Source organism: Rana temporaria, chromosome 6, assembly GCF_905171775.1.
Source record: "Rana temporaria chromosome 6, aRanTem1.1, whole genome shotgun sequence".
Taxonomy (NCBI): domain Eukaryota; kingdom Metazoa; phylum Chordata; class Amphibia; order Anura; family Ranidae; genus Rana; species Rana temporaria.
The window spans coordinates 67,071,890-67,216,068 of record NC_053494.1 but is presented as its reverse complement, the minus strand read 5'-3'; the positions used below and the strand labels follow the sequence as shown (position 1 = coordinate 67,216,068).

The 144,179-nt window shown below is 47.4% G+C and overlaps 1 protein-coding gene across 1 annotated transcript; it reads left to right on the top strand.

The window, feature by feature from the left end:
* The first annotated feature begins 53,204 nt into the window (after positions 1–53,204).
* Positions 53,205–143,225, top strand: NDE1 (nudE neurodevelopment protein 1). The gene is made up of 9 exons (XM_040356920.1): positions 53,205–53,331; positions 72,842–72,964; positions 73,966–74,119; positions 121,066–121,214; positions 121,882–122,018; positions 134,775–134,945; positions 136,640–136,731; positions 136,933–137,075; positions 142,704–143,225. The coding sequence occupies exons 2-9, from the start codon at positions 72,879–72,881 to the stop codon at positions 142,798–142,800; spliced, it is 1,029 nt and encodes a 342-aa protein (XP_040212854.1). The 5' UTR covers positions 53,205–53,331; positions 72,842–72,878; the 3' UTR covers positions 142,801–143,225.
* Positions 143,226–144,179: the final 954 nt, after the last annotated feature.

Sequence of the window (144,179 nt, the reverse complement as noted above, 5' to 3'; positions counted from 1 at the left end):
AAGTGCAGATCTAAGGTGGCTATCATTAGGTATAGAGACAACTGGGTCATCAAGGTGCATACGCACTGAAAGCAACGTTAGGAGCAAGTGCATTGTGAATACTGTACTTGCGTCTCTGAGTTACGTCGGCGTAGTGCAAATGAGATGCGCTACGCCGGTGTAAAGATGCGCCAATCTACCTGAATCTAGCCTATTATTGTTTACTTTTTGCTATAATAAATAAATATCCATTTTTTTTTAAAACACATTTTTTCCTCAGTTTAGGCCGATATGTATTCCTCTACATATAAGCGTATATTGATTGGTTTGCGCAAAAGTTATAGCAGCTACAAAATAGGGGATAGATTTACAACATTTTTATTATTATTTTTTTACTAGTAATGGCGACGATCAGCAATTTTTATCGTGACTGCAATATTGCGGCGGACACATCGGACACTTTTGACACATTTTTGGGACCATTCACATTTATACAGCGATCCCTGCTATAAAAATGCATTGATTACTGTATAAATGTGATTGGAAGGGAAGGGGTTAACACTAGGGGGCGATCAAGGGGTTGATATGTTCCCTAGGGAGTGATTCTGGGGACTGACTGGGGGAGGTGACCGATGGTTGTCCCTATGTACAAGAGACACACCATCGGTCTCCTCTCCGTGACAGGACATGGATCTGTGTGTTTACATACACAGATACACGGTCCTGCTCAGTTACTGGGCCCCCTAGTGGCTTAAAGGGGTTGTAAAGGAAAAAAAATGTTTTCATAATAAGCATCCTTTACCTGCAGACATTCCTTTTTTCACTTCCTCATTGTTCGTTTTTGCTCAGAAGTTGCTCTATTTCTTCTCTGTTCTGTTCACTTCCTGTTTGTCTGATTGTTACTCACCACCGTAAAGGAAGGCTTTACTGCGGTGGTCAATGACGTGCTCGCCCCCTCCTGGGAACTACATCTGTGTGTCAGGACGCTCTCTACGTGTTAGAGACTTAAAGGGGTTGTAAAGGAAAAAAAATGTTTTCATAATAAGCATCCTTTACCTGCAGACATTCCTCTTTTCACTTCCTCATTGTTCGTTTTTGCTCAGAAGTTGCTCTATTTCTTCTCTGTTCTGTTCACTTCCTGCTTGTCTGATTGTTACTCACCACCGTAAAGGAAGGCTTTACTGCGGTGGTCAATGACGTGCTCGCCCCCTCCTGGGAACTACATCTGTGTGTCAGGACGCTCTCTACGTGTTAGAGACTTCAAGGAGGTGTGAATTACTGGGCGTGCTGAAATGCATACTGGGAAATAGTAGTTCTTATGTGAACGAGCGCCGCAAAACAGGAAGTGAATGAGAGACCAGAAACTAGAACGCCGGAGGTGATATAGATGAAGGAATTTAATAGGTATTTACTTGTTTTTTAACAGAACCATTACACTATTCTGTCTGTCTACCTTGCAGACATTAATTTTAGGCAATTTTTTTTTCCTTTACAACTCCTTTAAAGGGATTGTAAAGGTAAAAAAAAATTCCCCTAAATAGCTTCCTTTACCTTAGTGCAGTCCTCCTTCACTTACCTCATCCTTCGATTTTGCTTTTAAATGTCCTTATTTCTTCTGAGAAATCCTCACTTCCTGTTCTTCTGTCTGGAATTCCACACAGTAATGTGACACTTTCTCCCTGGTGTCGAGAAAGCCTCTTGAGGGGGAGGGGGGAGGGGGCGAGCAGGCAAGTCAGGACACTCTCTACTTTGCAGATAGAGAATGGAGCTGTGTGTTAGTGGGCGTCCTGACCCTCCTGCTCGCCCCTCCCCCCTCCAGAGGCTTTCTCCACACCAGGGAAAAAGCCTTGCATTACTGTGTGTAGTTACAGATAGAAGAACAGGAAGTGAGGATTTCTCAGAAGAAATAAGGACATTTAAAAGCAAAATCGAAGGATGAGGTAAGTGAAGGAGGACTGCACTAAGGTAAAGGAAGCTATTTAGGGATTTTTTTTTAACCTTTACAACCCCTATAAGAAGGCACAATGTCATATGACGTCCGCCCAGAACAAGAGGGTCTGCCTCCCGCCGTCATTTGACGGCGCGCAGTGGACAAGCAGTTAAGGGAGGTGGTGCCTGTAGTGAACTGAGGAGTTTCCTACAGGTGGAGGACAGGAGCTGAAGCTGTCTTTCCTGATGCCAACATGGCAACATACATATGTAGCGCTCCCTTACTTTCAGTATGGGCACTACGCTAAAGTTAGTGGGGGATGGGAGAGTTATTTTGCTCCCATTCATAATTTGTTAAATTTTTGGGCTGCTGTCATACCTGAACTGTCCTGTAGGTCAGTCTGCGCTCCAGGGGTGCCGATTCCACCCCTGGGCGACAGGTGGAACTAGAGGGGTTCTGGCAGAGCAATTTTCCCCAGCAGCCAATTAGAGGAGTTTTCCTTCGCGGGGCATGCTGGGGGAGAGTATATCTGTGGCAGACGCCATTTTTGTTGGTTCTTCGCGGGTTCCAGGTGCGGCACCCACCTTTAGGGTGTGCGCATCCAACGGACCCCGGCGATATGGCCTACCAGGCCGGGGTCGCATGCTACGCGGAGCTCCATGTTGCTGAAAGGGGCCCCAGTGACTTGCTGGGTCCCCAGCTCTATTGAGGAGATCCCAGGCTGTATGCCGTTCGATGGGGGATCGGCTTGAGGAGAACCCGGAGGCAGGTTGTCCAATAGGGCTTTAACGAACCATCAGGGATCTGGTGACCGGGACATTGACAGGTACACGTCAACTGTCACCCAGTGACCCTGACTTAATTTACTGGGGGGATTCGCTCAATCCATTCAGCTCATTCAATTACTAGGCCTGTGGCAGAGGCAACTAGAGCCAGGTCTGTGGCAGAGGCCTGTTCCTCCCAGCAACCTAAAGTGACACTTCGGCTGCCAGGCTTGTGGCAGGAGTCTGTCCGGGGGCACTTCACCCACTCTGGCTAGAGTGGCGACAAACTGTTTCTACTACTACTTCTCATATCCAGGCCTGATACTGCAAAGTTCTCTATCGCTTCATCAACCTTTTCTCTCTACCTCATGTTGATGTTGGTCATGTTGGGCCGAGAATAAAGCATTCAAGAAACCTTCATCTATTGACTGGACATTCACTCACTAATCTACTCATCAACTTCACCCCTAGGCAACAGTAAGAGGTAACTTAATAACTTAATATGCCCATCCCAACAACAATGAGCGGCTCCTGAGGGGGTAACGCTACACGTGGGGGCTCGTCCGGGATTTCGGCTGTTACCTCTGGCAATGGAAATTGTGAGTAGCAATTTATTAAAGAGCAAAGAGTGTCGTGTCTTTAGAACTGTCCGGCTATGAGGGAGTTAACCTCACACAGCTAAGCTTGGGGGTACGTGCAGCACAGCACGCGCCTACAATGTGTCCAGACAAGTTCTTGAAGTGGGAGGAGCCACCCTCCCCTGCGTGAGGCGTATAATAGAGTCTTGCGCCAAACCAGCAGAGAACCGCCCATCTGCAAGAAAGAAGGAGAACCGCATGTGATGTCTGCCTTCCTGCAACCGGGTGTTGCTGTTCCGTGGTTGAGGTCTCCAACTACCTCACCGGGTGTCCTCAGCATGTTTTCACCACCTGGGGTGCCCGTGACTGATACGGGTGTCCGTTTGTCCACCCAAGGACAGTTCGTGCTTCTATCCAGTGGAGGAACGGAAATGCTGGGCCTGTCCTGTCCCCATTGCAGGGAGTTATCGGTGAAGATTCAGCCTTTTGCCCGATGCCAGGCCTATTTGTTTGTGGTCACATCACCCACGCAAGCTCCAAAGGAGTACCGGGTGAATTTTGTCACCGCCACCATTACCGCGGAGGAGGAGACCGTATGGCCGGAGCCATCCCCGTCGGTAGCCATCGTGGAACCAGAAGTCCGGGATCCTGAGATAATCTCAGTGTCGTCCACCTTGTCTCTGCCCTCGGCTGCCTTGCCACCTCGCTCATTGGAGGTAAGCTCTGTGGACGGCCCAGACCAAGAAGGTGACTCTTCCAGCGTGACCAGCTCAACTGAAGTGACTTGTGCCCAGGCCGAAACCACGTCGGAGACAACCACTTCTACAGTGGTCTCCATGTGGTGTGCCTCTTTAGGAGCAGGACCTGCTCCAGCCTCCCGCAGCCACGGTCGAGGCCTACCTATTCAACGCTCTTTGTCGGACTGGCCGAGAGACCCTACAGCAGCCAAACCCTGCGGTTAACCGCCAGCAGAGGAGTTGCATTTATCAGACTTTGACCCTTTATCGGATGATTCCTTAACTGATGACGGCGACCTTCCTGATTACCTTTTCGAGCCTGGGTTCCCTGAGTAGCAGGGCCTCGGAGGACCCCATGCCTTCTATGGTGCTCGTAGGAGGAAGAAGTGCTCCGGCCGGAGCGCATCATCGCGTGGGTCCCAGCAGCCGTCCATGGACATTCCATGTCTAACCTGGGGAGTCGGTGAGTTAAATGTTGTTCCTGTTACGCTCACCACCCCTGTACCCCTTGTTGTGCCCACACTAAAGAGGGCACCGGACGCAATAGTGCTGTCGGGACGCGGGGACCCGCATACTTTGCCAAGTTTGTCCAAGTTACAGCGCCTGGTGATCCAGAGGGTTGCTGCTCGCCACAGGTATGAGTACCCATATGTGCCGCCCGAACTCCTGTACCAGATTGACCGAGAGAGAGAGGGATGGTGCCGTGATGCTGTATGGGGCCGCTTGAACGTCCCTAAGAAAGAGCGAGAGACACCCTATGCCATTGTTTGTGTGGGGAAGCGCTTCGAAGATTGCCTCAGAGCCTGGAGTTGGGGCCGTCTTATTTACAGCGATCGGGTCGTGCTGAAGTCGCCTGGTAGAGAGGACCAGGTGTTTTCAAACACCACGACCACTGTTGATGGCACCATCTTTATCCTGCCAGACCCACGCTTTTATAAGTGAGCTGTATGTCTGCATTGTTTGGCATGAACATTTTGAAGAAGCTCTGGACAAGGTTTTTTTTTTTTGCCCCCACTCATGTTGTTTCTCCCAGTTTCCCCTTTTTCCCCCTGGCCCCTCCGGATCCATATCACGGTTTATATGAAGAACTTCGGTAGGGGTTGGGTTCAGTCAGTTAGAGTGGGACCTTGCCAACTTCTCCACAGCAGTACAGGAAGATTCAGCAAGAAAATAATTGTTTTACCTTTTCACTTCCCTTTTGCTGCTATTTCTTTGCACTTGAACTGGACTGCTGCAGTACCAGCGCACTGACCGCTAGGGGCAGTGTTCTGCAACATCTTCATTGCAGGACAGAACTGTACATATATAGCTAGATTCACGTAGGGCAGGGATCCTCAAACTACGGCCCTCCAGCTGTTTTGGAACTACACATCCCATAAGGCATTGTAACACACTGACATTCACAGACATGACTAGGCATGATGGGAATAGTTCCTGAACAACTGGAGGGCCATAGTTTGAAGACCCCTGACGTAGGGTCACGCCGGCGTATCAGTAGATACGCCGTCGTAACTCTGAATCTACGCCGTCGTAAATTTAAGCGTATTCTGGAAACCAGATGCGCTTAAATTAGGCTAAGATATGAGTGGCGTAAGTCTCCTACGCCGTCGTATCTTAGGGTGCATATTTACGCTGGCCGCTAGGTGGCGCTTCCGTTGAGTTCGGCGTAGAATATGCAAATGACTAGATACGCCGATTCACGAACGTACGTGCGCCCGTCGCAGTAAAGATACGCCGTTTCCGTAAGAGGTACACTGGCGTAAAGATAAAGCTGCCCCCTAGGTGGCCTAGCCAATGTTAAGTATGGCCGTCGTTCCCGCGTCGAAATTTGAAAACTTTACGTTGTTTGCGTAAGTCGTCCGTGAATTGGGCTGGACGTAATTTACGTTCACGTCGAAACCAATATGTCCTTGCGGCGTACTTTGGAGCAATGCACACTGGGATATGTGCACGGACGGCGCATGCGCCGTTCGTAAAAAACGTCAATCACGTCGGGTCACCAATCATTTACATAAAACACGCCCCCCTTATCCTCATTTGAATTAGGCGCGCTTACGCCGGCCCCATTAACGCTACGCCGCCGTAACTTAGGAGGCAAGTGCTTTGTGAATACAGCACTTGCCTCTCTGACTTAAGGCGGCGTAGCGTAAATACGATACGCTACGCCGCCTGAAAGATGCGCCCATCTACCTGAATCCAGCTAATAGTTCCTTTTGCTCTTTTATTTTTTTTAAAATATATTTCTTGCAAATGGTAAAGTTTTTGCTCAGCACTTGCATTTAGGACTCCCTGGGAGAAAGGGAGGTTTTGCGCTTTTCCGGGAGCGTGCAGTCCCAATTCTGACCTTGGAGATTTGTATATATATATATATATATATATATATATATAGGGATTTTATAATATGTTAGGATGTATATTGTGTGTATGTTCTCTTTTGTATTTCCTATGCAGGTTGTTCTGGACCCACCTACTATCAACACTGCGGAGAATGGGCAGCATAGATAGATAGGGCTGTGTATGTGTGTATTCTCATATGTTATTTAAATTGCTAATATTGTAATTTAATGTTTTAAATTATGTTCTTTTTATTTTTTCCTACGTTTCTATACTGTTTAGCAGGTATCAGGCTGGCATTCAGGCTTGAATGCCTTAGGACACTGGGGACAGTGTAATTTCAAGTGGGGGGAGTATGTAGCGCCCCCTTACTTTCAGTATGGGCACTACGCTAAAGTTAGTGGGGAATGGGAGAGTTATTTTTCTCCCATTCATGATTTGTTAAATTTTTGGTCTGCTGTCATACCTGAACTGTCCTGTAGATCAGTCTGCACTCCAGGGGTGCCAATCCCACCCCTGGGCGACAGGTGGCGCTAGAGGGGTTCTGGCAGAGCAATTTTCCCCAGCAGCCAATTAGAGGAGTTTTCCCTCGCGGGGCATGCTGGGGGAGAGTATATATGTGGCAGACGCCATTTTTGTTGGTTCTTCGCGGGTTCCAGGTGCAGCACCCACCTTTAGGGTGTGCTCATCCAACGGACCCCGGCGATATGGCCTACCATGCCGGGGTCGCATGCTACGCGGAGCTCCATGTTGCTGAAAGCCCCCAGTGACTTGCTGGGTCCCCAGCTCTATTGAGGAGATCCCAGGCTGTATGCCGTTCGATGGGGGGTCGGCTTGAGGAGAACCCAGAGGCAGGTTGTCCAATAGGGCTTTAACGAACCATCAGGGATCTGGTGACCGGGACATTGACAGGTACACGTCAACTGTCACCCGGTGACCCTGACTTAATTTACTGGGAGGATTCGCTCAATCCATTCAGCTCATTCAATTACTAGGCCTGTGGCAGAGGCAACTAGGGCCAGGTCTGTGGCAGAGGCCTGTTCCTCCCAGCAACCTAAAGTGACACTTCGGCTGCCAGGCTTGTGGCAGGAGTCTGTCCGGGGGCACTTCACCCACTCTGGCTAGAATGGCGACAAACTGTTTCTACTACTACTGAGAGCAGGATTGCTCTTTTCTCATATCCAGGCCTGATACTGCAACGTTCTCTATCGCTTCATCAACCTTTTCTCTCTACCTCATGTTGATGTTGGTCATGTTGGGCCGAGAATAAAGCATTCAAAAAACTTTCATCTATTGACTGGACATTCGCTCACTAATCTACTCATCAACTTCACCCCTAGACAACAGTAAGAGGTAACTTAATATGCCGATCCCAACAACAATAAGCGGCTCCTGAGGGGGTAGCGCTACACATACTGTATGATATAGCTCCATTCCTATAACCACTCACAGGACTTGTCCAAATCTATAAAAGTCTGATCGAGAGCAACCTCCCCCATTCTCTCTTTTCTCCTCAAGCTATACAGTGCCTTGAAAAAGTATTCATACCCCTTGAAATTTTACACATTTTGTCATGTTTTTTTTTAAATTAATTCTTCCTTTATTAAAGGATCACTAAAGATAATTTTTTTGAAATAACAAACATGTTATACTTACCTCCACTGTACAGCTCGTTTTGCACAGAGTGGCCCTGAACCTGGTCTTCTGGGGTCCCTCGGCGGCTATCTCTGTTCCCCCCCCCCTCAAGGACTTGACACCTTAATGCGAGCGTGCTCGCATGGTGTTGAGTTCTTGCGGGTGCGCTCCTGTGGTACAGCCGGTGGCCATAGCCGCTCACTGTATCATTCTGCCCCGCCCCCGGCGCACAGCATCATTGGATGTGATTGACAGTATGGTTGGGCTGCTATCAATCCTTCAACGGTGGGTCAGCCATGGAAACCCCAAAACAGCAAACCTCCTTGTCGAGATGGTGGAACAATATACAGTGGTGGAGGACCTGCTCGGACCTACCAAGCGCATAGGGCCTAGTCTGCCACGGCCTGTTGGACCAACTGCTGCCCTTCGAAAGGATGTTCCAAGGAGCCCTGGAACAAACACCCCGGAAGGCCAAGAGTCACTCCCGATACCTCCTTAGCGTTCTGTTTCTGTTCGGAGAGGAGGGGATATACAATGTTGGTGATGTCATTCCTGGGGTCATACCCGGGCACACTGCCCACTGCAAGAGGAGCCCATGGAATGTGGGGTTCTTCGGAGGGGGTCTTTTTGTGCCCGTAAAGTGTGCACCACACACCTCGACCTGGTTGAGGAAAAGTTTGAGTGTGAAGTCCAAGTGAACCACCTCCCTGCCCGGGCTTTGTTGGACTCTGGAAGCATGGTAACCCTTGTTCATCCTAGAGTGATTGGGAAGATCGGTCCGGTAAGAAAAACTTTACGGGTGGTGTGCATTCACGGGGACACTAGAGAGTACCCTTTTATCACGGTGTCTATCTCCTCAGCATGTGGCACTGGTACTTAAGAGGTGGGGGTGGTAAAGAACTTGGTGCATGATGTTATAATAGGACGAGACTGTCCATTGTTTACAAAACTGTGGGAACAAGGAGAACAGTTCAGAGACTGGGGAGAAACTAGCCCCCCTGTTCCTGCTGCTGAGAGGGATAACCCTGAACTGCCAAATGTTCTTAATGTGGATCCAGATGAGGAAAATGCTAATGATTGGGTTAATGGTGATGAAAGTAGTGTTGATACTATTGAGGATGTCAAGATATGTGATCCACAGACCTATCAAAACACTAAGAGGGAGGAGCCTTCCCCACTTCAGGTAATGCTGAGGGAAGAGGATGAGGAAGTGGCCTCTACCCCTGCCCTGCCGGATTTGGGTGTTCCCAAGGGGGCATTTGGTACTGCTCAGATGCAGGACCCCACTTTGGCCCCTGCACGGGAACAAGTTGTAGTAGTAAATGGGGTTCCCCAAGAGCCAGGTGCGAATGAGAGGTGGCCACACTTTGCAATATATAATGAATTGCTGTATCGGGTTACCAAGGAGAGAGAAAATGTGGTAGAGCAATTGTTGGTGCCCCAACAATATAGACGAAAGGTGCTGGACCTGGCCCATGACGATGTGTTAGGGGGACACCTGGGAGTTGAAAAAACGGAGGCACGGATCACCGACCGGTTTTACTGGCCAGGTCTGAAAGCAGAGGTAAAGAGATACTGTACCTCTTGTCCCACCTGTCAGTTGACCGCTCCGGTGACTCATTTTCGGAGCCCTTTGGTCCCTCTGCCCATAATTGAGGTCCCGTTCGAGAGGATAGTCATGGATATAGTGGGTCCCTTGGTAAAGTCAGCTCGAGGTCACTCCTACATATTGGTGATTCTTGACTATGCCACCCGATATCCTGAGGCGCTACCCTGCGGAATACCTCCTCAAAGGCCATTGCCCGGGAATTATTCCAGATGTTTACACGGACTAGTTTCCCCAAGGAAATACTCACAGACCAGGGTACCCCGTTTATGTCAAGGGTTATGGCCGATGTGTGCAAGCTGTTCCGGATTAAACAGCTGCGCACATCGGTCTACCATCCCCAAACGGACGGGTTGGTGGAACGCTTTAATAAGACAATTAAGTCTATGCTCAAGAAAGTGGTACAAAGGGATGGGAAAGATTGGGACTGCCTGTTACCAGCTCTCCTGTTCGCTATCCGGGAAGTGCCCCAGGCCTCCACAGGGTTTTCGCCCTTTGAGTTGGTATATGGGCGGAGACCTCGCAGACTTCTTGACTTGGTTAAAGAGGAATGGGAAAGTGAACCTGTTCAGCATAAGAGTGTCCTGGGATATGTCTCCCAAATGCAGGAAAGGATCCAAACCGTGATGCCACTAGTCAAAGAGCATTTGCAATAGGCCCAGGAGGCTCAACGACGGGTCTATAACAGGGCTGCTAAAATAAGGCACTTCCAAGTGGGGGATCGAGTAGCGGTGCTAATTCCCACTGTGGAAAGTAAGTTCTTAGCCAGGTGGCAAGGACCCTTTGAAGTTGTGGAAAAAGTGGGAGAGGTCAATTATAGAGTCCACCAGCCAGGCAAGAGGAAACCGTATCAGATATATCATGTCAACTTGTTAAAGCCCTGGACAGACAGGGAACCGGTGACCTTCCTGGCTAGTGCAAGACTTCAGCCTCAGGTTGGGGTGGAGAGTGTCCAAGTAGCAAATACCCTATCTAAAATCCAAAGTCAGCAGGCAAAGGAGTTCTTGCAGAGAAATAAAGAGAAGTTTTCAGACTTGCCGGGGCTAACTAGTATCATAGAACATGATATTATCACGGAACCTGGAGTCAAAGTTTTCGTCCGGCCCTACCGCATCCCAGAGGATCAAAGGAAGGCCGTTTCAGAGGAAGTGAAGAAGATGCTAGACCTGGAGATCATTGAGAAATCGCAGAGTGAGTGGTCGAGCCCGATTGTGTTGGTACCAAAGCCCAACGGGACTCTTTGATTCTGCAATGATTTCCGGAAACGTAATGAGGTTTCACGGTTTGATGCCTACCCCATGCCCCGGGTAGATAAACTTATTGAGAGACTAGGTCCAGCCAGGTATATCACAAAATTAGACCTTACCAAAGGGTATTGGCAAATCCCATTAACTAAGGCTGCTAGAGAGAAAACTGCTTTTTCTACCCCAGAAGGGAGTTTTCAGTACAAACGAATGCCTTTTGGACTGCAAACTGCTCCAGCCACGTTCCAGCGAGCAATGGATAGGATTTTACGACCTCATCGGGAGTATGCCTCAGTGTACTTGGACGACATAGTCGTTTTTAGCAGAGACTGGGAGTCATACTTGCCCGAAGTCCAGGCAGTACTGGACTCTCTCTGGAAGGAGGGGTTTACAATAAACCCTGAAAAATGTGCTTTGGGAATGGAGGAGGTGAAATACCTGGGCTATATCGTGGGTAGAGGGGTGGTGAAACCTCAGGTCAGCAAGGTAGAGGCTATAAAGAGTTGGCCCCGCCCCCTCACAAAAAAGCAGGTACGTGCATTCCTGGGCATGGTGGGATACTACAGGAGATTCATATCCAACTTTGCCACATTGGCGGCTCCATTGACCGATCTGACCAAGGGTCGGAAATCGGTCATGGTGGAGTGGAATGCAGACGCTGAAAAGGCTTTTTTGGAGCTCAAGTCAGCACTGTGCCAACACCCTGTCTTGATAGCACCCAATTTTTCAGAAGAGTTTGTTGTCCAAACTGACGCTTCCGATGTAGGATTGGGAGCTGTATTGTCACAGGTTGTTCATGGTGAGGAACACCCAGTAGTCTTCCTCAGTAGAAAGTTGACACCAGCAGAGAAAAACGACGCTATAATTGAAAGAGAGTGCCTGGCCATTAGGTGGGCTCTGGAGTCCCTCAGGTATTACCTCTTGGGGAGGGAGTTTAGGCTCATTTCTGATCATGCCCCTTTAATATGGATGAGGCAGGGTAAAGGGACTAATGCCAGGATTACACGTTGGTTCCTGGCGCTCCAAGAATTTAAGTTTGTAGTGGAGCATAGGCCCGGGAGACTGCATCGAAATGCAGATGCCCTCTCCCGAGTCCATTGTTTGAGCTCCACTGTTGCCTCCACCTCCTTGGCGTTGGGGTACAGGGGGGGATATGTACAGGACGCCGTGGCTGGGTCCTGGAAGGACGTTATATTTCCCCTCTGTTTGGACTGTGGTGCTTTTAAGGGAACGGAAAGGGTTAACGCACCTGTCTAAAGTGGTTTAAAGCAGACAGGAAGTTGCAGGTGAGAGTGGAGGAGCATAGTGGAGACTGTGCATGGTGAATGGTGGACATGGAAAAGCTGTCCTGCCTGGAAGCCTGCTACTGGGAAACTTACCTGCAAGGACTGTTTAACTGCGATAGCAGTTCTGAGCTGTACAAGTCGGTGAGACTGTTATTTCTTTTGTTTTTGCTGCTGTGAAGCCATTTAAGTTTAATAAACCTCAGTTTTTGATTTAAAAGCCTGTGTCCTGCGATCAAGCTGGTTCCCCTGAAAATTACAATTTATTTTATTGGGATTTTATGTGATAGACCAACACAAAGTGACACATAATTGTGAAGTGGAAGGAAAATTATAAATGGTTTTAATTTTTTTTTTACAAATAAATATGTGAAAAGTGTGGTGTGCATTTGTATTCAGCCCCCTTTACTCTGATACCCCCCTAACTAAAATCTAGTGGAACCAATTGCCTTCAGACGTCACCTAATTAGTTAATAGAGTCCACCTGTGTGTAATTTAATCTTGGTATAAATACAGCTGTTCTGTGAAGCCCTCAGAGGTTTGTTAGAAACCCGTAGTGAACAAACAGCATCATGAAGGCCAAGAAACACACCAGATAGGTTAGGGATTAAGTTGTGGAGAAGTTTAAAATAGGGTTAGGTTCTAAAAAAATATCCCAAGCTTTGAACATCTAACTGAGCACTGTTCAATCCATCATCCGAAAATGGAAAGAGTATAGCACAACTGCAAACCTACCAAGACACAGCTGTCCACCTAAACTGACAGCCCAAGCAAGGAGAGCAAGAAGAAAGCCATTGTTGAAAGAAAGTCATAAGAAGTCCTGTTTGCAGTTTGTGATAAGCCATGCTGGGGGGGACACAGCAAACATGTGGGAAAAGGTGCTCTGGTCAGAGGAGACCAAAATTTTACTTTTTGGCCTAAAAGCAAAACGCTATTAGCTGGATTCAGAAAGCCCGCCCTAACTTTGCGGCGGCATAGTGTATCGTGTTTACACTACGCCGCCGTAAGTTAGCGAGGCAAGTACATGATTCACGGGGCGTGGTCTGGAGCCGCATGGAGTAAGACGTGCTGAGTGAGAGCTCCGCTCGTGGCTGATCCTATTCATAGAATCCTGGGGGAATTTTCCCTACCAACCGACCGCAGGCACATCCACTCCTGCCCCTGATACCCGGGACCAGCATGTCGCCCCCTAAGAAGACCGGAACCCTCGCTAAACTGGATAAAAGCCGACATGGTGAGCGGGACACGGGGGAGGAAGATGGCGCAGCCGTGCTTCCGGGGGGAGAGGACTGGCCTTCTGGTGATACCGCCCGGGTCCTGGAGGCTATCGCTGCCTGCCAAACTTCCCTCACCTCTCGGATCGAAGAGGTGAAGGTAGACATTTCCCATATGCGGCATGATATGCATAAGCTACGCGAACGGGTGTCGAAGACGGAGCGCAGGCTCGAACATGTGGAAGATGGCCTACACCCGCTCCAGGTCTCGGTGGAAAGTTTGCAACACCAACTGCAAGCGTTGCTCTCCAAGCAGGATGATATGGAGAACCGCCTTCGAAGGTGCAATTTACGCTTTGTGGGGCTCCCTGAGCGCTCTGAAGGAGTGGACCCCCCCTCCTACCTTGAAAATCTGCTCATCAAAACTTTTGGCAGAGAGGCCTTCTCCTCCACTTTCGTTGTGGAGCGCGCCCATCGTCTAGCCGCCAAGCCCCCTCCCGAAGGTGCACCCCCGAGGACCTTCATCGCTAAACTGCTCAACTACTGCGACCGAGATGCTGTCCTTAGGCTTACCCGTGAGAAGGGGAACATCCCTCTTGGTAACACCACCATTGCAGTCTATTCGGACTTCTCCTCGTAGGTACAGAAGAAAAGGGTGCGCTTCACCGAGGCAAAGCGGCAGCTCCGAGTGCACCACCTGCCGTACGCAATGCTTTTTCCTGCACGGCTCCGGGTCGTATGTGACGGCAAGGCTCAGTTCTTTGAGGATCCGCAAGCTGTTCTATCCTGGCTGGAGCGACGCGAGGGAGCTGGACCGTCCCACACCTGAGTCCCCGTCCCCTGCATGAAGTGCTGGCTGTTCGTCCCCCAATACCTACCTTGATACTTCTCCTTGGCATTGCTGCCCCTGCAACGCAGACTTCCTAACCGTGAGTTGGCCGTGTTGCCTCCGGGCCTGCCCCTGCCCCCTCATCCTTGTTTACCCTGATGGCCAGCTCACCCCTCTCCTTATTCCCCCAGACACTGTTTCCCCTATCTTGAGCCACGGGCGGCTCACCCACACAGGTGTCCCACATAACCGGATACCCCCCTTGCACCGCTGCGTGCTCTTCAGTTTGGTCGCCCCCCTGACCGCGCTGGTTGCCCTGAACTTAGGGTAATGTCATCACCCCTGGCAACCGCCGCAAAGCCGAAGTTTCTCTGGCCGGCCCTTACCCCCAGACTTTTGGTGGGTGGTGGGGTGTTAAACCTGCTATGCCGGTCCAGTGTTCCTGCAGGACTTGGTTCTCATGCTGACCAAGAAGTTGTTATTTATGTTTTGTTTTTTTTCTTTTTTCCCTTACAAATGTCAATGTATTGCACAACTTTTATTGAATGTTTTTCTGTGCTCTTGCTCATGTTAGATGGTCCCTCCATTGCACGGTGGACCTCGCACCTCCTCCGGTCGGTCTCTGTTGGGACCCCCGGGGGACGTGTGACTCCCACCGGATATACTGTGATTTCCCCATGTGCTCCCTGTAACTGTGTGGAGGCGTTGGTATGCCCCGAACTGATGGCCACCTCCCGGCTTTTGGGGGGGCGGTCTTGTTGTCCCTGTTCTCATCATACCTACCCATGGCATCCCTTAAGATAGTAACTTGGAACGTGCGCGGTCTGGGTGACCGCGTTAAACGTTCGGCAGTCCTTTCCCATTTGAAATCCCAACGTGCAGATGTTTCCATTTTGTTAGAGACGCATCTAGCGGGGCAAAAACAGCTGTGCCTTAAAAAAGCCTGGATGGTGTGAAGGACTTTTTGCCTATATGCTTCAGTCTAATGCTCTCCCTGCTAACTTAATGCTGTGGGTTAGAGGTAACAGGTGTTCATGTGTGACTCATCTCTCTCTGTAAAGACTGTTCATATGTTAAATAAGGCTAGCTTTTGAAAGGCCTTTAATTGTGTGATAACCCTGTCTAAAAACCTAGTGATTCTCAGAGGTGTTAATAGGTGTCAAACTGGAAGCAGACGAAACGTCTGCTTAGGAAACTCAAGTGTGTGAAGGTGGTTTGTGGTTTAAGGAATGTGCAGTGATTAGACATGATAATTGTCGGTCGGTGCCGACCTGTCTAGAATGTTTTAGTAATTAGCCTTAGTGTGTGATTAGGGGGGGTGGAGATTTCATTGTTGCTTGAATGTCTTGGACTGTATAAAAAGCTGAGAAGAAAACCATTAAAGTCTGTGTTGTTCCAGCAGTAAGCTTGGCATGTGTGGCTTTCTGGGCGACTCCAGGGATATTCCTCCTCGTGGAATATTGGGGTGATTTTCGTTATGGGAAGAAGGGAACGTTGACGGGGATATCATTGTAATACCGTCACAACTGGTTGGCAGCAGCGGGATTTTCCCTTCTACTCTCCTTTACACCCAGATTCCAAGCAGACACTGGAAGAACTACTGGAAGTTCGTGGAAGGATTGCTAGCAACAAAACCAAGTGGGTCATCATAGCAGAATTAATGGAGATGGACCAGGAGGACGGGATTGCAGCAACGCCAGCAGTACAAGAGATGGAGACACCAGTGATTCAGGAGGAAGAATCGCCAGCCAACAAGCTAATGAGAGAGAAGCTAGCATGGTTCGGTCCGAACCCAACGGCAGATGTGGTGCTGAGAGTGATGGAGCTACAGGAGGCTAAAGAAATAAGGGACGCAGAACTACAGTTAAAACTGGCAGCAGTCCGACAAGCAGCCGCACATTCTCCAAACAGTGAGTGCAGCACAGCAGACACAAGGAAGATTCCGTTTAGCGCTTTTAAAGCTTTTGATGAAAAGGACTGTGAGATTGATAACTACCTGGCAGATTTTGAGAGACAATGTAACCTGCACCGAATAGCTAGAAGAGAGTGGGTTGCAATATTGTCAGGCAAACTGTCAGGCAAAGCTTCTGATGCTTTCCGGACCGTGCCAGATCAGGATATCCATAGCTACGCCCGGGTTAAAGAAGTGCTCCTGGCTCGTTATGCAGTAACCCCAGAGTCCCACCGACAGAAGTTCAGGGACTCACGCAAAACCACGGAAGACTCTTACGCGGAATGGGCATGCCAGTTATCCCTGTCGGCCTCTAACTGGGTTAACAGCAGCCCATTGTGTAGACTCGGCTTGGGATCTCCAGGAGCTGGGTCCGGAAGAACCATTGGACACCATTTACGAAGTCCTCACGGTACAATCTGGTATTACGGACAACAGGGAACACCATTGTCAGCTGGTCATGGGCGACAGCCATGAGCCGGAGGGGCCCTGGAGGGAGCTGGGCAGAAAGAGGCACCGCCGGCCACCCTCCAAGAAGAAGAGGTCCTGGAAGCCGTATAACAAGCTGACCTGGGAGGAGAAGAAGCGACTGGAGGAGAGGGAGTCGCAGCGGGCGTCCCAGATGCGGCCCGAGATGTTCGCCAAGGGCCCACCGGTGGCCCCTTACACCACCACCCAGTTCCTGATGATGAAGGACCACGTGGAGAGCCTGCAGGACATGAGCAAGCAGGAGCTGATCCGTGAGTACATAGAGCTGGAGGAGTGCATAAGCCGCATGGAGGAGGAGAACAACCACCTGAGGTCACAGCAGGCTGACCCCCCCAGGCTCCATGAACTGGAGATGGAGCTGGAGAAGCTCAAAGAGGAGAACTGGCGGCTGCGGAGGGAGCAGAGGGTGGCTGACCCTATGGGGCCCTGATTCCCCCCCCCCCCAAACTCTGAGCACCGGTGCTACAGCATTTCAACAAATATAACTTTTTCTTTTTATGAATCTCCTGTGATTGTCACTTCAGAGCCATAACCTGCCCCTCCCATAGCGGGACACCTAGACGGCGGCGCACAGACCCATTCGCCGTCTTCACACTGACTTCTGGTGACTCTGCAGATCGCACAAAGACTTGGACTGACCGGCGTGTGATCTGACGACCCGGTGACATACCTAAGTCGGAAGCAGTTGCCAAGGGAGGTCAGCTACGCCAAACGGAGTTAACCTCGGACTGAAAGCTCTGAACCCGTCAACCCTACTGGACCAGGGAAGGTCCAACCGGGTTTGCCGGAGCAGGGAGAAAAGGGGGGCCATTGTGAAGGACTTTTTGCCTATATGCTTCAGTCTAATGCTCTCCCTGCTAACTTAATGCTGTGGGTTAGAGGTAACAGGTGTTCATGTGTGACTCATCTCTCTCTGTAAAGACTGTTCATATGTTAAATAAGGCTAGCTTTTGAAAGGCCTTTAATTGTGTGATAACCCTGTCTAAAAACCTAGTGATTCTCAGAGGTGTTAATAGGTGTCAAACTGGAAGCAGACGAAACGTCTGCTTAGGAAACTCAAGTGTGTGAAGGTGGTTTGTGGTTTAAGGAATGTGCAGTGATTAGACATGATAATTGTCGGTCGGTGCCGACCTGTCTAGAATGTTTTAGTAATTAGCCTTAGTGTGTGATTAGGGGGGGGTGGAGATTTCATTGTTGCTTGAATGTCTTGGACTGTATAAAAAGCTGAGAAGAAAACCATTAAAGTCTGTGTTGTTCCAGCAGTAAGTTTGGCATGTGTGGCTTTCTGGGCGACTCCAGGGATATTCCTCCTCGTGGAATATTGGGGTGATTTTCGTTATGGGAAGAAGGGAACGTTGACGGGGATATCATTGTAATACCGTCACAGATGGGTTTATCAGGCCCCCCACACCTCTAACTCCCGCGGGGTGGCGGTGCTGGTGGCAAGATCAAAGCAGTTCCAGCTCCACGAGTTACAGTCAGATCCCCAGGGCCGCTACTTATTTTTGCATGCCACCATTGGAGGCCTTGAGATACTTCTCCTTGCCTTTTATATCCCTCCCCCTTTTCAATTTGAGGCCCTTCAGCGGGGGGTAGCCTATATGGCTCTGCATCCCTCAGTGCCTGCCATTTGGGCAGGTGACTTTAATATGGTAATTTCCCCGTCCCTGGACAGATTGGGTCCAAGCGCCCCGGTGGGTCCCTCGCCGGGGATCACTAGATTTGGTAGGTTTCTGACTGAGTTTGCCCTAACCGACACCTGGCAACATAGGCACCCGACTCAACTAGGATTTTCCTGTTTCACCCCCTCCCGCGCAGTAATGTCCCGCATAGACCTTATCCTTGTAACCCCCTCCCTTCTCCCGCATCTCTCCGACGTAGGATTTGACACTAGGTCACTCTCCGATCACTCCCCATATTGGGTCAAACTCAAGCTCCCGTCGCCCCCTGTGGCCCAGACCTGGCGCCTTAACCCATTCTGGTTGAGTGTCCTCCCTGACCTACAAATGACGGTTTTGCCGCGGCGGGTTCTGTTTGGGAGGCGTTTAAGCTCCAAGTGCGCATGATCCTATCCTCTCGCATTAATAGACACAAGGCCTCGTCCAGGTCGCTGCTCCGCCAGGCGGAGGAGCGGCTTGGGTCCCTCGAGCAGGCCTTCCGTACCGACCCGTTGGATAATACCGCTTCCCAACTTCGACTACAGATTAGGCTAACGAACCAACTGCATCTTGAAAAAGCGCGTCAGGGTATTTTTTTCAGTAAACAGCGTATGTACGAACATGGTGAGCGAGCCGGTTGGCTCCTTGCTTATATGGCACACCTGGAACACAAGCCCCCTGTGGTTGTGTCCCTCCGTGCGGCGTGCGGGGCTCTACTATCGGACCCTGACCAGGTGGCAGACGAATTTAGGTCGTTCTACTCAAAGCTATACACCTCCACTTCACAACACACCGCGGAGGAGCTTACTGCTTTTCTGCGGGATGTCACCTTCCCCACGTTATCTGCGGATCAGGTATCTATGCTGGAAGCTCCCATCACCGCTGTATGTGTGGAGACGGCCATGGCAAGCCTCCCCACCTCTAAAACCCCGGGCTCCGACGGGCTTCCCCTCGAATTCTACAAACACTTTCAGGACACTCTTGTTCCTAGGCTGTGCGCGCTTTACAATCATGTCTTTGACACGGGCACGCTCCCCCCCACCATGTGCGAAGCTTTCATTGTTTTGATCCCTAAGCCTGGCAAGGACCCCTTGCTCCCTGAATCCTACCGTCCCATCTCACTCCTCCAACTGGATGTGAAAATTCTAGCCAAAATCCTCGCCCTGCGTCTCAATAAAATCATAACAAGCTTGATACACCCTGACCAGACCGGGTTCATGCCCAATAAAAACACTGCCTTTAACCTTCGCAGGCTGCACATGAATCTACAGGCTCAGCATGAGGTGGTGGGCACCAGAGTGGTAGTTAGCCTAGACGCTGCCAAGGCCTTCGATTCGGTCGAGTGGAAGTACCTATGGGAGTGCCTCGGCAGATTCGGGTTCGGTCCCCGCTTTGTGAAGTGGCTTCAACTTCTTTATCATGCCCCCACAGCGCGTATTAGAGTCAACGGTAGAACCTCCTCTCCTTTTCCCTTGTCTCGCGGCACTCGTCAGGGTTGTCCTGTTTCGCCTATGCTCTATGTCCTCGCTGTGGAGCCCCTTAGTATAGCCCTGCGCTGTCACCCCGGGATTAATGGGTTGGGTTGCGGCTGGGTTAATGAGCTTCTCAGCCTTTACGCCGACGATATGCTCCTCTACTTATCGGATGCGGGTCCTTCGCTTCAAACAGCTCTCCAAGTTATATCACAGTTCGGGGAATACTCGGGTTTGCAGATTAATTGGTCAAAGTCCCATATCCTTCCCCTGGACCTCGGCCCTCCCACTGCGGCGCAGGCGGCCCTCCCGTTGGTGCGAACGGACGTCATTAAGTATCTGGGTGTCCTTGTCACTAGGTGCCCCCAAGACTATATACGCCTCAATATTGAGCCATTGTTTCATACCCTGAAAACCAAAACACAAGCATGGTCCCGCCTCCCCCTCGGAGTTATGGGCCGCATAAGCCTAGTTAAAATGATTCTCCTCCCTAAGCTGCTCTACGCCTTTTGGCATGCCCCGCTGTATATCCCCCCCATATTTTTAAAGCCATGGAATCCATTGTCAATTCGTTTATATGGGGCTCCTCCAGGCACAAGTTGCCGTGGCGGGTTCTGAAGTGCCCCTCCACTCAAGGCGGCGCTTCGGTCCCCGATCTGTTCCTCTACTACGTTGCATCCCAGCTTTCCCACTTTTACTATATTCACCACTCGGACAGGGGGCGCTATCTGGCCATGGTTTGCTCTAAGGCCCCTGGCCCGGTCTTGCACCCCTTTCAGATCCTCTTCTGTGTACCCCGCGGCTTCGGGCGGACGGGTGACAGGAGTCAAATACTCTTCCATCACCGTAAAATATGGCACATTGCCCTGTCGGTTGGCGAAGCTCCGTCCCCGCACTCTCACACACCCCTCTGGGATAATCCTCTCTTGCCCGAGCTGGCCATGGTCCCAGACCATGGTCTTTGGGTTAGGAGCGGAATTATCTACCTCACACAGGTTGTAGCCAACGGCTCGGTCAAGACTTTTCAGTCTCTTAAGGAAAAAAGCTAACCATATGCTTTTTAGGTATCTTCAACTATGTCACGCACTTACCACTCAGTTCGGTACTGATATCCCAGTGCTTGAGATCCCGCTGCCTGTTGACATTGTGTTGGGTTCAGACCCCAAGAAACTGATTTCACAACTTTATTTATATCTCCTCGTACCCTCGGCGACTGCCACTCTCCAGCGGACAAAGTCCCGTTGGGAATCCGATCTGGGGGCGGTGTCGGCGGAGGACTGGGACGAAGTCCTTGTTAACTGTAGATTAGTCTCCCCCAAAATCTCTGACCGCCTCACCCAACTTTACATCCTACACCAGTCGTACCTCACCCCATACCGAATCTCGAAGTTTAGGCCGGGTAGTAATCCCAACTGCCCAGGCTGTGATTTCCCCAACGCCTCCTTTTACCATCTCATCTAGGACTGTCCCTGTGTGCAGGGGTTTTGAATCCAGGTGGTCCAATTTCTCCACGATCGCATGGGCTCCCCGCTCTCTCTAAGCCCCCGTCAATGTTTACTTGGGCTCTTTTCGCTGTCTGAGGCCGAGAAGTATCTTAATGTCTTTCTGCAAGAGACGTTATTCCTGGCCAGGCTTCAGATAGCGAAAACGTGGATGCGGGCCCCCCCTACCCTTCAGCAATGGATCAGAGCTGTTAATGCTCCTTTGCCCTACAAAAAGCTTCTCTATGTTCACAGGGGTTGTCCCGACAAATACCATAAGGTCTGGGATAGATGGCTGGGAGAAGCCTCCACTTGTGTTGCTCCAGATGAATAAAGTCACGTACTACTTCCTTTTCAATACCCCTGGAACCCGACCTGTATGCTTGCTATATCCCCGATTGTTGTTTTGCAATTGCACAGATGATTAGCCCTTTATTTTACTGTGTCTGTTGTATCTATACGGATGATAATGACATTGTATTTTATCCTTGCTTGTGGTGCATGTTGCACCGTTCTACACCCCTTTTTTTGTAACTCTTTTATATTATGCTCAATAAACGTCGTTCTGATTTAAAAAAAAGTACATGATTCACAAAGTACCTGCCTGCTAAGTTACGGCGGCGTAGCGTAAATGCGGCGGGCGTAAGCGCTCCTAATTCAAAATAGGCTGAGGGGGCGTGTTTTATGTTAATTTGGGTTGATTGACGTTTTTTTGGAACGGCGCATGCGCCGTCCATGTACATATCCCAGTGTGCATTGCGGCTAAGTACGGTGCACGGTCCTATTGGTTTTGACGTGGACGTAAATGACGTAAATCCCTATTCACGGACGACTTACGCAAACGACTTAAAATTTTCAAATTTCGACGCGGGAACGATGGCCATACTTAACATTACTATTTCAGCTATTTGATGGAATAACTTTAGGCCTGATAATGCGTTACGTAAACGGCGTATCTGTACTGCGTCGGCCGGGCGTACGTTCGTGAATAGGCGTATCTAGTGATTTACATATTCTACGCCGACCGCAATTGAAAGGGCCACCTAGCGGTCAGCCTAAAAATTACACTTTAGGATACGACGGTGCAAGACACTTACGCCGCTCGTATCTGAGCCTAATTTAAGCATATCTGGTTTCCAGAATACGCTTAAATTAGCGCCGGCGCACATTCAGACTTAGGCTGGCGTAGCTACTGATACGCCAGCCTAATGCCGCGTACACACCATCACTTTATGTGATGAAAAAAAAAGACGTTTTTAAAAACATCAATTTAAATGACCGTGTGTGGGGGAAAACGTTGTTTTATGTCTTGTGAAAAACGACAAAAAAAAATTGAAGCATGCTTCAATTTTATGTGTTGTTTTTCCCAAACGTCGTTTTTTGTGTCATAAACATTGACCGTGTGTAGGCTAAAACGACGTTTTAAGCCCGCGCATGCTCAGAAGCAAGTTAGGAGACGGCAGCGCTCGTTCTGGTAAAACTACTGTTCAGAATGGAGTAAGCACATTCGTTAGGTAGTTTTCAACTTATATAGAAGAAAAGAATGTGCTGCATTACACCCTGTTTTTAAATGCTACACTAAAATGGTTGTTTGTTGCGGCTGATCTTGTTACATAGTTATGACAAGCTTTTCACTTTATTATTTCTTGTCATATAATGTTTTGTTTTGTGTTGTGTTTTTTAGGTGTATCTTCCATCTCCAAAATTCTAAATATAGATATTGTAAAAATGTTTTATTTTTTTGTTTTTTTTTGGCCAAAAGTGTTTCTGAAATCTATATTTTGGGTTGATTTTGGAGTGTGTGAAGTGGCCGTAACAACATAATTATTTATTTGAATTTACCCACAAGGAGATTTTTTTACCTTGTTAATGTTAACAAAAATGTTTTGGAAATGGGTCTGCCCACTCACTAATGATCTCTCTATTTGTGAAAAAATACACATGGTCAAATTTGTATGAGAAAACAAAAATGCATTTATTTTGCAAAAATTGGAAATTATAAAATGGTGGCAAACAAAAAACCCAACTTAATAAAAACAAAGATGCCAAGAAAGGCAGCACTTGAGAGCGTGCTTCAAATTATAAACACAAGGGTCCACCAAGCCACCAATCCAGGCTGTGAGGCAAAAAGAAATCCCATCAGGGGCACGTCTCATTTTTTGGACTTCTTCTTCCCAGCAGCCGTCCCTGCAGTCTTCCCTGTAGCCTTCCCTGTAGCCCGAGTCCTCGGAGGCTGGGTTCCTGGAGCCGATGTAGTGCCAGGAGCCAGAGCAGCCTCAGGAAGAGGAGGAGAAGGAGCAGGAGGAGGAGCAGGAGTGGCAAGGACAGGAGGAGCAATCCGCACAATGTCGGTGTCGTCATCGAGCTGCCCCAGGGATGCCATGCTTATGGCTTTGAAGATGAGGAGTTCGCAGCGCACACGCTGGCCCTGCTCCAGATTTTGGAGCTTGGCTGCAATGAGCGCCGCGAACCCCTCTACTTCACTGGGTGGCTCTCGGATGGCCGCAGTTGCTTCGCGAAGCAGGGCCTGGGTCTCCTCCTCCATTTGGCGAAGCCTCCTGACCCTTTTCGCGGGAGTGCGGAGTGGAGTGATCCGGGAGATGGTATCACGCCGGTGTGCCTCCTGGATCCCACTGGGGCCTGCCACCTCCTGGCTCCCAGTGGGTTCTGCCACCTCCTGCCTTGCAGTTGGCCCTGCCTCCCCCTGGCTCCCTGTGGGGCCTGCCTCCCCCTGGCTCCTTGTGGGGCCTGGCTCCTTGTGGGGCCTGCCTCCCCCTGGCTCCTTGTGGGGCCTGCCTCCCCCTGGCTCCTTGTGGGGCCTACCTCCCTCTGGCTCCCTGTGGGGCCTGCCTCCTCCTGGCTTTGCTCTGCCTGTGTATAAAAAAAAGGGACATAGTTTATTTGTTGTTTTCATTAATCACACACATTCTTAAAACCATGACAGATGCAAATTGAATGCTAATATATATTACACACAGGGTTGCCATCCATAATTATGTGGCCCCTTACACAGCTTCAGACATGATCCCCCTGGAGTTGTGGGGGTTGTTGCAGGCTGAAATAGGGAAGTAGGGGGCCTTTACCCATAAAAGAAAAGTAGTCTATTTTGTGACAAATTGATTTGGGGCAAAAAGGGTGTTTGACATCCGGGACCCCTTCTAGGTGTATTGCGTTACCCCCCCTAATGGCGTACCAGAAAATGACACACAATCATTCAGACCCCTTCATTTTTCTATCTTGTCCCCATCCTGTTTTTCCACTACTGTCTATTGATATGATCAACATTTTTTGTACATTCCCTTTGAATTTATAACACTAGTAACATCAATTTTACATCATTATTATACTTTGATTATCCAAAATTGCTAGCAAAATGCAATACCTGGCTCCATGGGTCACAATCGGGGTCCTCCAGGAACTCTGGGAGCTAGCTGGGAGCTACCTCTTGGGGGAAGGGTAGACAGGGATGCCCTGGCCTCAATGTGGTCATTCAGAAACTGCAGCTGACTGTAGTACCACAGGGTAGGCTTGTAGATGGACTCAGCTGCAGCCCCAGACCTCATTGAGGCCAGGACTTGGACCCGTTGGGCCCTGTAGGTGCCCCTGATGGAATTGATTTTTGCCTTCACAGTGTCTGTTGTGGCGTGGGGGACCCTTGTCTTAACAAATTCAAGCACGCTCTTCCTTGCTTTATTCCTGGCATCTTTGTTTTTATTAATTGGATTTTTTGTTTGCCACAGAACAGGATGTTCCTTCCATTTTTGTATGAACTCGGTCATAAAGTCAGTATCCTTGAAGGGATACATTATTTCTGCAAATCAAAGATATAATCAAAAACCTAATGTCAGTCAAGCAACTACTACTAATAAGCTTTATCACCATATCTAGCCCACAAACTCATCCCCTGTTCACTATAATAAAGACAAAAATACAGTTACGTACCGTCGTTTGAAACGATCGTGACTTCCGCCTTCTTCCACAGACTCTGAACGCCGCTTTCAAACACGTTGGATCCCTTTTTACACTACGCACGCGTGACGCTCCGCACGATACCCCGCCCCTGACGTTCGGACTCGTCCTTTCCCCGCCCCATCTCTCTCGTTTTGTGAAGAAGAATTATGGATGACATGCAGGACATGCAGAGCAATACGGCTACTAGCTCAAGCCAGGAGGCAGGCCAGGCCCAAGCAGCCAGAAGAACCAGGCGAAGGTACAAAGTCTCCAACATGGCCTTCCAGGAAATGGTGGAGATGGTCAGCATCTTAAGGAGGGAGGACTATGATGCCAAACATGGCCCGCACAGGCATCCCAATAAAGTTAAGGCCGCAATAATGGAGAAGGTGATCAGGAGGCTCCATGACAAATTTGGGGAACATATTTGGGGAACGCAGGAGCAACTGCGAAAAAGGTGGTCAGACCTCAAGTTAAGAGAGCCCGAGCAACTTGAGAAAATAAAAAGAGTGATTAGAAGAAGAAGTAAGTAATTTTCATGTGTATTCATTATTTGGGCCATGTGGTTTTTCATTCAGGTAGAAGTGAAATGTGTTGATTGGCGGGCACAATATTTGGTCGTCGGAGTCGTCGTTCATTCGATGACTTTAACTAATAAAATTTGATCTTTGTGAGAAATGGCATCGTGCCTATTTCGCATGGGCTAATGTGATTTAAAACAATGTATCAGACACAAAGTTCGTCTTTTTATTATTTTTGATGGAATGAACGACGACTCATACGACCAATTATTGGACCCACAAACATGAAAGTAGCAACATATTTCTGGGTTGAGGTGACATCAATTGTGGAATTGATGTAGATGTGTTCATAACTCGATTTTAAGATTAAATACTACCTTAATATACAGAAAAAGGAGTGTCTGCACAGCGGTTGGTTACACATGTGGACTCAGTAGCACAATTCTTTGTCACAAGAACAACCTATGTAGGGTGTCATACAGAGGTGAGCTGATCCAGTTAGCTTCCATGTAGAAAAATACACCAAATCTCCAAAGAATTTTAAGTGCATTGGGAATGGCTAAAAAAAATTGGAGGGATTTAGAAGGGTTTTTATAACCAACTATCGTCCCATCATTTTATTAAAAAATATATTTTAATTTTCTTGTAGGCCTCTATAATGTTTTAAGCTCATGTTTACCTTTTCTTCAATCTCGTAGGGCACAATTAAGCAGCAAGGCAGGAGGCCCAACAAACCCAAGGTACACCCCCGAGGGATGTTGACGAAGGGGAACCCGCCACAACATCCGGTAAAGTATCATATACCACAGCTTCAGGTAATGTAGATGTAGGCCTACATAATTTTAATACATGTTTTGTTTCCCCACATTTCAGGAACAAGTCGTGCTGGTGAGGGACTTGACACATATAGTGCCCAGCTCTTGATTGCAGAGGTGCTGTCGTGCAGGGCACAGGTAGAAGACTTCCGTCTTGAAATTCGGGACAAAGCCAAAAGGCTGAAACGACAGCTAAAAAATGTAATAGATGTTTTGGGGAGGGTTTGATTTGTTTTTATTAAAAGGTTTTATTTTTGTTTGATTATGTTTAGGAAAAAACGTGATTTTATATGTGTCAAAATGAGAAAAAAAAAAAAAATGATTTTATATTTGTAGAAATAAGAAAAAAAAATATGATTTTATATTTGTAGAAATGAGAAAAAAAAAACTTGATTTTATACTTCTATTTGTAAAAAAACAAAAAAATAACCTTGATTTTATCTCTGTTAAACAATAAACATATTTGTAATAAGATCAAAAATGTGTAGCTAGTTTATTGTATCAATGCTGAATAATAAAAGAACTCCCGTATATTTGGGGTGGTAAGATTGACAATGATGGGTATTTAGTACATCCCAAACACATGGTTCTATGAGAACTTAGGAAAAAGCTACAATACACAAAACTCCAAAAAAAGTACAATAACAAACAAATTAGACTGCTTCTTTCAGAAAAACAAAGATTTTATTTAGCCAAGATCTGGCATTACAATGGCCCCCCTCCCCATAAAATAATCCACATAGGATTGCCGCACTGCACGTGCGCTTTGGGGGGGCCAAGCCTGTATGGCTAGCCTCACGGGCCGCCTCCGGAGCAACATCAACTGCCTCATCAGGCAATACCGTTAAATAGTTTGTGAAATGTCTTTTTAAAAAATTATGGAGAATGCAGCAGCATAAGTTAATGTGGTTCCATTTGTATTCTGCAAGGTTTATTGCAGTCAAAAACAATCGGAATCGGCTGGCCAGGATTCCAAATGCATTCTCTACCACCCGCCTTGCCCTGGCCAGCCGATAATTAAAAACCCTCCTCTCAGGGGTGAGGGTGCGTTGGGGAAATGGCCTCATGAGGTGGGGACCCAATCCAAAAGCCTCATCTGCTAAAAATACGAAGGGCAGACCCTCTTCGTTCTCCTCCGCAGGTGGCAATCCAAGGTCCTCCGACTGAAGCCGTTGGGCGAACTCGGTCTACGCAAAGACCCCGCCGTCTGACATCCGGCCATTTTTCCCAACATCCAGGTACAAAAACTCATAGTTGGCAGACACCACCGCCATCAGCACAACGCTGTGGAACCCCTTGTAATTAAAATAAAGGGATCCGGAATGGGGTGGGGGCACGATGCGGACCTGCTTGCCATCAATGGATCCTCCGCAGTTCTGAAAGTTCCAACGCTGGGAGAAGTCCGCTGCCACAGTCTGCCATTCCTGTGGCGTGGTGGGGAACTGTATAGAAAAAGAACAAAAAAAATTAATTCAAACAAACATTGCGAACAGAATATCACAAAACATTCGGGGATCCCAAAAAAAAAGTTAATAAACCATTTCAAATGTTATTTTAAGATACATAAATAATAAGGGATCACTAAGCAGATTAATCACCAACTCTGATGTGAAAAATAAAAGCTTAGGGGGAGGGGGCCCGAGATGAGTTTCTGACCTAAAAAACAACCCCAAAAAATCTGAAAAATAAAAGAATTCTACAAGTATTAAAAAAAAAACATTGGGCCTGGATTACAATGGAGGCCACAAATAAAGGGGGATATAGGGACACACAAAGTGCAGCACTACAATGGAGGCCACAAATAAAGGGGGATATAGGGACACACAAAATGCAGCACTACAATGGAGGCCACAAATAAAGGGGGATATAGGGACACACAAAATGCAGCACTACAATGGAGGCCACAAATAAAGGGGCATATAGGGACTAGGCTAGGTGTGTTTGGCCACAAAATAGAATGCTGGACAGGTTGGCTAAATAAAAGATGCATGTAGGGCCAAAATTAACTAAAAAAACAGCATACATGGAGACAAAGGGAACATTCACAGCATATTACAAACAGGTTAATTAGGGAGTGTTTGGAAAAAACAATTAAAAGCAGACAATAAATACATAGTTTGTGCATTGAAAGGACACCACTTACCTTAACATAGTCCTCCTGCAGAACCTGAATGATGGCAGAACAGGTCTCCGGGATTATGAGGCCCAGAGCCTGGGGGGAGATGCCCGTCGAGAACTTCAAGTCCTGCAGACTTCTCCCTGTTGCAAGGTAGCGTAACGTAGCAACTAGCCGCTGCTCAGCAGTGATGGCTTCCCGCATAACGGTGTCCTGCCTGGTGATATAAGGCGACACCAAAGCCAAAAGCTGCTGAAATACGGGGTCAGACATCCTGAGAAAATTCCTGAAATCATCAGGGTTGTTTTCTCGGATCTACCGCAGCAGAGGCATATGAGAGAACTGGTCCCTGCGAAGCAACCAGTTCTTGGTCCACAACCTCCTCCTCACCCTGTTCATGGACCGTTGCCGGGATGCAGCATACATCCGAACAACAAGCACAGCACGATCTCGGCGATGAGAACGTACCCGCAACATGGCTAGAAAACGGTCGTCAAATCAGATCAAACTAAAAATTACGCCCTGAAGTACAGAAATGCCTCTGAAGAACGACCTGCAAAACAGGACCGTGCACACAAGAACGCACTGCTAAAACAAATATGTCCTGAATACAAGCACTGTAAGACAGATCAGACCCCAAATACACAAACTGTACGACAGAAAACTAAATTTAAAGCACGAAGACTGAAAAGCGTGAATCGTCTCTCACAAAAGTTTTACTAACACGCAGCAACACGATATCAGCAAAAGAGGCTGTCTTCCGCATGGAAATGACCGTTTATAGTGCTGTCGTACGTGCTGGACGTAACCGCGCTTTGCTAGAGCAAAAACAATGGTGTGTATGCTACGTCGTTTTTGAAAATGACGTTTCAAAAACGTCGTTTTTTTTCATCACAGAAAACTTCGTTTTTTTCATCACATAAAGTGATGGTGTGTACGCGGCATTAGTCTTTCTGAATCCACCTATATGTGTGGCAGAAAACTAACACCACATTTTACCCTGAACACACCATCCCCGCCGTGAATCATGGTGGTGCCAGCATCACGTTGTGGGGATTCTTTTCTTCAGCATGGACAGGGAGGCTGGTCAGAGTTGGTGGGGAGATGGATGAAGCCAAATACAGGGCAATCTTAGAAGAAAAACTGTTAGAGTCTGCAAAAGACTCGAGACTGGGGCGGAGTTTCACCTTCCAGCAGGACAAAGACCCTAAATATACAGCCAGAGCTACAACGGAATCGTTTAGATCATAGCATATTAATTTGTTAGAATTGCCCAATCAAAGTCCAGACCTAAATCCAATTGAGAATTTGTGGTAAGACATTAAAATTGCTGTTTACAGATGCTCTCTATCCAATCTGACAGAGCTTGAGCTATTTTTCAAAGAAGAATGGGCAAAAAATGTCACTCTCTAGTGGTGCATAGCTGGTAGAGACATCCCCAAAAAGACGTGCAGCTGTAATTGCAATGAAAGGTGGTTCTACAAAGTATTGACTCAGGGGAGCTGAATACAAATGCATGCCACACTTTTCACATATTTATTTGAAAATAAAATTGAAAAACATTTATCATTTGCCTTCCACTTCACAATTATGTGCCACTTTATGATGGTCTATCAAAAAAAAATCTGAATAAAATACATTCATGTTTTTGGTTGTAACATGACAAAATGTGTAAAATTTCAAGGCACTGTACACCTGCAAGTCTGTGATGTTGCGATAAATAGGGATGAGCCGAACACACCCCCGGTTCGGTTCGCAACAGAACATGCGAACAGGAAAAAAATTAATTCGAACATGCAAACACCGTTAAAGTCTATGGGAACGAACATGAAAAATCAAAAGTGCTAATTTTAAAGGTTAATATGCAAATTATTGTCATAAAAAGTGTTTGAGGACCATGTATCAATGCCTGTAAGGTTTCCCATGCTTAGAAAAGCCCCTGCACAAAATACAATTTCTAAAGGAAAAAAGTAATTCAAAACTACTTGCGGCTATAATGAATTGTCGGGTCCTGGCAATACAGATAAAAGTAATTGAAAGAAACGGCATGTGTTCCCCCTTCAGTCCAATTCCAGGCACTGGGTCTGGTATGAATATTAAGGGGAACCCCGAACCAAACAAAAAATGCATGGGGTCCCCCCAAATTCCATTACCAGGCCCTTCAGGTCTGGTATGATTTTTTAAGGGGAACCCAGCACCAAATAAAAATAAATAGTGTAGGGGTCCCTGTCAAGGAAGCATGAATCAGACGTACAAAACAGATAAATGAATAAGAGGATCTTTATTGAAAACCAAACAGCAAGGTCAAAGTCCACGCTGACGATCGTAACCGCCAGAAGAGTCGTCCAACAGTGCCAGGTTCGATAGCCAGGGAAGAACGTCAGCCAAGCCGGAGTCTGTAGCCAGAGACGGGGTGAAACGAAGCCGGGGATCAGGAACCAGAAGGAACGTCCGTAGCCGGTCGGTAACCAGGAACAAGCAGCACAATCACAGAAGGGGTAACAGACGAGCGGCCCAAGCAAGGAAATGCCGCAGCTGCCGTCATATATATGCAGAGCAGCCAGCTCCTCCCAGTGGGAAGGAGGAGCCGCAGAGTGAGGCAGGTTACAAGAACCCCATGAAGCAAGATGGCCGCCAGCACATGTCAGTGATGAGAAGCCTGCAAAGAGGTAAGACCATGACAGTACCTCCCCCTCAAGGGCCCCTCCTCTGCGGCGCAAAATACGGTTTCTGGGGAAAGCGCTCGTGGAAGGCTCGGAGGAGGGCAGGAGCATGGACACCTGCGGAAGGAACCCAGGAACGCTCCTCTGGACCATACCCACGCCAGTGGACCAAGAACTGCAACCGGCCACGGACCAAGCTTGAGTCCAGGATATTGCTCACCTCGTACTCTTCATGATCGCCCACCTGGACCGGGGACACCGGAAGGTCCACAATGAAGTCCATCCCCGGGTGTGACCATGGGCGCTCCCCATTGGGAATGGGCTGTAGAAGTCCCAACGGAAGGTGCCGGGGGGAATTATTCTGGGCACAAACAGAGCATGCCGCTACATATGCGGCAATGTCAGACCGTAGAGAAGGCCACCAGAACAAATGTGAGACAGCCCAGGACAGCTGATTCTTTCCAGGATGCCCCGCGGTCTTGGAGTTATGGTAGGTTCGCAACAACCGGGTACGCAACTCCTCAGGCACGAAACATCTACCATTGGGTCTCCCAGAGGGAGCACCGGATTGGGCCGCCAGAATCTGCTCTTCAAGGGGAGAGGTCAAGCTGGTGCGGATGGCGGCCAGGATCTGATTTGGAGGTATGACTGAAGTCGGTATCGAATCCTCCCTGGACAGCTCGGAGAATTGACGTAATAAGGCATCCGCCCTGACCAGGGGCAGACTGACCATTCGGTCAGTCGGGCATGGACCGAGGGCCCCTGGCCACTAGGGGGCCCAATCAGGGTTGGCAGCCTTGGTAAAAGCAGGGACAGTTTGTTGGAATCAGTGTTTTCTGACATCCATCACTGAATTGGCCACTACCGACATAATTTTGATGTACAAATCTCGATATTGTAGCTGCCCCGCCTCTCCACTGCCTTTTCAGCCAATGGGAGCACAGTGTACACGCCCCCTTCTCCAGCTTTTTTGACATACTAGCAGGAGATGCCGACTGCTGGAGAGATGAGAGGGAGGAGGGGACAGCCTGCAGTGTGGGGTGGATTGCTGCCTTATAAAAGGTAAGCTGGAAGAATTGTATCACTCAGTGCTTACCTATCCTGGTGAGGAGGGGGAGGGGGAGGCTGTGTAGCAGCAGGGCTCCTCTTGCTGTTAGATCGTTTTTCTGTGTGTGAGAAGTGCCATGCTTCTGGGCTGAACTTCTCCAATCTCTGCTACATCTCCCTACTCATCACCTGCCCACCAATACACAGGCACAGCCTCCTCTCCTGTATTACCACATGCTATGTCTGTGAGCTGCTGGGGCACTACAAGTACCAGCATGGCAGAAGGGGCAGGAGCAGTGTGTTCTATCAGGATGATTTTTGGAAAAAAAGTGCTGGTGTGTGTATATATAGATAAATATATATTTATCTATATATACACACACCAGCACTTTTTTTCCCCAAAAATCATCCTGATAGAACACACTGCTCTTGCCCCTTCTGCCATGCTGGTACTTGTAGTGCCCCAGCAGCTCACATGTGGTAATACAGGAGAGGAGGAGGCTGTGCCTGTGTATTGGTGGGCAGGTGATGAGTAGGGAGATGTAGCAGAGATTGGAGAAGTTCAGCACAGAAGCATGGCACTTCTCACTATGGGCCAGATCCACAAAAACCTGACGTAACTTAAAAAATCCAATTTAAGTTACACTGCCTTAAAGTTTCTACCTAAGTGCCTGATCCACAAAGCACTTATCTAGAAATTTCAGGCTGTGTAACTAAAATTCCGCCGGCGCAAGGCGTTTCTATTCAAATGGGGCGAGTCCCATTTAAATGAGGCGCGCTCCCGCGCCGGCCGTACTGCGCATGCGTGCCGGCCGTACTGCGCATGCGCGAAGTTACGTTACGCCGAGTTTTGAGGATCGCGACGGCTTAAAGTTGCGTCGGGGATAAAAAAAATGACAGCGGCATGCATTCCTGAGGGAGAACTCCATGCCCATTTTCAAAGAAAAAAACGGCATGGGTTCCCCCCCCAGGAGCATACCAGGCCCTTAGGTCTGGCATGGGTTGTAAGGAGACCCCCCCACGCCGAAAAATTGACGTAGGGGGTCCCCCTACAATCCATACCAGACCCGTATCCAAAGCACGCTACCCGGCCAGCCAGGAAGGGAGTGGGGACGAGCGAGCGCCCCCCCCCTCCTGAGCCGTGCCAGGCCGCATGCCCTCAACATGGGGGGGTTGGGTGCTCTGGGGCAGGGGGGCGCACTGCGGGCCCCCCCACCCCAGAGCACCCTGTCCCCATGTTGATGAGGACAGGACCTCTTCCCGACAACCCTTGCCATTGGTTGTCGGGGTCTGCGGGCGGAGGCTTATCGGAATCTGGGAGTCCCCTTTAATAAGGGGGCCCCCAGATACCGGCCCCCCACCCTAAGTGAATGGATATGGGGTACATCGTACCCCTATCCATTCACCTGGAGGCAAAAAGTAAAAGTTAATAAACACACAACACAAGGCTTTTTAAAATATTTTATTATTCTGCTCCGGACGCCCCCCCTGTCTTCGTTATTAGCTCAATTACCAGGGGGGGCTTCTTCTTCCGCTCTCCGGGGGTCTTCCACTCTCCGGGGGTCTTCCGCTCTCCGGGGGGGCTTCTCCGGACTCCGGGGGGGCTTCTCCGGACTCCGGGGGGCTTCTTCCATCTTCTCCCCTCTTCCGCTCTTGACTCGGCGAACCCCGGTTCTTCTGCAGCTCTCCGGTGCCTTCTTCTTCAGCGCTGGCTGCCTGCTATGTTTGTGTGTTAGCTCGATTTCAAACAGGCAGCCGGCGCGGTCTTCTGTGGCGTCAGGGTCTTCTGGTCTTCTGGTCTTCCGATGTTGCCTCGTCGCCTGTTGCATCACATTTATATAGGCATCACCGTCCCATCATGCTCCGGTAGGTACCCACGTGGTGGGTGCCTACCCACGTGCACCCACCACGTGGGTACCTACCGGAGCATGATGGGACGGTGATGCCTATATAAATGTGATGCAAGGCGCGCTTCCATCATTACAGCGACAACAGGCGACGAGGCAACATCGGAAGACCAGAAGACCAGAAGACCCTGACGCCACAGAAGACCGCGCCGGCTGCCTGTTTGAAATCGAGCTAACACACAAACATAGCAGGCAGCCAGCGCTGAAGAAGAAGGCACCGGAGAGCTGCAGAAGAACCGGGGTTCGCCGAGTCAAGAGCGGAAGAGGGGAGAAGATGGAAGAAGCCCCCCGGAGTCCGGAGAAGCCCCCCCGGAGTCCGGAGAAGCCCCCCCGGAGAGCGGAAGACCCCCGGAGAGCGGAAGACCCCCGGAGAGTGGAAGAAGAAGCCCCCCCTGGTAATTGAGCTAATAACGAAGACAGGGGGGGCGTCCGGAGCAGAATAATAAAATATTTTAAAAAGCCTTGTGTTGTGTGTTTATTAACTTTTACTTTTTGCCTCCAGGTGAATGGATAGGGGTACGATGTACCCCATATCCATTCACTTAGGGTGGGGGGCCGGTATCTGGGGGCCCCCTTATTAAAGGGGACTCCCAGATTCCGATAAGCCCCCGCCCGCATACCCCGACAACCAATGGCAAGGGTTGTCGGGAAGAGGTCCTGTCCTCATCAACATGGGGACAGGGTGCTCTGGGGTGGGGGGGCCCGCAGTGCGCCCCCCTGCCCCAGAGCACCCAACCCCCCCATGTTGAGGGCATGCGGCCTAGCACGGCTCAGGAGGGGGGGGGCGCTCGCTCGTCCCCACTCCCTTCCTGGCCGGCCGGGTAGCGTGCTTTGGATACGGGTCTGGTATGGATTGTAGGGGACCCCCTACGTCAATTTTTCGGCGTAGGGGGGGTCCCCTTACAACCCATACCAGACCTAAGGGCCTGGTATGCTCCTGGGGGGGAACCCATGCCGGTTTTGTTTTTTACAAATTGACGTGGAGTTCTCCCTCGGGAAAGCATACCAAATGCCGTCGCTGGAATGGGCCTTTACAAGGTGTGACTAACTTTACACTTTGTAAAACGAGCCCTAATTTTACACTTGCAAAATAACACTTACGGCGCAAAAAGGAAGCTAGAAAGCTTTGTGGATCGCCTTAAGTGCTAATTTGCATACTAGCAACGGCATTTCGACTCGAAATGCCCCCAGCGGCGGATGCGGTACTGCATCCTAAAATTAGGCAGTGTAATTCAATTACACATGCCGGATCTTCTGTGTAACTTTGGAAAAAGCCTTTTGAGGATCGTTTCCAAAGTTACACACAGACTGAACAGCAGTTAAGTCGGAGTATCTCTTTTGAGGATAACCCCCTATATGTATATATATATATATATATATATATATATATATATATATACACACACATATATATATATATATATATATATATATATATATATATATACATATATATATATATATACACTGTGTATGTATACAGTGCATGTACTTATGTATATCAGGGGGCGGTCCATCCATTTAGGGCACCACCCCCTCTATGTAGAATGTATAGATTCATGCATTGCATGAATCTATCCATGGCCACCCCCAATTCAGGTGTCCATCCCCTTTTAGGACACTGGGTGCCTACTTTGCGGGGGGGGGGTTGAAGCACCTGATTAGAGCCATAGGCTCTAATAGGTTTCACATTAGGGTGGGCTTGGAGCGCAGAGCACTCAGAGCCCATCCAAGTGGGTTTAGAAAAGCAAATTAATGTTTGCTTTTCTAACAATGAACCGGAACTCCGCCAATCAGGAAGTGCGGGTCTGATACCCATCATGTGATTGGCTGAAAGGACAGGCACTCCTATTGGACGCCTAGCAGGAGAAAAGAAGAGATGCAGGGAGTAAGCAGCTCGCCGCTGCCCGTCCCACATCTCACTGCCGTCACTCACTGCCTGACCTGCCACCAAGATGGGGCAAGTGTCGGTCAGACAACAGGGGGGGGGGTGCTGAGGGTCACAGTGGCTGCATTTAATGGCACGGTGGCTGCATCTGTGCCCCATCAAATGCAGCCAACTGTGCCCCATCAAATGCAGCCAACTGTGCCCCATGTGGGGGGGGGGGGGGGTGCTGAGGGTCACAGTGGCTGCATTTGATGGGACACAGTTGGCTGCATTTGATGGCATAGTTGGCTGCATTTGATGGGGCACAGTTGGCTGCATTTAATGGGGCACAGTTGGCTGCATTTGATGGGGCACAGTGGCTGCATTTGATGGGGCACAGTGGCTGCATTTGATGGGGCACAGTAGCTGCATTTGATGGCACAGTTGGCTGCATTTGATGGCACAGTTGGCTGCATTTGATGGCACAGTTGGCTGCATTTGATGGGGCACAGTTGGCTGCATTTGATGGGGCACAGTTGGCTGCATTAGATGGGGCACAGTTGGCTGCATTTGATGGGGCACAGTTGGCTGCATTTGATGGGGCACAGTTGGTTGCATTTGATGGGGCACAGTGGCTGCATTTGATGGGGCACAGTTGGCTGCATTTGATGGGGCACAGTTGGCTGCATTAGATGGGGCACAGTTGGCTGCATTAGATGGGGCACAGTGGGCTGCATTTAATGGCACAGTTGGCTGCATTTGATGGGGCACAGTTGGCTGCATTTGATGGGGCACAGTTGGCTGCATTTGATGGGGCACAGTTGGCTTCATTTGATGGGGCACAGTGGGCTGCATTTGATGGGGCACAGTGGGCTGCATTTGATGGGGCACAGTGGGCTGCATTTGATGGGGCACAGTGGGCTGCATTTGATGGGGCACAGTGGGCTGCATTTGATGGGGCACAGTTGGCTGCATTTGATGGGGCACAGTTGGCTGCATTTGATGGGGCACCGTTGGCTGCATTTGATGGGGCACAGTGGGCTGCATTTGATGGGGCACAGTGGGCTGCATTTGATGGGGCACAGTTGGCTGCATTTGATGGGGCACAGTTGGCTGCATTTAATGGGGCACAGTTGGCTGCATTTGATGGAACACAGTTGGCTGCATTTTATGGGGCACAGTTGGCTGCATTTGATGGGGCACAGTTGGCTGCATTTGATGGGGCACAGTTGGCTGCATTTGATGGGGCACAGTGAGGCTGCAATTGTTTGCCCGTGAGAGGCTTCTGGTGAATTTAGTGGGTCACCAACTCTAAGCCACTCGGCATGTCACGGAGCTTGGTGCCTCTCCGCATGGGTTTGCCCACATTCATGTTGCATCAAAAAAAGATGGCGGCCAACTCTAAGCCTGGGGGCCCCATAATCTCCTATTGCCCGGGGGCCCCATGAGTTGTCAGTCCGCCCCTGGCCGTGACGTTCTTCGAACTGGGTAAGTAGGAATAGGAAACCACGTAATTAAAGCGTGACAGGAACAGAGCCCATCTGGCCTGACGGGGTGTCAATCTCTTGGCCTCCGAAAGGTACGTCAGATTCTTGTGGTCCATCAGGATGAGAACCGGAACCACAGAACCCTCGAGCAAGTGCCTCCATTCTTTGAGGGCCTGCACTATAGCTAACAGCTCTCTGCCACCAATCTGGTAGTTGCACTCTGCGGGCGACAGTTTCCTGGAGTAGAACCCACAGGGAAGCAGAGGACCATCTGGTGTCCGACGCTGAGACAGAAGGGCGCCTACTCCCGTCTCAGACGCATCCACCTCAAGGACGAAGGGCAACCCAGGATTGAACCAGCGGAGAAGCTCGAACCTGCAGAGGAATGGAGTTTGCGGCAGCAAATCTACTGTCGATGAAAAGGCCACCAGCACCAGAATCCACCAACGCCTGGGCCGTCACCGAGCCCCTGGCCCAGGAGAGGACACCGGTGAGCAGTGGTTTATCAGCACGGGAAACCGGGGACGAAGAGACTCCACCCAAGATCTGTCCCCGACAGGATCTCAGGTGCGAGCGTTTACCGGACGGTTCGGACATGACAACCGAAAATGCCCACTGAGTACATGCAATGACCCTCACGTCTCCGAAGTGCCCTCTCCCCCTCAGACAGGTGAGCAAACCCCAGTTGCATGGGCTCACCCCCAGACACGTCAACCCCAGGAGGCGTTGGAGGAGAGGGAGGAACGGGTGGGAAAGAAAACGTAGGCGCCAATCTGTTGAGAGGCCTCCGCAGGCTCTCCTTAAAGGAAGGTCTCTCTCTGAGTCTGGTGTCAATCAATATCAGGAAAGAAATGAGAGCCTCGAGCTCCACGGGTAGGTCTTTAGCCGCAATCTCATCTTTCAAGGTGTCAGAGAGACCATGGGAGAAGGCAGCCACCAGAGCCTCATTATTCCAGCCCACCTCTGCTGCCAGGGTACGAAACTCAATGGCGTATTCGGCTACCGATCGTGAACCCTGTCTGATGGAAATGAGGAGCTTCGCAGCAGAGGCAGAGCGAGCCGGCACAATGAAAGCCCTCCGAAGAGAAGCAACAAAACCGTAAAACTCGGCAACCACCGGATTATTGTTCTCCCATAAAGGACTTGCCCAGGCCAAGGCCTTGTCCGAGAGCAGCGAGATCAGGAAGCCCACCTTCGATCTCTCAGTAGGGAAGGCATGCGGCAGCAACTCGAAATAAATGCCCACTTGGTTAAGGATGCCTCGGCACTGAGTTGGCTCACCCCCAAAGCGCTGTGGGAGGGGGGCAGAACCGGTCATACCCCGAGACACCGCAGGCGCAACAACGGGTGCCGGGGTAGTCTCTGGCGCAACAACCGGAGCGGCAGTAGGAGCGGAAACAGGAACGACAACCGGCCTAACAGCAGCAGGAGCGAGATGAGCAGTGCGTGCAAGCAGGGTTTGCAACGCCTGAGCGAACTGACTCAGCAGGTGATCCTGCTGATCAAGTCTGGTAACCAGCATGGGTAGAGAGGATGGCCCTGCACCGTCAGGATTCATTGCTTGGGCCTAATGTCAAGGAAGCATGAATCAGACGTACAAAACAGATAAATGAATAAGAGGATCTTTATTGAAAACCAAACAGCAAGGTTAAAGTCCACGCTGACGATCGTAACCGCCAGAAGAGTCGTCCAACAGTGCCAGGGTCGATAGCCAGGGAAGAACGTCAGCCAAGCCAGAGTCTGTAGCCAGAGACGGGGTGAAACGAAGCCGGGGATCAGGAACCAGAAGGAACGTCCGTAGCCGGGTCGTTAACCAGGAACAAGCAGCACAATCACAGAAGGGGTAACAGACGAGAGGCCCAAGCAAGGAAATGCCGCAGCTGCCGTCATATATATATGCAGAGCAGACAGCTCCTCCCAGTGGGAAGGAGGAGCCGCAGAGTGAGGCAGGTTACAAGAACCCCATGAAGCAAGATGGCCGCCAGCACATGTCAGTGATGAGAAGCCTGCAAAAAGGTAAGACCATGACAGTCCCCCTCAAAATCTTTAAGGTCTGGTATGGATTTTAACCCCACGCCAAAATGAAAAAAAAAATGGCAAGGGGTTCCCCCCAACTTGGCAGGCAGCAGGAAAAGAGGGGGGACGAGAGAGTGCCCCCCCTCCTGAACCATACCAGGCCACATGCCCTCAACATGGGGAGGATGTCCCCATGTTGATGGGGACAAGGGCCTCATCCCCACAACCCTTGCCCGGTGGGTGTAGGGGTCTGCGGGCAGGGGGCTTATCAGAATCTGCAAGCCTCCTTTAACAAAGGGGACCCCCAAATGCCAACCCCCATATGTGAATTGGTAACGGGGTACATTGTACCGCTGCCTTTTCACCCAAAAAAAATAATCCAGTGCTGTAATCCTTCTACGACCCAGACACGCCGCCATGAACGATACAGCCTTCATAGGAGGTGCCCGGCTGAATGACGCACGACCCGTCTGACAGCTGTTAAATAACCGAGGGCGGGGCCTCCCGTGACGTGGACAGGTGACCCCGCCCCCCTTTAACGCAACGGGGGTTTCCCGTGACGCGTCATAGGGGGACGGGGTCACCTGTGACACCACAGGGAAACCGCCGTAAACAAGGTGGGGAGCCCCTTCTGGTGGTCTTTTGGGGCTGAGGAATTCTCTAACTAGAGACATCAGAACCTCATGTACTGCACCTGAGCTAGTGTTTGTTTGCTGGAGTCCATGATGCATGTGTTTCTCTGCACACCAGTGCTCAATCCTACTGGAGTTAAGCCATCAGACAATTCCAAATCAGTGGTATATTCAACAAAGAAAAATTAGATGGTGCCATATATAACATAATGTAATATGTAAATTAATGATTACACAGAGTTGTCACACATACACTACCCTCTATGATATCTCGCAGTACAGTATACAGAGCCCAAATACCAACCCATTGGTACATAGTGACATTTTTGTAATACTTCAAAATGGGTCAGAAGAGCACCTGGGTGGGGGCAAAATGCAGGGGGAACGGAGAGTACTGGCGGGGTTGGAGAGCGCCTTGGTGGGGGCAAAATGCAGGGGGGAGCGGAGAGTACAGGGGTGGGGAGCGGAGAGTGCTGAGGGGAGCTTGAGAACACTGGAGGGGGAGCCAAAAAGAACAGGGGTGGAGAGCACAGGGGGGCGGAGAGCACTGGGGGGCTGGAGAGCGATGGGTGGAGCTTGAAAGCACTTCAGGTCCCACCGTGATCATGGCCTCTCCTGAACCCAGGGTACCTACTCCAGAGCGATTTGCTGGCGACCGCAAAAAATACAGGGCCTTCAAAAACGCCTGCTCCCTCTATCTTGCTCTCTAGCCCAGGACTTTTTCCTCTGAAGTAGTCAAAGTGTAGGTCATCTCCCTCCTGGCCGATGAACCCCAAGCTTTGGCCCACAATTTGGCGGAACAGAGGAGTCCCATACTGAACACATTAAATTTGTGAAAATAGTGCAGCGCTGCGTATCTATAAATCTTATATAAACAAATAATTATACATTCCATAAAATAATTTATAAAAAAAGAAAATAAATAAATTATAAAAAACAGTTCATATGTAGTTTTCCAAAGCTGTCACCGCTGTGAAAAAAATCCTATTTAAATGGATCCAATATTCAGTGCACACCACCACCTGCTAAAATGCCTGCTCACCTCAAGGATGAGTATAAAACTCATAGACAGATCACTCCATGTGTCCACCACCATCAATCCACTTTACCATTGGTAGTAACTCCTACAGTCTCCAGACTGCACCTCTGTGTGGGTAATCAACGTTTAAATTGTCTCCAAACACCACCTTCCTCCATTCGCTTTTTAGTAATCAATTCCACTTTTATATCCAGGGGTTAAGGACATGGACATAGTGGAAAGCACTATGGGGTGCGGAGAGCACTGGCGGGGTTGGAGAGCACATGGGTGGGGGCAAAATGCAGGGGGAATGGAGAGCACTGATGGGGATGGAGAGCACATGGGTGGAGGGAAAAATGCAGGGCGGAGTGGTGAGTACAGGGGTGGGGATCAGAGAGTGCTGGGGGGAGATTGAGAGCACTGGAGGGGGAGCCAAAGAGAACAGGGGTGGAGAGCACAGGGGGCGGAGAGCACTGGGGGGCTGGAGAGCGGTGGGTGGATCTTGAGAGCACCGGGGGGGCAGAAAGAACAGGGGTCAAGAGCACGGGGGCTGGAGAGCACTGGGGGGTACAAAGAGAAGGGGGGAGTGGAGAGCAATGGGGGGAGCTTGAGAGCACCAGTGGGGGCCAGAAAGAACGGGTGGAAAGTACAGGGAGCTGGAGAGCACTAGTGGGGTTGGAGAGCACATGGGTGGGGGCAAAATGCAGGGGGAGCGGAGAGCACATGGGTGGTAGCAAAATGCAGGGGAGAGTGGAGAGTACAGGGGTGGGGAGCAGAGAGTCCTGGGGGGAGCTTGAGAGCACTGGAGCGGGTGCCAAAAAGAACAGGGGTGGAGAGCACGGGGGGCGGAGAGCACTGGGGGGTTGGAGAGCGATGGGTGGAGCTTGAGAGCACGGGGGGGCAGAAAGAACAGGGGTGGGGAGCACAGGGGCTGGAGAGTGATGGGGAGAGCTGGAGAGCACTGATGGGGAGAAATAACAGGGGTGGGGAGCACAGGGGGCTGGAGAGCACTGGGGTGGGGGCTGGAGAGTGATGGGGAGAGCTGGAGAGCACTGGAAGGGGAGAAAGAACAGGGGTGGGGAGCACGTGGGGCTGGAAAGCACTATGGGGTGCGGAGAGCACTGGCGGGGTTGGAGAGCACATGGGTGGGGGCAAAATGCAGGGGCAACGGAGAGCACTGGCGGGGTTGGAGAGCACCTGGGTGGGGGCAAAATGCAGGGGTAACGGAGAGCACTGGGGCGGGGAGCGGAGAGTGCTGGGGGGAGCTTGAGAGCACTGGAGGGGGGAGCCAAAAAGAACAGGGGTGGAGAGCACAGGGGGGCGGAGAGCACTGGGGGGCTGGAGAGCAATGGGTGGAGCTTGAGAGCACTGGGGGGCAGAAAGAACAGGGGTGGGGAGCACGGGGGGTTGGAGAGCACTGGGGTGGGGGCTGGAGAGTGAAAGAACAGGGGTGGAGAGCACTAGGATGGTGGTTGGAGAAGGATGGGGAGAGCTGGAGAGCAGGGGGGGCAGAAAGAACAGGTGTGGAGAGAGCTGTGGGGGGGGGGGGTGCTGGAGAGTGTGGTGGGGGAGGAGAGCACTGGGGGGAGAGCCACAAGGAGAACTGGGAGGGGCCAGCAAAAGAAGTTGGATAGGAGGAGAAACAGCGGCGGCTGTATATAGAGGAATTGAGCTTTCTATATTTCTCCATACAGCTGCGGAATGCTTGATTCTCCTTCTCTTCCTCCTGCAAGCATTCAGCGGCTGCATTAAGGAATATAGAAAGCTAATTTCCTCTATATGCGGCCCCCCTGCTGATCCTCCCATCCAGGCACACATGGCGGCCTGTAGAGCGGGCTGTACCGTACGGCGAGCTTCCTGTGTGCTCACGAGACTAGAGACTGCTCAGTCAGCCGCTAGGTGGAGTAGGACGCTTCCCGACGAGTCTGCTCCACTCAGGGACAAGCTAGACAGGCAGTCAGTCTGCAGACAGGTGCACTCCTCCCAGCCCCCAGCGGCGAAGCACACACCACCGCTTCCAGGACCAACCATTGCCTCTTTTCCCCTTGGCCTCCAGTAGTCCATCTCATGCCCCCCTCACAGGCTCCTTCCTTAAAGGTAAGCCCTGGTGTTTACCAGTTTGCCGCCCGTCTTCCTGCCCTCTGTCCGGGGGTAGATTGCGGCCGTCCTTTTAAGGATAAAGCCGCAACTTTCCGCCCGGATAGACACCGCATCCTGTACCCCCACACTACCACCGTTACTCAGGGCACCCCTCCGCCATCTCTCCGCTTCAATTTCCGCCTTTTCGGGCATTTTTTCGATACATCCGCGCCGGCCTGGAAAGAATCGCGGCAGCCGCGATCTAGGAAAGGCCGCGGCTTCATCCGCGGCCTAGCGGCGCGCCGCTCTCCCGCCCGGCAACCATCACCTAACTGCCTAAACGGCCCAATAAAGCCCCCCCCTACCCCTGAGGAGTACCTTCTCCTCCCGGCAATCGATCAAACCCTCCACAGCAGCACGGATCCTCTCAATCTGATAGCCCCTAGCTGGATCCTGCTGACTGATCGGCGGCCATCTTGCTACACCCAACTCCACTCTCTCCTTTCTCAAAACTATTGAACTTGATCCAGGGTTCGACCGATCGCCTCACTAGGGGTCAGGAAGGAATTTTTTCCCTGTCGTAGCATATTGGCCCAGCACGGCCAGGGTTTTTTTGCCTTCCTCTGGACCAAGCCAGGATCGAGGATTAGTTAATCCTCCCCTCCCCCCCCCTGGTGTAATATGACCATGGCTAATCTGCAATATTCTGCAGAAACCATTGGGGATCTGAGGCGATTTGCCGCAATACTACCAGCCATCACCAAAAAAGCCCTTAGAACTGAGCGACTTTTGAGAAGCGATCGACGATCGACTATCAAAAATCTCAGCCGTTTACCCCAGCTCAAGCACACCTCATGTGCTCTGATCAACACAAGATCGGCAGTAAAGCACCGACTAGAAATCCATTATTTCATTCTACAACACGATTTAGACTGCCTCTTTATTACAGAGAGCTGGCTCACAGCCGACTGTAACACCATTCTCGGAGAATTGGTGCCAGAAAACTATCGTATTATAATGGAAAACAGAACAGGGCAAAGAGGAGGACTGGCGGTGATCCATAAGACTCATCTTGCAATCACCAAGCCAGCCCTTCAAAACCCTCTTCCATTCATGGAAACCCTCACTCTGCAACTGCAAACAAACTCCCAGAAGACCGTCCACATTCTTCTCTGCTACAGACCACCTGGTCCAAAATCGCAGCTTTTACTATCATTGACGGACTTTATTTCCACTTACACCCTTAACGGCAAACATCTTTTGCTGCTCGGGGACTTTAATCTCTGGGCCAACTCCCCACAAGACCCCGTTGCCGACGCCTGTATTGACCATCTGGAAGGATTAGGGCTAGAACAACTAGTATGTGAGCCCACACATGCTTCAGGTCACACACTCGATCTTATTTTCAGACAAGATCTGGAAATAAAAATTTTGGAAAATGAACCGATGCCATGGACTGATCACCATGCAATTAAATTCATTATTTCCGAATTCCCCCCTTAACAAAAACATCAAAACCAGTGACAACACACTGGACTAGATGTCAGAAGAAGATCCACTCGGAACTCTTCAAAACCACGTTAAGGAAAAAAATAAAAACAATTAAGCCGCATCAAACGGCTGAAGAAACACTGGATGCCATAAACACAGCCCTATTACAGTCAGCCGACTTAATAGCGCCGAAACGTAAAACCTGCATCCGGAAAAATACCTCCAGCTGGTTCAACAACCAACTGGCGTTACTGAAGCAAGAGCGCAGAAGGGCGGTGTCATGAATATGCAACAAGTCTGTCTGCTTACCTGATCTCCATGTGTTCATTAGAGGCTGACCCTGCTCTGGTTCCCCTGTTTATCACTTCCTCTTCCTGTATGGCTCCACCCTAGTCCATCCCAGGAAGCCTATATTAACCGTTGCTCTACAGGTCTGCAGTGCTGTTCAACAGTGTTCCTATGCTTAGTTCCTGTCTGCAGTGTAGTTGCTAGTTCCTGTTTGCAGAGTGCTTCATTCATCTTCCGTGTACCGTTTTGGCTTGTTCCCGACTTCCTTGTCTGCCTGTGCCCCTGACTATTTGCATGTCCCACGGTTATCCTTGTCTGCCTGTTGCCCTGACCTCGGCCTGTCCATCACCACTGTTTGTCCTGCTGACTGCTTTCCCTTTCTCCCTGCGGAGTGTGACTTGAGGAATTTCGGGGATGCGACCTGGACCCAGTTGCGGCCAAGACCATCCTTACCATCAAAGGCTCTGGTGAATACAAAACTGGGTCTTAGACTCCGCGCCCTGGGTGATCTTAAGTTCACGCTTCGTCTCTGCTAGCAGTAGTCGGCCATAGGGTTCACCACCCTGTGGTGCATCCCTGACCCCAACGGGGTGCACTCGTCACCTGGCTACGGGTGACCTGACAGTTTGAACAGCCATGAACCCGGCCGACGTGCCACTCCTCGCAGACGATCCATTACAGTACATTGTTCGCAGACTCGAGACGCATGAAGCTAATCAGGATCAGGTGATGCATTTCCTTCAGGATCTGGCTTCCCGCTTTGATCAGCTTCAGGCCTCGCTGGGAACCCCGAATCCGCAACCCCAAGTACAACCAGCAGCTGCACCTGTTGCACCAGTCGCAGAGTCGCATTCACTGAAGCTATCACCTCCAATCCGTTTTTCTGGAGACTCCAAAGCCTGCAGGGGATTCCTTAGCCAATGCACTATTCATTTTGAGCTCCTGCCCCAGTACTTTTTGTCTGATCGGGCCAAGATAGCCTATATCATTTCTCTCCTCTCCGGGGAAGCCTTAGCCTGGGCTGCCCCTCTGTGGGAATTGAATGATCCAGTGGTTTCTAGCCTGCCTGTTTTCTTAAAACTTTTTCGGAATATCTTTGAAGAACCGGCTCGTGTCTCTTCAGCAGCCAGCGCCCTTTTACGTCTCCGCCAAGAATCCCGTTCAGTGGGACAATATGCTCTTCAGTTCCGTATCCACTCCGCTGAACTGAGCTGGAACAATGAGGCCTTAGTCGCAACCTTTTTGCATGGCCTATCTGATAGAGTGAAGGATGAACTAGCAGGAAGAACCATCCCCACTGATCTGAATGGAGTGATCTCCTTGTGTAATCAGATCGATATTCGCTTTCAGGAAAGGACCCTAGAAAAGCGACGCCAACATCCCTTGGCCCTTAGTCAGCCTGAGCTCCCCTCTCTTCGACCCGTGGAGCATCCCTTGCCAACTGAGGAACCCATGCAGCTGGGTCGGACCAGGCTATCCCCTGAGGAACGTGCCAGGCGCAGAATTCTAGGCCTGTGTCTATACTGTGGGGGCAAAAGTCATTTTCGTGACACTTGCCCTCTTCGCCCCGAGAAACGCTTGGGTTCAATACATCTGGAAGGTGGAGTATTGGATCCAGAAATATCTCCTTCACCTTCTCGTCTTTTTCTTCCTGTGTCCCTTCATTTTGGTGCTTCTTCTCATTCGGTCTCTGCATATCTGGATTCCGGAGCCGCTGGCAATTTCATGGACTGGAAAATCGCATCATCCATGAGACTTACCCTTTTGCCCCTCACCACACCATTGGTGGTCTCGGCGATTGATGGCACTGTTCTCCCGGGGGGTCCTATTCGCTTCCAGACAGTCCCTGTTAAGATGTCGATAGGCACACTTCACCAGGAGTGGATATCCTTCCTTGTTCTACCTAAGGCCTCAGCTCCTATCGTTTTGGGTCTTCCTCACATTGACTGGACTGCCGGACAGATCCTGGCTTGGGGTCCCTCCTGTTCCACGTCTTGCCTACCCAAGGTTGCCCCAAAAGAGAAACTTCCTGTTGCCACCATTCCAGTATCTTTTGCTCGTCCTAACACATGTAGTGGTGTCCGGAATGTGTCCTGCAATAGTCAGGCTGATGCACTTTCTAGCCAATGTAGCACTCTGGATGAGGAGCCTGTCTGTGAACCTGAGCCGATCATTCACTCCAGTTTACCGTTGTCTGTCCTTAAAACGCACAGCCAGGCTAACTTGTCTGCGAGTTCTGCAGTCACTACGCCTTGTGATGCGATTCGGGTAATCACTATACCTGACTATGCTATTCAATCAGCCTCTGCATCAGCTATGCCAGGTCAGCCCATGCCCAGTGAGCCTCCTACCTTTTCTTGTTCAGGCCCTCCTGCAACCTGTCTAAGGGGCTCAATCCATCCTTTGGATAGATTGCCTCATTCAGCCAAATGGGGTTTTCTACCTTGTTTTCAGGGCTCTCTGCATTCTGCTGGTTTCCCTGCTATCCAGCTTGACTCCTGTGCCCTGTCACCTTCTAACCAACCTGACTTCAGGGTTTCTCTGACCTCTGCCCAGTCTGATGGTCCTGTGCTTAATTCCCAGTTCATCTTTAAGGGTCTGCTTGATCCTCCTCAGATTCCTGTTGACCCTCTCATGCCCTTACTTATTCCTAAAAGGCCTTTGGTCCTCAATAAATCCTCTCCTCCTGTCCCTACTTCGGTTCTGGTCAATGAGGATACTCAAGTTCTGGATTCTCGTCTCTGCAGAGGCATTCTTCAGTACCTTGTGCTTTGGGGAGGATTTGGTCCTGAGGAGGCGTCTTGGATCTCTGCATCTGAGATCTTTGCGCCCCATTTGTTGAGGAGGTTTCTTCTGGGATTCCCCTTTAGCCCTGGCTCCAGGCTGGGGAGGGGGAGGGGCCTTAAGAGGGAGGGTACTGTCATGAATATGCAACAAGTCTGTCTGCTTACCTGATCTCCATGTGTTCATTAGAGGCTGACCCTGCTCTGGTTCCCCTTTTTATCACTTCCTCTTCCTGTATGGCTCCACCCTAGTCCATCCCAGGAAGCCTATATTAACCGTTGCTCTACAGGTCAGGTCTGCAGTGCTGTTCAACAGTGTTCCTATGCTTAGTTCCTGTCTGCAGTGTAGTTGCTAGTTCCTGTTTGCAGAGTGCTTCATTCATCTTCCGTGTACCGTTTTGGCTTGTTCCCGACTTCCTTGTCTGCCTGTGCCCCTGACAATTTGCATGTCCCACGGTTATCCTTGTCTGCCTGTTGCCCTGACCTCGGCCTGTCCATCACCACTGTTTGTCCTGCTGACTGCTTTCCCTTTCTCCCTGCGGAGTGTGACTTGAGGAATCTCGGGGATGCGACCTGGACCCAGTTGCGGCCAAGACCATCCTTACCATCAAAGGCTCTGGTGAATACAAAACTGGGTCTTAGACTCCGCGCCCTGGGTGATCTTAAGTTCACGCTTCGTCTCTGCTAGCAGTAGTCGGCCATAGGGTTCACCACCCTGTGGTGCATCCCAGACCCCAACGGGGTGCACTCGTCACCTGGCTACGGGTGACCTGACAGGCGGAAGCTGCTTGGAAAAGAAGCACTTCAGATGAGAACCTCATCATCTACAAAGCAACAACACGAAAATACCACAAAGAAATTTTCAAAGCCAAGAAAAACTATTTTTCTGAGGCTATCAACAGCGCCCTTAATCGCCCACGCGAACTCTTCAAGCTGGTCACTCAGACCATGAATCCAGGATGTCTTGAAGCCCCCAATTCGGATACCCAAGAATTTTGCAATGAATTATCAGATTACTTCATTAATAAAATTGAGGGAATCCGGGAAAGCATTCAGCAAAACAACACCCCCCCTACCCCCCCTCCCCATAATTATCCATACAACACCTGCAGTAATTTACCACAATTAGGTAAGTTTACGCTGGAACCCATCTCTATCCATGCCACCAAGAATATCATTGGCGCCTTGCGTAACGGCACAGCGCCAAATGATATCATCCCCACTAAACTGCTGAAGGAATGCGCTGACATCTTGGCACCTCCTATCACGCAGCTTATCAACCAATCATTCAAGGAAGGCATAGTGCCTTCCCAGTTGAAAGAGGGCATAATCCGACCTATCTTAAAGAAACCCACCCTAGACCCCAATTCACCGCCGTCCCATAACAGGCCTAAACGTTCTCTCAAAGGTAATGGAAAAAGTAGTGGTACAACAGCTGCAACAGCATCTAGATACCCACAACCTACTTGATCCATTTCAATCGGGCTTCCGTCCTGGACACGGGACGGAAACAGCATTGCTTAAAATATGGGACGACGCTCTTGAGGCAGCAGACGAAGGAGAATCTTGTCTTCTGGTTCTGTTGGACCTAAGTGCAGCCTTCGACACCGTAGACCACAAGCTACTCTTGACTCGGCTAGCTGAAGTAGCCAGAGTCGCAGAAGGCGATTTATCTTGGTTCTCCTCTTTCTTGGACAACCGATCGCAAACAGTGAAATTAGGACCTTTCACCTCTGAGAAACGCACATTATCGTGCGGAGTCCCTCAAGGATCGCCTCTGTCGCCGGTGCTATTCAACATCTATCTCCGTCCTCTTTTTAAAATCATCAGCAGCCAAAAACTGCTTTATCATTCATATGCAGACGACACGCAACTATATTTCCGCATTTGCAATAAAAAGGATCACCACCTCAATCTAGAGACATGCCTCTCTCTGATAGAGAACTGGATGACAAAGAGTTATCTTAAACTCAACGGAGCGAAAACAGAACTTCTCCTGTTTCACGCCAAGCGTATGAAACAACCTGCAACAACTTGGACCCCCCCCCCGCCCATTCTGGGCAAAATCATCACCCCTAGCGCCAAAGTCAAAAGTCTCGGGGTCATCTTCGACTCCTACATGACAATGGATGCACAAATAGGGTCAGTAGTCAGCGGATCTCACCATCTGCTGCGCCTACTACGCAGACTTACTCCTTTCATTCCCAAAGAAGACATAGCAGTCGTGGTGGGAGCAATTATAAACTCCAGACTGGATTATGCAAATGCCCTTTACCTCGGACTCCCAAAGTACCAAATCGCTCGTCTGCAAGTCGTTCAAAATACGGCCGCCAGACTTGTGACTGGGATAAAACCTTGGGAATCAATCTCACCTTCACTGAGAACCCTTCATTGGTTGCCAGTAAAAGACAGAATTGCTTTTAAAGCACTCTGTCTAACGCATAGATGTATCCATGGGAATGCTCCCCATTATCTATGCGAAAAAATAAAAGCTCATAATCCCAATCGTGTTTTGCGATCCACCAATCAAAATCTTCTTCAGATACCGAAAGCCAACTACAAATCCAAAGGAGAAAGGAGATTCGCGGTCCAGGGTCCCAGACTATGGAACGCTTTACCAACCAGCATTCGGTTGGAGGAGAACCACTTAGCATTCAGGAGAAAGATCAAAACGCATCTCTTTTGATACCAAAGGAGACAGGAACAACACGCGCCCAGAGGCGATTAAGTTTGCATGTGCCACGCTATATAAGTTTTCATTCATTCATTCATTCATGGAGCTGGTCTAGTCTGTGTTCGGCGGCGCTGTAACAAGGCCCCGCCCCCTCCCCAACAGCGGCTCATGTGATAGGCTGAACACTGATTCTATTTACTATCACATGAGCCGGTCTAGGGGGGCGGGACCTTGTTACAGCATCACCGCCGAAGCCGAACCCAGACCCAGCCTGCTCCGTGATACACAGGAGCAGGAGAGAGGGGAGCCGCAAATCAAAGCGGCCCCAAGGCAGGCTGCCTACCAAGAAATCTCCCGATATCCCGGTAGGCCAGTCCGGCCCTGCCTATACTAACCACTACACTGCCAACTACACTACACTACACTGACCTACCTGATTCCTATACCGACCACTACACTACATTGACCACTATACTACACTGACCACTACACTACACTGACCTACCCGATTCCTACACTGACCACTACACTAACCACTATACTACACTGACCACTAAATTAAACTGACCACTATACTAAACTGACCACTATACTACACTGACCTACCTGATTCCTATACTGACCACTTTACTACACTGACCACTATACTAACCACTACACTAACCACTATACTGACCACTACACTACACTGACCTACCTGATTCCTATACTGACCACTACACTACACTGACCGCTATGCTAACCACTTAACTACACTAACCACTATACTGACCACTATACTACACTACACTGACCACTATACTACACTTCACTGACCACTATACTGACCACTACACTATACTGACCACTACACTACACTGACTACTGTACTGACCACTACACTGACCACTACACTACACTGACCACTATACTATACTGACCACTACACTGACCACTACACTACACTGACCACTACACTGACCACTATACTGACCACTATACTACACTTCACTGACCACTATACTGACCACTACACTATACTGACCACTACACTACACTGACTACTGTACTGACCACTACACTACACTGACCACTACACTACACTGACCACTATACTATACTGACCAATACACTGACCACTACACTATACTGACCACTACACTGACCAGGGCCGGTGCAAGGATTTTTGCCACCCTAGGCGAAACCTAATTTTGACGCCCCCACTGGAGATTTTTGTGGCGCCTTCCAATGACCCCGCCCCCCCCCCCCTGCCTTGTAGTGGAGGTGTTCTTTGCGGTGTAGTAAAGGTGTGATGTGTGGTGCAGTAAAAATGCAGTGCAGCTTCCCCTTATTATTCTACTATATGAATAGTGGTGGAAATCTCCGATTCATTCCAAAATGTTTTGTGCTAATATCCAACTTGTAAAGTCCCTTTGACTTAGATAAGTTGCATACTAGCACATAACATTTTGGAATGGATCAGAGATTTCCACCACTATTCATATAGTATTATGTGTATCAATATTGCACAGAATATATAGTATATCTGAATAATATTGGAGTGCATCAATACTTGGATTACACTTGGGGGTTTCCACCATCATCACACTTTTTTTTTTCACATATGAAATAATAAAATTATATAATAAGAGGTTGCCCTGCATTTTTAAACATTGGGGGGGGGGGGGTCTCTAAGGGGAGCACTGATACAAGGGGACTCTGATGTAATGGGGGATCTCTAAGGGGGGCACTAATATAGGGGACTCTGATATAATGGGGGTCCCTAAGGGAGGGCTACTGACATAATGGGACTCTGATATAATGGGGTGTCTCTAAGGGAGGAATACTGACATAAGGGGACTCTGATGTGATGGGGGTCTCTAAGGGGGGGCACTGATATAAGGGGACTCTGATATAATGGGTTGTCTTTAAGGAGGGAGGGCTACTGACATAAGGGGACTCTGATGTAATGGGGGGCACTGATATAAGGGGTCCCATCTCTGATATAATGGGGTGTCTTTAAGGGAGGGCTACTGACATAATGGGACTCTGATATAATGGGGTGTCTCTAAGGGAGGAATACTGACATAAGGGGACTCTGATGTGATGGGGGTCTCTAAGGGGGGGGGCACTGATATAAGGGGACTCTGATATAATGGGTTGTCTTTAAGGAGGGAGGGCTACTGACATAAGGGGACTCTGATGTAATGGGGGGCACTGATATAAGGGGTCCCGTCTCTGATATAATGGGGTGTCTTTAAGGGAGGGCTACTAACATAAGGGTACTCTGATGTAATGGGGGTCTCTAAGGGGGGGGGGGTACTCATAAGGAGACTCTGATCTAACGAGGGTCTCAATGGGGGGGTCCTATGGTATGAAGGGGGTGACACTGGCCCCTGTAGTATAAAGTGTGTGTGTGTGGGGGGGGGGGGGTTGGTGTCACTGAAAAAATTATTTGCCATGTGCCGTTAAAGTGTTCAGGTTTGGCTGGCTTGAAGATTGAAGAAAGGGTGGCAAGGCAACCCTAACTCAGAATGACTATGTATATATATTCCGAACATAAACGCAGATCGCATTGTTGATAAAGTTGTTACAAAGTAAAAAAAAAAAAAAACGCTTAGCCGCTGCCTCTTTCCTTAGCGGGTTGGCTGGAAATGGCGACGCCTATGTACAAGTATAAGCCAATAGGATTACGGGGAAGTTTGAGTTTGACTCGAGGCTTGTATTAGTGAGTGTTATTATTCGGCCGCGGAGGACGGTTGTCCGGGAGATCGGTTGAGAGGAAGGCGAGGTCAGTGCTCGGCCACTCTGAGGTATGAAGAGCTTCCGTTACCTGATCGTTCTTACTGCTGGCTGTGGTTTGTGTTCACCATGACAGCCGGGGACTTCTTTGTATACGACTGCTGCAAAACCGAGAATTGATGGAAAATTTTGAAGGGGAAGTACCTGGAGCTGAACGTTGTGATTGCTGAAGTTCTAACGCTCTCATCATCTCTTTTATTAAATACTTAATGAGCTGTCCTCAATATGTATGGCTTAGTAATGTATCTGTGATTTACCTTTTAGGAGTACCTCTGTCACTGTGTGGAGTCTGCAGTCAGTGGGACCTCTGTAGTTGCAATGTTCATATCATGCATGTGAGGGCCCATTCACACTACGAACTGCATGTCAATCACACTGGAATGCTGTGCGATTCACCTGCAGTTCTGTGCGGTGCTCTTCAGCCCATTAATTTTGGATGGGCTGAAATCGTACCACACCAAAAGTAGTGCATTTGTGATCTCGTGAGGGACAATGCTCTGTCTTTGAGACCCGTGTTTGGGGTGTTTACTTAAATTGGAGGTCTGTGCAAGGGGGAAAAAAAGCAGCAGTTGCACATACAGCTGCTGGCTTTTAATAGGACACTTACCTGTCCAGTGATGTCAGAACTGCAGCTGTTTCCATTAGTTGTTGGGTGCAGTTGCCTCCATTGCAGGTAAGGGTCCTCGGCTGTGTAGCTTTTTGGCTTCATGCCAGGAACCCCACTGCACATGCGCGAGTGTCTCTCTCTCCCTCTCTCCGACAGGAGAGAGGCACTTGGTGGCACTCGGCTTTAAAGCGGGGGTTCACCCTTAGAGGGCACTTTTCCCCCTTAGATTCCTGCTCGTTTTTACTAGGGGAATCGGCTATTTTAAAATATGTGCAGTACTTACCCGTTTACGAGATGCATCCTCTCCGTCGCTTCCGGGTATGGGCTTCGGGAATGGGCGTTCCTTCTTGAAGGACAGTCTTCCGAGAGGCTTCCGACGGTCGCATCCATCGCGTCACGATTTTCCGAAAGAAGCCGAACGTCGGTGCGCAGGCGCAGTATAGAGCCGCACCGACGTTCGGCTTCTTTCGGCTACGAGTGACGCGACGGATGCGACCGTCGGAAGCCTCTCGGAAGGCTGTCACTCAAGAAGGAACGCCCGCTCCCGAAGACCCATACCCGGAAGCGACGGAAGAAGATGCAGCTCGAAAACGGGTAAGTACTGCTCATATTTTAATACAAATAGCCGATTCCCCTAGACCGAACGAGCAGGAAGCTAAGGGGATAACAATTTTTTTTTTACAAATGGGTGAACTCCCGCTTTAACTGCTTGCCGACCACTTAATGTACATGTACTGCGGCAGGTCGGCTCTATTGCACGAAATTGTATACCTGTATGCTAGTTCATGCAATAGCCACTGGGTGGTGCATGATGCCGGGGGTGCATTTGCACCCTGATTGGATAGAGGGGAAGCTAATCGGCAGGTCTGGCGGACCCGATGTCCGCTGGCTACCTGCAATCGTTCCAGAGACAGATCACAATTCTGACACAGGGGAAGATGGAGATCTTGTGTTCCTGCCAAGTCTATTTTGGAAAGTAAACACCCCAATGTATAATCTGAGGCATTGTGTGTGTGTGTGTGTGTGTGTGTGTGTGTCCCCACAGGTTTTTGGAAAATGTGTATGGGAAAATTAACGCATTTACATTTTTTTACGCAAACTTGCCAATTTTATAAGATATTTCTAACGCATAGAAAAAATTTGCCCCAAAATATATTCTGCTACTCCTGAGTATGGGGATACCACATGTGTGAGACTTTTACACAGCGTGGCCACATACAGAGACCCAACATGCAGGGAGCATGATCAGGTGTTCTAGGGACATGCATTTCAAATCTAATCTGACTACCTATTATGCGTTTTTTTTTTTTTTTATGTGGCATGGATGATGATGGAGCATAACTGAGCATGAATATGGCTGGATGAGCCAGGGATGGGCACAGATCAGCGCTGTGGGCGCTTCAGATCCAGCTGTTGCTGTACCGATCGGCAAGAGGGGAGGAGCTGAACCAGACATGTCATTGTCAGTGATCATATGGTAAAGGGCCACTGTCATCGGTCCTTTATCCTTATCTGTGACACGCTGTGTCTGGGAGACTTGATCGTCAGACATTCCAGGGAGAATGTTGGTGCGCCCTAACAGTTATCCAACTGCGCTGTAGCCGTTTTTATATATATATATATATATATATATATTACACAATCAGGTATTGCTGTTTAGCCAATAAAAAGCAGCAAGGGGAGAGGAAATTGGGGATGGAAAGCTGCCGTTTGAGCACAAAACGCTTAAAAAGGAGTTCCGGACACAATTTCACTTTTTAAATATAAATACCCCTGTAATACACAAGCTTAATGTATTCTAGTAAAGTTGGCCTGTAAACTAAGGTCCATTTTGTTAGGTTGTTACAGCATTTAGACACTTTATAAAATAGAAATTGACTGGGGCCATCTTAAGTGTGGGCATCATGAAGCCAGACTGTATGACTTCCTGGATTTCAGCCTTGCAGATCTCGCACATGCTCAGTGCTGGACAGGCAGTGTCAGATCAGGTTTCAGCACCTGTGCTGTCCAACTCGCATGATTCTTTGAGACTGGGGAGTGCACAGACTCCTGGAAAGTTACACCCACTACATTCCCAGGAGTCTGTGCAGTGTAGGTTAGAAAGCATTAAGCACCTAGGTGCGGGAAGATGAACTATTCTGCCTAGCAACAACACTTTGAAGGCATCTAAAAAAAAAAAAAACTACTGATGTAATGTTATATTTATGGGTGGAACTCCACTTTAAGTCGGGTGTTTCTGTCGCAGTCTGTGGGGCCAGCAATACTTGTAATCTGCCAAAAAAAAGCTTATGTACTTTTTGAGCGACAGGCGTTTTTCTTCAGGCGACAGAACGCTCATATGTGAACAGGGGCCATTGAAATTATTAGAATTTGACTTGTTGAGCATTTTTAGAGCTACAGGCTTCAAGCACAAAATTGCTCAGGTGTGAGCAGGATTTAACTTGTTCAGATTTGTTACATAAAATCCATTTTAAGGCCCCATTCGTATCTGCACATCACAATAACATGTAGCTGTGTGTTTATTTAATTTTTTTTCTCGCGCGACAACATAGGGCAACCAATTTACTTTAATGGTGGTTAAATTAACACTTCATGGCACTGCAAGCATGACCCACATTCCCAGAATGCCCAGGTGTGAATGGCACCCAAATGCAGTAACTTTTGAATGGCTATCTTGAATATAGATTTTTTTTTTTTTTAATCAGTTTTGCGTTCATTATGTCAAAACTGCTGAACCACATGATCTTGACTAGAGGTTGACCTGTATATTGGCATTTAATCGGCATCGGCCGATTGTGCTGCAAATTGGGCCGATTTAAAACTTCAGCGTGACTTGCAAATGACTGCTGTAATGGAAGTCGCCTGAAATCTCCCCATGGAGTGACGTGTCTCTCCTACCTGGGCAGCATGTCAAGTCTGAGAACATCGCTTATAAGTAGAAACATTGTATCTCTCTGCTTTTATCAAAGAAGTGATTTAAAGCGGAGGTTCACCCTTAGAGAGCACATTTTCCCCTTAGATTAATGCTCGTTTTGTCTAGGGGAATCGGCTAGTTGTTTTAAAATATGATCCGTACTTACCGTTTACGAGATGCATCCTCTCCGTCGCTTCCGGTTATGGGAATGGGCGTTCCTTCTTGATTGACTTCCGAGAGGCTTCCGACGGTCGCATCCATCGCGTAACGATTTTCCGAAAGAAGCCGAACGTCGGTGCGCAGTATAGAGCCGCACCGACGTTCGGCTTCTTTCGGCTACGAGTGACGCGATGGATGCGACCGTCGGAAGCCTCTCAGAAGACTGTCAATCAAGAAGGAACGCCCGCTCCCGAAGACCCATACCCGGAAGCGACGGAGAAGATGCATCTCAAACGGGTAAGTACTGCTCATATTTTAAAACAAATAGCCGATGGACAAATAGACAAAACGAGCGGGAATCTAAGGGGAAAAGGGCAAAAATTAAATAAATGGGTGAACTCCCGCTTTAAAGACTAAATATTTTTTGACATGTGTTGCTTAATATATATTGTAAAAAAAAAAATATAATTTAATTTCTACATACAAGTGCACTGATGGGAAGCTTGTTGTGTTTTTAATTGTCAGATTTAAGAAATGTTCTGTATCCCTTATTTAAGTCTGCTTTCACACTGGGCTTTACTGTCAGTTTAGTGGCGCCATTCGGCCGCTAGCGGGCTTTTCTTAATCCCGCTAGTGGCCAATGAAAGTGTTAAATGCGCCCTTGGAAGTTGAAGGTCTTGCTTGGATTTTTCCCACCACCCTCCCCAGGTCTCTCAACTCAGTTTTGTGGCCCTAAAGTGTTCCTTTGAATGTACACAGAATGCGCATGCACAATTTAGATTACATTCTGGTTACAATGCCTTGATGCCAGGAAAAATGTATTTCGGCACAGGAGGTGCATTCTCCAGTCTTGCTTGACCAAAACAGAAGATCCAGCACAGGGCAAAACTATTGGAGAAGATGATGCTGGCAAGGAACATGGCGAACATCAGATCATTGGAGGCAAGTATTGTAGTGTTCTATTTCAGCTCTAAAGGCAAACTCCTGCTAACACTCTTTAAATGGGCTGTAAAGGTAAAAAAAAAATCCCTAAATAGCTTCCTTTACCTTAGTGCAGTCCTCCTTCACTTACCTCATCCTTCGATTTTGCTTTTAAATGTTCTTATTTCTTATGAGAAATACTCACTTCCTGTTCTGTCTGCAACTCCACACAGTAATGCGGGGCTTTCTCCCTGGTGTTGAGAGCCTCTTGAGGGGGCGAGCAGGAGTGTCAGGACGTCCACTAACCCACAGCTCCTTTCTCTATCTGCAAAGTAGAGAGCGTCCGGACCCTCCTGCTCGCCCCCACCCCCCTCAAGAGGCTTTCTCCACACCAGGGAGAGCCTTGCATTACTGCGTGTAGTTACACAGAAGAACAGGAAGTGAGGATTTCTCAGAAGAAATAAGGACATTTAAAAGCAAAATTGAAGGGTGAGGTAAGTGAAGGTGGACTGCACTAAGGTAAAGAAAGCTACTTAGGGATTTTCCCACTTTCTCCTTCTGTTGCTTGGCTGCCTAGGGGACTCCTCCCCCTCTTTGCAATCTTCTAGGACACATCACAGGTCCCAGAAGATTGCCTGGCCACTAGGAGTACAGCGCGAGTCGCGCAGTGCCTGCCCAGCTGTTAAAGCGGAGCTCCACCCTAAAGTGGAACTTCCGCTCATCAGATTCCTCCCCCCTCCGGTGCCACAATTGGCACCTTTTCAGGGGGGGCAGGAAACCTGTCTTTGACGGGTATACTTTCCCACTTCCGGGAGTCCAGATGCGGCAGTGATGTCACTGCAGGGCTTGCTCCTCCTACTCCCCTGGCCGCCGGGCTAATAGGAGAGAGGAGCGGGGCCTTGCGCATGTGGAGTAGGGTTCCCGGCGTGAAGCCGAAAGGCTACACTGCCAGGTTCCCTTACTCGCAATGGCTTCAAGTCGGGAACCTTACTGCCGACATCGCTGGACTCATGGACAGGTAAGTGTCCATTTATTAAAAGCCAGCAACTGCAGTATGTGTAGCTGCTGGCTTTTACTTTTTTTTATTAATTTTTTTCCCCCGGACCTCTTTAAGCCGCAAGCTATCTCACAGCTGGGTGCTTATGGTGGTGAGAAGGGGTGGGTGCTTTAGACAGCGGCATCGCTGGATCCTGAGCCAGGTGAGTGTCTGTTAAAAATCAGCAGCTACACTTTTTTTGTAGCTGCTGACTTTCATTAAACATACAAAGCGGTTGCACTCTGCTTTAAAGTGATTGTAAAATTATATAGAACTGCCCGGCTTTACAATTACATAAGCTAACTATTGAACATTACCCATCTCGGCCTTTTCACTGCCACTTTTGCTGGACCTCTTAGTCTGGTAAAACGCTTACTGGCTGAATAAAGGAGGGGGGCTAAAACAAATGCACGCTTCAAAGAATGGTAATCTGCAATCAATTACTTTATTGCTTATGCATTAAGATGTGCTTTAACTTGGAAATTCAAGCTGTCTTTCAGATGGTAGCATCCATATTTCTATAGGTTTTCTTTAATGGTGCAAATGTGGCGGGGTGTGGCCTGACACCGCATGGAGTAGGACGCTTTTCAGAGCAGCTCCATCCAATACTCCTGAAATATCCTATCCTGTGCTTCATCCTAGATCCACTGATACCTGAACAGACCCTTCTGACACCGGGGACGACCTGAGCCATGTCATCGACGAAAGGGACGAAATCTGCAGCCCTGGCGAAGCTAGATCAGTATCGGCGCTTGGACAACGTGGAGGCCGAGGAAGATGGCGCCGCATTGGTGGCGGGGGGAGCAAGCCGGCGGGGGACACGGACCGGCTTCTTGAGGCCATTAACCTCTGCCGGACCTCGCTCACCACACAAATCGAGGAGGTTAGGGTGGATATCTCCCTCATTCGGCAAGATCTACATAAGCTTCGTGACCGGGTAAAAACGGTCGAGCTCATTGGTTTGCCTGAGGGGGCCGAGGGTAGAGACCCCACTACCTTTCTAGAAAATTTGCTCACTACTGCCTACGGTAGGGAGGTCTTCTCCCCCTATGTTTACCGTTGAAAGGGCCCACCGCATGCCTGCGCAGCCTCCCCCACAGGGGCCCCCCCCCTTGCACTTTCATCGCCAAGCTCCTTAACTATAAAGACCGGGATGCTGCATTGCGGATGGCCAGAGAGAAGGGCAATATTCCCTTGGGAAATGTCAGTTGCTGTCTTCCCGGACTTCTCAGCCGAAATTTGGCGTCAAGGTTTTATGGAAGCCAAGCGCAAACTGCGTACACACCACATCAAGTATGCCATGCTTTTCCCAGCCCGCCTCAGGATTGAACAGGATGGCCGGGCACTTTTCTTTGAAGATCCGGAGGAGGTGATCACCTGGCTGTAACGCAGAGCAGTGCCCGCGAATGCGAACTGACACCCACTGTGAGTACCCCTGCGAAACACCCTGCATTTTCCTCTCCTAGTGGCCTGGTCCACCTCTTTCTCGCCTCTTATGACTGTTGTAGACCCGGTGTGTGTTGTGTGTGGCACGGCATTGCCCTGTTACCTGTCGTTGCAGTTCCTTCCCATATCAGCGCCCCCTAATCGGGCCCACCGCCTGGAACATTTACTTGATACTACTCTATGGGCCTAATCACTACTTATGCAATGAACGTCTCCCATGTTATATATTTTTTTTATAGCATTTTTCCTTTATTTTTTTTTATCCCTTGATACGTGACTCTTTATCCTGTTGCGGCTCACTACTGTGTGAGTTAAGTTCAGACGTTTTTCTCCCCCTTGTTTTCTCCCCGTGGTATCTGAGGCCCAATATGACACTCCAAGGACTGGAGCCTCAGATGGATGGTGGTCCTACCCACCAAGCGTAAGGTGCAGCGAGACTTTTTTTTTCCCCCCCTGGTTGTAGGAAAACAGACTGTCATATCTGGAGCTGCAGCTCCCTTGTGCTTTATGTTGCCCTTGTTTTCTGGGGCCTGAACCATTGTCCCTCTAACATTCTGCAGCTTCACCAATATATCCTTTCATGCTTCTACCCAGCAAAGTTCATATTGCTACTTTTTTCTTTATCGTACATCACGGGACACAGAGCAGCATAGCCATTACATATGGGTTATATAGTGTACCTTCAGGTGATGGACACTGGCACTCTCCGACAGGAAGTTCCCTCCCTATATAACCCCCACCCATAGTGGGAGTACCTCAGTTTTTTCGCCAGTGTCTTAGGTGTTGGTGCACGTTGAGGCTGTGCCTGTAGTAGTCCTTGGGACCAGGGCCAGCTGACTGGATCCGTCCAAGGTGCTTCATAGCCAAAGTGGACGGTACCCGGGCCCCAATTCGTGGATGGGGTTTTGCCTATAATGCCTCTCCTTGGAGGGCTGGACCCTGGGTTCCAGGTCTGGTTTCTATACCTAGAGAATACCTGTTGCCAGTGGTGCTGTATAGGTCCAGGTGTGTGGTGTTCTTTTAAGACCCCGGTCCCTGAAGGTCTATGACCATACCCGCGACGCCGCGGGGAGGGGGCGGGTGACGCCGGACGGCTCCTCCTCCCTGCACGCAGGGAGGATAAATCCTGGAGGGCTATTCAGTCTGTGAAGGCTGTGGAGGGACACGGAGCAGCGATGCTGGCTACAGCATAGGAAGGTTTGACAGAGCTTTCTGGCACAGTGACACCCGGTGGCAGTTGTTGGAAGTACACCTTACTAAGAGAGCCTCTGGCTTAAGTTTGCATTCAAAAGCCTGTGTACTAAGCAGCGCCTTGAACACTTAGGGGTGCTCACCTAGCCCAGCATTAGGGGGTCAATAACAGACTGGTAGTGAAGCCCTTGGGGCTCAGTATTGATTTTCCCTTTTTATAGGTTATGGGAGGTTTGGAGTCCCTCTAACATTACCCTACCCTATTGTTTCACATTTACTTGATTATATGTGTATTTTCTCCAGCTATTACAGTCAGTTGTATACTAGCGGAGTGCCTCAGAATTTGTATATTATGGCTCCTAAGGGTGCAGGTAGCGCTAAGACCGTTAAAAAACCAAAGGGTTCTCCATCAGGCTCTGAGGATATCCAAAATCCAGCGGCCCCTACCGCTCCGGAATGCCCGGAGGTTTTTGTCCTAGGTGAGCCATCAGGGTTGCTAGGTGTTACGGCTGGCCCTACTCAACCAGCTCCTTCCTATGTGACGGAAGAGATGTTGGCCTCCACCTTGGGTGGATTGGAAAGGAGGATGGCCGCTCTAATTACGGCATCTTTGTCAGGGAAGAAGCGGGTTAGATCCCCGTCTCCCAGGTCTGAGTCTCTGGAGGAGGATATCCTCTCCGCTGACGAATTGGAAGATCCAGGAGACCAGACTCAGGATCACCTTGACCATTTAGGTTCTGAGGATTCTACAATAGAGGAACCTTTTTCAGCTTCTCATGCAGAAAGACTGTGGGTTCAGTCCCTAACGGATATGGTGCGGTTAGCTTTTAAGATACCTGTGCCTCAGCCTCTAGCCTCCGCGGTATCCTCATTGGGCTCCCTGAAAGCGCCCCAAGCCAATTTGGTATTCACGGTACATCCTTTGTTAAGGACCTGATATTTCAGGACTGGGCTAAGCCGGACAGGATTTTTCTGCCTCCCAAAAGGTTCGCAGTCATGTACCCCTTAGAGCATGGGTGCTCAACCTGTGGCTCTCCAGCTGTTTCAGAACTACAATTCCCATGAGGCATTGCAAGCTACTGACTGTTACAAGCATGACTCCCAAAGGCAGAGGCATGATGGGACTTGAAGTTCTGCAACAGCTGGAGAGCCACAGGTTGAGCACCCATGCCTTAGAGGAAGAGTTTTCGAAGAAATGGGCTGTCCCTACTGTGGACGCGGCCATCTCATGTGTCAATAAATCTTTAACGTGTCCAGTAGACAATATCCACATGTTTAAAGACCCTGTGGATAAAAGGCTTGAGACTTTATTGAAGGCATCCTTTGCCACAGCGGGGGCAGTGGTCCAGCCGGCTGTAGCCGCTATTGGCGTCTCCCAGGCTTTAAAGGACCAAGCAAAGCAGGCCCTAAAGGACCTCCCAGCCCAACAAGCTCAGGAGCTGGCTGACCTACCTAGAGCCTTATGTTTCGCGGTAGACGCGATCAAGGATTCGATCCAACAGGCTTCTTGCTTATCCCTATTTCTGGTTCATATGAGGAGGTTGCTTTGGTTGAAAAACTGGTCTGCAGAAACCCCCTGCAAGAAACTCCTTACTGGATTCTCCTTTCAGGGAGGAAGATTGTTTGGAGAAGATCTTGACAAATATATACAAAAGATCTCTAGTGGTAAGAGCACCCTCTTGCCGCTTAAGAAAAGGTTCCGGGGTCCCTCTTTTAAGCATCCAACCTCTCCCGTCCCAGGGCCCTCCTTATCTAGGCAGTATCGACGGCCTCTTGGACGCGCAGCTGCAAACAGGCCACAGGGGCAAGCTGCAGGGAACAAGAGACCATGGAACCGTAAGCCGGTTAAAGCTGCCCCTAAGGGCAGCCTTGTGAAGGGGCGTCCCCACTCTCTCGGGTGGGGGGAAGACTCCGGTTCTTCTCGGAGTTGTGGGGGGCCAAGGTTACCGACCAATGGGTTCTGTCCTCAGTGACTCAGGGATACAAGCTGGAGTTTCGGGAGTTCCCCCCTCCTCACTTTCAAGCGTCAAGACTTCCAGGCGACCCTCAAAAGCAGGCATCGCTTCTGTCCGACCTAGAGCGACTCCCATTTCAAGGAGTGATTATGGAAGTACCAGCAGGGGAGCAAGGACAAGGGTTTTACTCAAACCTCTTCATTGTCCCGAAGCCAAACGGCGACGTCAGGCCTATACTGGACCTAAAGTCATTAAACCGCTTTTTAAGAGTCCGGTCCTTTCGAATGGAGTCCATTCGCTCGGTGGGGGCCGCCCTTCAAGGAAGGGAGTTCTTGGCCTCCATCGATATAAAGGACGCGTACCTGCACGTTCCGATTTTCCCTGGCCATTACAGGTTCCTGCGTTTTGCCCTAAACTATCGGCATTATCAGTTCGTGGCCCTTCCGTTCGGACTAGCCACGGCCCCTCTGGTTTTTACGAAAAATCCTGGCCCCTGTGTTAGCCATCCTAAGGGAACAGGGCATTCTGGTCATGGCCTACTTAGACGATCTTCTGGTAGTCGACCACTCAGCGACCGGCTTAAATCGGGCAGTGTTACTAGTAATAAACTGCCTAGAGTCCCTGGGTTGGGTTCTAAACCGGGACAAATCGGCCTTACAGCCCACAAGAAGGTTGGAGTATCTAGGTCTGATTTTTAGATACAAGACAACGGATCTTCCTGCCCCAGAGTAGACTCGATAAGGGAGTTGATCCAGATAATCCTAAGCAGCACAAGGCCATCTATACGCCTCTGCATGCGCCTGTTGGGAAAGCTAGTGGCCACCTTCGAGGCAGTGCCCTATGCCCAGATCCATTCTCGGAGGCTACAGAGAGCAATTCTCACGGCCTGGGACAAAAGACTCCAGGCCTTGGATCTTCCCATTTCTCTTCCCTATGCGGTAAGACAGAGTCTGTGTTGGTGGCTAGTCCCAAAAAATCTTCTGAAAGGAAGATCGTTCAGTCCCCCCTCATGGAGGATAGTAACCACGGATGCCAGCCTATCGGGCTGGGGTGCAGTCCCAGACGATTTAACCCTACAGGGGAAATGGTCAAGGGCAGAATCAGCCCTATCCATAAATGTCTTAGAGATCCGAGCAGCTCGGTTAGCTCTTTTGGGCTGGACGGAGATTCTGCAGGGCTCCCCAGTAAGGGTACAATCCGACAATGCCACTGCCGTGGCTTATATAAACCACCAGGGCGGCACCAGGAGTCAGGCAGCCCAGAGGGAGGTAGATCGGATCTTTTCATGGGCAGAAGCCCATGTCCCCTGCATCTCAGCTATCTTTATTCCCGGGGTGGACAATTGGCAGGTGGACTTCCTCAGCCGCCAACAGATGTCCCCAGGGGAGTGGTCCCTCCATCCCGAAGTGTTCCAGGACATCTGCCGGAAGTGGGGTATTTCGGAGGTGGACGTTATGGCGTCCAGATTCAATGCCAAAGTAGTAAAGTTTGTCTCTCGGACGAGGGATCCATTGGCCTGCGGGACGGATGCCTTGGTGTGCCCTTGGCATCAGTTTGCGCTAATCTATGCCTTCCCTCCAATACGGATGCTACCCCGTCTTCTTCACAGAATTCAAAGGGAACGCAAGCCAGCGATTCTAGTGGCCCCGAAGACCTTGGTACTCCTTGATAAAAAGGATGACGGTAGAGGAGCCTTGGGTCCTCCCTCTACGTCCGGACCTCCTCTCACAAGGGCCATTCTACCACCCTGCCTTACAGGCCCTAAATTTAACGGCCTGGCGGCTGAGTCCCTGATTCTCAGAAACGGAGGCCTTTCAGGGCAGGTCATTTCCACCCTTATAAACGCAAGAAAACCAGTTTCCAGGTTAATATACTATAGGGTGTGGAAGGCCTATATTACCTGGTGTGAGACCAGGAAATGGGATCCCCGCAAATATACCATTGGGAGAATCCTGGAGTTTTTACAGTTGGGAGTGGAAAAAGGTTTGGCGGTCAGCACAATCAAGGGGCAGGTGTCGGTCTTCTTCCAGAGACCTTTGGCTGCCCATTCTTTAATGAAATCATTTTTACAAGGTGTTATTCGGGTGAATCCCCCGAATAAAGCTCCCCTGTATCCTTGGGATCTAAATTTGGTTCCATCGGCCTTGCAAAGGCAGACCTTTGAGCCCTTGTCCGCGATCCCTTTGGTCCTTTTGACTAGGAAACTAGTGTTTCTGGTGGCCATGGCATCCGCCAGAAGAGTGTCGGAGTTGGCAGCCTTGTCATGTAAGGCACCTTATTTATTACTGCATAAGGACAGGGTCGTTTTGCGGCCGCTTCCGTCCTTCCTGCCTAAGGTGGTGTCTAATTTTTCACCTTAATCAAGATGTGATTCTTCCATCATTTTTTTCCAAACCCTTCTTCTAAGGAAGAGAGGTTACTACATTCCTTGGATGTAGTTAGAGCTGTAAAAATGTACTTGGAAGCTACAGCCCAGATTCGTAAGACTGACGTCTTATTCATTCTGCCAGAAGGGCCCAAGAAGGGCCAGGCAGCGTCTAAAGCCACTATTTCAAAGTGTATTAGGCAGACAATTATACAGGCCTATGGCCTGAAGGGGAAGAGTCCACCCTTATCGGTTAAGGCTCATTCCACTAGAGCTGTGAGTGCCTCTTGGGCAGCGTATCACCAGGTCTCTATGGCTCAGGTCTGCAGGGCAGCCACCTGGTCGTCTGTCCACACATTTGCAAAGTTTTATCAAATGGACGTTAGGAGGAACGCTGATTCAGCTTTTGGGCAGGCGGTCCTCCAGGCCGCAATTTAACCTCCTCCTGTCCGGTGACACCTCCTGTTTGTTTTTTTTCTGGTTGTCTCCCTCCCCTCATGGAGCATTGCTTGGGGACATCCCATATGTAATGGCTATGCTGCTGTGTCTTGTGATGTACGATAAAGAAAAAGGGATTTTTAATAACAGCTTACTTGTAAAATCCTTTTCTTGTAGTACATCACGGGACACAGAGCTCCCACCCCTCTTATGGGGAATTTTGGGATGCATATTGCTTGCTACAAAACTGAGGTACTCCCACTATGGGTGGGGGTTATATAGGGAGGGAACTTCCTGTCGGAGAGTGCCAGTGTCCATCACCTGAAGGTGCACTATATAACCCATATGTAATGGCTATGCTGCTCTGTGTCCCGTGATGTACTACAAGAAAAGGATTTTACAGGTAAGCTGTTATTAAAAATCCCTTTTGTTTTTTTTTTTTTCTTCCTCTGTTTTGGGATAATGCCTGCACCAAGTTCCTGGGGTGTAAGGCGGGGAGGGGAAAAGTTTAGGTTGCGTATAGTATTACAGAAGTGGGTTACACAGCCAGCTTTAATATTTTTGCAGATCGTATATATTTTTTTTCTTATTCAGCACTACCAGTGTCTTGTATTTTGATCGTTGCGCGAGGCTGCTTAGTGCAGTTGAGCCTGGCTATCTCATAAGACGAAGGCCATGGCATCTTTGAAATTCCTCACCTGGAATGTCAGGGGTATTCGTGAGAAAATAAAGCGGTCAGCGGTACTTGCGTTCCTTAAGAAGAAACGAGCTGACATAGTGGTCTTGGTCAAGACGCATGTGGAGGGGACGTCACAGATGGCACTCCGCAGGCCATGGGATGGATGGGCATTTCATTCGACGCGCGGAGTCTCCATACTGATTGCTAAGTCGGTAAAGCCTCTACGGACCCGCAGGGCCGATATGTACTCTTATCTACCAAGCTATATGGGGAACCGTTTCTTATTTTAGCCTGGAGGTATAGATTCCCCTACAAACAGTCGTATTCATGTTTCTCTACCACACCACACCACTCCATGTCCCGGATAGACTTTATCCTTGTCTCTCTGGGTCTCACTCCCAGACTACTAGAGACCAGGTTTGGTCCTAGACTGCTCTCTGACCACAGCCCATATTGGCTCACGCTGAGCGTGCCAATAGACAAGCCCACACAAGCATGGCGTTTGAACCCCTTTTGTCTCATTATTGCCTGAAGATGACCTCACTACTGAGTGGAGGTCATACTTTGCGGTAAATTACAGATCCGCCTCTGCGGCTGTGGTGTGGTAGTCCTTCAAGCTTCATGCCTGCATGTCCCTGGTTTCCCGTATAAACAAGATCAAGACCGGAACCGGCCAATGCACTTAAACTCCAGACAAGGGTAGTAAACCAAATACAATTTGAAAAAGCTAGACAGAAGTTGTTCTTTGCTAAGCAAAATATGTTTGAGCATGGGGAGAGGGCTGGCAAACTCCTGGCCTATCTGGTTCACAGCGAAGATAGACCGCCCGTGGTAATCTCCCTGAATGGCTCCAACGGCCAACAAATAACTGACCAGTCGGCAGTGTCCTAAGTTTCGGGACTTTTTTGACGAATTGTATACGTCCACAAGCCCGGCGGATGATGGCCTCGTTTTTTGAGACAATTACTCTCCCCTGTTTTGACAGCTGACCAGACTGCCCTCCTCGAGTCGCCTTTGACTGAGGAGATAGCTGAGGCTATTGCTGGGTTTGCTCGATCCAAGTCCCCAGGCTCAGATGGCCTTCCAATTGATTTTTATTCTCAGTATAGTGAAGTCCTTTCCCCAAAGCTGTTACAATTGTACAACCACATGTTTGAAACGCATAACCTTCCCCCAACTATGAGAGAAGCGACCATTGTCCTTTTCTCAAAGCCAGGGAAAGGCCCAGGGTACCTGGAGTCCTATCGCCCCATCTCCCTCTTGCAGGTAGATGTTAAAATCCTTGCCAAGATACTAGCGAATTGGCTCAATCAGGTTATCCTGTCCTTGATACAGACCAGGCGGGGTTCATGCCTGGCCGTAATACCTCTTTTAATCTGCGCAGGCTCTACATTAATTTACAGGCCGCACACGAAAACGTAGACTCTAGAGTGATTGTGACATGGCTAAGGCCTTTGACTCTGTGGAATGGAGGTATCTATGGCGCTGCCTGGAGACTTATGGCTTTGGCCCTAGGTTTCGTAAATGGGTTAGTCTCTTATACCAGGATCCCACGGCCAGAGTGGTGGCGAATGGCTGGCTGTCTCCTGTGTTTGCCTTGAGTAGAGATACGAGACGGGGCTGCCCACTCTTGTACGCCCTAGCTGCAGAACCCTTGGCTATGTGCAAACCCAGAGATCGAGGAATGTCGATCAGGCCCATTGGTAGAAAAAATCAGCATGTATGCAGACTATACTCTTATTGCAGGGATATGCAATTAGCGGACCTCCAGATGTTGCAAAACTACAAATCCCATCATGCCTCTGCCTCTGAGTGTCATGCTCGTGGCTGTAGGAGCCTTGCTATGCCTCATGGGATTTGTAGTTCTGCAACAGCTGGAGGTCCGCTAATTGCATATCCCTGCTCTATTGTATCTAGCTGACTCGAGTCCCTCCCTTCATACAGCACTTCAGATGATTGAACAGTTCGGAGTTTTCTCCGGACTTAAAGCGGAGTTCCGGCCACAATTTTAAATATAAAAACCCCTGTAATACACAAGTTTAATGTATTCTACTACAGTTAGTCTGTAAACTAAGGTCCATTTTGTTAGGTTGTTACAGCATTTAGACACTTTATAAAATATAAATTGACTGGGGGCATCTTAAGTGTGGGCATCATGAAGCCAGACTGTATGACTTTGTGGATTTCAGCCTTGATCTCGCACATGCTCAGTGCTGCACAAGCAATGTAATAGTTTCAGGTCAGGTTTCCATAGCAACGGGAGGAACTTGCTGCCCCTTGTCTATGCAAAACTCTCCTCCCCTCCAGGAACTAGTAAATATACTAAATCATTTGTTATGTAGATATATCTGCACAGAAACAAGATTATATATACATATACTAGACCTTTGCGCCGTCAATAAATTCATTTTGTTTAGTTCCATTTCGCATTAGCCGTTATTTTCGTATTTCGTGCCCGAAACTCCATTCAGATTCGTACGAAATACGAATTTTCGTTAGATTTCTTCACTTTTCGTAACCATTACCCACATTCGTTATGATGAATTTTTAAAAAACTGGACTAATAGTATCTGCTGTGCTCATCAGAGGGGTTCCCACCATCCCTGTACTGTGCTGACTTCCTGGCGCTATAGGGATTATGGGAACCCCTCATGAGCACAGCAGGGGTACAAACCCAGGAAGTCAGCACAGTACAGGGATGGTGGGAACCCCTCATAATGAGCACAGGAGTACAGACCCGGGAACTCAGCACAGTACAGGGATGGTGGGAACCCCTCATGAGCACAGTACAGGGATGGTGGGAACCCCTCATAATGAGCACCGCAGGAGTACAGCCCCGGGAACTCAGCACAGGGATGGTGGGAACCCCTCATAATGAGCACAGGAGTACAGACCCGGGAACTCGGCACAGGGATAGTGGGAACCCCTCATAATGAGCACAGGAGTACAGACCCAGGAACTCGGCACAGTACAGGGATGGTGGGAACCCCTCATGAGCACAGTACAGGGATGGTGGGAACCCCTCATAATGAGCACAGCAGGAGTACAGCCCCGGGAACTCGGCACAGGGATGGTGGGAACCCCTCATAATGAGCACAGAAGGAGTACAGACCCGGGAACTCAGCACAGTACAGGGATGGTGGGAACCCCTCATAATGAGCACAGCAGGAGTACAGCCCCGGATTTTCCTAAAACGCCCCCTAGCACATACCCTCTCCCCCCACATAGATCACTGCAGGAATTCATTTATATCAGCTCCCCCACGCAAGTGTCATCTATTGTGTGTGTGTGTGTGTGTGTGTGTGTGTGTGTGTGTGTGTTTACTGATGTATGTGTACTTGTACACAGACCTTTAGATGAGTGGCACAGCAGCATCCCACCTCCTCCCTGGCTCCTCCTCCTGTCTGTGTACTCAGAAGGTGTCAGATCGAAGGAGGCGTGGTAGGGGCGGGGTCATCGGCATACACAGTGTATGCCGATGAACCCGCCCCTACCACGCCTCCTCCGATCTGACACCTTCTGTGCATTGCCAGTGAGAGGCAGCTGACGGGAAGCGATGTCTGGGAAGCGATGTCTGCTGCCATGAAGAGCTGGGCTAAGATCGCGTGGGACAGCAAACACCCCGCACAAACTGCGGGGGGTGGGGGTTTGTGCCCACATTTGCCTGCCCCTCCTAGGCAAGTGACAGCAAGTGCACCACCCCCCTGAAGCAGGACATAAATGGAGCGGTGGGTGGGGCTTTAACCATCTCTCCGCCTACGCCCGCCGCTCGAGATTTCTTTCAATTGCGGTGGAAGTACCGCAATACTTCTGAGGAATAGCAGGGCTGGGGATGACGCGGCGAGGCCTCTGCGGCGGGAGAAATAAACAAAAGAATAGCACAGTGAGTATTTAAAAAAAAAAAAAAACATGCCAAATATATTTAGGGGGCAGTATTGCATCATATGATACAAACTTGAAAAATAGGGTGGAACTCCGCTTTAAGATCAACTGGGGGAAATCGCAGATCCTTCCGATAGATGGCTTCTCGCCATCCGAATCTCAGTCAAGAATGCCACTCCAGAGAGTAGACGTTATCAAGTATCTGGGAGTACACATCTCCAGAAACCCAGCTGATTTTATCGAGCTAAATATAGAACCCCTGTTTGATCTGGTCAGAACCAAAATCAGAATCTGGGCCTGTCTGCCGCTCGGGGTATGGGGCCACATAAACCTGGTCAAAATGGTCCTCCTTCCCAAAATCCAAAAAGAACCCGACGGACATGGGGGGGCATGGCCCTACCGGATTTTAATCTGTATTGCATAGCCACACAGTTATCCGAGTTGTTTCATATTGATAAAACTGACAGATTCCTGCTTTTGCTGTGCCCGCGGGGTGCTCAGCTCACCGGGGATGCTCTATACGCAGTCTCGGGTTCTGGGGGTACTGTGTCAGCAGGAGAGGCAAAGTCCCTATTGGGCCAATACAAGCGCATCTGGGATCTTGCGTCCACCAAACTGGGGATACTCGGGTATAATGATTACACGCCACTATGGCATAACAGGGGTTTGGAAGAGTTCCTTCATGCTCAGGGCTCTGAGCTGTGGGCTGCGCATTGAGTCTATTACTTGCACCATTTATTATCCAGTGGTAGGTTTTTTAAATTATCAAACGCTCAAAGATTTCACTCCAAGTGCAATTTTCATGCACCTACCCGCAACCAACCCCACACCCGGTTATGGCCATAGTCAAGGGCAGGGACCCCAGCAAATTAATATCCACATTTTTTATAATATTCTCTCCACCCCTGCAGCCACCGAGATAGTGTTTGCTTTAAAACCCCGTTGGGAAAGGGAAGTGGGGGTACTGGAAGACGCGGAGTGGGAGGAGGCCCTGGAGACTTGTAAAACAGTGTCCCCTAGACTCTCGGATCGGTTGACCCAAATCTACATAACTCAGTGCATACCTGACCCCAATGTGTGGCTAGATACAAACGTAATGAACCTACCCTGTGTATGTTGTGTGGCCAAGAGACGGGTACCTTCTTTCATCTCATCTGGGCCTGTCCAAAAATCCAAGACCTCTGGAAGCAAATGGTAACATTTCTCCATGACCCCATGGGCTCCCCTGTCACACTGGACCCTAGACAATGTCTGTTGGGGATTTTCCCTACAGACATGGATAAATACACCAAAATTTTCCTTCCTGAGTCGTTATTTTCGGTTAGGAAGATTATAGCCCGAAAGTGGATGAGGTCGCTGCCTCCCACTTTCTGAGTGGAAAGCAGAAATAAATGTAACTCTACCCTACAAGAAATGTGTGTACATAAATAGAGCCTGCCCGGCTAAATATTATAAAATTTGGGATCGATGGCTGTGCGAGTCGGAAACCTGCAGTTAGCTTGGACCCATTGGTGGTTTCTCATGCCGGACTTAATCTTGCACACTCCCTATCTACTATACTGGCATGTGATGTGTAAAGTTTTAGACCAAGGTGGACATAAGACATTTTATTGAAAATGCCATGGTTGTGATGACTGTACCATTTACACTGTATGACCCTGTTGTGATGTACACCCACAAATCCTTGTTTGATTTTTGTATGCAACTTTACTAAAACACCTTGTTTAATGGGGGGGGGGGGGGGGGGAAATGGTGCAGATTTGTTGGGCTGTTGCTTCCCAAGATATACAATGTTCACATCTTGGTTAGCTAGTGTAGTCGGACAACACTAGGTGCTGTTTTCAATGATTTATAGAATGCAATTGCAAGTACATCTTTGGATTTATTATTGAATTGTTCCTAATTATTCTAACTGCTTCTTGTTGCAGAATTTGTGGCGAACTAAGAGCTAATGGAATTGCTGATATGGATAATTTAGCTGAAGAGACGTTTCAATCTTTTGAGGATGAGGCACATTACTGGAAAGATCTAGCAATGAAATATATGAAATGGTGAGTTGTGTGGGGTTTTTTTTTTTTTTTTTCCTTTCTAGATACAGATGGGTGAGGGGGGGGCTTGAAACATGACCTGGAAGGGTAAGGCCCCATGCACACGAGAAGCAATTACAAACCCCTCTAAACTCACGTTTTCAAAGGCAAAAACCGGCGTTTAAAACGCCAGTTTTTGCCACGAATTGCGCTGCGTTTTGCCGCGATATGCAGCGTTTTACCGCGTTTGCGGCTGTCGGCGCTTATCTCAAAGACATTGTAGACCCTCCCAAAGTGTAAAACGCAAAAATAAAACGCTTCTGAACCCAAAATTTTTCGTCTTAAAAAAAACGGACCTAAACCCAACTGCTTTAAAAAGCCAAAAAACGTGATTGTGTGCATGGACACATAGGATAACATTAAATGTGTTCAGGGGCAGTTGAAAAAAATGCTCAAATGCCTCTTAACTCGAGTTTAGCAGCAGGAGCTGCGGTGGCTCAACGCGATTGGCACTGCGCTGACAAGCCATTCACCTCTGCAGCTAGGGGTTCGGATCCCGGTCTCGGCTACATGTGAATTGAGTTTGGTGGTCTCAGCCCGGCTCCCGGTGGGTGTGCTATGCGAGGTAAGCCTGCGCTTAGTACGCCCACCCCCCCCCCCCACAAAAACCACCACACCTACACTCGAAATTGGGTTTACATGCACGCACTTTGACCGCACGGTCTCTAAAAAGAGAGGCGAAGGACTAACGGGGCTGGTTGAGCGGGCTAGATCCTCTCGCTCCCTTCAAAGCGGAGCAGGTAGGGCGGGCTGTGTGGGAGGACCCCCTCGCACACCCGCCAGTGCCACCCGGGGCATGGAGAAAGGTGGCAGATTGCCTCTGGGGGAGGCCTGCCTACTCCCAACTCCTGCAGTCCGGCTCCTCTCTCGAGTACACGCACAAAATACACTTAAAAAAAAAAAAACGAGTTTAGCAGCGTCTCGTGGGGCCTAACACTATTTCTGTGGTTTTTTTTTTTTTTTAGTTCTGAGGATACAAGTGAAGAGCTAACTGAGTTCCAAGAGGCCAGCCGAGAGTATGAAGCTGAGCTGGAGGCACAACTTCTGCAGACTGAGAGTAGGAACAGAGATCTTCTCTCGGAAAATAACCGCTTGCGCATGGAACTTGAGTCTTTGAAGGTAAAATCTTAATTTGTTATAAAGTCAAACTGTGTGTCTCCGGCCACTCTTGGGTACACATGTTCAATTGCTTGGTAATACAAATTGCTAATCGGTCAATCGCATGGCAGCATTTAGGCATCTAGATGTGGTGAACACCGACTGGGGGATTTAAGAAGTTGTAAGTCTCAAGGTTTTTCACCTTGATGCATGCTATGCATCAAGGTGAAAAACCTTCTACACTAGACCATCGGACCCCCCTTTTTTACTTGCCTGAACCTAATTTTTCCAGCAAAGAGAATTGGCCGAGCAGCTCTAGCTGCTGTTTTGGATCCTTGTTAATTAAATTTAGTGACTGGAATGGGGGGGGGGGGGGGTTGGGGTTGAGTCTTGCTGTCTGTCAATGGATGCAGCAGCAGGACTCAGTAGTGCCCCCCTTGAAAAGCAGGTCTTGCAGTGGCAGCCTGGAGCTCTGCTGGGGGACCAAAACTCTTGCACAGAGGAGGCAAGTATAGCATGTGTTATAAAAAAAATAACCTTTACAACCCCCTTAAGTGACTTTGAATGTAGTTTGGGTTTGGTGCCAGACAGGCTGTATCTCAAACTGTTGATCTACTGGGATTTTCATGCACAACCATCTCTAGTGTTTACAGAGAATGGTCCGAAAAAGAAAATATCCAATGTGCAGCAGTTTGTGGACAAATTCCTTGATGTCAAAGGAGAATGGGCAGACTGGTTCAAAATGATAGAAAGACAACAGTAACTCAAATAACCACGTGTTACAACCGAGATATGAAGAATACAATCTCTGAACATACAACATATCGAACCTTGAAGCAGATTGGCTACAAGCAGCATAACACCACACTGGGTGCTGTTCCTGTCGGCTAAGAACAGGAAACTGAGGCTACAATTCGCACAGGCTCACAAAAATTGGAACAACATTGCCTTGTCTAAAGACAGATGGTAGAGCCAGAATTTGGCGTAAACAGGAAGGCATGGATCTTCCTTGCCTTGTATCAACGATTCAAAGCTTATATCATCTCAAACTGCTTTCTTGAACATGACAATAAGCTCACTGTACTCCAGACCTCAATCCAATAGAGCACCTTTGGGATGTGGTGGAATGGGAGATCTGTATCATGGATGTGCAGCTAACAAATCTGCACCCAAATATGGACCCAAATCTCTGTGGAATGTTGGCTCTATGCCACAAAGATTTAAAGGAAGTTCTGAAGGAAAAGGGGGGGGGGGGGGGTTCCAACCTGGTACTGTTAAGTTGTACCTTTTTATATTAAAGTGGCGCGTGTGTGTGTACACATGTAGTTTTGGGGTGGGGTGCCAATGTGTTGAAAAACAACAAAGTGGAGTGATGACTTGATAAGGTTGCTGCTGTTTTTTCACTGTTTAGTCAGCATGTTGGGTGTAGAGATGGGATTCCCATGTAACCCTTTACCACTTCCTTACTGGCGCATTGTAACACGACCCTTGCAGGAACATTCCCTCGCTCCATATGATGCCCAATCGCTCTTGTGCCCCCACCCCCAATTGTGATAAAGAACCAATGAAAATGGCTCTTTACCACGTGACTGGCTGCATCCAATTACAGCTGGTCACAATTACCTCCTCACACACCAATCCCTCAATGTATGTTGGGTTGTTTGCTTTCCAAAATTGTGTGTGTGTGTGTGTGTGTGTGTGTGTGTGTTTAATCTAATGTTTAATAAAATGCTTTAATAAAATGCTTTTGGAGTAAAAATCTAATATCCCCAAAAACTAAGATTCTTCATCAGTTTAGGCCAATATGTATTCTACATATTTTTAGCAATAAGCGTAATTGTGTGTGGGATTTATTTTTTATTTTTAACAGTGACATTTTATACAGCGATCAGAGCTAAAAATGGCCACGAATTACGGTATAAGTGTTACTGGCAGGGAAGAGGTAAACACTAGGGGGTGATCAAGGAGTTAACTGTGTGTGTGTTCTAACTGTGGGGGGAATGTGGCTGACTAGAGGAGACAGATCTGTGTTCCTGTTTAGTAGGAACACACAATCTGTCTCCTCTCCTCTGACAGAACTGGGATTTGTTTACACGCACAGATCCCAGTTCTTGCTCTGTCATAAGCGATCGCTTATTCATTGAATGCAAGCTGAGATGACATGCACTGCATTTATGCAGTCTAGAGGTCGGCCGGCATTGGCGTCTTTTTTTTTTTTTTTTTTTTTTTTTTTTTTTTTTCTGTGCAAATTGGGCTGATTAATACTGACCACACCATGCCCCATCGACCCACAAGTGTTCCTCCTGCCTTCCCCACACTCCATTGGCAGAGCGGCTCTTGACGCTTGCCAGAGCCGCTCAGTGTGTGAAACTGACATTTGTTACTGAATGCAGAAAGACCAGTTTTCAAAATTGAGCGTGTGGTGGGCGGCACCAAGCAGCTATCAAACACCAGCCAATGGGATCTTGGTAGGCTGCTATGTGTATGTGGCTCCGCTCCCTTAAGCAGCCCAATCATTGGCTGGTGTTTGATAGCTGCTGGGTCCGGCCCACCCCTGGCATCACTGCTGAATTTTGTCTCTCTGCATTGTTACATATGTTAACATATGTTAGTTTCACACACCATCGGCTCAGTGTGAAACCTGCCAGTATTTATCCGTATTTCCAATCAGTGCTGCCGAATATCTGTGCCAGCCAATGCCCATGAGTGCCACCTATCAGTGCTGCGAATTGGTGCCGCTATATTCTGCCAATCAGTGCACGGGTGGGGCGATAAACTCAGCCGCCAGGCACATTGTCCATGGGGGCTGGCCTGGTGGGGGCACAACTGAAATCTGTTATGTTCCACATGCCGATCTTTAGTAAGAGGTAATCGCTACACTACCAGGGGGCCTGAATCGGCATCATATATCGGCCACCTCCATTTTCAAAATATCTGCATCGGCCAGAGAAAAACCTATCTGTCACCTAATGCAGTCAGTTTCACAGTAACCATGAGATAAAACAAAGTTCAGAAATTATCCCTTTATTGCATTGTTTTGTAAATCTATGTACACTACAAACAGTATAATTGTTTGAAGCAAAATGCATCTGTATTGGGCTCTCAGTGTGAGGAGGAAGGACAAGCCGTAACAAAGTAAAATATTCTAAGCAGCTTATAATCCTTATTCCTCCATTAAATTGAAAATGGCAGCAGGCCGTAAAGAGACGCAGTTTGGGATTATTTACTAATCTGACAGTTTATTTCAAATGGGAATCCTTAATTTTGTTTGCAAATATGAAAAATTCTACTTGCGAGAATAAGTCCTTGCATTTTAACCGGTTAAGCCCCGGACCTTTTAGGCAGCTAAATGACCAAGCCAGGTTTTGCAAGTCGGCACTGCGTCGCTTTAACAGACAATTGTGCGGTCGTGCGACGTGGCTCCCAAACAAAATTGGCGTCCTTTTTTTCCCCCACCAATAGAGCTTTCTTTTGGTGCTATTTGATCACCTCTGCGGTTTTTATTTTTTGCGCTATAAACAAAAATAGAGCGACAATTTTGAAAAATGCAATATTTACTTTTTGCTGTAATAAATATCCCCCAAAAAAAAAACTATATATATATATATATATATATATATATATATATATATATATATATATATATATATATATATATATATATATATATATATATATATATATATATATATATATATATATATATATATATATATATTCTCCTCAGTTTAGTCCGATACGTATTCTTCTACATAATTTAGGTAAAAAAAATCGCAATAAGCGTTTATCGATTGGTTTGCGCCAAATTTTTAGCGTTTACAAAATAGGGGATATTTTTATTGCATTTTTATTTTTTTTTTACTACTAATGGCGGCGATCAGCTTTTTTTTTTTTTTTTTTTTTTTTTTTCTCGTGACCGACACTTCGGCGGACACTTCGGACAATTTTGACACATTTTTGGGACCATTGTCATTTTCACATAAAAAAAATGCATTTAAATTGCATTCTTTATTGTGAAAATTAGTTGCAGTTTGGGAGTTAACCACAGGGGCGCTGAAGGAGTAAGGCTTCACCTAGTGTGTTTACAACTGTAGGGGGGGGGGGTGTGGCTGTATGTCTGACATCATTGATCGAGTCTCTCTATAAAAGGGATGACTTGATCCATGCAGCCGCCACAGTGAAGCACAGGGAAGCCGTGTTTTTTTTTTTTTTAACTTTAAAACCAAGTTTATTGAGATGTAATAAATAGAAGGCACATACATGTTAGGTGTTTGAACAATAATAGACGATACCTGATACATAATTACAGTTATGCAGTTTACAGTGTAAAATCATATACCATGACACTCCCGTCCCTGTGCACCGGGGGACCAATCTTGTCATGCATAGAGGGAGAAGCCGTCTTTAATCCATAGATACATTACATGTACAGATTCAACCACGCCACCCTGCTTCTTCGCACCCTCCTCCACCTCCGTATTCTCATTCCGTGCATGTTTCCCCGTCCTCCAACCACCTGTCCCATATACTGGAGAACTTCTGTGGGCGCCCCCTATGAATATATATCATTTTCCTATATGGAAGAGTGGTATTCACCTCTCTTTTCCATTCCTCTAATGTCGGGGCCCTATCCCTCATCCATGCCTTAGCCACCACCTTCCTAGCTATAAATAGTGATTCACAGATAAAGATATTTTGATATTTATCAATTTCAATGTCTGGGATCAGTCCCAACAAACATAACTTTGGGTCCATGCCCACCGGTGACCCCATATTGTCGTGTAGGAACTGTGTTATCTGTAGCCAGTAGGCCTGTATGTCAGGGCAGTACCACAGCAAGTGGTAGAATGAGGCCGCCGTGTCGGCACACATGGGGCAGGCAGTGTTTCGCGCGGGTTGTAATTTTGCAATTCTCTTAGGCGTCAAATAGGCTCGGTGAATGATATATAGCTGTGTCAGCCTGTCCGACAGTTTGGGGGACGACGTCTTTACCCCCTCCAGTATCTCGCCCCAGTCTGCGTCTTCTATCTGTCCCAGGTCCTGTTCCCATTTTATCTTCGCTGTCTGTGACACCTTGCCTACCTTCTTCAGCCTAATTATGTAGTATAAGTTGGATGTAAGTTTTGTTGAATCGGCCCCAAAAATAACATCCGACACCTGCGGTCTACCCAGATCCACTGCAACCCGTTCCATTTGTGTTCTTAGTGCATGTCGAAGCTGCAGGTATCGAAAAATAAATTGAGGTGGAAGTGAGAATTCCTCCCTAAGAATCGAAGGATTTAGGGCCTGCTTCCGTGAGTACTTGGGACAAGAAAAGTATACCATATGCTGCCCATACCCCCTGGTCTGGTACGGTTTCTAATTCGGGTAGACTCCCGTTTTTCCACAGTGGTGTATGAGAGTGTACGTGTGTCCTGTCCAATTTTTTAAGGGCTATGTCCCATACTTTTTGTTGGTGTGTCAGCATGTCAGCCCCGAAGTGTGCTGTCTTGCATCCCCCCGGTCCCGTCCGAAATATGGCCTGAACCGGGGTATGGAAGTGGCTACCTGGCCTGTTTCATACCAATGATCTATGCCTCTGTGCTTCTGCCGTGTTAAAGTGGTAAACGTGGGATAGTTGCGACGCAATATAATAGTCCTGCAGGTCCGGGAGGGAACATCCCCCCCCCCCCCCCCTCCAAAACTGGATTTTTGAGTATGTGCCAAGCCAGCTTGTGTCTGCTTGACCCCCATACAAATGAATTTAGAAGAGCTTCCATCTGTTTAAACACTTTTAGAGGTATGTATAATGGGGCATGCCAGACCATATATAGTATTTTGGGGAGCAAGATCATTTTTACCAGATTAATTCTGCCCATTACCCCCAGTGGTAGTCTAGCCCATGCCTGTGTTCTGGTTTTAATAATAGCGAATAAGGGTTCTACATTTAAAGGGACATAATCCTTGAGATTCCTGGTCACACTAACTCCTAGATACTTAACCTCCGCCACCCTTTGCAAGGGTAGCTCCGGGGAGGACGCCTGAGGGGGGAACTGGTCCAGCGGGAGAATCCGGGACTTGTCCCAGTTTATCTTCAACCCCAAATATGAACCCGCCTCTTCTATTATACGTAGAGCTGCTCTCAGCGACGGTCCCTGATCTGCCAAATATAGGACAGTGTCGTCCGCGTATAGTCCTATCTTTTCCCATACATCTCCCTTTCTGAGACCTATCACCTCTGGACTAGCTCTAATTGCCATGGCTAGCGGTTCTGCCGCCAGGGCATATAATAGCGGTGACAGGGGACATCCCTGTCTCGTACCCCTCTCCAACGCAATCTGTTCTGATAGCCATCCATTGACAGATTCTGGCCTTAGGTGTCTGGTACAAAAGCTGGACCCATTTAAGGAAATTTGGGCCAAACCCGTAGCATCTTAGGCATTCCCATAGATGCAGCCACTCGACAGAGTCGAATGCCTTGGCCGTATCCAAGGACACCACTACTCTGGTCCCCATATTGTCGTGTTGTGCCTGTATATTCATAAACAACCTCCTGATGTTCATGGCCGTGTTCTTGCCCGGCATAAACCCGGTTTGGTCCGGGTTTATCAGGGAGAGAATTACCGCATTCAACCTGGAAGCCAAAATCTTAGCCAATATCTTTATGTCAACCGGTAACAGAGATATTGGTCTGTACGATTCGGGAAACCTGTAGTCCTTTCCAGGTTTGGGAAGGACTATGATCTGAGCCTCCTGCATAGACATGGGGAGAATACCGGATTCAAAAATGGCGTGGAAAACATCCCTCAACTTAGGCACTAGTGTTTCGGAGTAAGAGGCGTAGAATTCTAGTGGTAGGCCGTCCAGACCTGGGGCCTTAGATTTGGCCAGTTGCGATATTGCGTTCAATATCCTGGGCGGTGATAGGGGCTTCGAGCTGCTGCACCTGCTCTGCCTTCAACTGTGGGAACTGTAACGCATGCAGGTATGTGCGTATCTCTCTCGGTGTGTGTCTATTTTGGGAAGTATACAGGTCCCTGTAGAATTTCATAAACTTGTCCGCCACCCGCGGGGGGTCCGTGACCATCGAGCCGTCCGGCTCTGCCAGGGACACCACCACAGGTGGCCTATCTTCCAGATGGGCCAGATATGCCAGCATCTTCCCCGCCTTTTCTCCATGCTCGTATATCCTTGTCTTACAAAAGAAGATGCGCTGTTTGGCTTTTTCCAGGTGTAGCTGTGTCACTACTCTGGCTTGAACTTTCACCTTATCTAAATTCCCCGGGGTAGGCTGTGTGTTAAACGTGTCTTCTAGCTCCCACAACGCCTCCTCTGATTCATGCACTATTACCTGGGATGAGATCTTCAATTATTTAATTCTAGTGTCTAGTATCCTACTTGCGTGTAATTTAAAGGCATCCCATTGAAGGTTAAGTGATGTAGGGTCCTGGTTTTCTGGAAAAAAATAGCTTTAACTCCCTCTCTATGCTGTCATGATCCTGTAGGGCTTTTAACCAGAACGGGTTTAGTCTCCATACCCTTCTAGGGGCTTCCCCCGGTATAGACAGTTGCATCCAACATGGCGAGTGGTCTGATAGTGCTCTAGGAGCAAACCCTATTTCCCCCACCCGGGGCACAAGGGGCGTTGAAATTAGGATGTAGTCAATACGGGACATTGTGGCGTGGCTAGTAGAATGACATTTAAAGCCCTAGTCTCCGGGTTTTGGAGCCTCCATATGTCCGTCAAGGCGAATTCCTTCACCAGGCGGCCCAGTCTGGTCGTCCTGGGCCCCCCCGGATCCCCTCCCACCTGTGCCGGTCTGTCCATAAATGGATCCATTGTCATGTTGAAATCCCCCATCCACACAGCTGGAACCGCCGGGTACTTGGCCATAAATGCCAACCCCATAGTGATGACTTCCGAGCTGTATGGGGGGGGATATAGCACGCTATTAGCAGCAAAGGGGCTCCGCCCACCCGAGCATGTACAAAAACATATTTCCCCTGCTGATCCGACTTCAAGGACAATAGCTCAAATTGGGTGGCCTTTGTCACCAGTAACGAAACCCCTCTGGAGAAGCTGGTATGTGTACTGTGATACGCCCAGCCAATCCACGGGCGCTTCAGTGCCGCCTGCAGATGGCCTGTGACATGTGTCTCGGTCAATGCCATTATATGCGCTTTTTGTGCTTTTAGGTAAGCCAAGGCAGCGGTGCGCTTAATTTTATTTCTCAGCCCTCTGACATTCCATGTCAAAAATTTAATTGATGTCATGGTGGCCCCTGGTGTAAATAGTTCCGTTGGATCAGCATGGTAGCATAGAAAAACATCAGGTATCCTAAGTCTGCATCATGTGGGTTACCCCTTCTCTTTATCACATCACGTACATGTCCCCTTCCAACTGCAATCCGGTGTATACATCTCAATAATCTATTGGGGTCACAACGGCGTCCCTTCCAACTTCCCTCCCCCCTCCCAGCCCATCACCTCCCCAACCTGGCGTGAGCATTTGATCCCGCAGCCCCCTGTCTAATACAACGTAACTTCTAATCATTTCTTCCAGCAGGTACTCCTGACTGGAGGCACATATCTTAAGATCTATAAAAGACTTTACGTTACAAAACCATTGTGAAGCGTGGGGGCGATTATTCACTGAGCAACATATGGGTTCGGAGCTGAACATAGTTAACAACCCAATGATGGTGAAACAAGGGGTGGTAAAGCCCATGTTTCATGCAGGTGGGTAATCCCAAAGCTCATGGCCTCGCTCCTCTCGCCCCAAAGTGTGTCACATCAAGTTTCTTCCCCATCCCAACCAAAGAATGACCTCTCCGGATCCATTGTTCGTCCGCAGGCACATTTTAAAACAGTAACACCAAAAAGGGAAAATTATTTACAAGGATGTTTTGTAGAAAAAATAGGCCCCCCCAGCCGGGGGTAGCGTTGGTGTGTGCACACATTGTCCTTCTCATCTTCTGCTATCCCCCCCCCAGTTCCGCTGGCGGCTGATTCCTCCACTCCCATGTCTCCCGTCCCGCAACAAATGTTAACAGGATCTGAATAGAAGGCCAGAGGCCTGCCGGCTCACGAGTCAGGGACTGAGACACGCACGTGGTGTGCGAATGAAAAGTGGGGGGGGGGCTCCATAGGGAGACCGAGGGGCCTGCGATAACTAAACTTGAGGCAATAATGAAAAGCAAAAAAAATAAAATAAAACAAACTTGGGGTTTCAGCTTTCTTGTACCTCCCCTCGTCCCGGTCCTAAACACTCTGGTCCCAGGCATAAAAACAATAAGGCCCCAGCGGTCTCCAGGCAACAGTACTCACGGTTCTCCATAGCAGGCTTTAGGCCTGCCTTCCCTTGCGGTCCAGCCATGCTGCAGCAGCGGCAGGGGTATCAAAAAACTGCGCTCTTCCGTCTTCCTCCACTCTGAGCCTTGCGGGAAACAGCATGGCATACCTTAGGTGTAACACTCTCAGGCGACGCTTTACATCCTGGTATTGCGCTCGTTTCTTTTGCACCTCATTGGAGAAGTCCGGGAACACCGCTACGTGTCCGTTGCCCATCTTCATGTTCCCCTTCTCTCTCGACAGACGCATAATTTTGTCCCTGTCCCTGAAATTCAGGAACTTGGCGATGAATGTACGGGGGGGCGCTCCCTCAGGTGGGGGCTTTGCTGGGATTCGGTGCGCTCTCTCCACCGCAAACATCACAGAAGGCCTCTCTGCCATATTCCCCAATAAGGAGGTTCTCCAAGAATTCTGCAGGTTCTCTGCCTTCTGCCCTCTCAGGTATGCCTATGAACCTCAAGTTACAGCGGCGAAGCCTGTTCTCCATTTCATCTTGATGCTCATGGAGCCGCCGCATCTGTTGCTGCATGTCATCTGCGGCCTCCTGCAGAGGGATCAGTACATCCTCTGCCGCGCTGATTCGGGCCTCCGTTTCAGTAACTCGCTCCCGGACCGTTGAGAGGTCTTGTCTCATGAGGGAGATATCTATCTTTACCTCATCTATTTTAGTGGTAAGCGTAGTTTGCAGCGCAGCTATAGCTTCTAGAACTTTTGTGGTGTCCTCCGCATGGCGCCCTTCCCCCGGAGGGTCGTCGGCGCCATCTTTGGCCTGGTCTTCCTCCCCTCCATGCCTGTACTTAGCCAGCTTTTCCGCCGCTGCGGACGACTTTTTCGGTGGGGACATCCTCCGTTTCTGTTCCGGAGGCGTCTTGCTGCTTTATGGGCTCTTTACAACCCCGGTGATTAGTGCAGGCTGTGCTACAGTAGATTCGGCGAGAGGAGCTCTGGCGTCCTGCGTCCTACTCCATTGCCAGTCAGGCCACGCCCCTGGGAAGCCGTGTTTACACACGGTTCTCCCCGTTCTTCAGCTCCGGGGAGTGATCGCGAGGGGGCGGCTAGAAACGAATAGCCGCGCCCTCGTCCCGGATCGCTCCCCGCGGGTTTCTGACCGCCGCATGTACCGGGGGGGGGGGGAGTGTCCCGATCGGACCCGTGGAAAGGCGCTGACGTACATGTGGACGTATATGCGGCAGTCAGCAACCGGTTAAAGAGCACCTGTCATTTCAGAGCAATCATGGCAGCACCTGTTAGCGGGAAGTTCCAGCTTCTGAGGGCCCCTCTCAGTTCCACTGACCTGTATCGCTGCAATCTCCGGTTTTAAGCCCCAGCATATTGTGACAGGAGCCCGGGGCTTGGAAATCCTCTAAGATGAATGTGCAAAACCTCTCTCGTCGGGGGGATGTTTTGGAGTTTTCAATTGGTCAGTGCCATCACATAGGTGGCGCTGACCAATCGTCAACCGCATAGCCTAGTCATCATACAGGAGATGCAAGGGTGGAGGGAGGGGTTTGGGTTTGTTTTAAACAAAAAAAACTCCTTTTTAAGGATGGACCAATGCTTCTTAATTTTGATTTGCAAATTGTAACCACTTTCCCCTCTTCCTGCCCACGAAAACTTTCAGCTTTCAGTGCTGTCGCACTTTGACACTTGTTCGGTCATACAACACTGTACCCAAACTAAATTTCCCCTAATCGTCTTTCAGGACAGCCATCCGAGACCTTGGCTCCTCCCCTCTATTGGAAACACCGCGCCAGCCTCCTATAAATTTCCTCCTCCCCTGCTGGTCCTCAGTTATTTGTGTTTGTTTCTTCCAGAGGGGAGACACCATTAGGAATCAGCCAGGAAGAGCCAAGGGAGGCTCAGGCAAAAACAGTCCTGAAAGGGAGCTGGGGCTCTTGGGACTAAAATCGGGTTACTAACCTGAAACTGGACGGCCGCCCTCACATCCCTGAGTGCAGGTGTAGGTCGGGGGGGCTCCGTTGTATGCACCGAGTGCGGTGTGAGTGAAGTGCAGCCAGCGTCCCATACTCGGCAGCGTGTGGCTGCAGGAGGAATGGGGATTCCAGAGCACAAACCACGCTGAGTATTGGGCCTGCTCGGAGCCGACGGCGGGTGACGTCATGTCCGGCATACAGGGGCTTGCACTTCCTGGTTCGCGGCTTCCGGTTCCGGGCGGGAAATTCAAAAACTGAGTCAGGCAATGGCTGGAGGGAGCTGCACATCGCTGTAGAGACAGCAGAAGCGGCGCTGGTGACCCATATGTTGGACAGAAGGCAAATATACTGCTCCAGCAGAGACCAGCTCCAGCCATACTAAGGTAAGGGGAACCTAGGGTGGATCTCCCCTCTCCTCCTAGAAAAATCCACCATCCCTCTCCACCCCCCCAGGGAAATGGGGAGGGGGAGGTGGTTTAACCCTTCAGTGTCAGAGGGTGATTCATAGGGCCCCTAGTGTGGTAAGCCCATATAAAGGCACTGCGCACGTGCCGTGTAGCAGGGGAAAGGTTACGGTATTAACTGTGGGGTAAATTTGTTCCCTTGTGTCTTTCAGAAAACTGACAAAGATAAGACTACCCACAGTTAAAAGAGAAAGTGTCCATCTTGTAGAGTCACACTTGGGAAGTCATGGAAAAAAGCGATTTGTAGCGACTGTATTAACAAGCTTGTACAGGAGCACACTGCGGAACAGAGTGATCTGGCATCATCAGTTAAGGAACTATCGAACACCTTTGATTCTTTTAAAACATTTTTTGAAAGTTTCGAGATCCCGCAGCTTAAGTCAGCTTCTCCTCCTGTACAGGCAACAGCTAGAGTACCGGAATTAAGACCTTCCACTAGTGCAGGCCCTTCAATAGTTCCTAGTGAGGAGCCAGAAGAGGAACCTGACAGCGCAGTGTCCAGTTTGCAGGAATCGGAGGATGAGGCTCAGGAAGGTCATTCCAGGAAGCCCTCCCGTTACAAGCTCTCATTAGAGGATGTAGATCACCTCTTGGGAGCTATATATACAACTCTGGGTATTCAAACAGACAAAAAATCACTATCCCTACATGACCAGATGTATGAGGGTTTAGGTGAACAGGAAAAAACATTTTCCAGTCCATGAAGTTCTTGTCGAAGCGATTAAAAAAAAGAATGTCAGGAACCAGAAAGAAAATCATTTTTTTTCCCAAAGCTTTAAAAAAGGCGATTTCCATTTTCTGATGACCCATCCTCAATATGGAACAAAACACCAAAGCTAGATGCTGCCTTTTCTCAGGTATCAAGGCATACCGACCTAGCTTTTGAGGACATGGGCATTTTATCCGAAGCAATGGATTAGAAAATGGATTTGTTACTAAAGTCTTGGGACTCCACGCTGGGTAGTTTAAAACCAGCAATGGCAGTCACGGTAGTAGCCAGAAACATGGAATTTTGGCTAAACCAGATCCAGGCTCACATTGAGGAAGAAACTGCGAAAGAGCAAATCCTATCCTCCTTTCCCACATTGTTGAGAGGCATAGCCTATATTGCAGACGCCTCAGCAGAACTTGTGCGGATGACAGCTAGATCATCTGCACTGGCCAACTCCACTAGGAGGGCTCTATGGTTAAAGACATGGCAGGGGGACTGCACGTCTAAAACCAAACTGTGCGGCATCCCATTTACAGGCGACCTGCTTTTTGGGCCTGGATTAGAGAAAGTGCTATCCGGTACAGCGGATAAAAAGAAAGCGTTTCCGCTGAAACGCAAGGCACCTTGGAGTCAGCCACAGCAGAATAAAAGGAGACAAAACAAGTTTAATTGGGTTCCAAAAGGTCCCCGTTTCACAACACCCAAGGCAGACAATCAAAAAAGCAATTTTCCCGAGGCGTCTTTCAGGACAGCACCTTGAGAGATATCATGATCCTCCCACTCCATCGGGAAACACCTTCTTTCATCCTTTTAAAAGGAGGTCCCTCCTTGCACTCCTCAGTTTTTGTGTTTCCTCCTCCGGAGGGAGCATCTTCTTGGGAAGGGTCTGATGTCTCAGGTGCTGCCTGAAAAACGGACTCTTTCCTCATACCTTTTTTCAGAGACTGTTCGCTCTCCCGTACCACCCGCGCGGCGGTGATGGTAGTCGGGCTCCTCTCTCTCCCGGTGCTCAGTGGAGCCAGCCTTCGGCGATCGAGAGGTGCCTCGTGTAGCCGCCATCTTGGCGTAGCCTGGTCGCCGCGTCATTTCCAGCGCGCCAGGAGGAGGGGTAGGGCGGACGCTGGAGCCTACTTCCGCTTCCTGGTCCGGCGCTATTGGAGTCCGGGAAGCGCCGTGGATGCCACAGAGCGCTGATTCCTGCGATGGATACTGCAGATGCATCAGTGGTGGAGACAGGCACAGGCACCAGCAGGACCTCGGCGGGAAGCAGCAACGTAAGTCTGTTTTTCCCTAGGGGTGAGGGTTCTCTCCTTTTGGGTTCTCTCTCGGTCTCTTCACTTTTTTTTTTTTTTTTTTTCCTCCAGTGGCATGGAGGCCTGTCAGGGCATGGGTCAACACCTTTTCTTAAGTGCACCTAGGTGAGGGAGGGGGGGGTCCTGTTTGTTTGAGACCGGGTCTCATGCTGGATTCCCCTATGTTTTTCTTCTCTCCCCATTCCTTTTTTAGGTCAAACCTGAGAAAAAGAGATGCCCTTCTTGTAGGGAGAAAATGGGGGAAAGTTGGAAGAAGCCATGGTGTAAGGCATGTATTACGGCCTTAGTGCAGAAGGAGTCAGCCTCAGTTGGACAGGAATTGATGGCTTCTGTTAAAGATGAGCTTTTGGCCACCTTTCAGACCATGAGAGATTCGCTAGCTCCTGTCACCATTTCTCAGCCCTCCACTTCACAGTCTTCACAGTCTTCTCAGGAAGCAGGATGGGCTCCTAGGCCCTCTGATAACGAGGGGTCCAGGGATAGTCAGCCTCAGGCCCTCTCTAGTGAGGACTCAGAAAATGAGGAAGAAATAGAGCCTCCCTCAAAATTCAAATTATCCCTGGAGGAGGTGGATGGCCTTCTCAGGGCTATTTATGCCACTTTAGGTCTCAGCGAAGAGAAGAGGGACTTAAGCCTGCACGATCGGATGTATGCCGGTCTCTGCGAGCCCAAGGGGGGTACATTCCCAGTTCATTAGGTTATTTCCGAAACTATTTTGCGGGAATGGCAGGACCCAGAAAAGAAACCATTTGTTTCTAAAGCCCACCAAAGGCGGTTTCCCTTCGGAGAAGATCCATCAGTCGTGTGGAACAAGTTCCCTAAACTCGACGCAGCTTTTTCCCAGGTGTCAAGGTCCACAGATTTATCCTTTGAGGATATGGGAATCCTGAGGGACCCGATGGATAAGCGTATGGATCTCCTCCTTAAGAAGGCCTGGCAGTCTATTATGGTTAACCTTAAGCCTGCTATGGCTACCACTTGTGTGGCACGCAATTTAGAGTTCTGGCTAGATAAACTCAAAGCGCATATTGAGGCAGACTCCCCAAAACAGGATATTTTGGATTCTTTTTCTACCATTACGGCAGCTGTAGCCTATATGGCAGATGCCTCGGCCAAGGCGATCAAAATGTCCGCCAGATCTGCGGCTTTAGCCAATTCAGCCAGAAGGGCTTTATGGCTCAACCTGGCCTGGTGACACAGCCTCTTAAAGCAAGCTGTGTGAAATCCCGTTTTCGGGTGATCTTCTCTTCGGTCCTGAACTGGATAGTATCCTGGACAGGACGGCAGACAAGAAGGCCTTCCCGGTCAAAAACAAGAACCCCCCCTCCCAAGTGTTTTTTTCCGGACTTTTAAACAGCAGGATAAGGGGAAAAGACCAAAAGGGAAAAGTAATTGGGCAGCGCAGTAAAGGAAAGGGAGTCCTTTTCCATCCTCCTGCGCCGGCCAATAAGCCGCAATGACTCGACCCTGAGAGTAGGCGGGAGGTTACAGGGGTTCCTTCCGCAGTGGTCAGCAGTATCAAACAGCCAGTACATACTGACCACTCTAGCTCAAGGCTACACTATAGAATTCTCAGAAGCCCCGCCAAAGATTTCTAGTCACTCAGACCCCAAGGGATCCAGTGAAGTCTGTAGCGTTAAAGTCCTCGTTGTTGGAACTTCAACAGCAAGGGGTGTTAGTCCGGGTTCCCCCTAGCAGAGCAGGGCAGAGGGTTCTATTCCCATGTCTTCCTAGTGAGGAAGCCTACGGGAAGTTCAGGCTGATCTTAAACTTGAAACCCTTAAACAAGTGTCAGGTACAGGAGATTCAAAATGGATTCTATATTCTCAATCAGGAATCTTCTGACGCCAGATTGCTTCATGGCGTCGATAGACCTGAGGGACGCGTACCTACACATACCTATCTCCCCCTCAGTCCCAGACGTTTCTCAGACTAGCGGTAGAGATGGGGGGGGGGGGTCTGATTCAGCATTTCCAGTACAGGGCCCTCCCCTTCGGGCTGTCATCATCACCTCGGATTTTTACGAAGGTGCTGGCCGAGGCCTTAGCCCCGTTGCAGTCATTCCTTGCTTGGACGACCTCCTCTTCTTTGCTCCCTCAGAGGGAAAGCTGCTGGAGGATCTCTCGGGCGTGAATCCACTTGGAATCCCTAGGATGGATTTTAAACCTTCAGAAATCCGCCCTTGTTCCTTCTCCAGAAAATTTGTTTTCTAGGATACCAAGTGGATTCACGGAACCAGGATTTTTCTCCCCCCAGAAAAAGCATCCAAGGTCTTGGACACTGTTCGGTTGCTACAGTCCCATCAGTCTTTGACGGTCAGACAGGTAATGGCGTTTTGACGTCCACCATGCCGGCGGTCCAGTGGGCGAGGTTACATTTCAGGCCCCTGCAGGCTTTTCTTTTGAGAACATGGGATCACAAAACCAGTTCTCTGGACGCCCGGGTAAAAATTCCAGCCCGGGTAGTAAGATCCCTTTACTGGTGGAAAAATCAGCGAGTGCTTGCAGAGGGCCTGGAATGGTCCTTCCCAGTAGGACTAAGGCTCACCACAGATGCCAGCGCCTGGGGATGGGGAGCCCACCTAGAAGAGAAATTTTCACAAGGAAGGTGGTCAAAGGAGGAAGCCTTGCGTTCCTCAAACTGGAGGGAGTTGAGGATGGTGGCCCTGGCACTGAGGGAGTTTGCTCCGTTTCTCCGGGGCCATCATGTTCAAGTCCTGACGGACAATGCTACAACGGTAGCATACTTAAACAGGCAGGGGGGCACAAGAAGCAGTTCTCTCCTGTCCCTGGCCACAGAGATTCTCTCCTGGATCGAGAGCAATTTGCTCTCCTTGACAGCCCTACACCTAAAAGGGTCCCTAAATACGGTGGCAGACTTCTTAAGCACACACCAGATTCGGGAGTCGGAGTGGTCCCTGAATGCGGAAGTTTTTTCAGAGATCTCCAGCAGGTGGGGTCACCCAGAGGTGGATTTATTTGCCTCAAGGGAGAATTCCCAGGTAGGAAGATTCTTCTCTCTGAGCCGCGGGGATGGGTCCCTAGGGGTAGACGCTCTGTCGCATCCCTGGGATTTTCGTCTCTACTTTGCCTTCCCCCGTTTCAGCTTATTCCCCTAGTTCTGAGGAAGATCCAGAGAGGAGTTCCGGTTATTCTCATCGCCCCGTTCTGGCCCAGGAGAGCTTGCTTCGCAACGTTTCTAGCTTTGTCAACCAGGCCCTGTTGGCACCTGCCCCTCAGGCAGGATCTTCTAGTTCAGGGTCCGATTTCCCATCCGGATGTGGCACGGCTGTCCTTGGCCGCGTGGCTTCTGAAAGGGAAATCCTGAAACGAAGGGGGTTCTCCGACCGCTTGGTTTCCACCCTGCTTAACAGCAGGAAGAAAGTAACCCGAGCCATTTACACCAAGGTTTGGAAAGTTTTTTTCCTCTTGGTGTAGTTCATCGGGTCAGGACCCTAGGTAATTGAAGTCTATCCTGGATTTTTAACGGAGGGGGCTGATGAGGGTTTAGCTGCCAGCACCCTTAATGTACAGGTATCCGCACTTTCAGTTTTTTTGGAAAGATCTGTAGCCTCAGAACCATTAGTGGTGAGGTTTTTTAGATCTCTTTTGAGGTCTAGACCACCAAGGTTAAAGGGTTTCCCAACGTGGGAACTCTCAGTGGTTCTGAGATCTTTGGCAAGCAAGCCTTTTGAACCCTTAGGGGAAGCTTCAGTTAGGAACCTCACCTTCAAAACTTTATTTTTAATCGCTATTACCTCAGCACGTAGGATCAGCGAATTGCAGGCCCTGTCGGTGAAGGAGCCTTATTTATGTTTATTTTCAGATAGGGTAGTGCTTAAAACTGACCCTAAATTTTTGCCCAAGGTGGCTTCTAACCATAATCGTGTGCAGGACATTGTACTTCTCACTTTTTGTTCTAACCCTTGATGTGAAAAATAATTATTTTTTCATATGTTGGATGTTAGACGGGTCTTGTTATGTTATTTAGAAATAACAAGCCCGTTTAGGCGTTCGGATTCTTTATTTGTCCTTTTTGGGGGTAACAAAAGGGGTCAGCAGGCATCTAGGGGAACACTAGCTAGATGGCTGAAGCTGGCTATCAGGGAGGCTTATTTACAGGCAGGCCTGACTCCGCCAGAGGGTATCCGTGCCCATTCGACCAGAGCTCTCGCAACTTCCTGGGCAGAAAGAGCTGGTGCCACGCCGGAGCAAATCTGCAGGGCAGCGACGTGATCAAGTTTCCACGCGTTCGTGCGACACTATAGGTTGGACCTCGCCTCAGCTAGTGATCAGGCTTTTGGCAGGAAGGTCCTACAAGCTGTCGTTCCGCCCTAAGGTAGTAAGTCTCTGTTGTCCTCAAGGTGCTGTCCTGAAAGACGCCTCGGGAAAATTCAAGTTAGGCTTACCGGTAACTTGTTTTCCAGAAGTCTTTCAGGACAGCAACGACCCGCCCTATTGTTTGTGATGTACTATGCTGTGACTAACATATATGCTTGTGTGTTCCAGCTGGGGCCGGAGGTTTCTCTATAACAACTGAGTGCAAGGAGGGACCACCTTTTAAAAGGATGAAAGAAGGTGTTTCCTGATGGAGTGGGAGGATCATGATATCTCAAGGTGCTGTCCTGAAAGACTTCTGGAAAACAAGTTACCGGTAAGCCTAACTTGAATTTTTTGTCCTCCTGAACAAGCCTATGATAAGAAATGACAAGTTGCTCGCAGTGGGAGGAAGACTGGGCGCTTTCCTCCCTCAGTGGGAAAAGATAACCTCCAATCAATTTATATTGAGAATAATAAAGGAAGGTTATCATCTGGAATTCTCCAGACCACCCCCAAGAAAATTTTATTTAACAAAACTCCCAAAAGACAAAGGAAAAGCCGAGGGGTTATTGAGAGCCCTGGAGGATCTCAAGAAACAGGAGGTAGTAGCAGAGGTACCCAAAAAAGAAAGGGGACTCTGGTTTTACTCCCACATTTTTGGAGTACAAAAACCCACCGGAAAGGTCAGACCAATCCTAAACCTCAAGCCCCTGAACGTGTCCATAACCTACAAAAGATTCAGGACTCAATATATTCAGTGAAAGCCTTACTACCTCCAAACTGTTTTCTGGTCTCCTTAGATCTAAAGGACGCATACCTACACGTCCCAATACACAAGGACTATCAAAAGTTCCTAAGATTGGCGATGGAGACGGAAAACCGAACCTTGCATCTACAGTTCCAGGCCTTACCCTTCGGCCTTTCCTCCTCACCCAGGATCTTCACAAAGATTCTGGCAGAAGCCCTGGCACCCTTGCGAGTCCAAGGCATATCCATCATCGCCTATTTGGATGATCTGCTGCTGTTTGCAAAACCCCAGAGAGGTTACGAAAGAACCTCGATCACAGACCTTTCGAAAGGATCTGGGGTGGTTAATAAATGTGGAAAAATCAAATCTACAACCCACACAACAAATTACATACCTGGGGTACATGATAGATTCTCTTCAGCAAAGGATATTTCTACCCAAAAGGAAGCAAGGGCAATCCAGGTAAATTCACCATGTACCATCAGACAGATCATGTCAACACTGGGGTTACTAACATCAGCAATCCCATCTGTTCAATGGGCAGCCTTACATTTTCGGCCACTGCAAATGTTCCTTTTAAAGGTTTGGGATCACAAGCAGGACTCTTAGACACCCAGGTTCTAATACCGACAAAGGTAAAAAGAACCCTATGGTGGTGGAGGACGGTAGAGAATGTGACCATAGGTCGGCTGTGGACACTTCCCATTTCCCAGATCCTTACCACGGACGCAAGTGGTATAGGATGGGGAGCGCATCTGGACTCCCAGATAACCCAAGGGACTTGGAAGTGGGAAGAGGATGAGATCTTCCAACGGGAAAGAATTGAAGGCAGTAGGGCTTGCACTTCAATTCTTCCAGAAACAACTAAAAGGACATGTTCAAATGAGGTTCGACAATGCCTCAGTCATTGCCTATGTAAACAGGGTGGAACAAGAAGTGGAACCCTGTGGGCATTAGCGAAATAAATCCTGAGATGGGGAGAGCAAAACATACTCTCTATCAGCAATCCACTTAAAAGGGAATTTAAACACGGTAGCGGATTTCCTCAGCAGAATTCAGGTGAAAGAAGGCGACTGGGAACTGAATCAGGAGGTGTTCAAGCAAATCACACAAATGGGGAACACCTCAAGTGGACTTATTTGCATCCAAGAAAAACAAAAGTCAAAACCTTCTTTTCTCTAAACAGAGGACGGAGCACTGGGAGTGGATGCATTAGCACAAAGGTGGACATTCAGGATATGTTATGCCTTTCCTCCACCAGTATTAATACCAGCAGTGATAAGGAAACTGCTTGCAGAGAACACCAACCTGATTCTCATAGCACCTCACTGGCCCAGGAGACCATGGTTCTATATACTGAAAGGACTAGCTATAGAGCCCCCCTGGTTGTTGCCAGTCCAGGAAGACCTGCTCTCCCAAGGCCCAGTATACTCCCCCCAAGTAGAGAGGTGGAACTTGGCCGCATGGTATATGAGGAGCAGCTGCTGAAAGCGAAGGGTTTCTCGAGCTGCTTAATTGCGACTCTGCTAAAAAGCAGGAAAATGGACACGTAAGATCTATGACAAGGTGTGGAAGTGCTTTGGCAATTGGTGCACAGAAAACTCCTTCAATACGCAGAGTTCAGTGGCTGTCCTAGAGTTTCTACAGAGGGGTGTAGAAAAAGGACTCAGTCTTGGTACTTTAAAAAGTCAAGTTTCCGCACTCAGTTTTCTTAGAGGAAAGGCTAGCATCCGACCCATGGATAGTCAGATTCTTCAGATCTCTGAGCCGGCAAAGACCTATACAAAGTTCAGTCTTCCTGAAATGGGACCTGTCATTAGTACTGCAAACTTTGACAGCAAAACCTTTTGAGCCATTAGAGGATGAAGACGCTGACGCTAAAAGCGGGTTTTCTGGTGGCAATTACCACAGCAAAAAGGGTCTGTGTATTAGAGGCCTTATCGATCAGACCCCCCTTTTTTCAGATCTTTGCAGATCGTATAATTTTTAAAATGGACCCGGGATTCCTGCCAAAAGTAATCTTGAGGTTCCATAGGGAACAAGAAGTTATACTACCTTAATTTTGTCCGAACCCTTCTAGGGAACAGGAAGTAAAGTTCCATAACCTAGACGTCAGATGCGTTTTACATTATTTAGAAGTGACTAAAACTCTAAGGAAAACTGACTCCTTATTTATTTTGCATTCTGGAGCTAGGAAAGGGCATAGAGCTACCAGGCGCACAATAGCTAGATGGTTAAAAGAAGCCATTGAACAAGCTTACAGGTTAGGAGGCATACAGATTCCAGAGGGTATCAGAGCGCACTCCACAAGATCTATGGCAGCCTCACAGGCAGAAAGAGCTGGAGCAACGCCGGAGCAGATCTGTAAAGCGGTGACATGGTCCAGTTTTGCCACCTTCGTAAGACACTATAGTGGATCTTTGGTCAGCTAAGGATCAGACCTTTGGACGTAAGGTCTTGCAAGCTGTGGTCCCGCCCTAGGGTAAGTGCTCGGTTATCCTCTCAGGTGGCTGTCCTGAAAGACGATTAAGGGGAAAAACGAAGTTACTTACTGGTAATGTTCTTTCCCGGAGTCTTTCAGGACAGCCGGGTAACCCACCCAAAGGTATGTATAAGATTTCCTTACAGGAATTGTGATATGGTTAACGATGTGTATCATGTTGCTTGTGTCTCCCCAGCAACTGGAGGTGCTCTTAAAAGAACTGAGGACCAGCAGGGGAGGAGGAAATTTATAGGAGGCTGGCGCGGTGTTTCCAATAGAGGGGAGGAGCCAAGGTCTCTCAGGTGGCTGTCCTGTAAAGAACGTTACCAGTAAGTAACTTGGTTTTTTCTTCCCACAAATAGAGCTTTCTTTTGGTTGTATTTGATCACCTCTGCTTTTTTTTTTTTTTTTTTGCTGTTTTTCAGTTAATTTTGTTTTCTGGTTCACTGACGGGGACTGATGGGCTCTGATAAGGTGGCACTGATATATAAAACTGATGGGCTAAACTAATGGTTGGCACTGGGCAGCACTAATGAGGAGCTACTGAAGAGCACTGACAGGCATTACTGATGGGGCACTGGCACATTTATGGGCACTGACAGGCGTTCCTGCTAGGGCACAGATTGGCAGCTGATGGTCACCTCTCATGGGGGCTGCGCTATTAATGTGCTCATTATGAGCGCATACCGCCCCCCTCTGCCAGAGAGCCGGCAATCGGCTCTCCCTGTCAGCGTAAACCGACGAAAGCCGTTTACCAGCACATCCTGGTTCATGCTGTGATTGGTCATAGCTGATAACATGGTAAGGAGCCTCCATCAGAGGCTCCTTACCACAAACCGATGCAGTGTGTCAGAGTGACACACAACGCCAACAATCGCACACTTCAGAACAAGCCACTTGTGTACGCCCCTGAGGGCATGCAGCGCCAGCGATGGGTAGTGTGTTGGCGCCATGTGATCGGCTGTCTGATCATAGCTGGTTATCGGCATTCCTCTTTTCATGCTGACAGAGCGGTCTATCAGCTATGCCCACTAGTTCACCCCCAGTGCCTGTCAGTGCCCATAAAGGCTGGCCATCGGTGCTGCATTCTAGTGCCACCTCTTTATTAATATAATATCATTTTTTTAATTTACATAATATTAAAGATTGAATACAGACAATAGTTCAACCTGTATAGGTGCACGTTTCAGGCCCCTTTCACACTGGGTGGTTTTCAGGCGCTATTGCGCTAAAAATAGCACCTGCAAATTGACCTGTAACAGCGGGACTGCTCAAAGTCCTGCTAGCCACATCTTTGAAGCAATGGGAAACTGCGGATTTACGCCTCTGCAGAGGTGCATTGTGGGCGGCATTAACCCTTTTTCAGCCGCTAGCAGGGGGTAAAACCACACCGCTAGCAGCCGAATACGCTGCAATTCTGACGGTAAAGCACCAATAAAAATGGCGGTGCTTTACGGCCACTGCATCTCCCACCCCAGTGTGAAAGGGGCCTCAGTGTCTAACTATCGTTTCTCAAGCGTTGTTTCTCCAGAGAGAATAGTTGCATAGTAGGTGAGGTTGGGGAAACAAGACAAATCCAAGTTGTGTGTGTTTAGATGTCAGAATTACCTTGTATATCCCTGTATGTTGTGGTCGTTCAGGTGCTTTTTATCTAATTTTTTTTATTTAAAATTTTTTATTTAAACCCTCGATTACCCCTGCTGAGACCACTGCCTGTGGAAGGGAGTTCCACATCCTTGTTGCCCTTCCTCCAGGTCATTTTATGAACAAATTAAATGGGATTGGTACCAGCAAAGAACCCTGGGGGACCCCACTATCCACCCCTGACCGTTCTGAGTACTCCCCATTTATCACCACCCTCTGAACTCAACCTTTGTAGCCAGTTTACAATCCATGTACGCTCCCTATGGTCCATGCCAACGGCCTTTATTTTGTACAGTAAACGTCTATGGGGAACTGTGTCAAATGCTTTTGCACAATCCAGCTACATAATGTCTACGGGCCTTCCTTTATCTAGATTGCAACTCACCTTCTTATAGTTTAATAGATTGGTTTGGCAAAAACGATTCTCCATGAGTTCATGCGGAGTACTGCTAATGATACCGTTCTCATTACTAAAATCTTGGATATAGTCCCTTATCCCCTCCAAGAGCTTGCATACTATTGATGTTGGACTAACTGCCCTGTAAATCCCAGGGATGTGTTTTGGCCCCTTTTAAATATTGGTGCTAGATTGGAATGGTACCAGCTGATTGGAGAAAAGCCAATCAGTAGACTGTCAGTAAAAATTAGGAACAATTATTGGCAATTACTTGACCTGAGTTCCCCAAGTACCCTCGGCGGCAAGCCATCTGGTCAAGGTGATTTATTAATGTTAAGTCTAATTTTAATTCTGTCCTCTGTTAACCATGGAGGTGCTTCCTGTGATGTGTCTTTTGTGTTCTATATTTGCCCCCTTACATCTCTTGTTGCATTCTTTATAAATTTTAAATTCTGATCGCTCAACCGTGTGTGTGTGTGTGGCCTTCTTTGCTTTTATATGCATTTTTTACATTGGAGTAAAGCCATCCTGGACTTTTGTTCGCTCCTTTTTAAATGTATTCTTTTGTTCCTAAGATTTTTATTCAAATTCATGCCTTCTAGCAGGGTTTGTAGTTTAGGGAAGTTGGCTCTTTTGAAATTCTTTTTGTGTTTTCCCATTTGATTTTTATACTGAAGCCAATGATGGTAATCGGTGGTAGATCAGCAACGCTTTATTTCTAGTTGGTGCATCTACCATCTGACCCATAAAATTGTCCAAGATATTTAGGAACCTGCGAGCCTTGGATGAATGAGTAGTCCCCTCCGCACCAGTCTGTCTGGATAATTAACCCCCCCCCCCCCCCATTATAACACTTCCCATCCTTACTGCTAATCCAAATTCTGATAAATCTGTCTCCTCCCTCAGGTTAGGGGGCCTATAGCATACTCCCAGTATTTTCCTCTTGGCTTCATCCCTTTGGAGCTTGGATTCCACCTCCTCCCTGGCTCCTTTAGTGGTGTCATCTCTTACTTTCATGTGTACATTATTCTTGCTATATAGGCATACCCCTCCCCCTCTTTTACCCTCTATCCTTGCAAGAAAGGGTATACCCTTGAATGGTTGCCAGCCAATCGTGAGAGCTGTTGAACCAGGTTTCTGAAATTCCCTCAAAATTTGAATTCTTCTCGTACAACAGTTTCTCTAGTCACCCATTTTGTCCGCCTGGCATTGGTGAGCATGCCAGGGAAAAGGGAGTAGCCGCTCCCGGGGGGAACCCAGATGAATATCCTCCGTTGCAGACAACTCGGGTGCAGGCAAAGCGGGAACAAAAATTGTTTCTGGACAGCCGCACTCTGAAAAAATTGTAGCCTTTATTAAAAGGACAGCACTACAAATCACAGCAACATAAAATAAAACCCGACTGATGCGTTTCGCACTGAAACTAGTGCTTAGTCATGCCACGTAGTTTAGACTGGTCGCATACTATACTGTTATTGGGTGCAACTAGGACTTGCTACTATACTTTTTGGGTTTATGTGCTTTGGTTACCCTACCCCTAATGCCCCCAATACTACCCTCTAGAATATGTTCCGCACTGACTATTTCTACCTCCTGGGTCCTGTCCTCCAGGACAGTTGGCCCAGTCCTCCAGGAACCCAAACCCCTCCTTACTACACCAGCTCCTCAGCCACTTGTTTACTTCCCTAATCTCACTCTGCCTTTCTGGTGTGGCTCAATGTACCGGTAGTATTCCTGAGCATACTGCCTTGGAGGTCCTTTTCCTCAATTTAGCCCCCAAGTCCCTAAAATCGTTCTTTAGGACACTCCCATCTAGCTCTAACTTTGTCGTTGGTAATCTGTCCTCCAGATCCGTGATGTGTCAAACTTTCTGATCTTTTCTACAGATTGACCTTTCTGTACTAAGAATTGAGTCCCCTAGCACCAGAATCTTTCCTTTCCCTTTGTCCCCCCCCCCCCCCATTCTCACTGGAGGAGGGAGTTCTCCCCCCCCCGGCCCCCCCGGCAGCTAGGAGAGTCCCTTTGCTACAGCAGTGCTAGTCCCTGACTGGTTTCACCAATGTCACTCAATGTAGCATGTTGGGATGCTCCAGCCCTGGATCGGCCTCCCTGACACTCCCTCCCCTTCCTGACTGTGACCCATCTATTTTCTAGTGCCTCTTTGTCTCCACCCACCTCTGTGCTGGCACCTGCTGGATATGTTCCTGGCTCTCCTTTAGTGTGGAGGGCCTTCTCAGTGCCGACAGGTGCTTACATTTTGCACAGCAGTATTTGCCCTTGATCGCATGATCAAGGAACGCATACATGCTGCAAGATGTACACCAAGTCTCCCCTCCAATAATTTAGTGAGGATTGGGGATTATACCCTGTCCAAATTGCCTAACTAGCTCACTGACACTAATGCTTGACAAGACAATACACCGGTACCAGCGGACCTATGTGCACTAGATTTGGTGTTTGCAGTTGTTCCTTGCTAATGCTCAGTCTGTCATCTACTAGGACCCCCAGGTCTTTCTCCATCCTTTATTCCCCCAGCAATTCTCAACCCCCCCCCCACCCCAGTGAGTAGTTTTTTTCCCCTGTCTAGATGGTAGCTCACTTCCTCGTAGATTAACAGATTGGTCTGGCAAGAATGACCCTTAGTAAACCTGTGCTGATGACTATTGATATATTTTTCCTTAGTAAATTTGTTTAGCAAAATATATAACCGTGATTAACTGCCACAAAAAAAAGTGTTTGGATACAGCGTTGCATGACCGTGCAATTGTCATTCAAAGTGCCGCAGCGCTGAAAACTTGGCTTGGGCAGGAAGGGTTGAAAGTATTGAGGTGGTGGTTTTTTTTTCTTTTCTTTCCCCTCAATGTTCCTGCATGTTAAACCCCATACACCATATTTCGATTTTCTAAATCTGCAGAAAATCTCATAAGGCCCGTACACTGTCCAAAAATCTGAAGTAAAATTTCATCTGATTTAATGATGTGCCGATTTTTCTGATCGTTGGTATGCTGCTTTTGACAGCCAACTGAATGTGCAGGCTTGAAGATTTTTTTTTTTTTTTTCTCTGACCACAATGCCCCTTTCACGCGATCGGTTCACCAGTCTGTTTTTCAGGCAGATCCGATCGGGCCTCCGATTGACTTCTATGGGCAGGCGGAAATGTGTCCGCTGATGCCCACCTGCCAACAGATCCGCTCAAAACAGATGGATGGCGCTGCGTTCGCTATCTGGAGATCGGATGGAAATGGACAGGCTGTCCATCCGATCTTTCAAACGGAGCGATTTTATTTATTTTTATTTTTTTTTCTCCTGCGATCTGTGTTGCTGCAATATAACCAGTGATGCGTGATGTCCAATTTAGTGGACAGATGAATAATTGTAACTTCTGCCCAAGATCTAATCGATACTAACATGTAATTGGGGGGTTTACTTCCTCTAACTATATAGGAAAATATCTATGTCCTGGAGTACATCTCCTACTGCAGTATACATTTTGTTTAAACTATTGTAATTGTTAGTGTGAAAGGCTTTTGCTAAGAACACTTAACTGGCTCATAGTGTTAAAGTCTATGTAACAAGGAGGCTAACATAAATGCCATCTTGTGAAGTGTCAGCTGGTACCAGTGTCTACTGCCAGTCTAACAAATAGCCTTTTGTTAAAGCGGAGTTCCACCCTATTTTACAACTTATCTGCATTCGTTTTTACACTGCCCCCTTAAATACATTTGGGATGTTTTTGTTTTTGTCTTTTAAAAACTCACGTTTTTATCTGTGAGTGTCTTATTCCCCCGCCGCGGCGGAATGGCCCCCCCCGACGCATCCAGCGCTGCTATGCCTCCTGGGATATGTGTGTTATCATCCCCAGGCTGGGCTGAACATCGCAGCCGTGGATGAACATCTCGGGGGGCGGGAGGGAGGGAGGGCAGTGCCGCCCATAGAGGTGGTGTCCTTCCTCTTCTCCCTCTCCAACTCCTCCCCCGTCCTAGCTCCTCCACCCGTCCTAGCACCGCCCCCGTCCTAGCTCCTCCACCCGTCCGTCACCGCCGCCCCCGTCCTCCTCCCTCCACCACCCGCCCATCTGCAGTCTGTCTCCGATGCACGGAGATACAGATCATCAGGCAGAGAGAGCGAATCTCTGTCTGATAGATCTGTATGTGAGAGCACCGAGCATAGTACAGCCCCGCCTCCCTGTACAGCCCCGCCTCCCTGTACAGCCCCGCCTCCCTGTACATAGAAACAGAGCTCTGCACTGTGTGTTACAAGTCTAGTGCAGGAAGGCGGGGCTGTACTATGATCACTGTACTCACATACAGATCTACACAGACAGAGATCTGCTCTGTATGCCTGATCATCTGTACCTCCCCCCACTCTGCACTGGGCACTAATGTTGTCACCGCACCAATGTCACGCACTGACATCACAGCACCAATGTCACGCACTGACATCACAGCACCAATGTCACGCACTGACATCACAGCACCGGTGTCGCGCACTGACGTCGCCGCACCGGTGTCGCGCACTGACGTCGCCGCACCGGTGTCGCGCACTGACGTCGCCGCACCGGTGTCGCGCACTGACGTCGCCGCACCGGTGTCGCGCACTGACGTCGCCGCACCGGTGTCGCGCACTGACGTCGCCGCACCGGTGTCGCGCACTGACGTCGCCGCACCGGTGTCGCGCACTGACGTCGCCGCACCGGTGTCGCGCACTGACGTCGCCGCACCGGTGTCGCGCACTGACGTCGCCGCACCGGTGTCGCGCACTGACGTCGCCGCACCGGTGTCGCGCACTGACGTCGCCGCACCGGTGTCGCGCACTGACGTCGCCGCACCGGTGTCGCGCACTGACGTCGCCGCACCGGTGTCGCGCACTGACGTCGCCGCACCGGTGTCGCCGCACCGGTGTCGCGCACTGACGTCGCCGCACCGGTGTCGCGCACTGACGTCGCCGCACCGATGTCGCCGCACCGTCTTAGTCGGTCTGTAGGGTTTAATATTGAGTTGGCCCACCCTTTTACAGCTAGAATGGCTTCAGCTCTTCTGTGAAGGCCGTCCACAAGGTTTAGGAGTGTCGATGGGAATATTTGACTATTCAAGCGCAATAATGTTGGACGAGAAGGCCTGGCTCGCAGTCTCTGCTTTAAAGGGATTGTAAAAGGTACAATTTATTTTCTAAACGGCTTCCTTTACCTTAGTGCAGTCCTACTTCACTTGCCTGATCCTTTGATTTTGCTTTTAAATGTCCTTATTTCTTCTGAGAAATCCTCACTTGTTGTTCTGCGTGTAACACCACACAGTAATGCAAGGCTTTCTCCCTGGTGCAGAGTGTAGTGCTCACTCCCTCTCTTGGACTACAGGAGAGTCAGGACGCCCACTAACACACAGCTTCTTTCTCTATCTGCAACGTAGAGAGCGTCCTGACTCTCCTGTTGTCCAAGGGAGGGGGCGAGTCCGACACTCCACACCAGGGAGAAAGCCTTGCATTACTTTGTAGTTAGACAGAAGAACAGGAAGTGAGGATTTCTCAGAAGAAATAAGGACATTTTAAAAGCAAAATCAAAGGATGAGGTAGGTGGAGGACTGCACTAAGGTAAAGGAAGCTTTTTAGGAAAATATTGTATCTTTACAACCCCTTAATTTATCCCAGAGGTTGAGGTCAGGACTCTGTGCAGGCCTGTCAAGTTCCTCCTACCCAAACTCTTATCCACATCTTTATGGACTTTGCTTTGTGCACTGGTCCAAATAATTTGGTGGAGGGGGCATGAACCTCCACTGCCTCTCAATCTGTGCCCAGTTAGAACTTTTTAAATACTTCACTAACATACCATAGATGTGGTTGTTTGCGGATTATAGCTATTGAAATCAATAGAGAAAGCTGACAAATGTTGTCACCTCATTAAAGTGACATGCTTAACCACTTAAGACCCGGACCAAAATGCAGGTAAAGGACCAGGCCCCTTTTTGCGATTCGGCAATGCGTCGCTTTAACTGCGACGTGGCTCCCAAACAAAATTGGCGTCCTTTTTTTTCCCACAAATAGAGCTTTCTTTTGGTGGTATTTGATCACCTCTGTTTTTTATTTATTTTTTGCGCTATAAACAAAAATAGAGCGACAATTTTGAAAAAATGCAATATTTTACTTGTTGCTATAATAAATATCCCCCAAAAATATATAAAACTATTTTTTCCTCATGCTGGCCATACACTCCACGAAAAATCGTCCGAACGAACTTTCGAAAAACGAAAGTTCTTTCGTGAGTGCAAACGATAGTGCCATCATGTAATGGGTGATCGTTCAGTGGACATAAAAAAAAATGTTGTTTTTTTTTTTTTTTTTTTTACATATACCTAGTGCAGAAAGTTCAGACGGGAAACACATTAACCTTCCGATTTATCGTTCGTTCGGCAGAAAATTTCCAAACTTGTCCTTCGGTTTTTTTTGGCTCAAAAACGTCCAAACGATTTTCGATTTTTGTGGCCATTAACTTGCCGAAAAACGAAAGATCTTTCTTTACGACCGATTTTCGGCCGAATTTTCGTATAGTGTATGGCCAGCATCAGTTTAGGCCGATACGTATTCTACCTATCTTTGGTAAAAATCACAATTGGCGTTTATCGATTGGTTTGCGCAAAATTTATAGCGTTTACAAAATAGGGGATAGTTTTTGTGACGGTATCGGTATATCCCCGCCAAGCATTCCCTCCTCTCCATACAAGAACATCACAGGATTCCCCACACATGAGTCAAGACTGGATGCTGGAACCAAGACACTTTATTGACACAAAAACTCAGCTTATATGTGGTTACAGCCTGTTAGGAACGCCCCCCTCACACAGTGGGGTTTCCCATACAGATTATAGGAGACAAGTCGGAGCCGACCATGCAGACACGTTTCTTTAGATAAAGACATCACTGGAGTTAATTAATACACTGAAGCAATCAGAATAATTAACATACTACTTCTCTAATCATTTAGCCTGATGATACAATACACATCTTTTAAGGGTAAACACAGATCTTCTTTACACAACACAATAGATCAATTAACGTTTAGAATAGTGAGGGGACATTAGCACGTCAATAACCTGTCAGAGGAATGAATCACACATGAAATTCCTTTCTACCTCTAACCCATATGGCTAGCAGGGAGCAGTACACAGAGACATATAGGCAAATGTATCACAGTTTTATTGCATTTTTATTTTTTTACTACTAATGGCGGCGATCAGCTTTTTTTTTTTTTTTTTTTTTTTTTTTTTCCCGTGACTGCGACATTATGGCGGACACTTCTGACACTTCTGACACTTGACACATTTTTGAGACAATTGCCATTTTCACAGCAAAAAATGCATGGTTTACTGTGAAAATGACAATTGCAGTTTGGGAGTTAACCCCTTCAGTGCCCCCTTGTGGTTGTGTGACCTCATCTGTGTTTCTAACTGTAGGGGAGTGTGACGTCATCGATTGTGATTCCCTATATAAGGGAACACGCGATTGATGACGGCGCCACAGTGAAGTTCTTCAGCTCAGGGACCGATCGCGGGACTCCAGCAGCGATCGGGTCCCGTGGCCACGGAGCTTCAGACCGGGTCGTGGTCGCGCGCCCGCTACCCACAGCTGGGCATTTAAATCTTGACAGGTACGTGATTGTGCCCAGCCGTGCCATTCTGCCGACGTATATCGGTGTTAGGCGGTCCTTAAGTGGTTAAAGAAACTTTACCCATAACCACTTGATAAAGTTTTTTTTTTTTTTTTTTTTAGCAATCAACATGCCTTCCACATTAATAATGGGGTTACCAAAATGAGTTTGTTGTAAATTGCCTCCAGCATTTTTACTGTCTGTCTATTCTGAAGCTCAGAGCCCCTGAGTAGCAGAAAATCATAAGGTGGAACGAAACTCATATCCAAAAAGTTACATTCCTGGGATTGCGGTCTGTCACTTGTTTTCTCTACTAAACTGTCATAACTGATCACATATGCAGCACAGTGACAGTTGCAGATCAAATAGAAGCAGCTTCCTTGGCTATAAAGGATAGGAGGGGGGGTTAATTCTGTTTTAAACCCCCTTTCACACTTGTGCGACTTGTCCTGCTGCTTAGGACTGCAAAGTCGCATGACAAGTTGTACCCCATTATTTCCAATGAGTACCATATTATATCTGTGCTATTTTAAGTTGCACCGACTTCAAAGTAGTCCCTGTACTACTTAGGTCTGACTTTGATGTGAGCTGAGGCCCATAGACCAAGTTTACACAGGCATTGCCTGAAATTGTGGCAAAGGTGTCTTGCTTTCAAGTTGCAGCAGTGTGAACGGGGCCTAAAGGCTGTCAGTGGATCGGCCTCTACAAATTCACCAGTGCCTAAAAATAGAGAGCAACTGGGCATGTGCAGAGCGGGGAGACAGTATATTACAGGCATACCCCGCTTTAAGTACACTCACTTTACATACTCACGAGTAAGGACATACCTGCGAGTGTATGTAAACTGCCTTACAAGTACTGTACGTACATTTTGCAGCCGCAGTAGAAGGAGCTGAAGCTCCGAGAGCATACCCCACCCTGTTCCAGTGTGCCCCTGACACCCCCACTACAGCCCATGAGACCTCAACTACAGCTCTTGACACCCCCACTACAGTCCCTGACCCCCCACTACACCCTAGAAGTGAAAAAGGGTATTGTTTCACTTTAAGTACATTTTTGTTTTACATACATGCTCTGGTCCCGTTGTGTACTTAAAAGTGGGGTAAGCCTGTACTGGATTTTTAATGGTGTAGACATTTTATTTAAATATTTTAAGTGATCTAGAAGATTGTACTTTCCTCACTAAAAGTTCCACTTTATTTTTTAACACAATTCTACCACTCCTGTGTGAACAGCACCATGTGCTGCCATTGTAATATTCATGGTAGGCATTGAAGGGCGGTTATGAGGCTTTAAAAATGCTGAATAAATGCCACAATAACACGAACACAGGTGTAAATGAGCGCTTAAGAGAAGTATGGGTTTGTTTTTATAATCATACTTGCCTAGATGACTGCCGCTGTCCCCCCTGCCACCTTTTAAAATTGGGCACCAAGTGCCCAAACACCACTGGTAATTGAGCTGAAAAAAGAACTGGCTCAGGCTTGCGACAGCTTGCTGAGGCTGAGCCAGCTTCTGGTCCAGACTTTTGGATGGATCCCGACCCATATGGAGCCTGTAACGGGTCTGATTTCAGCTGACATTTACAAATATCTAAAGTGTGATGTGCAGTTGTATTCAGTCTCCCCTGGGGTGAATACTCTGTAGAACAACCTTTCGCTTAAATTGCAGCTGAAAGTCTTTTTGGGTATGTCTCTACCAGTTCTGCACATCTAGCATGAATTTATTTTTCATTCAAGTTTAAGTTTATTTTCAGAAAAAATAAATCGGTACAATGTAATTACATTGTGGCATACAGTCAAAAACAACAAGGTACATTTAGTTCATTTCCTGCCCTTCCATTCCACATTGAAACAAAGTACCATTAAAACGTAAAAGAAATTGTGAATAACAAAAAAGAATAAATATATTGAAGAAAACAAAATCCAACCCAATTGTCCCCAACCTCCAGAGATACTATAATCCAATCCAGACCCATGAAATTTAAAAAAATATAATAGATTGTTTGTTTAGATCTATAAGGAGGATAGATGCCTAGGGTAAACTCCACCCCCCGACACCCCTAATGGGATCACTCTGTACCCTAAGAGGTAGAACAACCCCTATCATCCCCCCTCTTTTAATAGATAATAAGAATGACCCGATAACAAGAGGACAACTTCAAAACCATCCTCTATATAACAAAACTAAGAGGGTTTAAGAAACCATTACAATTGGGTTCAATCAAACCATTTTAAAATAAAATGTAACGTATGGGAAGAATAATAAAGAATATATATTATTTTTGTCAAAATAAAGGAAAAGAACAATATATGTATGCAAAACTTGTTCCTTATTCGTATAATAATAATAATAATAATAATAATAATAATAATAAAAACCTTATTCATATAATAATAATAATAATAATAATAATAATAAAAAAAGAAACAACATAAACAAAATAAGAGAGAAATAATAGAGGGGGAAAAAAAGACGGCATAATAAAAAAAGATAAAGGAGTTGGAGAAGAGATAGGACTAAGAGCCTACCTGCCAAAAGTGCACATCAGTCCAAAGCGAAAGCTAATACTAAATCCGCAAGGTATATGAGATTCCCATAAATTTCAACCAAGGCTCCCATATTTCATTGAACTGGGTAAGTTTATCCATCATGGAGCCAATTCTTTTTTTCTTCCATTATCCATGTGACTTTTCTTTTCATACTTCGTATAGAAACCGATGGTTTCTTCCAGGCAGCTGCTATAGTAATTCTAGCACCCGTCAGGATAAATAATATCAGTTTTTCTGGTAACCTTTTGAACCTGAGGTATGAATCCATTCAGCAAAGCAATCGCCGGGGACTGATGTAAATTACAACCCGTGACCCGTCTAATAATATGGAATACCTTGTTCCAGTATCCTTGGACATTCCCACCATGTGTGTATCATAGAGTCCACCCCATGGCATCCTCTAAAGCACAGAGGTGAGGAGGAGGGATAAATAGATGCCAATTTTAGAGGAACAAGATACCACCTGGTAAATATTTTCACATTTGCCTCCATAAGAGGCACACTCATAAAGCCTTTAATAGATCTAATAAAGTTTCCACACCAATCTTTCAAGTCCCATTCATCATGAAGTTCCCTCTCCCAAGCTAGCATATGAGGTAATTTATTATCATTTGTCGCAAGTGATTTATATATAACCGAAATAACTCCCCTTCTCTCCGAAGCTTGATCACATTTATGCTCATATGGAGATAGACGTCCAGATACAATTTTGTCTGTCCAAAGTTTCTGAGCAGTGGCGGAATTATAAGGGTCGCTGAGATCGCAATGGCGACCGGGCCCTTTGCTGCAGGGGGCCCTTGAGGGGCCCCCTGTACTCTTCGATAGAAGGATCGGCAGTTGAGCAGCAGGGGCGGCTGAGATGAGCTCCTCGATCGTCAGCCGAACTGTGCAGGGAAGGAGCTCGTCACATGAAAGTAGTGTGTGCTCTTTGTCTCCCCCTAGAGTGCAGTACCCGGCAGGAAGAGCCAAGGTAAATGTCTGCCGTTTTTTTTGACTATCTATTTATTGTGTATATGTATATGTGTGTGTGTGTGTGTACAGTATGCGTGTGTGTGTGTGTGTGTGTGTGCATATGTATGTATGTTAAAGCGGTTGTATACCCACTGTCTTTTTTTTTTTTTTTTTTTTAAACCTGAAAAGCAAAAGCCATAATCAGCTAGTATGCACCGCATACTAGCTGATTATGAAATACTTACCTTGGAACGAACCTGGCCTACGCCGAGGGAGATGTCGTCTTTCCTCAGGCGTGTCTTCCGGGTATTGCTGCTCCAGCGCTGCGATTGGCTGGAGCGGCGATGTCGTCACTCCCGCGCACGCACGCAGGAGACTTCTCTCCGGCAAGGTCCGGTGGCTGCCGGCCCTTTAGCCGAGGATCCCCGCTGCGCATGTGCCGCTGCAGTCAGCTGCGCATTGCGGGGGGAATATCTCCTAAACCTTACAGGTTTAGGAGATATTCTTTATACCTACAGGCAGTGGCGGAATTTTCATAGTCGCAGCAATCGCAGCTGCGACCGGGCCCTGTAAGTCCGGGGGGCCCACCTGACTGTCACTCAGTGTTTGTTGGCTGATGCGGTGCGCAGGGTTGCCACTCGTACGGTACGGGTTTTAAATCCTGTGTACGGGAATCCGTCTGCCTGAGCCCCGGACACACACAGTATGTGCAGTGCTCACTCAGTAGCCTTTATCTACCTATCTGCTTTGATTTTTTGGGGGTTTTATTTGGTAATTAAAAGTCCACTGCCTGCTGACACCGCTCACTGCCCTGCTGACACCGCTCACTGCCCTGCTGACACCGCTCACTGCCCTGCTGACACCGCTCACTGCCCTGCTGACACCGCTCACTGCCCTGCTGACACCGCTCACTGCCCTGCTGACACCGCTCACTGCCCTGCTGACACCGCTCACTGCCCTGCTGACACCGCTCACTGCCCTGCTGACACCGCTCACTGCCCTGCTGACACCGCTCACTGCCCTGCGGACACCGCTCACTGCCCTGCTGGACACCGCTCACTGCCCTGCTGGACACCGCTCACTGCCCTGCTGGACACCGCTCACTGCCCTGCTGGACACCGCTCACTGCCCTGCTGGACACCGCTCACTGCCCTGCTGGCCACCGCCCACTGCCCTGCTGACACCGCCCACTGCCCTGCTGACACCGCTCACTGCCCTGCTGGACACCGCTCACTGCCCTGCTGGACACCGCTCACTGCCCTGCTGACACCGCTCACTGCCCTGCTGACACCGCCCACTGCCCTGCTGACACCGCTCACTGCCCTGCTGACACCGCCCACTGCCCTGCTGACACCGCCCACTGCCCTGCTGACACCGCCCACTGCCCTGCTGACACCGCCCACTGCCCTGCTGACACCGCCCACTGCCCTGCTGACACCGCCCACTGCCCTGCTGACACCGCCCACTGCCCTGCTGACACCGCCCACTGCCCTGCTGACACCGCCCACTGCCCTGCTGACACCGCCCACTGCCCTGCTGACACCGCCCACTGCCCTGCTGACACCGCCCACTGCCCTGCTGACACCGCCCACTGCCCTGCTGACACCGCCCACTGCCCTGCTGACACCGCCCACTGCCCTGCTGACACCGCCCACTGCCCTGCTGACACCGCCCACTGCCCTGCTGACACCGCCCACTGCCCTGCTGACACCGCCCACTGCCCTGCTGACACCGCCCACTGCCCTGCTGACACCGCCCACTGCCCTGCTGACACCGCCCACTGCCCTGCTGACACCGCCCACTGCCCTGCTGACACCGCCCACTGCCCTGCTGACACCGCCCACTGCCCTGCTGACACCGCCCACTGCCCTGCTGACACCGCCCACTGCCCTGCTGACACCGCCCACTGCCCTGCTGACACCGCCCACTGCCCTGCTGACACCGCCCACTGCCCTGCTGACACCGCCCACTGCCCTGCTGACACCGCCCACTGCCCTGCTGACACCGCCCACTGCCCTGCTGACACCGCCCACTGCCCTGCTGACACCGCCCACTGCCCTGCTGACACCGCCCACTGCCCTGCTGACACCGCCCACTGCCCTGCTGACACCGCCCACTGCCCTGCTGACACCGCCCACTGCCCTGCTGACACCGCCCACTGCCCTGCTGACACCGCCCACTGCCCTGCTGACACCGCTCACTGCCCTGCTGACACCGCCCACTGCCCTGCTGACACCGCCCACTGCCCTGCTGACACCGCCCACTGCCCTGCTGACACCGCCCACTGCCCTGCTGACACCGCCCACTGCCCTGCTGACACCGCCCACTGCCCTGCTGACACCGCCCACTGCCCTGCTGACACCGCCCACTGCCCTGCTGACACCGCCCACTGCCCTGCTGACACCGCCCACTGCCCTGCTGACACCGCCCACTGCCCTGCTGACACCGCCCACTGCCCTGCTGACACCGCCCACTGCCCTGCTGACACCGCCCACTGCCCTGCTGACACCGCCCACTGCCCTGCTGACACCGCCCACTGCCCTGCTGACACCGCCCACTGCCCTGCTGACACCGCCCACTGCCCTGCTGACACCGCCCACTGCCCTGCTGACACCGCCCACTGCCCTGCTGACACCGCCCACTGCCCTGCTGACACCGCCCACTGCCCTGCTGACACCGCCCACTGCCCTGCTGACACCGCCCACTGCCCTGCTGACACCGCCCACTGCCCTGCTGACACCGCCCACTGCCCTGCTGACACCACTTCTGACTGACAATGTCCACAGCCACTGTTCACTGCAGCGCGCTATGCGTGCCTCCTTACTACTCTCCTAGGGTACCTCAAAGGTGTCCCAAATCTCCTACCATCCTATAGCGTGTACTACAAAAAAAATTGCTGTACGCCGCTAAAATGTTCGGGTTTGGCTTGACGAAAAGGTGGCAACCCTATGCACACTGCGTGCTGTTCGTTCAGCCGCGGGGCGTGCTTTTGCCGCTGAGCCTGAGGCAGCGTCTCACTGAGATTGTGGACCGTCCCATCCCCCGCCTATCCAGAGACGCAGACAGATGTAGGGAGGCGGGGCGGACTCTGCAGCAGCGTGTACCTACCCGGTGTCCCAGGCATGAGGCAAGGCATCCTGGCGGGAGAAGGCACAGCACAGCCGCGCACAGTGAAGGTGACAGAGTGACCCAGGCCACAGAACAGAAAGTGGGGGATAGACTGACGGTAAGTCAATCAAAAGTGACAGTCAGAGTCTCAGATCACTCAGCTCAGCAATTGATAAAAATCCTCCTCCACCACCTGGCTGTGCCTCTTACTGATCCCATCCCCCCACCACTGATCTCATCCCTATCCCCCCATTACTTCTACAACAGAGGTGATGGGGGGATAGGGATGAGATCAGTGGTGGGGGATGGGCTCAGTAAGAGGCACAGGTGGTGGGAGAGGATGGCACCACCGCTGCCACCTCCCACAAGTACTACCAGTCCACCGCTGGTACTTGATGGGGGTGGTAGTGGTAATACTTGAAGGGGGGGTGGCAGCTGTGGTACTTGAGGGGGGGGTGGCTGTGGTGCGTGGGAGGATGGGATCAGTAAGAGGCACAGGTGGTGGAGGGAGAGGATGGCACTGCCACCCCCCCTCAAGTACCACCACAGCCACCCCCCTCAAGTACCACTGCTGCCACCCCCCTCAACACCACCACTGCCACCTTCCCCTCAAGTAACACAGCTGTAACCCCCCCTCAACTACCGCCATTGCCACCCCCTCAAAAAAAAGTATCAAAATCCTGCTTTTTCGGGGGGGGGGGGGGGGGTGTCCTTTGTGATTTCTTGCACCCGGGCCCAGAAGTTTCTAGTTACGCCTCTGTTTCTGAGCATAATCGTATATTTGAGAAAATCTCAATTTCTCAGAGGAAGGAAGATTAAAATTATCCACAAAATATTGTTCAGAAAGGGGACCTAAATGTGAAAAAAAACGCCCAATACGGTACACCCCCTTGTCAATCCACCATTTAAATGATTCGATATCAACATTAGAGGTAAAGATCGGATCTTGAAGAATATCAGCCAAAGGTTGACCCTTCAAGATTATGGAAGGATTATTAATAAGTGAATCCCAGAGAACTAAAGCCTGTGAAAGAGCCGGGGACAGAATAGAAGGTCTACGTTTGGGGATACACCACAATAAACTTTCTAACAAATACGCTGGGGATGCCTGTTCTTCTATATTAACCCATTCAGGACGATCCTTTGATGTATACGTCTGATAGTTGGGCCAATCTAGCAGCTTGGTAATACCACCACAAATTTGGAACTCCCAGACCCCCCTGTTCAGGGAGATTAAAAAGACGATGTGAAGAAACACACGGACCCATTTTCTGCCAGATAAATTTGGTAATTTTACCCTGAAAGGACTTCAAATGTTGTGTTTTTTTTTTTTTTTTTTTTTATATCGGTATGGGTAGTGAGCGAAAAAGATATAGAAGTCTGGGGAGAAGGGTCATCTTAACCGAATTTATCCTGCCTATCCAGCCTATGTTCTGAGTACCCCAGTCGCACAAATCCTTTTCAAGTTTCTTATACATAGGAGGGTAATTGGCTAAATATAAAGACTCGAAATTCAGAGTCAGATTAATACCCAAATATTTAATAGATGAATTGTTCCAGCTGAATTTATATTCATTTTTCAGTAAGGATACCATAGTTTCAGGCAGCAATACATTAAGGGCTCTAGATTTGGCCATATTGACTTTAAGCCCTGAGAAATTGTCCAGCAAAGAGTAGATTGCAGGTAAAGAGGAGGTTGGTGAGGTCATGAATAGTAACAGGTCATCTGCAAATAACGCACATTTATGATCTTTTTGCGTACAGTTAACCCCCCTGATATTCGAGTTACTTCGAATAGCTATTGCCAAAGATTCTATCACGATCGCGAATATCAGGGGAGACAAGGGACATCCCTGCCTCGTACCCCTTTTTATTTTAATAGATTCTGAAAATATACCTTGTAATCGTATTTTAGCCTCAGGAGAAGAATAAAGTGCAGATAAAATTCCCATAATTCTGGAACCAAATCCCCATCTCCACAGTACTGCAAACGTATATGGCCAAGAAACTGAATCAAAGGCCTTCTGAAGGTCTAATGAAAGAAGCATACCCTCTTGCTTATGTTCCCCAGTCCATCTAGATTGCATTATAGAAATTAGATCGACAGCCCTCCTTATCTGGTCTGGACCTTGCCTCCCGGGAATAAAACCCACTTGATCCTTATGAATATATTGACCTATGAAAGATGACAATCTATTGGCCATTATTTTAGTCAAAATTTTAAGGTCATTGTTTATAAGGGATATTGGTCTATAATTCTCAACTCGACTGTGGTCCTTGTCAAGTTTCGGGATTACCGAAATATATGCCATATTGAGTTGTTTACCTATAGGGTTACCATGCCTTAAGTAATTATAAAACTGTGCGAGATAGGGCGACAGGACAACTGAAAATGTTTTGTAGTAAGGAGAAGAAAAACCATCCGGACCGGGAGCCTTATGCGTTTTCAAATTATTGATCACCGTCTGAACTTCCTTGGCCGATATGGGAGCCTCCAATACCTCTCTATGTACCTCTGTCAATTTAGGAAGATCTAAGCCATCAAGAAACTTCTCCACTTTATCAGATGCATAGTCGCCATCAAAAGCGTAAAGTTTGGAATAAAAGTTTTGAAAGGCTGTCATTATCCGCCGAGGGTTCAGAGTAAATGAACCATCTGCTTGTCTAATTTTGGGTAGAATCCTTGATCTAAATCTAGGGGACAATTTATTCGCCAGCATCGGGCCTATCCTATCTTTTAACCGGTAAAATCTAGCACCAGTCCATTTCATAGCCTCATCTGCCCGTACTGTAAGCGCTAGATTTAATGCAGTTCTAGCTGAATCCAGTTTGGAAGTAGGAAATTCAGAAGGATCTAAATTTATGTTTTCTACTCAAGTCCACATATGTCTCCAAGTTTTTCCACCTCTAACTTCCTCATTCTTTTTACTCTAGCTGCAATCTGTATAATTTTGCCCCTAACAGTCACCTTATGAGCAGCCCATAAGCACACTAAGAGGCCACGCCCCCTGGAGCTCCTAAGATGGCAGCTTAGGAACGGAGCTCTGCTAGCCGTTTGACGCCGATAACCGGAGATTTGGATCCTATACACCTGCGAAAACGTCATCCGCGGATAGCGGAATCTTTGGTGATTCGAACCGTACCAGACATCTCAATTGATACTGACAGGATACAAGTTTAAGAGCCTGATAGGAGACAGGCCATAGGAGCAGTGACTCTCCTCATAGACGGCCATTATACAGTAATTACCAGGCTATTAGACCTGCTGAGGGAGTTGGATTGACACCAGCGGGTGGATAGTACAGTAGAAAACCGGTCCATGACAGGCAAATATCACAGGAAAGGCAGGAATATTGATAAAGGATCTGTTATGAAAGACTCATCAAAATGGCCGCCGTACCTCAGATACACACACTGGAAACAGAGGCCTCCACATCTGACAGGCAAGTTTTATCTCCTTTGCTGGCTGCATCTTTACCTCAGGCATCTTGTTCTGACACATCTCCTATTCTGTATTCCACTGCACTGAAGGAAGGAGTGATTCCTAGTAATTTTGGACATATAATTCCTGCAGAGATTCCCTCACAGAACCCTGTTAATGTGCATACTAATGCTGAACAGGCTCTTGATGTTTCCTTCAATGTCACTGATTTGTTTAACAGAATATCTGAAATGCTGGACAGGGGACTGGCACAGAATGCTGAGAGAGAATCACTAGAGACATTAGGGCTGACTTTCAATGTCTTGGAAACAGGATTGAAACTATTGAACACAAACTGGATATCAATATTGCCAGAATTGATCAGAATGCTGACCATTTGTTATTTCTGCAAGAACAGCTGGAAGATGCTCAGGCTAGGATCAAATCTTGAGAACAGATCCAGGAGGGACCATTTCATGGTCAGGGCATTGCCTGAATCCATTGTTGTTCATGCGGCAATACAGGACATTATTAAAGTTCTGATTCCATCTATTCCAACTCACAAATTGGAATTGGACTGTGCACATAGGTCCCTAGGACCATTGAGAAAGGATGGCTTACCGAGGGATGTGGTAGTCAAACCTCATTATTCTGTCAAGGAAGAAATCATGAAAAAATATCGACAACATGAACAATTACAATACCAGGGCGCAACCATCCAAATATTTTCTGATATTTCCCAGTACACAATACAGAGGAGAAGAGAGATGAAACCTTTTATTGTCTGCCCTCTTGAAAAAGGACATCAGGTATAAATGGGCCTTTCCGTTCGCACTGAAATTTTCATATAATGGCAGACATTATGTAGTTCACAATTTTCAGGAGGGTGAAAGACTATTATTGGATCTGAAGATTATTTTTGTCGAACCGGACATGGATACTACGCCTACCCAGCAAAATTCGGCCAAAAGACAAACCCCTATTAGCCCGAATTCTTCTACCTGGAACAGAGTCAAGCACAGGAAGGTTAAGAATGACTTTGCTACCTGAAGTTGAGCTACATTTCTTTGCATTCTTTTTTTTTTTTTTTTTTTTTTTTTCTCACGATTGGTAGAAATGGTTTCACCAAAAAAAATTGTCTGCATTTTCCCAGGGAACATGGATTTTTTTTATATTTTTTTTAAATATATATATATAAACTTAGATTTATTGATTAACCACTTCCTTACCGCGTCATTGTGAAATGACGGCGGCAGGAACCCCTCCTCGATCCAGGATGACGTCCTGGGCTTTCCGGGTGGATATCTGAATGATGCCTGCAGCTAGAGGCATCATTCAGATATCCTTCTCTCCTGCCGGCGATTCTGCACAACGTAAGAATGATCATAGCGGCGATTCCGCTGCTAGATCGTTCTTACAGGCGGCGGGAGGGGACATCCCCCCCCCCCCCCCCGGTGCTTCTCCGGGCTCTCCCGTGCCATCGGGGGCCCGGAGAACGAATCGTCCGGCGCTGGCAGGAAGCATAGAGATGACTGGTGACCAGATGGTCACCAGTCATCTCTATGACCGTCGGAGGACCCGGGCGCGATGTGATGACGTCACACCCGGGTCCCCGTAAGTAAACAAAGCCGCAATTGCGGCTGCTAAGCAACCGTAAGCATGAGATCGGTGAATTTTTTTTCACCGATTTCATGCTTTCCAGCCTGGAGGAGAGATGTGGGGTCTTATTGACCCCGCATCTCTCCATAAAGAGGACCTGTCACACACATTCCTATTACAAGGGATGTTTACATTCCTTGTAATAGGAATAAAAGTGATAATAAAAAAAAATAAAATGGAAAAAAAAAAGTGTAAATAAATATGTGAAAAGAAATAAAAAATATATTTTTTTTTAACGCCCCTGTCCCCAGTAGCTCGCGCGCAGAAGTGAACGCACACGCAAGTCCCGCCGACCTATGTAAACGACGTTAAAACCACATATGTGAGGTATCGGCGCGTGCGTTAGAGTGCCAGCAACAATTCTAGCACTCGATCTCCTCCTGTAAATCTAAACTGGTAACCTGTAAAAAATTTCAAAGCGTTGCCTATGGAGATTTTTAAGTACCGAAGTTTGGCGCCATTCCATGAGTGCGCAATTTTAAAGCGTGACATGTTGGGTATCTATTTACTCGGTTTAACATCTTTCATATTTTACCAAAAAATTGGGCTAACTTTACTGTTTTTTGTTTTTTTAATTCATGAAACAATTTTTTTCCAAAAAAAAGGCGTTTGAAAAATTATTGCGCAAATGGCGTGCAAGATAAAACGTTTCAATGACCGTCGTTTTATTCCCTAGGGTGTCTGCTAAAAAAAAATATATAATGTTTGGGGGTTCTGTGTAATTTTCTAGCAAAAAAAATATGATTTGTACATGTAGGAAAGAAGTGCCAGAATAGGCCTGGTATGGATGTGTGTATAACTGCCCTGTATGGAAGTGGTTAATATATAATGTTCCATTATTTTTTTTAGCATATGATTATATTTTGAAGGGTTAAGGGAGGGGTTGGAATGTGTTTTTTATTAGTGCCAATCTGGGAAAATTCATTTTAATATTTGTTATATTTACTATTAGAGGTCGACCGATATATCGGTTGGCCGATATATCGGCCGATATTTGGCGTTTTTAAATTAATCGGCATCGGCCGATTTGTGCTTTAAAAAAGCCGATTGATAAGTTCAGCACCGCGACTTGGAAAAGCTTCTGCAATACAAGTCAATGCAAGTGCTTCCCGTAGAAGACCTTCTCTCTCTCTCTCCTGGGCAGCCTGCCAAGTTTTAGAAAACATATACAATGTTGCTACTTATCAATTAACTGAACTCGGTGTAGGAGAATTCTCAGTTTAACCATTTAAAGGCTAAATCTTTTTTTACATTTGTTGCTTACAAGTAAAAATCCTGTATTTTCTGCTAGAAAATTACTTGGAACCCCCAAACATTATATATTTTTTTTTAGCAGAGACCCTAGGAAATAAAATAGCGATTGCTGCAATATTTAATGTTACACGGTATTTGCGCAGCGGTCTTTCAAACACATTTTTTGGGGAAAAAATATACTTTAACAAATAAAATAAAAAAAACTAAACAGTTAAGTTAGCCCATATTTATTTATTTTCGACCAAAAGTTTTCATTACCTGTTTTTGTGTGTGTGTGTGTATGTATGTATATATATGTATGTGTGTGTGTGTGTGTGTGTGTGTGTGTATATATGTATATGTGTGTGTATATATATATATATATATATATATATATATATATATATATATATATATATATATATATATATATATATATATATATATATATATATATATATATATATATATATATATATATATATACATACACATACACATACACATACACATACACATACACATACACATACACATACACATACACATACACACACACACACACATACACATACACACACACACACACACACACACACACACACACACACACACACACACACACACACACACACACACACACACATACACATACACATACACATATACACACAAAAACAGGTAATGAAAACTTTTGGTTGAAAAAAAAAAAAATATGGGCTAACTTTACTGTTACGCCCAAAAGCGCCTGAAAAAAAATCGGCTTAACATATCGGCCCAAAAAAATCGGCATCATAAATCGGCTATCGGCCGCCGTGATTTCTAAATATCGGTATCGGCCAGAGAAAAACCCATATCGGTCTACCTCTATTTACTATGCCTTTTTGGGTCGATTTCTTCTTACACAATAATTTAATGATTATTTAACCGGCGGCGGCCGGCGGTGAGGCATTGGGCCTCAGCTTGCTTCTTGGGTCGACATTTGGTCGTCCTAGGGAGTAGGTACCTAGCCCTTTTATATGGGCTGTTCTAAGGTCATGTGTTTGAGGGGGGGGGAGGATATACTCTCCCTTCATTCTGGGTCATGGTTTGACCTTCTGTTATCCTACAGTTTACTATATTTATGTTTTTATTTCTTCATCTTCTACTTTTATACCTTTTTTTCTTTCTCTCCTACCTTATTTACCATGTCAGCCTACCTGCCAATTAGTGGTTTTACTGGATTGTGTACACAGCCATCGTTATGCAACCCGTCTATGGTACTGATCACGACTCATGGCTGGTTCAAATAACCCTTTTACACCCCTTCGTGTTTCACACAACACTCAGGGGTTGAATTCTCCAATTTAAAGGCAAAAGGCTCTACAAGTCCCTTCGTGTCGATGTGGTTTTCCTACAAGAGACACCCTTCCCAAAACGGTACGCCCCCTCTTTTTTTTGCATGCACATTTTCCGGTGTTTTACCTGTCTAAAGCAGAAAATAAGACTAAAGGGGTAGCCGTCTTTTTTTTCTAAATTCTGCAATTTTGACTTGATTAAGGAATACGCGGTCCCGGAGGGTAGATTTGTCTTGGTAAAGGGAACCCTGGAAGGAAATCTGTGTATACTTTTGTCTCCTATTATGCACCTAATAGGGGACAAAAGGGATTCTTTTATCAAATGTTTGTTCTCCAACCTTTTATGGAGGGTATCATCATTATGGGTGGAGATTCCAACTAAGCCTTTGATTCGGGATTAGATAAATCTAAACATAATGCTAAAATGATTAGACCAACTAAAGCTAGTACACAGGTGGCGCGTATGCTTCACCAATCTAGTTTGACTGATATATGGAGGGAATTGAATCCTAAAACTAAAGATTTCACTCACTTTTCTAATCCCCCCCCCCCCCACCAATCATATTCACGAATGGACCATATATTGCTTTCCAATCGTCACGTCCCTTCAGCTATAAAATCTACTATTGTGGATGTCTCTTGGTCGGACCATTCTATGGTTCTGTTATCTTTAAGAAAAGGGAATTCTACCCAAAGAGTGTATCATTGGACACTTAACCAGTCAATTTTAAAGGATCCTGTTTTAGTAGCAGAAATCGAACAAGCTATAAGAATATTTTGATTTTAATGATACAGAAGAAATGTCCCCAGAAACTTTATGGGATGAATTTATTTTTTTATACAGTAGCTCAAGCTCTGTCAGATTGGATGGAGTGTCTGAACAGCAGTTCAAGTCTTGCCACCAATTCTCAATTGGATGTAGGACTTCCACTGACTGGGCCATTCTAACACATGAATATCCTTTTTAATCTAAAACATTCCATTGTAGCTCTGACTGTATGTTTAGGGTCTTTGCCCTGCTGGAAGGTGAAACTTTGCTCCAGTCAAGTCTTTTGTAGACTAACAGGTCCCCCCCTAAGATTGCTCTGTATTTGGCTTCATCCATCTTCCCATCAATTCTGATCGGCTTTCCTTTCCACCAGTGTTTTTTTTTTTTTTTTTTTTTTTTTTGCTTTTAGGCCAAAAAATTTAATTTTGGTCTCATCTGACCAGAGCACCTTCTTCCACACTTTGCTGTGTCCCCCCCAAAAGGGGCGTGAAGGGTACTTTGTGTCTTTCAACAATGGCTTTCTTCTGTCCCCCATTAGTGCAAGACTAATGGGGGACAGATTCTCCCACCTGAGCTGTGGATCTCTGCAACTCCCCCAAAGTTACCAAATTCCTCTTGGCTGCTTCTCTAATTTAATGCTCTTCTTGCTCGGCCCGTCGGTTTAGATGAGAGGGGTAGAGAAAGGAAGCACCACCTAAGTGCAGTATTAAAGAGGTTCTTTTAATGACTCATTACACAACACACTTACAAGAAGCTAAGGAAAGAAGGCTCATCTGTAACATCCTGTAGTCTTCGTCCCGGATCCATGGACTGCTTAGAAGTGAAGATGGCAGAATGTGTGGAGTATATGTCTATCTCTGCAATAGGCAAACATTAAATGTTGATCCAATTTCTTTTCACATGTTTCTTGCAAAAATAACATTGTACAATCTTGACTGACTGGCTTTTCTAAATGCAGGAGAAGTATGAAGAGCAACATGCAGAAAGCTACCTGCACATCTCTACACTTGAAAATGAGTTTTCGCAAACTAGAGCGATCAAAGATCAACTACAGAAATATATCCGAGAACTGGAACAATCTAATGATGACTTGGAAAGGGCAAAGAGGTGTGTATCCTTCTTTCTTATTTTTTGTTTAATTTTTTATTTTTTGCCCTTGTTTTCAGACACTGTTTTGAAAGTGAATCTGTCAGGTAAATAAAATCTACACAAAGCTGTCCCTGCAAAACAAGAATGTGAATGTTTTATAGTGTGGCACAGTCTCTTTATATATGTACAAAAAGATTAACAGTTGCTACTATATCCACTCTGGCATAAATAACCAACAATAAAGTCCATGATAACTTGTGTGAAGATTTATGATCAAAGTGTTATTCGTGAGAACCAAATATATATAATTTTAGTGTCTGTGTTTTAAACACTCTCTAAATATATCCAGTGTCCATTCGATATAGATGGTCCACTCCACCATTATAGAATCTCCTTCCCATGCATTTAAATATTACTTGCTAATACATTGCAATAGCCCACCATTAGTGTAATACCGCTCTTGCCTTAAGTGGACCCAATGTTTATCAGGTTTATTTCTTACTTGTTTTTATTGGAATAATCCACCCTCCTAAGACGTCTGATTCGATTTATCTATGGCCAACATGGAAACTGATGGACTGGCATACATTTATGCTCTTGGGTATAAATGCGTGTGTTTTTTTTTTTTTATTTTTTTTTTTTAGTTTTGTATGATTGTATACTGACCCAGTGTTTGCTTAAACAGAGCTACTATCTTATCACTGGAGGACTTTGAGCAGCGTTTGAATCAAGCAATTGAGAGAAATGCATTCCTTGAAAGTGAGCTAGATGAGAAGGAAAATGATCTAGAATGCATCCAGAGGTTGAAAGATGAAACCAGAGGTGAGGCAAATGGTGCTTCTTGACTTGCCACCTAGCATCTGTAATATACCTGGACTCAAAGTGAAGATTTGCTTTTATAGTAATAGCAGTACAGTGAAAATGTATACCTTTATGTCTTGACTTTACTACTGAAAAATGGCAGTGCACTTCCTCTGCCCTGAATGTCATAGCCAATGGCTTCATTGTGCAATTGTTTAGGGCCATCAACCTCTGACTTCTAGTTTTTTAAGGCTTTGGTAATATTGCTACTGTATGCAGTGCATCTTCTGCTTCTCTCTGTGGATCTGTACTGTTGATCATTCAGATCGCCGTTTATTAGAGGTTGTAAACCTCCCTGTGTAATTTGTACTGTAAATCTCTGCGCGGTTTAGAAAATATTTGCTGTGTATTGTGCCAGTGTCGTAACGTTTTCTTCAGGAGTGTGTTCTGTGACCCGCGGCTCTGGACAATCAGTCAGTTAACTGCTCCGGAAGGAATATGGGCAAAGAGGGATGTGGGCTTTGTGTGAAGGTAAGTAGCGCATTATGCCTTTACTTTGCAGAGAAGAAAAACCGATCAGGGTTTACTTCCTCTAAGGGGCAGCGTTGATAATGAAGCAAAACCCTGCCTCTACCAAGATTGCTGCATCCACATAGACGGTGCATAATAAGCAAGGTATATTGGTAAAGGAGGTGAGGGGAGTCAGCTGGTGGGGGTTAACAGGCAATTTTTTTTTTTCCCCTGAGAACATTGATTCCAAGTGGGAACTATGAATGTTCAACTTTTGAACCTTCCTAGTTTTCAGTTCCTGCTTTAAAAAAAAAAAAAAAAAAACTTCTTAGGGATTAGAAACCAGTCAAATGGCAAGTTGGTGATCACAGATGTTTTGCATGTAAACAAACCACCTTGGTTGCTGTTGGTCATAATTTTTTACACTGGAACTTTGTAACTCTCAGATTTGTTCCTGATAATGTTTCAACAAGCCAAACATGGTGATCCTCAGGTTTTTGCCACAAATACAGGCTTGCCAACCTACCTTCTTACCAACCCTTCTATGCCGCCTATACTTGGCCGCTGTCTTGTGTGAATGGGTGGTATGAGTTGGACCCAAAGCAGTATGTCAGAGGGATTCTGCAACATTTTAAATGGTTTGCGTCAGCTATGGCGTAACCTCTGACTCCTTCCCCCCTGGGCCAAAGATTTTGTTGCATCCCCTTTTTGCAATTGCCTGCTCTGTGTATATTTTCTCACTTGTAGGCAGTTTCTTGGCACTGTCCAAGGCGCATGCTCTCCTACAGACCAGGCACACTTTGGGTGTAAAACGCAGGACAGCTGCACCCATTCTGCTCCAATGCAACATGTCATTCTTCCTCGGGGGATCCCCTCACCCTCATGATGGAGGTGGTTGGGCACAAGGCCAGAGGATTGCTCTAAACGCTGCTTCTGGCACTTTGGACCCCACGCCTCCCTTTTCTAACAGGGAAATGCTCCGTCTCCATGGCAAATGTGTCTTCACTGATGGGGTCCACAGGACACTTGTCCATGAGAGTTTTTTTTTTTACTGACAGATGAGGTGTAGGAAAATAAATGATGTGGAAAGTTAATCTTTGGAGTCTAGAAACCCCTCCTGGGACAATGGGCAGTGGTCCTTCTCCCTAGCTACCGTGTGGACCAGTTACACTCCTATTTTAAGTTGGAGTCATCTCCCACCTTCTGGACCTAAAGTCACCAGTATGGGATCTTTTAAGTCCTAAGGACCTGCTAGCTTCTTTCAGTTCACCCACTAGTACAGGGTGTTCCATGGACAAATATAAGGGCACATCTTAAGAGCTTTTCTCGGCAGTACCCAGTTGAGTCTCCCCACAAAATTGAGGTGTTTCAGTAGGGGATCTGGCTATTTTCTGCCTCAGAAAATCCCTGATGGTTCTGGTTGAGCATGCCCCACTCTTCAAAGACCCAGTGAACAAGAAGTTGGAGACCCTCCTAAAAAGCTTCTTGCTCTTTCAAGCTCGGCTTTGCAAGCACAAGTGGTTTATATGGCTGTTTGCCAGACCCAAGTAGGTAATCTGGCTGCAGAACTGGTCTGGAAAAGATTCCATGTGTAATGCAAAAAATATGCAGTACTAGGAATATGCCACCCAGGAAACCATATACACCTACCAGATTTTATCACCACCTAGAAAAATGTATGAATAAAATTCACCTCAAACATATAATAAAATGCACAGAGAATTGCAAATGTAGCTCATGAAGCAGGTATCTAGCAAGCGGACATCTCTATGTGGATCACCAAAAAGCACTGGTTTGAAAAAAATAGCTCTATAAATACCTTCCTAAGGGCCGTTTCCCCACCCATAGCATCAAAAAAGCCTGCCTAGCTTGAGCCAAGAGCTGCTATGTTTGGAGAAGAGGTGGGGTCTGCTGGTGATCTTTGGGAGGTATATTTTTAGAGGCATTATTTGTAAGCTTGTTCTCGTTTGGTAATTCCTGCTTCACGTGTATGGAGATGTTCGGTGCTGAATATATGCTTCATGAACTTGGTTTTGCAATCCCATTTTTACTACCCATCAATTTGGGCCCCCTTTGATCTCCTGGATTGGTAGTTTTTTAAATACTGTTTCCAAGGGTGGGGGCATGAGGCTACCATTGACATGGCTGGACGTATCTGAGGAAAGCTCTGCCAGCCGTCCATGGAATCTGCATTAATCCTGCGTCTTAACGGCTCTCGCTACTCTAACTGCTCTCCTTTTGCGGAAAAGTTTTTTCCCTATTGTGGGGTCACCGGTACAATAGACTCTCAGCCATTCACTAAAATGAGAGGAAAAGCGATACAACGTTGAGGTTTCTTTACTGGTAAGAATGTGGAATTCTCTTCCACAAGCAGTAGTTTCAGCAGGGAGCATAGATGTCAAACTATTAGGCACATAAACTGCAACCATACAGGGTTATACAATGTAATATTGACATAAGTGTACTAGCACTTTTTTATTCAACCTTACTATGTAACCAGCCAAGATATTGGGTGGTATACTTCTCAGATTTTTTTTTCTATTACCTACATTGACTCAAGAGCAGGGAGAGGAACTAGATACCAATATCAAAGGATGAAGTCAATGAGGCAGTGGCGTCTATGGCTAGTGGGAAGGCTTCGGGTCCTGATGGCCTTTGTAGGTTTGTTGTAGATACCTGGATGCTCTTGCCCCTCTCCTAAGACAAGTTTTATTGTACAGCATTTCGGGAGGGTTGACTCCCATCTATGAACTCTGCCACAGTGGTCCTTATACCTAAACCTGATAAGGACCCAGTTGATTGTGCATCCCATTTCTTTAATGAATATAGACTACAAAATACTAGTGACGATCTTGACCAGGCGCCTTATTGCAGTAATGCTTGGCACAATTCATCCAGACCAACTGGCTTCATGCCAGGGAAGTCCACACCCATTAATATTTGTAAGATGCAAATGATTGCTTGGTTTAAGAGATTTCTGCCTGAGTCTTGTGCGCTGGCTTCACCGGATACGGCAAAAGCCTTTGATTCAATTGGGTGAATGCCTTTTCCTTGTGGCTGCATTATGCTCTTCGTACCAAAGCAAAAAAAGAAGTTCAAAACGTTGGTCTATTCTCTAGAGTCCCCACCTCCTAATCTCTCTTGGACAATGGTCTTTTTATCTCTATCTATACAGATCCGCAGGGGTGCCCTCTGTCTCCTCTGCTGTTTGCTGTGGCTTGTGAGACCTTGGCACTGACATTTCATCAGTCTCTTCTTGAAGGGTATCCCTATGGGTGACAGAATAGATCTATAGGATGATATGCAGATGATCTTATCTTGTATATGGAAGATACCTCTGCCTCACTAGAACAGCAATGCACATAATTGATTTTGAGGCCGAAGTCAATTGGCAGAAATCTGCACTGATGCCCTTTTCATCACAGGTCCTTTCCTCTGGAGATGCACTATGGGGTTGATTTTCCAAAATTTGGACTGTGCAAAAATCTGGTGCAGCTCTGCATAGAAACCAGTTGCCTTTCATTTTTTTCACAGCTACTCCAGATTGAGTGCACCGGTATTGGTAAATCTTCCCCTATGTCCTTCTAAAGTAGTGTCCTCATTTAAAAACTTGGGAATCATAACATCTCCCTCAGATGCATTTTTAAGGCAAATTTAAACCCCTTACTAGGGGATGGTTACTCTAAATGACATTCATGATGACAATGTATTGGCTTCTTTTTGTTGGCTTACAGAGGAAGTATGGCTTTTCTGACTGAACACTGACAGGGGTGCAGGTGTCTCGACCATAGGACTTGCATCAACTCCATCTCCATTTATCTGTTACGACCGGTGGGGCTCTGCTGGTGGTCCGCAATAAATGGCAACAACTTATCCCTGATTTATCTGACTAGGACTGGGAGGAAGCATGATCATCCAATTTTATCTCTGGCTTTTAATAAATTCATCCACCTTTTTGTTACATCGGTCATATCTGACCCCAGTTCGATTGGACGCAATGCACTGGATACCTACCCCTAACATGCACTAGATGTAATTGCCCAAGTGCAGACTTCACACATGTTATGTGGGTTTGCCCTGTCATGGCATGGTACTGGCAGCAGGTGAGGGAAATATTGACTGCATTTTTGTAAATTCCTGTTCCATGGACCCCACTGGTGTGTTAACTGGGGCTCCTGAACGAGAAGCTGTGGCCGAGACATATTGGGACCATGTTGATGGGGAAACGCTGTTTTGGCTCCTAAAGCTGTGGCACTTAAAGCGGAGGCTCTTTACGGCGCCTGCGCACAGACTAGGAGCTGACTGCGCAGGTGCCGTATATAGCTGAGTCCTATTTTGGCTATTTTCGGAACGTGTGATGCGCCATAGCCGCACGTCAATCATCTACGCCTCTTCATAGGAATGCCTATTCTCTGCGGGAGGAAGAAAATGAACAATTAAACGGTAAGTACGAAAAAAAACAGCATATTGTAGCTAACACAAGTATGCAGGATGGGATGGTATAGAATTGTTTTATGGTGAACCTCCGCTTTAAGTGGATTCAGCCCACCCCTCCATCTATACATGGCTTTGGTTGGCTACATCGGGTGTTGCTTTATGAAAAACTTTATTTTTGAACACCGCGGTTGCCCAGCTAATTGTAGTGTTTGGGATGCACAGTGTTCTTCAGATCTCTCTGTAACAAACAATTGAGACCATCATTGGGGGTATTGAGTAGCCCCGTAATCAATCGTTTTGGGGTTTTATGTTATTAACCATGTATATCGGGAATGGTTTGAAAGGGAATGCTGTTTGATTGCAATTATGCAAAATATATTTCTGCACTGTAAATGTACCTCATTGTTCTGTGCTCCATGAGGTTTTTTCTTTTTTTTTTTTTTTTTTTTTTTTGTATAAGTGTTCTAACCTTCTAAATTGGCAGAATAATTGCGATCGTTTGACATTTGCTGAATCCAATTTTTCTTGGTTAAGAACTCGGACAGCGTTCATTGTGCTTTGACGTTGGATCTGCCCCCCGCTTCTCTTTTTTTCTTTTTTTTTTCTTTTTTTTTTTTTAGTAAAGAACTTGCCAAAAACTGTTTTACGTGTGATCTGGAGAGGTGCCCTTTCGCAAAACATGATTTAGTACTTTTGTGGCAAAACCCTTATTGGCAATCAAGAAGTCAGACGCTGCTTGTAGCTGGCCACCAGGTTTGCAAACATCTCGGTAGGGATTTTGTCACACTTTGCAGACCCTCCAAGTCACTAAGGTTTCAAGGCTAACATTTAGTAACTCCAACCTTCCGCTCTCCATGTTTTTCTGTGGGATAAGGTCTGGAGACCTGGCTAGGCCACTCCAGGACCTTTTTTTTTTTTTTTTAATGTGCTGCTTCTTGAGCCACTCCTTTTGTTGCCTTGGCCGTGTGTTTTGGGTCATTGTCATACCCATCCATGACTCCTTTTCAATGCCCTGGCTGAGGAAGGAGGTTCTCTCCCAATATTTGACAGTACATGCCCCGTCCATCGTCCCTTTTGTTTTTTGATGCGGCATAGTTATTCTGTCCCCTTAGCAGAAAAACACCCTGCTTCTGAGAAATCCTCACCTCCTGTTCTTCTGTCTGTAACTCCACACAGTAATGTGAGGTTTTCTCCCTGGTGTGGAGTGCTCACCCCCTCCATTGAGGGGGTGAGCAGGAGAGTCAGGACGCCCTCTAACACACAGCTCTTTTCTCTATCTGCAATTTAGAGCGTCCTGACTCCTGCTCGCCCCCTCAAGGGAGGGGGTGAGCACGACACTCCACACCAGGAAGAAAGCCTCGTATTTCTGTGTTGAGTTGGACAGAAGAATAGGAGGTGAGGATTTCTCACGAGATGAGGACATTTTTAAAAGCAAAATCAAAGGATGAGCTAAGTGGAGGAGGACTGCACTAAGGTAAAGGAAGCTATTTAGGATTTTTTTTTTTTTTTAAACCTTTTACAACCCCTTTAATATCAAATGGCTTGATTTTGGTCTTATCTGACCACAACACTTTCACCCAGTTATCCTCAATGTTCATTTAGCAAACTTCAGACAGGCTTCTCTGTACTTTTTTTTTTTTTTTTTTTTTTTTTTTTTTGGGTGACTGTAGTCCCATCTGCCTTGAGATCATTGACAAGATTCTCCTTTGTTCTGGGCTGATTCTTCACCGTTCTCTTGATCATTGGAAACTGTGAGGTCTTGCATTGAGCCCCACACTGCGGGTGATTGACTGTTATTTTGTGTTTCTTCCATTTGCAAATGGTTGCACCAACTGTTGTCACCCTCATACAAAGCTGCTTGACGATGGTCTTGTAGGCCATTCTAGCTACAGTCTTGTCCCTGACATTCTTGTACAGCTCTTTGGACTTAACCATGGTAGAGATTGGAATCTGCTTCTGTGTACAGGTCTTTTTTTTTTTTTATACAGGTAACAAGCTGAGATTAGGAGCACTCCTAATCTTAGCTTGTTGCCTGTATAGAAAACGCCAGGAAGCCTGAAATCTTGCTGATAGGGGATCAATTTTTTTATCCACACCTTTTTTAAAATGCAAATCCATTTATAACTTACCTAAAATATCCAGAATTTTTTTTTTTTTTTTTTTTTTTTTTCCACTGTTAAAATAAACCTACCAATAAAGTTTAGACTTCTTTTTTTTTTTTTTTGTCTTTTTTTTTTTTTTGTCAGTGGGCAAATGCAAAATCAGCAGGGGATCGAATGCTTTTTTATTTTTTTTTTCCTCCATGTAATGCAAGGAATGCATTAACGTGAAGTTTTTAGGCTTTCTAACCACTTTAAGCACCATAGGCATATTGAAAGCGAAGATCCTGATCCCTGAGGACTTTGATGGCTTCAACAGTAAATGGGTCAAAGCCAACGACCATGAAACAGGATGTTGGATTGGCCCCTCAAGTCAGAAGGTCAGGTTTGGTATGGGCCCACGGAGTGTCAGGAGGAGGAAAATGTCCCAGTACCAAAACGGTATAAACGCACCTTACCTCTGCAGCTAATGGCTTTGCAGGTTTGAGATGGATGACATCCTGGTGATCTTGGTTCTGCCAAAATGACCCAGAAGCTTTTGGTACTTTAATCATTTTCCTCCTGAGACACAATTTGTGGGCACATACCAAACCTGACCCTCTGACTTTAGGGGCCAGTCTAAAATCCTGTTTTATGGTCATTGGCTTTGACCTTTTTTACGGTTGAAGCCTTCAAAGCCCTCAGGGATCAGGATCTTTCCGACTTCATTGTTCTATACTGCTTAAAGTGTCTAGAAAATCTAAACTTTTTTTTTTTTTTTTCCACTTTAATGCATTCCTTGCATTGGGTTAAAAAAATGTGTAGGTAGTAGGCGCTGACTGGCCAGGCTGCAGTGGTGTCACTCCTGTGTGTGTGCCACTGTTCACGGCGCAGGGCTTAAACTGCACAGGTGGTTGTTCCTTCAGAGTGCAGGCGCCAGTGATTTCACTGGCTGCATGTAATGTAAATATCTCGTAAACGGTGCACGTTTTCAGATGTTTACACTGCCTATAGGTAAGCCTTATTATAGGCCAGGGATATGCAATTAGCGGACCTCCAGCTGTTGCAGAACTACAAGTCCCATGAGGCATAGCAAGACTGACAGCCACAAGCATGACACCCAGAGGCATGATGGAACTTGTAGTTTTGCAACAGCTGGAGGTCCGCTAATTGCATATCCCTGTTATAGGCTTACCTATAAGTCAGTAAAGGAAGATTACGTTTTTAATACGGTGGAAGGGTGCGTAAGGTCAGGACAGTTTACTGGGGTGCTTTCTCCTGTTTAAAATTACATTTAGGCCCCTTTCACATGTGCGGACTGTATGTCCGCTTATTCATCCATCTGTTTGCGGATGAAAAGACATACATTGGTCCCTATGTGATTGCGGTTGTCAGCAGACACCCGTAATCGCCCGCCTCCGCAAAGATCCGATTTTTGCGGACGGAAGAAAACCCTTTTTTTTTTTTTTTCTTTTTCTTCCGTCTGCGGAACGGATGAACACGGTCCATGTTCATCTGATCCCCGGGGATATACGGAGCGGGGATACACGGAGCGATCCCCGCTGAGCTTACGGACACACGGAGGCTGATCATTACTGATCCGCCCTGTGTGAAGGGGCCCTTAAGCATCCTACACCCCTACCTTTTTGAGTTGTTCTGTATTTTATTTTTGCTTGTGGTCTGCCTACGGTCACTCCTTGTGTGGGTGATGTTTTGTTATTAAAATAAAGCAAACAAATCAAAACCAAAGATCCAAGGCCTACTCTGTCTTCCAAGGGACTGAATTTACTAGTGCCCTACAGCATGTCCAGGGCTTTGTATATGTAGTGGGTGTGCGGGCTAGTTTGCCTTGGAAGCTAACTCCTTATGTGTTTTAAGTACATTGTTGGTAGTTGGGCCTGTGGTGTCAGTGAACAGAAGGAGTGACATAAGGGTCTTTCCTCGGCTCTCCTGCCTGGACTCGTAGCACCAATCTGAGTAGAGGTAACTAATCTGGTACAGATTGCCATATTGTCATTTTATTGTTGATGAAGTGTTTGCCTCTGCTTTTGGAGTTATTTGCAGGTTTTAAATCCCCTGAGAGCAGTCTAAATATAGTATTGAGCTGTATTGCTCTTAATTTTTTTTTTTTTTTTTTCTCTCCAGTTGATTTTTGTGCGTATAGTCTGTTAATGTCACTTTTCCACAGAATTTTTTTGTTTTATCATAACATGTTTCCCATTTGGTCATTGCACTGGTGCCAGGTGTGCCAAGAGGGGCTGAGGCTGTTCTTAGGGTTAAGAGGCAGAGTACAAAAACCAAACCTACTTAAAGCTGAGTTCCACCGAATATATATATATTTTTTTTTAAGTCCGCAGCTACAAATACTGCAGATGCTGAGTTTTTATATTGGGACACTTGCCTGTCCAGGGCACTGGTAATGTCCTCACCCGAAGACTTTGTCCCTCTGCTCCTGGGTGCAGGTGCTGGCATTTTCGCTAAGTGATTTAGGAACTAAAGCCTTGCGGCTTCACAGCCTGGTTCCCTACTGCGCATGCACAAGTTGTGCTGCACGACCTCACTGGTCAATGCTATCTTCTGAAGTGTGTGTGTGTGTGTGTGTGTGTGTGTGTGTGTGTGTGTGTGTGTGCGCGCCTGCCTCCTAGACTGTGGACAGCCGGGGAGGGGGGGGGGGTGGCGTAGGGGCCAGATATGGTGCAGATCGCCACAGAATCTGCCGTCATTTATCGCAGGAAGTGGGAGCAAATGCCTATACCATAAAAGTTCTCATTTTGGTTGGAACTCCGCTTCAATCGGCTCCTCCGGGCGTAGTGCTACATTAATTTTTTTTTTTTTTTTTTTGGGGGGGTTTAGCAGAAGGGGTATAATAATATTTGTTTTTGTATAAGTCTTTGGAACAAATTCAATTTTTTTTTATTCTGCTCATTCCAGCTTTAGCTCGCTCTTTTGTATTTTTGCAGACTGGCTAGTTTTTAGCTAATGGTGTTTTTGTCCCTCAACTGAGTTTGGCTTTGTGACCACCGTCATATTTCCCCCGTGCAAAGGACTTGTGGGGGCGGGGGGTTGTTTTAAACTCTGGCATGAACCTTTCTATTGACTGCATGACACGGCCTCTCGTGTTTTGCTTGTTAACATTATTTCCGATACTTGTATATCACCAACATTGTACACAGAACTTTTACATAGATATTGTACATTCACATCAGTACCTGCCCTCAAGGAGCTTACAATCTCTAAGGTCCCTAACTCATATTCATACATGCTAAAGCACATTTTAGACAGGAGCCAAATAACCTACATTGCCTTGCGAAAGTATTCGGGCCCCCTTGAGCTTTGCAACCTTTTGCTAATTTCAGGCTTCAAACATAAAGCTATAAAACTGTAACTTTAAGAATCAACAAGTAGGACACAATCATGAAGTGGAACGAAATTTATTGGGTATTTCAAACTTTTTTTTTACAAATAAAAAAACTGAAAAATTGGGCGTGCAAAATTATTCAGCCCCCTTTACTTTCAGTGCAGCAAACTCTCTCCAGAAGTTCAGTGAGGATCTCTGAATGATCCAATGTTGACCTAAATGACTGATGATAAATAGAATCCACCTGTGTGTAATCAAGTCTCTGTATAAATGCACCTGCACTGTGATAGTCTCAGAGGTCTGTTTAAAGCACTGAGAGCATCATGAAGAACAAGGAACACACCAGGCAGGTCCGACATACTGTTGTGGAGAAGTTTAAAGCCGAATTTGAATACAAAAAGATTTCCTAAGCTTTAAACATCCCAAGGAGCACTGTGCAAGCGATAATATTGAAATGGAAGGAGTATTAGACCACTGCAAATCTACGAAGACCTGGCCATCCCTCTAAACTTTCAGCTCATACAAGACGACTGATCAGAGATGCAGCCAAGATGCCCATGATCACTCTGGATGAACTGCAGAGATCTACAGCTGAGGTGGGAGACTCTGTCCATAGGACAACAATCAGTCGTATACTGCACAAATCTGGCCTTTATGGAAGAGTGGCAAGAAGAAAGCCATTTCTTAAAGATATCCATAAAAAGTGTTTAAAGTTTGCCACAAGCCACCTGGGAGACACACCAAACATGTGGAAGAAGGTGCTCTGGTCAGATGTAACCAAAATCGAACTTTTTGGCAACAATGCAAAACGTTATGTTTTTCGTAAAAGCAACACAGCTCATCACCCTGAACACACCATCCCCACTGTCAAACATGGTGGTGGCAGCATCATGGTTTGGGCCTGCTTTTCTTCAGCAGGGACAGGGAAGATGGTTAAAATTGATGGGAAGATGGATGGAGCCAAATATAGGACCATTCTGGAAGAAACCCTGATGCAGTTTGCAAAAGACCTGAGACTGGGACGAAGATTTGTTTTCCAACAAGACAATGATCCAAAACGTAAAGCAAAATCTACAATGGAATGGTTCACTAATAAACATATCCAGGTGTTAGAATGGCCAAGTCAAAGTCCAGACCTGAATCCAATCGAGAATCTGTGGAAAGAACTGAAAACTGCTGTTCACAAACGCTCTCCATCCAACCTCACTGAGCTTGAGCTGTTTTGCAAGGAGGAATGGGCAAAAGTCAGTCTCTCGATGTGCAAAACTGATAGACATATACCCCAAGCGACTTGCAGCTGTAATCGCAGCAAAAGGTGGCGCTACAAAGTATTAACTTAAGGGGGCTGAATAAGTTTGCACGCCCAATTTTTCAGTTTTTTATTTGTTAAACTTTGAAATATCTAATAAATTTCGTTCCACTTCATGATTGTGTCCCACTTGTCGATTCTTCAAAAAAAATTTGTTTTTGTATCTTTATGGTTTGAAGCCTGAAATGTGGCAAAAGGTCGCAAAGTTCAAGGGGGCCGAATACTTTCGCAAGGCACTGTACCTCCCAAGTTTTAGGAGTGTGGGAGGAAACTGGAGAGACCAGGCACACAGGCAGGTGGTGCCATAGTTGGAATTTGAATGGACAGCCCTAGTGCTGCCAGGTAAAAGGGCTAACTGCTAGTACTTTGCCACTGTACAGACGGTCCCTGGGTTACAAACAAGATAGTCTGAAGGTGTGCGGTCTGTGCCCCTGTTCAGAAGATTTCACCTCACTTTCTGTCCCAATGACAATTGGATTTTGGGTTGTTGTGGAAATGAATCTTGGTGATGGAAATGGCATCAGTGGAGATAAACACCCCCCCCCCCCCCCCAATAACAGGAGTGAATTTCCCTTCCTAGGGGTGGATTTTCTGTTGTCTCCATGCATTTGTAAGTAGGGGTCGTTTGAAAGTCAGATGTTTTTTCCCAATAAACAAAGTTAAAGTGCTAACCACTTAGCCATTGTGCTCCACACTTATAAATGCCTAATAGGATACCAAAAAAAAGCATTGAAATCGCATCCCTTTAAAAACACTACTCCACCAGTCTTTACATCAATCAAATACGGTATATACCTGTATTGGTACTACCCTCAACCACTCCTCTATCCAGCTATGGTGTTCCGAGAAGAGCAGTAATTATTTCTTCTGGAATATAATAATGATCAAGAGAAGGATGGTACTGAACAAGTCTGCTTCCTCAGAAGTATAGGGCATAATTTATCATAATGCTTAAACGTAGACAATGGTGGGATACCACTATCTAATATACATTTTTAAATCGTGCATATACATGGTTAAATTGTGAATGTCACTTGCATAACTCTGTAGTGTAATCAATTTTTATTATCTTTTTAAAAATGTAGACTTGAGGCAAGAGCTAGCAGTGCAAGAAAAGCTGAAACCTTTTGTAAATGGGAGCCCAGTAACTGAATGCACTGACACAGCTGTCCAGGCATCTATAGCTGAACCATCAACACCTTTGGGTCAGAAAGTATCATTCTCTAGACAAAACTCACCAGTGCAATTCAGAGCAAGTAAGTAAACAAAATATTGAATGATAAGGTGACTACTATAAATTTTTTTGTTTTTTTTATTTCGGTTGTGTTGGTCATACTTGGTCTATTCATCTCACTAAATGATCAACGATCCACCATACTTTATTTGAATAATCCCTTTTTTCTTCATCTGACTTTTTAAATCGTATGGTTTTTATCACAAGGAGGGGGGAGAACTTCCCAACGCCAAATGCAGACGCCCTGTATCACCCCTGTGCTCGCAGAACTTTCACCTCCAATCCTCGTTGGCTAAGCATGTACAAATTATCCTCCAGGAATGCTTGTCCTCAATTTCCTCTGTCCACTGATGACCCTGAGTTTCTAATTTCCTTCACACGGCATGTATTCTAAATAAATTGCATTCATACCTTCCTCTTTTATATACCGTGTTTCAGGATTGTGATATTATTCATTCACTGAATACCATTTAAAGCTCAAAGTTGGAACGTTCAGATGTGAACAGGGACCATCTTTTTACAACTGAGGCTTACTGCAGAAAAACGCCCAAAAACTAGGTGTGAATGGAGCCTTAAAGGGGTTGTAAAGGTTAATTTTTTATTTTCTAAATGAGTTCCTTGAAGCTAGTGCATTGTTGGTTCACTTACCCTTTCTTATCGCTTTCCCTTCGAAATGTTTTTTTTTCTTTGTCTGAATTTCTCGCTTCCTGTTCCTCCTCAGTAAGCTTGCCCCCATCATCCGAGCAGTTCAGGCTGGGGGCTGTATTACAGCCTCTCTCTCCGCTGGGATGTATTCCCAAGGGAGGGGGCGAGCACGCCGACTAGCCCCCAGCCAGAACTGCTCGGATGATGGGGGGGGGGGGGGGGGGCAGTAACAACTGGGGTTACACTATGAAAATATATTATCTCTAACCTGATCTCCCAGCCAGCCATTATTTTTCCAATGCAGTAACTTGATAAATGGATATAATTTTTTGTTATCAATAAGACTTAAGATGGATCCCCAATCCTGTGTACATTTACAGGATTTTATTTTCAGCAAATTCTTCAATGTTTGTCCTCCCCTACTATTAACAAAGTGCCGTGTGTGTGTGTGTGTGTGTGTACATACATTTTTTTTTTTTGAGGATCCATTTAAAATGGCAGGCTGCCTCACACACGCACACACTTGAAGGTTTTGTACAGTGTACAACAATGGAGCAACAGATGTTGTTGGCCCTTCTGGAAGCTCACATTAGAGAACTGGAGAAGCAAATTGCAACTCTGGGCAGAACTGACAACCTTATAAGGGGTCCTCTAGCTAGTGGGATTAATGTGGAGGGGTAAGTCAGGATTATTGGGTAGGAAGATGGGTTAATACAGTTGGATGGAGTGGTAGGGGCTCACAGAAAAGGAAGGCCAGCCGTGGGTTTGAGCACCCTAACAGATTCGCCAAGTTGACCATGTGGGGGTATCAAGCTCAGAGGTGGCAGCCCTAGATGTCACTGCTCCCCCTAACAGAGTAGCCCATCTAATAGGGGTTACAAGAAAAACAAATTGAAGCCTAGTGTATTACCAGAGATAACTTAACTTAATTTTTTTTTTTGTGTGTGTAAAAAAGTAATGGGGTATGAATACTTTTTCAATGCACTGTAAGCCACATCTAAATTCATAAAACATGTCATGTCAATCATTTGGGATCTTTCTCCTACATTGAATTTGCTGCTTATATTCCAGGTTTGGATGATGGGTACAGTGGGACACCATTGACACCATCTGCAAGAATATCTGCACTAAACATAGTTGGGGATCTTCTTAGGAAAGTTGGGGTAAGTTTTTTTTGTTATACATATGCGTTATGCTAGTTTTTGTGTGGGTGGTGGTGGTGTGTGTGTGTTTTTTTTTTTTTTTTCCCTTGTGAAAAACTTCTCTTTATCTGCTAAGATCCGTGCTGAAAGTTCCTTGATGTGCAAAAATGCTTTGTCCTCTGTAAGACTATTAAAAAAAAGTGATCTCTTCTGTTTGTGCAGGCCTTGGAATCTAAACTAGCCTCTTGCAGAAATTTTATATATGAACCGTCTCCCAGCAAACCGGTGGCTCCCTTGATGGCTCGAGTTCACACGCTTAGGGAAAGCAATGAAAACTGTCTCGGCATGTCTCCAGGTGAAAAGAGGTAAATCTAAAACTGGTTTTATTATCTGTTTTCCTATGGCTATTTGCTCTGAGGAATGGTACCTGGTCCCCGCACTGAACAATGCAGGGATGGCTATTTAAGATTGCACTGAACCCTATGTTGGGAATCCCTGTACAATGACGTGAGGCCTGGTGGACCAGTAGGATGCTGTCCAAGGCAGTGATTTCTCCTTCACCCCCACCTAGGAAATCTCATACCTGAAGGTCCTTTTAAGTAAAGCCTGCCATGATGGGTGAGAATTGGACCCTTAAGTGGGTCCTGCGGCTGGACAGGTGAATGCCCTGCATTAGTCCTGTTTTACACCCTAGCCTTCTGGTGCAGTGGGACTAAAAGGAACTCCAGGACTATTGGTCACAGCAGAGCATCACCAGTAACTTTTTCTTGTAGGATTACAGGTTTTGGTAAACCATCCCTGTGGGTCTGTGCTTTGTAGAACTATTGGTTGCAGCAAGTTTTCCGGGGGCCATGCACGTACACATACGTTTCCTTGTGGGGGGGTGGTGGCGCACTGGCATATTTTAGGAGTAATCTACTAGGGTAACCTACAAACTAGTATGTTTTGTCACAGTACTCCCTCACTCTGACTGGGACTGCTGTGTTCAGACAGGGTTTTGATTTTATATAGGTCGCAGGCAGATGGCAAAAAGAAGGGGATTTAAAGAGTGAGGAGTCACAAATATCTTTGTTGGGTAGGAAGAAACCAGAACGTAGCCCCCCCCCCCCCCCCCCCCTGTGCAACATAACACTTGTACCTGATAGGTGGAGGGAGTCCACTGTTCCCTCTGTTGCCTTTCAGTACCATCCTCCAGCTCCTTTTTGTAACATGGGATTTTTTATCTGTTTTATCTATAGCAGCAACTTTCCAGAATACTTATTGGAGAAGAAAGGGAAACCAGTTCTGTTCTGAGGTTCTTGAGGTGTAGAGCTCATCTCCGACCCAAAAGGTCTTAGTTTTTCCCCCTTCCCAAGTTTTTTTTCTCCAAAGGTCTCTGGCTTGGATTATGGCAGGCGCCACTAGATCCCCACTCCTTTCCTATGTATCCTGAACATGTTTTTGGTATGCGGACCAGGCTCACCCTAGGAGGGGGTTTGGTTCACTCAGGTTGAAGTGACCCCACTCTCCATGAGATATTCTTACTGAGTGCCTTTGGTATATCTAGCTGCTTTTTGTCTCGGTAAGAACCCAGTGGTCAATGTCCAGGATTTGAAAGGGTTAGTTTACCTCTACTAAAAATTTCCTTTGCAGATGAGACCCCTGTAGATCAAAAACTGGAGCTTTGACCGAAATTGAATAATGCTCCTGCCTATAGGTGTAGGCAATTTACATACCTCATGAAGTCTGACTACAAAACTTTTAGGATGTTTCTAAGAAATGCCCACTGGTACTTTTTTTTGCATCCACAATCGGAGGAGTAAGCTCTTCAGTGCTGAGCTCAGAGCTAATGCAGGGGAAAGTACATCCAAGGTGTTTTTGAAAGGACGCTTATTTATGTGATGGTAACAGCCAGCAATGCTGCAGAAATGGGAAGTGAGCCCAGCCTGAGTGGTTGGCAGATAAAAGCCGCCTCAGTTCGATTTAATCCAGGCCACATCCCCAGCATATTTGCCCCCCCCCCCCCCCCCTGACCATGGTGACCAAATGTCGCGCGCCCCCCCTAGTGGCTGAAATGCAAAATCACGTTATTACGTGATTTTGCGCAGCAGAGCCAACCTGCCCCTGTAAAACTTCGGTGGCAGTCGGCAAGCGGTTAAAGTGGTAGTAAACTCTGTACTATCACTTGGGGCTTACCCATAAGTGCTGTGAAATATCTACTAAACTTGCCCAGTTTAGGAGATATTCAAGGTGAATACAGCCGATGGCCTGACAGTGCCGGACCTTCAGAACCTGTGCTGAACCTGTGTGCAGGGAGCCAAAGCCCACAAACTCGAAGACAGATGGGGGAACATGTCCGCTTTCTCAGCGATGACATTACAGCACTGGAGGGCTTTGTTTCAAGGTGAGTATTTCATGCGCGATGCATACGTGTGTTTTGAACTTTGGCCGTCTACAACTGCTTTAACCATACAGGACATTTTTCATTTGAACTATACCTGTAAGGATGCTTTGCGCAAACATCTGCTTAATTTGCTTTGATGGGTGGTAGCTTTGCAGCTGGAGATTTCAGCTATAGGCGTCTTCCAAAGTCTCAAGGTCTGAGCTCACTGCATCATGAAAGAGGGACCCTTCTAGTGGAGACTGAATCAAGCCGAAACCTGGAAGATTTTTTTATTTTTTTGGGCCCTCACCTCCGTCTAGGCAAGTCTGGATAATCTTTTGGTCTAGGGAACTTGGTCACTGCAGGATATCATTGTCCATTACCATCCATGGAGCTTAGGGCAGTTAATCTTGAAGGGTTTTCCTCTAAGGGTCCAGTCGGACAACGCCACGTTGGTGGCATTCATAAATCATTTAGAAGCCACCAGATGTGTGGCCCAGGAGGAACTTCATATTCCCAGACTGTCCATCATGCATATTCCAGGTGAGAAATTGACTAGGCAGTTTTACTTGACTGTCTTATTTTTTTTTTTTTTTTTTTTTTTAACATTGGTGACCTGTGCAAAAAGTGCCAAAGTCATGGTAAAAGTGACTTTCTGCCTGAAAACTAAACACACTCGTGCGAATGCAGCCTTGCAGTCACTGGCTTCAATGGCATGGCTGTTGAAGCCAGAGCCTTAAGAGGCAGCAAAGTCTTAATTTCTACTTTTCTGAAGTTTAGGAAGGTGACTTTTTTTTTTAGATTTACCACAGTATTTGGCAGAATTCTGTTTCTTTGTGTTAGGACCTTGGCTTATGTTTTATTGTTAAAGGATAGCTACACGGTCATGGCTACACAGGTCATTGCGAAATCTTTAAAAAAAATTGTGAGGTATGCTGAGGCTGGATATGTTTTGCCCTCTTGAAAATTCTTGCCAGCCTTCCCACCTAAAAGTCTAATAGGGAAAGTTGAGGCAGTGTGAGTTCCTAGTCTCCCACCTGATTTCCTCCCAATCTTCTTTTTTTTTTTTCTTTTTTTTTTACCCTTTCTCTTTTAAAACTGTTTTCGTTTTTCCTTACACTGAATTGTTAGGTTTTTAGTTGATGAGTATACTTGATCGATCTAGCATGTCTGTTATATGAAAATATTCTTGGCATCCGTTCTAATTGACTTGCGTACTTAAAATGTAACAGTTGGACGTTTTTCCATATCTAGCTTTTTAGTTCATCTGTTGAATTTTTTTTTCTCTGATCGTGTTCCAGGGTAGCATCTGGGAGGCCCTTTTCTCTGTTTCAGAAACACAATTTTACACCATTTATAAAAAGTTAGTCATATTTGTGCCTGTTGAAAAAGTGGGGCCTAAGGTTGGGACTTTTGATTGCGACAGTAGCTAGCATGCCTCCATCCCCGATAAGTTGAAAAGAACAACTAAGGGTGGGTCTTTAACCAGTTAACAACCGCTCTATAGACTAAATACGTCTACAAGGCGGTTGCTTAACTCTGGGAGGACGTCCTCCGGACCCGGCGGAGCAAGGTAAATCGCCGCTGATAGCGGCGGTTTACCGCGTGATCGCTCCGTCCAATGACTGAGCGATCACTTGTAAACAAACTGGCGTCATGTGATGACGCCAGTTCCTCCCTCCCCTCTCTGTACCGAACGGTACAGTGTGAGAGAGGGGAGGGGGGAGAGCGGAAGCAGCAGGAGTGAAGATTGAAATAATAAAGTTAACGTGCAAGTTGAAACATGCGGCGGCATATTCAAGACGGACGTGAGTAAAAGTCCTGTGCCTGTTTTTCCTCTGTACCCACAGGAGCTGCACCAGTTTATTGTCAGTCCCTGTGCTAGTTGCAAGGGACTCCCTGGCCAACCACCCCTCCCATGAGGTCCCCGGGGACCTGGGCAGCAACAATGGCAAGGACCGGCTGGCATTTGAGCCTGAGGTTTCATCCCCAGGTTTCTGCAACCACCCCCATCATATGAGCCTGTGCTATTCGTTTTTTTGCCTCCCCAGTGCAGGAACCAAGCACCTCCCACTGGGGGGGGGTTAGAGCAGCAAAGTGGCGGTGGTACCAGGAACGCCAAGCACCTTCTGGCTTTTACGAAAAAAACGTACAAAAATAGGGAGTTCAAAAAGGGAAATCGTCCCCAGTTCTTGTTTTTTTTGCAGAAAGGGGCAGACAAAAACCTTTTCCATACCGCAAAAGAAGTGGCCTTCTCCCTTATTTGACATCAGATTGGCAGAAGACCCACTTGTAAAAAGGTTCCTTCTCCCTAAGGTCTAGACCAATAAAACAGAGCAAGTCCCAGTATGGGACCTTTCCATGTTTCTTAGACTTTCTCTCAGCCCCATTCAAACCATTGGAGGAATGTTCAGATAAATACTGTACCTTACTTTAAAGTGGAGTTCTGCCTGGGGGAAAAAAATAAGTCGGCAGCTACAAATTACTACAGCTGTTGACTTTTTTAATAGAGGGACTCTTGTCTGTCCAGGGAGCCTGTGATGTCCTCACCCAAAGCCGTCCATCTAAAAGCCCGGACATCGTGTAGTTCGCCAGTGAGGCGATCTATGCCTGGAAGTGGGAGCGGATACCTGGATAGACCAAATGTGGCACTGGGGGGGGGGGGTCATTTCAGTGGAAGTTCCTTCTCTGGATGCAACTCCGCTTTAAGGATGCTACCCCTAGTGGCCGTGGTATCAGCCAGGAAAGTAAGCAAAATACAGGTGCTATTAATGATGGAACCCCTACTGTTCAATTCGGCTAGATAAAAATTCTCTTTCCTGATCCAGCTTTCTTGCCTAAAGTCTTCAACTGTTCACAAAACCTGTATTATGATTCCCTCCCTTCCAAAGTGGAAGTCTTCCAGGGTAGCACTTGTTGCCATCCTAATTGTCAGTCATACCTGTATGCCTCAGTATTAAAGTGTAGACAGACCAAATCCTCATCTAGGCATTTGGGTTACCTGGGGATCTAACTTTTTAGAATGGTGGACAATAGGGCTCCTCCCACCTTTTAAACAGGAAACGCATCTCTCAGATGCTTCCCTGGATAACTTCTCAAAGTTACCAGATGGCTAAATGTTTTCCATATCTAGCTATTTAGTTCATCTTTTGAATTTCCTAAACTGCAAATTGTCAAAGGTGAACAAGAATTCATTTGTTTACTATACAGTAAAATGTGACCTGTAACCAGATTATTGTGGGGTGTGGCTTTTTTTTTTTTTTTTTTTTTTTTTTTTTGCATTTTAATTTTCTAAATTAAAGGTGGGGACAAATTAATCCTTTCAAAAGGTAAATGTGAACTATGGGGTTGATTTTACTGAAGGAACTTGGCGCTAAAAGTGCAGCTGCTTTAAATCTGAGGGGAGGATCTGAAATTCGGGGAAGCTCTGCTGATTTTATCATTTAATCATGTACGAGCAAAATTGTATTTTCCTTGCATGTCCCTCTCAGATCTATAGCAACTACACTTCTAAGTGCACTTGTAGTGCAAAGTGGATTTGCCTTTAGTAAGTAAACCGCTATATGTATGCCAAATGTCATATGATGCATTTTGATTTTTGATTTTAATGTTTTATGTTCTTTATTTACAGGCTCAAAAAAAGACTGGATTTTGTGGGATCAGTGTCCCAGAACATTCCTCTGCAAGGGATGCACTCTCCTCAGGGTGTAGTCAAGATGATACTGTAGGAAATCGAGCGCCATGAACATTACGCTTCATATTGGAAAACCACTAAAATCAAGAAGTTAAAGTTCATGTACATTTTTATAATAGTGGATTACTCTAATGACCACTTATTTCAAGAAGCCTTCATTGTGGAGTTCATGTTTTGTAATCCTTTCATCCTACTAAATTGGAGGTTTTTAAAGATGGGTGTAATGTATGACTCCAAAAGAGGATTGACGTATGTGCACACGGCAAATGGGAATCTTCGACGTTTAACACCCAAGTTGGAGGACTCTAATCTGTGGAATCTAGTCTAAATTTGGCCTTTTGGTGCTCTGCATTGACATACTAGTTGAAGCTGATTTCTTATTGGTTACCAAAAGTTACTGCTCTTTCACTTTTACGTCTAGTTCTGTAAACTGTCCCAAACATATTTTTAATACCTTTGCTTCCCAGTCTGTTCCTCCATTACCCCTAGAGGTTCCTGTTGTGTTTTTTTTTTTTTCTCTCTCAAAACTTTGTTATAGGAACACCTTTATATTGGTCAATGGTACTTATGAAATCATGCAGGTATAGTGGGCTCTGAAAAGGAAACGTTGGCATGTCATGGTACTCCTTTAGGTTAACTCATATTGTTAAAGGGCAAGTTTTTTTATTTATTTTTTCAGATGCACAGTGGTCCTACTGCCCAACTGGCACTTTTTACAATGAAAGGCTGTGCCAAGCATGGCACAATGAAGGTTTTCAGGACAGGGCTGAAAACAAATCTGTATCACTGCTGGGTACACTGAGTGGGTTGTTTTGGTGGTAGTGAGGGACACGGGGGGTTATTTACGAAAGGCAAATCCACTTTGCACTTGTAGTGCAGTCTCTCTAGATCTGATGGGAAGATCTGAAATTATGGGAAGCTCTGCTGATTTTTATCATCCGCTCATGTGCAGGCTAAATTTTTTTTTTTTTTTTTTCCCTTGCGTGTCCCCCTTAGATATACAGCGACTGCACTCTCAAGTGCACTTGCAGTACAAAGTGGATTTGCCTTTCGTAAATAACCCCCACTGTATAATTGTATAGCGGTCCTATAAAAAATGTTATCCACAAACTGTTTTGTGGGTAGGCATACTGTACAAAGATCCTTTTTTTTTTTTTTTTTTTTTTTTGGGCAGCCAGTGTTTTTTATAGTCCAGTACACACTGCTGCTTTGAACACCTCTATTGGAGATGGATGGATGGATATAGAGATATAACAATGGTGTATATTGCTTGCTAATGTAGAGCAGTGGTTCTCAACACTGTCCTCAAATACCCCCAACAGGCCATGTTTGCAGAATTTCTCTTCAATAAACCGATTTAAAGCACCTGTGCAAGATGAAGGAGAATCTGCAAACATGGCCTGTTGGGGGGGT

Excerpts from the sequence above, each read along its gene's own strand:
- NDE1 (XM_040356920.1), top strand. The coding sequence starts at position 72,879 with ATGGATAATTTAGCTGAAGAGACGTTTCAATCTTTTGAGGATGAGGCA. Across the intron at positions 72,965-73,965 it reads GCAATGAAATATATGAAATG|TTCTGAGGATACAAGTGAAG; the intron begins GTGAGTTGTGTG and ends TTTTTTTTTTAG. Across the intron at positions 122,019-134,774 it reads GTTGAAAGATGAAACCAGAG|ACTTGAGGCAAGAGCTAGCA; the intron begins GTGAGGCAAATG and ends TTAAAAATGTAG.